We start from the raw sequence: 133797 nt of genomic DNA, 5'->3' as shown, positions 1-133797 counted from the left end.
ATTGGCTGTTGGTGATGGGGTTGTTTTTCCTGCTCTTGAGGCATTTGCGGGAAATATTCCGCTTAGGGTTTGGTCTGCTTAGGTAGGCGAAGAAGGGGTTAAAAGCACCTCAGTCCAAAAGCCTCCTTGCAGCATTACTTTGATATCATAAAACACTATTTATAGCATAGAAACAATGCTCCATGAAAGAACGTAAATCATTCGTTTATAAATATCTTCAGAAGGACCCTGTTCAAAAAATACCATTCGTATATCTCTGTCCTCAGCAATTTGGTATTTAAGGAATTAACTGTGATAACACTGGAAAATATATATCGAAATTTAAAAATGGGATAGTCGTACATATAACTGTCCCAGCTTGCATGACATTTTAGAGAAAACTAATGATGCATATTTAACTTTTGATTCCGTTCAGCTAGCACAATTTTATGCCTTGCTCCTCGTATTGTGAGCCCCACTTCAGACCCACTAATGGTGAAGGAGTTCAGAACACACCACCCCAAAACATGTCGCTCTGGCATTTGGATGATTTTGAGTTAAAGGCACTTGAAAAACAGCCAAGTACAAGAAAAACACTCCTACCTTTCTGCATTCTCTTAAAAGCAGGAAATTAAATTCCTCTATGAAAGATGTGCTCCTTATAGCAGGAGGAAAGTAACGTTTTTCATCGTCAGGGAGGAGAAGTTGAGACCGAGAGAACTCTACACAAACTTTATTTGTTCAAATGATTCTTAACTTCCTCTGGTCTTCCACATCGTGTAATCACTTTTCCACAATTGCCCACTTTGTTCAACCTAATATAGAAGCAAGTTAGTGTCACCATTTCTCTGAGTCTTCATTCTTTATGAAGGCTCCTGGGTCCTGTAAGACTCGTGTTAAATAAATTGGTGTGCTTTTCTCCTGTTGATCTGTCTCATGTCAATGTAGCTGTCAGGCCCAGCCAAAAACAACCCTAAGAGGGTGAAGGGGGGCAGAACTTGCCGCCACAAAATATGCCTCTTTGGCATGAGGATTTTTTTAGGCTGATCATTTTTGAGAAACAGCAGACACTGGAGAGGCTTTGAAAACTGAGACGTTACCCTTTTGTAAGAAGACATTTACATTGTTAAGGGAAATCTCCATCTGTAAAGGTGTCTTCCTCTCTGTACCTGGAAGAGGAGGATGAACTAAATCTAGAAATTCTTATCACTCGTATCAACTCTTATATTAAGGCAGGAGTTAAACCTGCATAACAACTATACTCTCGTTTCCTGTGCTTTTCCTGACAACTTCCTTTCACTCGCTCTCCCAAATCCAACATCTTTTGTCTTTAGCTGGAGATGGTATTTATGGCAGCTAGGCCATTTCTGGCAATTCCTCACTTTTCCTGGGTGTCTCCCATGTATACAGGGAGTATACAGGTTATTCAACTTCTGTTGGTTTTCCTCGTGTTAATCTGTCTTTTATTACAGGGGATCTCAGCCAAGAGGCTAGAGGGTAGGGGGAACATTATTTTTCCTTCCCCATGTCAACTACAAATTGGCACTTGCCATCTACCTCTACAAGGATTAAATCACATGTTGCTGCAGCTGCTGACCTCCGACACCCCCTGAAAGGAGTTCAGGGTGGAGGGCAGGAATGAGGCACTCTGTGCTCTGGGAAAAAGTGGCAGAACAGGTCTTCAGATAGTTAGATATTTTCAGGAGCCAATTTTATGAGCCCACTTCTTGTATCTCCTCATATCTAGAAAAGCACTAAAATCCTTCATGGTGACGTCTGCTCCTTGTGACTAGCAGAAACCTTCTGCAAAAAGATATGTGTTTGATCGCATGTACTCCCCCTTCACCAAAATCACATCTATACTGACCTTCCCCCCTACTCCTTTGGAGCAGTTTCTCAGAGCTATCTGAGATGCTGTCTCCCAGGCTATAGCCCTCATTTTGCCCCCAGTAAAACTTAACTCACAACTCTCACATTGTGCTTTTTTTTTTTTAAGTTGCCACTCATAAGGGTAAAGGTAAATGTTGGCTTCCAGAATCAGAGTCTGTGTTTTAACAACATTTTTGGAGGTTAAAGTTTGAGAAACCTGCCTTTATGGCACTTAAAGTCTGCAAGGTTGAAGTGGCTGCTTTGACAGCATTTCACCAGCTGGACCAGTCCCCTCTCGTGCTTTGGCCACTAACAAAGTCTTCTGCTTACCTCTGTCTACTTCCTCCAGGGCTTAAAGGCACTTAGCTGGCTCTTTACCTCAAGAATAGGTCACTACTCAGCCATCAAAAAGAAGGAAATTTTGCCCTTTGCAACAACATGGATGGACCTGAAGGGCATTATGCTAAGTGAAATAAGTCAGACAGAGAAAGACAAATACTGAATGATATCACTTACATGTGGAATCTAAGAAATATAACAAACCAGTGACTATAACAAAAAAGAAGCCGACTCACAGATATAGAGAACAATCAAGTGGTTAGCAGCGGGGAGAGGGGCAATATAGGGTAGGGGATTAAGAGGTACAAGCTGTTATGTATAAAATAAGCTAAAAGGATATATGTAGGGAATATAGCCAATATTTTATAATAACTATAAATGGAATATAATCTTTAAAAATTGTGAATCACCTGTAACTTATTAATCTTGTATATCAACTATACTTCAATAAAAAAAAAAAAGCATAGGACACTAACCTGCATGCTTCATGGCTCTGATGACCTGTGCCCCACGTGGGTATGAAGGAATGGAGGTGTCTCAGAACACATCCACCTTGAGTATGTTTTTCTTACATCCACACTCTTCTATTTTTAAACTCCAGGTGTAGAGAACTCACCCTGCCTTCACCTGACTTTTTCACATACTTCATTCAACATTTGCGCCAGGTTTGGTAGGGTCACCACTTCCTGTCACCACGCTTTTCCTCTGAACTCATCTCTCTGGAGATGTCCACTTTAATAAAGGAAACAGAAAGAAAAGGAAGGCTTGGCCCTTTTCCTATGTTGTTCAATTTTCTAAATACTGAAATGAAATGCTTTTTGCTAACAGGTCTTCTGCAATAATGAAATGAATGATCTACCAAGTTTAACCGAAAATATTTAAAAAGGAAGCATATATTTTTACCTCTACAGGACAGTTTATGTGGGAAGATAAAGTAAATAGCCTCAAATCTTTATCTCCCTTCTTCTTCCCTAAAAAAGCATAAAAACATTTACATACATAAACAACTGAAGAAAGAGCTTGGTGATTCTACTATCAGAATACTTGAAAAAGCGAAAAACGCTCCAATCTGTTGTACTTGGCACCATTCCCCCCCCTAATTGTTCATCTACAATGATTAGTTGAACAAATAGGGGCAAGAGATTAAAATCTCTCAAAGGAAATTTTCTGGCCAGCTCTTGGTGGCGGACTCAAAATACTAAAACATAAGGGACCACTTCTGATCAACCTATGTCACTACAAAGCACGCATATAGGAGACAAACATTTGTGAGTCACTGAATATAAATCAGGAAATACAAGTGATGAATTAATTTTATTCTGGCATGAAATCTAACACGTTAGATGTGGTCCCCCGTACGTGTGTTAGATATTGGGCTACAACTAGACACATGATATTGACATTGGAGTAAAACTACACTTAATAATAACTTGGATTTTTTTTTTTTTTTTACTGCTGGAGTCAAATTCACTCCAATGATTTTTTTCACCAATATTGTATTGTAAAAAATTTTGAACACACAGAAAAGTTGAAAGAACTGTGCAGGGAACACCCACACGCTCAGTACCCAGATCCTGCGTGAACACCTGGCTCTCGGCCCGTCTGTCCATCCTCTATCTGTCCATCCTTTTCCGGGCACCTGGCTCCCTTTAGTTTCTGTGCCTTTTGTCTCTCTCCAGAGGCTCCAGGCACTTGTTGTTTTATGTTTTGTTGAAAGGTGATCATTCTACAAGGCAGGGCTGGGCTTGTGGGAACCACTTCCCCATTTCTGGAAGCACAGCCCTTCCTTGGGTTGTTTTTTGTTTTGTCCCTTGGAGACTGTTCTCAGAAGTTAAGCTTTTCCCCTGACTATGAAGAAACAGTCTCTCCCCTCTTCTCTCTAGCTCCCACCAGCACAGGAGGGCATGGCTGTGGGTCCCACTGGGACACCTTCCTTCCCTCCCTCTTCTCTGTTTCCAGGTGGTCGCTTAGGTTGGCTCACCTCCGTGGAGAAGGCGTCCAAATGTCCGACTCTGGACTCCTCTATGCATATGAGGTGTCCTCCCCCTCCCGACCAGCAGCATCCCACTGAGGGGGCAGGAAGAAGGCTCATACCTGACCATTTCCCTTCTTCGATGTTGACTTGACCCACGGGAGAAATTTGGTTTCCTCGCCACACTCAATGGAGGAAGTGATGGGTACTTTTCCATTATCCTTCTCTGAGTCCTGTTGGCCACCACAAGGCCCTTCATCTCAGCTGGGCACAGGGCTCGGCCAGCCAGCCACTGGCCAAGCAGAAGTCTGAGCCAGGATGGGACGCCAGGGCCTTGTCTTGCAGTGACCCTCGTGCTTGACCAGTGATTCTCAGGAAGCTCCCGTCCCATGCACAGGAAAAATCCAACTCACTGATTTCCTGAAGTGGAAAGAAAGCATCCCATCCATCTGCAGCAGGGAAGGTGGGATCAGCTCTCACTGCAAATGAGGCCCAAGGAAGCCAGCTGACACCCACCCCCCTGGACTCCTCACCAGTGGGTGGGCTGGGACCAGGAAACTGGGCTGTGGTGCAGGTTGCGGGCCACAGGGTCAGTCCTGCCATTTGGGGGAATGCTGAGGTGTCTGGTCCTAACTGTTGGTGTCTCTTTTTAGAACGTCGTGAACTACTGCTTCTTTATTCTCAGTTAAGGACTCTACTCACCACTTCCTGGGCCAGTAGAAACCTCCCACGCAACATGCTTTTCCTTGAAAAGATGGAAGATGAACGTGTTTCAGTTGTCTTGACTAACAACCCTGGAAATGAAACTCAGTGAGTGCCTGGCATTTGCAGGAACCCTGATTGACAGGGATAATTCAAGACAAAATCCTTGCTTAGATGCACTCATGATGCGTTTATCATTATAAAAAACACGGAGAACTTGAGGTGGGTTGGGCACCCCTCAACACCCAAGGTGTGAATGTAGGGTCTAGATAATTAATTCTCACCCTTACCTTCCTATTAATCAAGAAACTTATCTCACCATCACTTTCTTCATTTCAGCTTACATTGAGCTGGGAGCTGCTGCCTTGTGGCCATAAGGTATTACTGCACTTCTAAGGACACAGGAACACTGACGGTCTTCCCCGGAATCGTGCATACACAGAACAGAGAAACTTGACATCTTCCAGCTCTGACTCACCTAAGACATAAGGCAGGTGAAGCCCAGAGTCACCAGCCGAGTGAGTCACAGCCTAACTGAGAAGGACTGCCATATGGGAAACTGGCTTCTTGCTCAGTTACTTTTAAATGTTTGAGGATGTTGAAAATTTGGTTGTTTTTTAATATATTAAAATACCAATTTTCTTCAACTTAAAGCAAATATAAAAGTGGAACCCTTCACTCGCATTCCCCAGCCCCTCTCCGGATCTCTGGAGGCCAACACACTGTCTTTCTTGATCAACATTTTCAGCGCCAGCATTAGGGGTATACAACCTGCATCTCTCACGAACATTCCACATGGTTCAGTTTACCTCATCTATAAATTCTGAATTAGTGACTCTAACGTAATCAAGTTTTGAATAGACTTACATGGAATCAAAATATCCACTTTGAGGGGCTTCCCTGGTGGCACAGTGGTTGAGAGTCTGCCTGCCAATGCAGGGGGCACAGGTTCGAGCCCTGGTCTGGGAAGATCCCACATGCCGCGGAGCAACTGGGCCCGGGAGCCACAACTACTGAGCCTGCGCGTCTGGAGCCTGTGCTCCGCAACAAGAGAGGCCGCGACAGTGAGAGGCCCGCGCACCGCAATGAAGACTGGCCCCCGCTCGCCGCAACTGGAGAAAGCCCTCGCACAGAAACGAAGACCCAACACAGCCAAAAATAAATAAATTAATTAATTAATTTTAAAAAAATCCACTTTGAAAATAAATGCAAGGTTGTAAATTTGATAATTATTGTTATGCTTCTCTTTATGCACAGGAAATAGAGAGATCTTAAAATTACATTAGTTACTCTTTTCAATAACAAACTATTAATTTGGATTCAGATTATAAACTATTCAAATTAAAATGTGCAGCAGCCTCTCGTGGAGCTATGAATGTACGGTAAGGCAAGAAAGCCTATCTTCTATTTCATCTGCTGAAAAACTGTTTACTATTTTAAACAAGGTGATGTGATAACAAGGTAATGAGGACTAATGGATGTCAGATTTTGTTTTAAACTTGGTCATTGCCGCCTTAGTATTGGTATGGTAGAAACTCAACTTGCCTTTTTTTCAGAATTCTAATGCAAAGACCCCAGGTTGGTACAGAGACCCCACACGTAGGGAGTCTCTTTCCCAGCCCTCCTCCCTCTTCCTTTAATCCCAAACTCAAAAAGCCAGATTCATCTAAGCGTAAAAGAGATTTTGGTAGAAAAAGTCTATAAACCCCAGAGCCTCGAGACATGGTTGGGATAAAGATTGTTAGTGCTTTGGAAAGTAAAAGGTATACTTTTTCTTTTTTCCTTGATAAAGTTATCCTTTCCTTTTCCAGTTCTTTGGTTTCAAATGATAGAGACTATAAGGAAATAAACATTAAAATACCCTGCTACAGAAAGAGATCACTGGGCATTCCATTGATTTTTGGAAACTAAAAATAAAGAAACTAAACCCCTACTTCCCCAGAGCCACTGGTTTCACTTTCCTCTGACTGAGCCCTAATCTCCTGGGGTCAGATTCCCAGCCTCATGTCTGCTGTATGTGTGGCAGGGGCAGTTTTATTTCCCTCCACTCCCTTCCTAAGAATTCTGCTTGTAGCTAACGAGGTTAAAGGCTAAGGCTCAGCCCACCCCACTCTGATAAACCAAGAAAGGCCAGGGATTAGTTTGCCTAATCCACCAGAGGGCAGACAGCAGAAGCAAGAAGAACTACAATCCTGCAGCCTTTGGAACAAAAACCACATTCACGGAAAGATAGACAAGATGAAAAGACAGAGGGCTATGGACCAGATGAAGGAACAAGATAAAACCTCAGAAAAACAACTAAATGAAGTGGAGATAGGCAACCTTCCAGGAAAAGAATTCAGAATAATGATACTGAAGATGATCCAGGACCTCAGAAAAACAATGGAGGCAAAGATCGAGAAGATGCAAGAAATGTTTAATGAAGACCTAGAAGAACTGAAGAACAAACAAACAGAGATGAACAGTACAATAACTGAAATGAAAAATACACTAGAAGGAATCAATAGCAGAATAACTGAGGCAGAAGAATGGATAAGTGACCTGGAAGACAGAATGGTGGAATTCACTGCTGTGGAACAGAATAAAGAAAAAAACATGAAAAAGAAATGAAGACAGCCTAAGAGACCTCTGGGACAACATTAAATGCAACAACATTCACATTATAGGGGTCCCAGAAGGAGAAGAGAGAGAGAAAGGACCCGAGAAAATATTTGAAGAGATTATAGTCGAAAACTTCCCTAACATGGGAAAGGAAATAGCCACCCAAGTCCAGGAAGTGCAGAGAGTCCCAGGTAGGATAAACCCAGGGAGAAACACGCCAAGACACACAGTAATCAAATTGGCAAAAATTAAAGACAAAGGAAAATTACTGAAAGCAGCAAGGGAAAAATGACAAATAACATACAATGGAACTCCCATAAGGTTAACAGCTGATTTCTCAGCAGAAACTCTACAAGCCAGAAGGGAATGGCATGACATATTTAAAGTGATGAAAGGGAAGAGCCTACAACCAAGATTACTCTACCCAGCAAGGATCTCATTCAGATTCACTGGAGAAATCAAAAGCTTTACAGACAAGCAAAAGCTAAGAGAATTCAGCACCACCAAATCAGCTCTACAACAAATGCTAAAGGAACTTCTCTAAGTGGGAAACACAAGAGAAGAAAAGGACCTACAAAAACAAACCCAAAACAATTAAGAAAATGGTCATAGGAATATACATATCAATAATTACCTTAAACATGAATGGATTAAATGCTCCAACCAAAAGACACAGGCTAGCTGAATGGATACAAAAACAAGACGCATATATATGCTGTCTACAAGAGACCCACTTCAGACCTAGGGACACATACAGACTGAAAGTGAGGGGATGGAAAAAGGTATTCCATGCAGATGGAAATCAAAAGAAAGCTGGAGTAGCAATACTCATATCAGATAAAATAGACTTTAAATAAAGAATGTTACAAGAGACAAGGAAGGACACTACATAATGATCAAGGGATCAATCCAAGAAGAAGATATAACAATAATAAATATATATGCACCCAACATAGGAGCACCTCAATACATAAGGCAACTGCTAACAGCTATAGAAGAGGAAATCAACAGTAACACAATAATAGTGGGCAACTTTAACACCTCACTTACACCAATGGACAGATCATCCAAAGAGAAAATTAATAAGGAAACACAAGCTTTAAATGACACAATAGACCAGATAGATTTAATTGATATTTATAGGACATTCCATCCAAAAACAGCAGATTACACTTTCTTCTCAAGTGAGCACGGAACGTTCTCCAGGATAGATCACATCTTGGGCTACAAATCAAGCCTCAGTAAATTTAAGAAAACCAAAATCATATCAAGCATCTTTTCTGACCACAACGCTATAAGATTAGAAATCAGTTACAGGGAAAAAAACGTAAAAAACACAAACACATGGAGGCTAAACAATACACCACTAAATAACCAAGAGATCACTGAAGAAATCAAAGAGGAAATCAAAAAATGCCTAGAGACAAATGACAATGAAAACACGACGATCCAAAACCTATGGGATGCAGCAAAAGCAGTTCTAAGAGGGAAGTTTATAGCTATACAAGCCTACCTCAAGAAACAAGAAAAATCTCAAATAAACAATCTAACATTACACCTAAAAGAACTAGAGAAAGAAGAACAAACAAAATCCAAAGTTAGCAGAAGGAAAGAAATCATAAAGATCAGAGCAGAAATAAATGAAATAGAAACAAAGAAAACAATAGCAAAGATCAATAAAACTAAAAGCTGGTTCTTTGAGAAGATAAACAAAATTGATAAACCATTAGCCAGACTCATCAAGAAAAAGAGGGAGAAGCCTCAAATCAATAAAATTAGAAATGAAAAAGGAGAAGTTACAACAGACACCGCAGAAATACAAAGCATCCTAAGAGACTACTACAAGCAACTCTATACCAATAAACTGGACAACCTGGAAGAAATGGACAAATTCTTAGAAAGGTATAACCTTCCAAGACTGAAACAGGAAGAAATAGAAAATATGAACAGACCAATCACAAGTAATGAAATTGAAACTGTGATAAAAAATCTTCCAACAAACAGAAGTCCAGGACCAGATGGCTTCACAGGTGAATTCTGTCAAACATTTAGAGAAGAGCTAACACCATCCTGCTCAAACTCTTCCAAAAAACTGCAGAGGAAGGAACACTCCCAAACTCATTCTATGAGGCCACTATCACCCTGATACCAAAACCAGACAAAGATACTACAAAAAAAGAAAATTACAGACCAATATCACTGATGAATATAGGTGCAAAAATCCTCAACAAAATACTAGCAAACAGAATCCAGTAACACATTAAAAAGATCATACACCATGATCAAGTGGGATTTATCCCAGGGATGCAAGGATTCTTCAATATACACAAATCAATCAATGTGATACATCATACTAACAAATTGAAGAATAAAAACCATAAATCATCTCAAGAGATGCAGAAAAAGCTTTTGACAAAATTGAACACCCATTTATGATAAAAACTCTCCAGAAAGTGGGCATAGAGGGAAACTACCTCAACATAATAAAGGCCATATATGACAAACCCACAGCAAACATTATTCTCAATGGGGAAACACTGAAAGCATTTCCTCTAAGATCAGGAACAAGACAAGAAGTCCACTCTCGCCACTATTATTCAACATAGTTCTGAAAGTCCTAGCCATGGCAGTCAGAGACAAAAAAGAAATAAAAGGAATCCAACTCAGAAAAGAAGTAAAACTGTCACTGTCTGCAGATGACATGATACTATACATAGAGAATCCTAAAGATGCCACCAGAAAACTACTAGAGCTAATCAACGAATTTGGTAAAGTTGCAGGATACAAAATTAATGCACAGAAATCTCTTGCATTCCTATACGTTAACAACGAAAGATCAGAAAGAGAAATTAAGGAAACAATCCCATTCACCATTGCAACAAAAAGAATAAAATATCTAGGAATAAACCTACCTGAGGAGGTACAACACCTGTACTCAGAAAACTATAAGACACTGATGAAAGAAATCAAAGATGACACAAACAGATGGAGAGATATACCATGTTCTTGGATAGGAAGAATCAATATTGTGAAAATGACTATACTACCCAAAGCAATCTATAGAGTCAATGCAATCCCTGTCAAATTACCAATGGCATTTTTTACAGAACTAGAACAAAAAATCTTAAAATTTGTATGGAGACACAAAAGACCCCGAATAGCCAAAGCAGTTTTGAGGGAAAAAAACGGAGCTGGAGGAATCAGACTCCCTGACTTCAGACTACACTACAAAGGTACAGTAATCAAGACAATATGGTACTGGCACAAAAACAGAAATATAGATCAATGGAACAGGATAGAAAGCGCAGAGATAAACCTACGGTCAACTAACTATGACAAAGGAGGCAAGAATATACAATGGAGAAAGGACAGTCTCTTCAATAAGTGGTGCTGGGAAAATTGGACAACTACATGTAAAAGAATGAAATTAGAACACTCCCTAACACCATACACAAAAATAAACTCAAAATGGATTAGAGACCTAAATGTGAGACTGGACACTATAAAACTCTTAGAGGAAAACATAGGAAGAACACTCTTTGACATAAATCACAGCAAGAGCTTTTTTGATCCACATCCTACAGTAATGGAAATAGGAACACAAATAAACAAATGGGACCTAATGAAACTTAAAAGCTTTTGCACAGCAAAGGAAACCATAAACAAGATGAAAAGACAACCCTCAGAATGGGAGAAAATATTTGCAAACGAATCAACGGACAAAGGATTAATCTCCAAAATATATAAACAGCTCATGCAGCTCAGTATTAAGAAAACAAAAAACCCAATCCAAAAATGAGCAGAAGACCTAAATAGACATTTCTCCAAAGAAGACATGCAGATGGCTAAGAAGCACATGAAAAGCTGCTCAATATCATTAATTATTAGAGAAATACAAATCAAAACTACAATGAGGCATCACCTCACACCAGTTAGAATGGGCATAATCAGAAAATCTACAAACAACAAATGCTGGAGAGGGTGTGGAGAACAGGGAACCCTCTTGCACTGTTGGTGGGAATGTAAATTGATACAGCCACTATGGAGAACAGTATGGAGGTTCCTTAAAAAACTAAAAATAGAATTACCATATGACCCAGCAATCCCACTACTGGGCATATACCCAGAGAAAACCATAATTCAAAAAGACGCACGCACCCCAATGTGCACTGCAGTACTATTTACAATAGCCAGGTCATGGAAGCAACCTAAATGCCCATCGAAAGACGAATGGATAAAGAAGATGTGGTACATATATACAATGGAATATTACTCAGCCATAAAAAGGAATGAAATTGGGTCATTTGTAGAGACATGGATGAATCTAGAGACTGTCATACAGAGTGAAATAAGAAAGAGAAAAACAAATTATCGTATATTAACGCATATATGTGGAACCTAGAAAAATGGTACAGATGAACCGGTTTGCAGGGCAGAAATAGAGACACAGATGTAGAGAACAAACGTATGGACACCAAGGGGGGAAAGCAGCTGGGGGTGGTGGGTGGTGGGATGAATTGGGAGATTGGGATTGACATGTAGAAACTAATATGTATAAAATGGACAACTAATAAGAACCTGCTGTATAAAAAAATAAATAAAATAAAATTCAAAAATTCAAAAAAAAAAAAAAAAGAAAGGCCAGGGAGCAGGGAAGGGAGGGTTGAGATGAGAATGCCTGGGACAAAGTGACCGAAGCGTGATTGGAGGAGAGGGCCTGCTGGAAAAGGCCAGGCTGCAGGTGAGCCCACGGCCCGGAGGACTGCCCATCGCCCGCAGGCTCTGGGTGTATCCCAGCATCCCCACATCGGCAGGAGCTCCAGGGCCCAGTCTACGCTGCTGCTGCTTCTCGCACTGCTGACGCTGCAGCTGAGCAGGGACGGGTACCCACAACCTGGCGCGTGGGATCTACCTGCCAGGGGCCAGGAACTGAGAGCACAGCTCCAGCTGGCTCTGCCCCTTCGAGGGTAAGGGGTCGGGGGTGGACTGCGTGTGATCAGCCACAGCTGAGAGCGAGGGGCCTGGGAACTCTAGCACAGGGGAGGAAAAGGATTTTCCAGAATTTATACAAAGGAGGGGTTTAGGGCCACGATCTGTTTGGGAGAGTAGTGGGAACAGGCTAAGGGGACTCGCCTTAAAACTGGTGTATATAGTACACACACTTTTAGATTTATATCAACACGTTTCCTAAGGATACATCTGTTCACCTTACGTAAGACTGAGAAAACCTCAATTGAGTATGTCAAAGACAGTTTGAGCAAACCGATGGGGGTGGGAAGGCTAAATCCCCCTGTCCCCCACCAGTTGCCTCGGCTCAACTGGGAAACAAACAGTAGAATCAAGGTGAGAAAAGTATGGGCTTGTTCTGTTTGTACTTACGGTGGACGGAGTTGACACTGCTGCGTATGCCTGTGGGTCACGACCCGCTGTCACTTTCCTCGGAGCGGGAGGGAGAGCCGTGGAACTCCCGCGTTGCTGCTGAGTTCCTCCTTATAAACCCGGCCGAGGGCAGAGGCAGGAGGCCCTGCAGTGGGCGGGGGTCAAGATGCTGGGCCTGCGCTGGGTGACTGGGGTGTGGCCTGGGCATCCGGGTTTTAAAGGTTTTAACTTCACCTTGTTAAGCTTCATTTCCTCCACCTGAAAATGGAGCTAATGCTTGTACTTATCTGTGGGAGTCAATGAGGTAATACAGAGAACCTGCATCTTTCTGTTTTCGCAGCCCTGGTGAAATGGTTGCTCTGTTTACTCAGGGCCAGGGCTGCTACTGCTGATTGGCTATTTGTTCTGGGCCAGGTGCTTTCATAGCCACTGGGGCGTAACAGTAAACAAAAGAGCAAACAAAAAGTCCCCAGTCCTCTAGCCAGCTCTGCTTCTGAAATTCGATGCCTTATTTGGCACCCTTTGCTTGGTGTTCGGAGGACTTTCTTGGTTACTTTTTAACATGGAAGAACCTTTTTTTATAAATTTATTTTATTTACTTTTGAGCTGTGTTGGGTCTCATTGCTGCACGCCGGCTTTCTCTAGGCTTTCTCTATTTGCGGCGAGCAGGAGCTACTCTTTGTTGCGGTGCGCGAGCTTCTCATTGTGGTGTCTTCTCTTGTTGCAGAGCATGGGCTCTAGGCGCATGGGCTCAGTAGTTGTGGCTCGCAGGCTCTAGAGTGCAGGCTCAGTAGTTGCGGCGCACGGGCTTAATTGCTCCGCGGCATGTGGGATCTTCCGGGACCAGGGCTTGAACCTTGGTCCCCTGCATTGGCAGGCGGATTCTTAACCACTGCACCACCAGGGAAGCCCTCTTGGTTACGTTTTGCCATGAGGAGTTGTGTGTTCTGGTAGAATCCTGCTTTAGTAGCCCATGTTCGCCCGGATTTGAATACATCACAAATCAAACCCTGTCCCCATCTTTGTCCTGCTCCTGCCCTCACCCCTAACTGGACTCATTAGAAAACAGAGGTGTATTTTTCTCCTTTCTGTTGTGTTAGCACAGAGCCCGGGCAGGTCGATTCACGTCGGAGGGTGTGGTGGGTTGGCTGGGCAGTAGGACTGGACTGTGGGTAGCAATTCCGTGTGTGTTGGAAGCAGCTTTATACAGATTCCAGGGGATCAAGGCCAAGGGAGAGAATGGGATGCAGCAGGATTCAGAGGTTTTGAGCAATCCGCACTCTGGACCCTTCATTGGTGAAGACCTTTGCGCCCGGGAGGTGCCCAATTATTTGCTGAGCAGGCTGTAAGTAACCTATTCCTTTCCACCCCTACCTTTTCCTCCCACATTGGCTTCGGACCAGCTCTGACATGCAAAGCAGGCACCCCCTCCCCCTCCTCTGATCCAGATTTAAAACTGGTACCCATTCTGCTGAAGAGCTGCAATGTCTACGACAGTTTTCTCCCCAAATCCCCCACCCTTGCTTTGTCATCCTGACCTGAAGCAAAGGACAAAGCTGTGACGCTGCTGCGGGTCTTTGTCCCAGATTCCACGACAAGCCACAGAAGCAGGGTCCTGCTCACCTATTTGCCATTTCTAGTCCTGAGAGCCTGCACATCCTCGGCTGTGGGCTGGGGCAGCTTCCAGGACCCAAGAGGAGGGAGGGTTTGAGAAAGAAGTTAGTGCACAAAGTCTGTTACGGTTGGTTGTTGTTTTTCATCTGGGAAATTCTGAGTCGAGTTATCTTTGAAAAGTTTGTTAGCATTTATGCTCTGCCTGATTAACTCACTCAACCCCTTCATTCAAGAACAACAGAGTTGGTGGATTGCAGGAGGTGAGGGGTCATATGGTCAGAGGTGATGCTGAGCCCTCAGCAGGGGACAGAGTGGCTGCTCTCTGTCCTAAGAGCCCCGAGAACCCCGTTTTCTGTTGCTCCATGCCAAATCCGCACCTGTGAAGGATCAGCCAAGCTTCCATATGCAGAGAATGTGTTTGGACCCGTGTGCCAGTCTCCAAGGGCTGCTATTACAAAGGACAAACTAGGTGGCTTAAAGCAACTGAAATGTACAGCATGGTGACTCTAGTTAATAATTCCAAATCGCATATTTGAAACTTGCCAAGAGAGTAGATCTTAAAAGTTGTCATCACAAGAAAAAAATCTGTTACTATAAATGGTGACAGATATTAAGTAGACTTATTGTGGTGATCATTTTGACATACGTACAAATATTGATTGAATTATTGTGTTGTGCTCATGAAACTAATATAATGGTGCATGTCAATGATACCTCAATAAAAAAAAATTGTTCTTGAATTCAAGTTTGCTGTAAAAAATATTTTCAGGAAAGAATTATTTCCATATAGGTCTCTTAGTTCTTTAGGACCTTCTATAGGTGGCTGAGTGCCACGGCTACTCAGCCTGGCCTGCCGGTGACATGCCCTCAAGTCAGCAGCAGCTGTCATGTGATGGGCAGGCTGGACCTTACAGTGTCCGCCCACCTGCCACACTCCCATGAAACAGGTGGACAGTGCAGCTGGAGATGCGCTTTGAGAAAATTTTCTCCCCAGTCGCGTTATAGAAAGCATTATGTAAATCTTTTGAATGGCATCCTCTTTGGACAAACAGCCTAAAATTGGCAGGGATGGGAAATATAATAAGCGTACTTACAAGATCATTTAGACAAATATAACTGTTTCCAGTCTTCCTGCCTCACCAGTCGAGACAGTGCAAATGAATTCCAAGCGGTGCATAAAGAGAGGAGAAACAACACACATGTGCACACAAGGATGTGAAATTCCAGGTGTCTCTGGGCAAGAAATACACTCACTATTTCAGACCTCTTTTCCAGCGCTCCAGCCGGCTCCTAGTGACTGTCGGCTGTGCTGTTTATGTGCCCACAGGAAAATGAAACTAGAGCTTTCCTGTTGAAAGGGCCCTTAAAGACACCTCGCTTCACACCCTTGCTCACAGAAGGGGAAACTGAGGCCAGAGAGGAGACAAAACCTTAATGTATTCCTTGCTCATGACCTGGGCCACCCGGAAATACACCTGTCTTAGAAATGGAATGAATTTCTTCATTCTGTTTCAAGACCTGCAATTTTCTCCATTTTAAAATTCCACGTTCGGTTAGGCCCTTAAATTAAAATTAACAACATTAAGCAAGAAGCATTTGTTGCCTGAATAAGTCGATGTTTGAGATTTTGGAAAGAGTTTAAAAAAATTCTTTACCTTTAGGGAAAAAGATAGAAATAGAGTCTGTGGCAGGAAACAAATACGTTTATATTTGACATTAACAAAACCAGGTGACCCAATAATATACCCCACTCACCGGAAGGGTGGCCAACCACAATAAATGAAGATTTGGAGAATGTTTCTTTATTTTCTATGATGCTGTTATTTACTACACAGTCCTTTATGCTGCGACAAGCTTTTGGGTGAGGATAGATCCTTATAGTGGGGGGGGGGGGGCGACCACAACGAGGGGTGTTTGGCAGGCTCTAGGTGGGCTGGTGATCACCTACCCTGGCCCAGGAGATCGTAGGTATAAATCCTAGAGGAGCAGCTATCAAACCTCTTGCTCTCAGGATGCCTTTCCGCTCGCAAACTTTATGCAGAACCCAAAGAACTGTTGCTTATGTGGTTATATTTACTGACGCTTACCATGATAGAAATTAAGACTGGGAATTTATTTTTTGGCCACGCCACGTGGCTTGTGGGATCCTAGTTCCCTGACCAGGGATCGAACCTGGGCCTCCTGCAGTGGAAACACGGAGTCCTAACCACTGGACCGCCAGGGAATTCCCAAGACTGGGAAATTTTAAACGTATTTCTCAATTCATTAAAGTTAATGATAAATCCATTACATATTAATATAAATCACACGTCTATGAAAAATAAACACATTTTTCAAAATTCCATTCAGTTTGAAGAATGGCACTATTTTATGTTTTTTGCAAATCTCCTGGCTGTCCGGCTTAAAAGCAGACAGCTGGATTCTCCTCTCTGATTCTGAATGCAGTCTGTTGTAAATGTTGTTTGGTTAAAGTATGTGAAGCAATTCTGGCCTCACATAGGTATATATGGAAAGGGAGGAATATTTTAATAGCCTGGAACAGATAATTGTGGGTATTCTTTTTGACATCACACCAAAACTTGACAAGTGGTCCTTTTTTAACAGTTACTTGCAAAGTGGAATCTGAAAGCATATTAATGAACTTTCCTTACTCTGTTCCATTAAAACCATTTGTGTCTCTTGCATTGCAGATGACTCTCACCTGTGCATGATTTTGGACCGTGATGTCTTACTCAGTAGGAAACTCAGCTCTCTGAGCAACGAAGATCTTCCAAATGTTGACATATTTCATTCTACAAAATCAAAAAATCACATTCGTCAATCTGTCCACCGATATCAGCAGAAAATCTTTACCTGTTGGGAAGCTGTCAAGCTCGGAGTAGCAGACACAAATTTTCCAAAATTCTAATTTTTGCTTGAGAGCTTAAATTTTATCGTCGGCAACATGACACTGTCCATTGTTTTTCTCCAAGTGACGGGCTGACTCTGTTCATTCCCAAGGACCTGTCTGTCAAGTACCTGATCCCGAACAGCCATGGTCAGTCAGTCGTTCTTTCGAGGAAAATGCTGCTTCATAAAAGAGTGGCCTGTTCAGCTGCCGACTCTGATAATCACAAACGCGCTCTTCTTTGAGACAAACCTTCCACACTGAAGGGCAGCACTGGGGTTCACGCATACCTCCCATGTAGACACAGAGTGCTTAAAAGATAGACATGCAGGTGCGGCAATGGGATAAATTAATAACATTTCCTGCCTCGCCCATCCTCAAGTGATTTCAATAACTAAGTGAATTCACCAGTTACATCATTCTTAAACGAGACTGGCTTTTTTTCTTTTCCTTCCTCCCTCCCTTCCTTCTCCTTTCCTGCGCATGCGTGGTGATGACGGCTGCATGACTATCAGAGGAACTTGTGCCATGGCCTCCACTGGTGCTGAGGCATCAGCAGTTTTGTCACCAGTCTTTGGTACCATCAGTGCAAATGTCACACAGCAAAACAGAAAAATAGTGTCTTAGATTATTATGAACGTGTTTGGCCTTGTGGAGTCTCTGATAGGGTCAGGGACCACAGTGAACCAAAGTGAAAACCGGGGTCCAGAGAAATTTTCTATGTGCATATGGACGTTTATAACCACAGCATCTTTTTTGTGTGTGTGTGATAACAAACAGCTGGAAATAAGCTAAATGGCCATCATTAGGAGAACGATAAATAAATTGTCCTCTATTCATATAGTGAAATGCTATACGGCAGTGAAAATGAAGTAGAACTATGGGTGTCACACACATGCACATACATGCACATACATACACATATACATACAGACACACATGTTTTGTGTTGGTTTGACATCCATTGCAGGGCTTGTCTCTTTCTCTTGGTACTTCAACACTCTTACTGTACATGTTTGGGGTTTTTTTTCTGAGGGGGAAATTTGTTGAGATAAAAATGATAAACAATTCTCAATGTAAATAATTATGTAAATGTAAAGTACCAAATTCCTTAATTTTATTGATTATTGTATGGTAAAGTCTAAAAATAAGGTAAAAATAAAAGAAAAAACAAAAAAAAAAAGCCCACTTGAATCCCACCCCACCACCAGTTAACATTTGGTGCTATTTTACATGTGCCCATGTAAATACATTTGTGCTCACCCTGAATAGACAGTTTGATTACCCATTTATTATGTCATGCTAACATAACAGTAACATTTAGGGTTTTAAATGTCTCTACCGTTGGTAATACTTAATCAGAATTCTCCTACAGTTACAGAAGGGAAGTGGTAATTATGAATTGAGATGTCAAGAACAAGCAAGAAATTATAGTTATCAAAACTGAATGTAGTTCCTTTTTTCCCCTTTCTAATTCTAGAAGATTTGTGTGACTTCAGGCAGCTTCTGCCTGATTCTGCTAAGTACATTCCCTACTAATTAATGTCATTTTTATTTTTAAGGTCAACATCGTCAACAGTGTCCCACAAGAAAATGATGGTCTTACTAATCAAACAAAGGTGGGGTTTGGAATTCAGTTTCTTGATAAACCAAGTGAGACTGTACTTTACTTAGAAGCTGGATTGCAATTTTGAGTTTTTCAGTGCCCTGTCAATAATTGGTTGGCACAAAATAAATTAGTAACTAGATGTGGCCTTTTAGAATCTCAAAGGACTGAAGAGAATTGCAGACGATGCTTTTATGTCTAATTAGAACACGAGCAATCTGTGAACATCAGGAATCAAGCATACGGTGCTGGCCCAGAGGTTTGCCCACACTCTTTTCTTCTTTAGGGAATTAGAAACAGCAGACTTGCTATTTTCCAGTGTGCGAGTACAGGGCAGTGCAGGGATGCTGTCACCAGCACCATCATGAGGTTTTGTTGTATCCTCATCCACCTTATGATGATTCCCTTCCTGTAGTTCTTGTGATCAACTCACTTTCTAATTACATAATTTTCTTAAAGGACATTTTTGTGAATCAAAATGAATGTGACTAGAAACCGGCTATACTGTAAAATATATAAAAAACAAATGAAACCACATAGTTAAATTCTATCTATATTCCCTTGCCTGACAAATCTCTGACCCTAACGTCTGAGTCTAAGTCTCTGTTACAAGGGACTTGAGTAAACAGAGAGGAATTCAAGACCCAACTGCACTGAACGGAGACTTTCTCACCAAGGATTTCAGAAAGATGGAGGGAGAAATAGAGGGGCAGTAAATCTCCCATTAATTCAATAACTCTGTGCATGTCTACTTTAGAGCAGGCGCTAGCACACACTAGGCAATGACCTTTAGTGCTGTGTCTTCATGGCCCCTGAAATTACCTCATGAGCCACATAAAAATGTAAAATCCTTGGGTGTCACATGCCCCCCAATTTAGAACTGACTCTGTGGTTGTAGAGAGAATGGGCACTTGGAATTGCTGAGCATCGGAGACTGTTGTGAGGACGGGAGAGAAAAGGTGTATCAGTCACTGCGCCCCTGGCACCGCCAACACCCTCCTCCTCATCATGGTCACTGTGGTTTCCAGGGAGACAGCCGGCCTCTACGGCGATCCAAGAAAAGATGGATTATCACGGCCTTGGAGCTGGAGGGGGAAGAGTCGGGACCCTTTCCCAAACTTGCGGGTGAGGTAAGGCAGCTGCTCTACGGAAGGGCCCCGTCATCCACCATGCTCCCCGATTAAGCACGCCTCTGTTGGCAGGAGGCTACGGAGGCCGGGTAGTGGAGCGCTAGGGGCAGCACTGGCCAGGGTCAGGAGTCAGGAGGCCTGGGTCCTAGAGCCCACCTGCCTCTACCTGAGTGTGTGACTTTGGATAAATCGTTGCTCCATGTGAGAGTGAGCTGAGAAAGTCAGAATCACATATGTACACGCAGGGCTGATTCACTTTGCTGCACAGCAGAAACTAACACAACTTGTAAAGCAACTATACTCCAATAAAAATTAATTAAAAAAAAAAAGTATCACACATGGCAACAGGCTGGTTAGTTCCAGCCTGCAGGCCTGTTTTATTTGGCCCAGTAAAGTCTGCTTTTTAAAAAATCATTATTTAAAAATAATAAGGATGACTTCCCTGGTGGCGCAGTGGTTAAGAATCTGCCTGCCAATGCAGGGAACACGGGTTCGAGCCCTGGTCCGGGAAGATCCCAAATGCCGCAGAGCACCTAAACCCCTGCACCACAACTACTGAGCCCATGTGCCACAACTACTGAAGCCTGCACGCCTACAGCCCACGCTCCGCAACAAGAGAAGCCACCGCAATGAGAAGCCCGCGCACCGCAACGAAGAGTAGCCCCCGCATGTCGTAAGTAGAGAAAGCCCGCGCGCAGCAACGAAGAAACAAAGCGGCCAAAACTAAGTAAATTAATTTAAAAAAAATACTTTATAAAAAAATATAATAAGGAGATTGTGGCTACCAGAGGCTGGGGGGTGGGAGCAAAAGGGAGAGTAAAAAAAATAACATAAAGTGAAACAGTGATTGCCAGAGGCTGGCAGGGAGCGGTCATGGGGAATTATTGTTTAATGGGTACAGAAGTTCAGTTTTGCCAAATGACAAGCATTTTGGAGATGGGTGGTGGCGATGGCTGCACAACAATATAAATGTACTTAACGTCACTGAATTGTGCACTTAAAAATGGTTAAGATAGTAAATTTTATGTTACATGTATTGTACCATGATTTTAAAAATTGGAAAAAATAGGGTGATTGTATTAAGAATTCTGCACTTCTAGAGGCTTTTTAAAAATGGGAAGATCTGATTCCTTGGAGGGTACATCCCCACATGGTAGGAATTTGCTGGGGCTTGAGTTACCCAGGGCGTCACAGTCCCCACCACTCCCTATTGTCTCCCTCACTTTGAGGTTTGAGTGTCAACTGAGGCACCAAAGAAGTCCCATGGGGATGTTGGATGCCAGGATTTTTATACTCGGCCCCTGCTGTTCATTTCCACCACCTTCCTGACCTCCATGGGTCTTTGAGTTACATACTAAGTCCCCTACAGCTCTGACGTTCTATGATTCCTAGAAAAAAATTTTAAATGATTCATATTTGTTCAATACTTATAAAAATAATATATACCTACTGAAAAAAACCCATCTATAGACAGTTTGGAAGGGCCAGTGGTTAACAGTGAATACTCCCACAAGTCAGGGGACTCAGTGGGTTCATATTCCAGATGTACCACATCCTCACTATACAGATTAGATAGACTTTTTGTCTCCTCATCTGTACAATGCGGTCAACGATAGTACCTTCATTATAGGGTTGTTAAAAGATTAAGCAGGTTAGTGCAAGTAAGGCATATATAAGCTGGCTCCTTCTAAGCAATTTGTAAAGTTAGCTGTATGATTATTACTCTTCTTTGGAGGGATAATCAGTATGGACAACTTGGTATGTATCCTTTCAGATATTTCTTTGCACATTCACTGCTATGAACCTGTATGAACAAAATGGGATCACCCTGAGCATATTGTCCCGCTGGTTGCCTTTCTTGTTTTACCATGTGTCACACCCCTCATTTTGGGGCAGGACATATAAATCCTGAAACGCAGCAGAGCCCCATGCCACGTGAGGGGAGAACCATTACACGATTATTTCCATAGGGACGGACATTTATGTTGTTTCCAATTTTCCACTATTACAAACCAAACTGCTGCTATATCCCTTGTTCCTTCATCTTTACCTCTCTGTTTATTTTTTTAGGGTAAATTCTCAGATCTGTAATTGCTGGGTATGGTTCTTTAAAAATGCCTTTGAATCTTAGCCTAGCTATTTGATAGGCATAGTGGCATATTCTCACCCTCATTTTTCCCTTATTTTTTTTCCTTCCAGCTGTTCAATAATCTGTCTGCTGACATGGAATTAATATATTTAATCAGTGGACCTGGTGTAGATAAATATCCAGAGATTGGTTTGTTTTCTATAGAAGATAATGTGAATGGAAAAATATATGTTCACCGCCCTGTTGATCGAGAGAAAACACCATCTTTTACGGTACTTAAAATTTGATACATTCTAAGCTTGGATTTACTGTAAAAGTCTTGCAGGAATATTGTATTCGGTAAGCATTCTGTAAGCTGGCTGTGTGCCAGGTTCTGGGAGACTGACATCTTATAAAATGTCGCACGCTTTAGAAGTGGGCCTGGGACACAGAGGTTAATTTTGTAATCTTCTTTTCCAGTTCTGGACTTTGGCTTTGTAATCATATCTGTGATCTGTGAACTGCTACAGGTCTCCCTTCTAATGACCAGTATGCTGATATGATTCAGGATATCTGAAAGCATTTGGCTATAGAGCGACAGAATGTTTATAAAATGGGCTGATTTAGTCTTTGATGAGTCACAGTTGAAATCTATGGAGAGAAGCTACAAACAGACTCCATGGATTGCATAATGAATGAGGAATTGCAGCCCTTGGTGATGGTTTCTTACTGCGAGTCTAGGTGTTCTTTATGATTTCATCGCCCTAATACCACGGTCTACCATGAAGCTGAAATTCAAGTTCTAAACCGCAAAGGAAATTCGAAATAAAAATGCCCCAAACCACACGGTGGTATCTCGTGCTACCAGCCTAAGCTTAACGGGCTTCTTAGGAAGTCTGCAGCCTTTGTTCTGGTTTGACGTCTACTGGAACCTGGGCTTGGGTCTCAGGCCTGCTTGGCTACACATTGCCTCCTTCAGGGGGGAAGAAGTAATTTGTGAAGGTTTTCTCCAGTGACTCAAAATTTTTATATACAAAGTAAACTATATATCCTTAACTCACTGATGGGCTTGGACTCTCTAATTTTTAAACAGGCAGAAATTCTCCCAGACTCCAAAAGACATGCAGAGATGACTGTCTAGGTCTTCTCTCTCCATATAATCCCTCACCCCCCCCTCCACAAAATGTGCAGTGTTTGTTAAAAAGAAGGAATATACAGTGGTCATAAAGGAGACCCTGGGACAGCACTTCTCAATCTCTACTGAGCAAATAGGTCACCTAGGAATCTGGTTAAAATGTGGGTTCTGTTTCAGTAGGTGGGGCAGGGCCTGAGGTCCAGCATCTCTCACAAGCTCCCAGGACACGCTGCTGCTACTGGCCCACGGGCCTCTGCAGGTTGACTGTGGAGGACCCAGGACACAATAGTTAACAGGCATGAGCTGTGCAAGAATGGAGCAAAACATGTAGTGCTGGAGGGGTTTTTTGGTTGTTGTTGTTTGATTGCTTTTAACATCTTTAATAATGTACTAAGGTTGACATTCACAATGTTTAATATGGGACTTTGTGCCTGGAAGCTGATGATACTAATACCACATCCCTAAGAGTGTTTTCTGAAATGTGAGGTTGAGATGGAACAGGTTGGCTGGTCACAGAAAGGTCCCAGGGACCATTCAGAGCCAAAGGGACAGCATGTGGGGGAAATAAACTGCGTCCCCATTGGTTCTGCTGCGTCAAGATCCAAGGCCCCGTGCTTGGAGCTCCCTGGCTAGATCAAATCCGTGTTTCCATCCCCCAAAGCATCATCATACTTGTCCTTTTACAGCGATTTCTGCAATTATTTACTAGTTGGTCCCCTCTGACTGTAAACTTTCATGAGGGAAGGTACAGGATGGGGACTCCAAGGCCTGCCTCCACTGCCCCGAGGCTCTCGGTCCTATTACCTGCTTTACTTTCCCCTCAATACCTTTCATGACCTGAAATGTACACCTGGATGGCGGTCTTCACAGCCCTGCCGGCCCCTCTTCACCCATCACAGCACCACCTGGCCCTGGCGACTGCCGAGTGTGAGAACCCTGCCCGGCCTCGGTGCATCTGAGCGGGACTTACATCTCCCACATTCTCTTTGCTCTATGTTCCAGGTCAGGGCTGGCCAGGAGAGAAGTCTCTGGGCCGTCTGGAAGGCACACATGAAGCGGCGTGAAATGGGCTCTGATGGGCCAGGCCTGGTGGAAGCTCCTGCTTGTTGCCTCTGATGGAGCCTCACCTGATTGTCCTGGGGCAGCAACGGGACCAGCGGCTCCTCCAGCGCCAGTGAGTCGTGGACCAGGTGCATGACCAGCAACGTGTGAGGGCGGCCATCAAGTCAAGCATCTGGTTGACGTAGAGGTGGTGTGAGACACAGGCAGGTTCTAGCCCATCCTGTGGGCTCCAGTTTCTCCCCGCGCCTCCTGTGGGCTCCAGTTTCTCCCCGCCCCTCCTGCTTTGTGTGCTGCCCTGCTCACCCCGGGAACTTCAGGCCAACCACCCAATGTGAAGGCATCAGCCTTCCGGAGACTCACTCACCTCCTTCATCGCTGCATAAGGTCGAGCCCCATCATAAATCTTATCCCAAATCGCTCACAGGGTTCGATCAAGGAAGCACAACTGCTTATCAACACAGCCCCGGACTAGATGGTCCCCGAGGCCACGATTAAATTCCGGGGGTCACAGGTCAACGTGAGAATCGCATGAAAGCTATGCGCTCCGTCACAGACACATACTTGGATATAAGACGTTTGGCCCAATAGTGGGTGTTTGACCAGTGGGTCTCAAACTTTGATGTGCACACATGTCACCTGGGGATCTTGGTCTCTTACTGAAATGCAGACACAGGGGCTGCAGTTCTGCGGTGGGGCCCAATATTCAGCATTTCTAACAAGCTCCCCGGGCAGTGCCAGCACTGCTGGTCCACGGACCACACTTTGAGTAGCCAGGTGTCAGAGGGTTCATGGACCGCATGTGAGGAGAGGTCCACAAAGGTTTGCCCAATAGTTTGACTGAAGAGTTTGTCCAAACTTTCACACATGGGGAGAGGCACAGTGTGATACACATAGCAGATTCTCGATAAATATTTGCTGAACAGATGAATAATGTGCAGTTTTCACAACAGTTCATCCTAAGTTGATCTCCCTTGGCCATCTGGACCTCCATGCTCCCTGTTACACCTCGCACCATTCATTTGTGGGTGTTCAAGGACTATGGACCCCTGTCACCAGTATCCTCACCACAGTCTAGTCAGAAAAGTGAGCCAATGGCTCAAAGGCTGTGGGCACGGCTCTCAGAAGCAAAGAAGAAAGGTAAGGGCAGAAGGTTCGGGTTTGGGCAAGCATGTTTAAACTCAGGCTCCCAGGGCCCCAGCCCAGACCTGCCGAAAGAGGCTCTGGAGGTGGGACCCAGGCACCTGCATGTTAACAAGCTCCCTGTCTGGCACATTCCATCCATTGTTGCTGTGTATCCTGTAGCCATCCGTCCTTAGCATGAACCAGCTTTGTCCACTCGTCTGCTACTAAAGCTTACTCTGATGAAGTGTCCAGCTCGTGCCAGGCGCCGTGTTGTGTACCACAGAAGCAGGTAAGACAGCACTTGCCCCCAGAAGGCTGGCCTGCAGCGGGCTGGGTAGGCAGACAAGCCAGGAGGGGCCATACTTCCCCAGTGCCACGTGAGGGGCGGTGTGAGGAGCCGGGGGCCAGAGGAGAAACACGACCTGGTCATGGATGCTGGCCAGGCCATCCCAGCTGGCACCTGCAGGCCAAGCATGGGAGAGGCAGGCTGGAGGGGCACACCCAGAACCTGGTCTTCCCTCCAAGAACACAGCATGTCAAAGCTGCAAAGCTGCAATGGGTGTGAATGCCCACATTCTGTAAGTGCCCGGGAAGCGCTGGAATATCACCCGCTCTTTAGAACCTAAATGAATACCGCCCATCTGAAGACAGTTTGCAATAAAATAGTCTTTACCATTATTGAGAGTTTGACCTGATCCTGCCAACCCCCATGCTTGATTTAAAATCCTTCCATCTGGAATTATTAGTTAAGGGCAGTTTATCAAAGTAAAGATGGATGGTGTAAGCAGATTTTGCTGCTGGCATTCAGAAAAACGTGTTATCCCCTGCCATTCAGCAAAAGTTCTTTAATCACGGTTGAATGAAGGTTACCAGCTTTGAATTATTAGTTAATGGCATCTCTGCAAAAGAATGATTTATTGGGCACCTAAACTTTGCAAACGAACGCAGATCCTGAATTGCTGGGTATTTCATCCAAAGCTGAAATGTGCATTATTTGGGCAATCTGTCTTCACAGTGAAAACAAAGTCCAAAGCAGAGGCTAACGTTTAGCCTTGAGCTCCTATCTCTCCGTGCATTCGAGATGTTGGGGAGACAGAAGCCTGAGGCACAGTAGGGTCCCCAAATTTTCTGTTCACCTACAGCCTGGAAAGCGCCCCCTCAGCAGGCCTCGCCACTTTGGAGCAGCCATCAGGAGAGAAGCATGCTTTCAGTGACTGTGACTTGGTCACCCTTCTCTAGGGCCCTGTCCTGAAACACCAGCCCAGCCGGGCCAACACCATTCACTGTCCCACACATACCAGGGACCTGACACCAGCCCCCAGCCCAGCCCTTCCTGAGAGGGACAACTCGCCATCAGGCACCACTCACCTGGACCCACCTCAACCCTGCCTGTCAGCACAGCGGTTCTCAGGGACCACGGGGAAGGAAGTGAGGGGGACCTGTCATCCACCTCAGCCATCGTTCTCAGACTTCCGAGGATCAGAGCCCTCGGGAGGGCTTGCTAACACACAGAGCGCTGGCGCCACCCTGGTTTCTGAGCCTGTAGATACGGGGCTGGGCCTCAGAATGTGCACTTTAAGGAGGTCCTGGGTGACGCCACTGCTGCTGGGCCAGGGGCACCCTGCTTTGAGAACTGCTACTCTAGTCTGAGCCAGAGGCTTCTGGGCCAGGACAAAGGTCACCAGGAGCCCTGGATAACACCCCACAAGGGATCCAAAGTGTGGCTTCTATTTTAGCCTCAGGATTCTGGCCAAATCCTACCTTCAAAAATAACTAGATTGAGGATCATGACCCGGCCTTATTAGTCATGGCCCATGAGATCACTCAGTGCACCGGACGAGGGCTCCCTGCCTGCCCAGACCTGGGATTATCAACCCAGGCAGGTCAGCAGTGCCCGAGGACCCTGGGCCAATCCCCGCTCTCCCCTGACCAGCAGTGAGGTGTAAGCAGCCCGCGGGGCCCTGGTGAGCAGAGCAGAGGCAGCAAGGGTCCGGCCAAGTGAGCTTGCCATGAGGATTAATCACGATGGTACACAGAGAAGCTCTGTGTGCTTGGCACGTACTAGGTGCTCAGTTAAAGCAGCTGCCGTGAAGTATACTATTAAAGAGCCGCTCCACCCGGTTCTGCCCCACGAACGTCTGCTTGAAGAGACGGCTTGTGCCCGTAAATCGGTTACATAACAGTCTTGCGTGTTCGTGTGATTTCTCAGTTAAGTGTCTTCCCTGTTCACAGCTGGGGCATTAATCAGCTCCCCCAGACCCTGCACCAGGCTGGTCAGAAGCAAGAGTTGGACAGAATTCCTGCCCACAGCTGTCCCTCCTCAGAAGCCGAGACATGAAAGCATGTTGCTGGCACCCAAGTTCCTGTGAGTTCTTCTTGTGACTTGCAGTGATTTCCAATGCAGCTTCCCAGAGACAGTGGGGGAGCATTTCTGAAGCCCTGTCGGGTTAAAGCCCCGCCCCTTCCATTTGAGGGGTTCATTGGCTAAGGAGCCAGCAAAGTCTTGCAGTTAAGATAGTAGAACAGACAGAGGGCTCGGCTGCACAGCTCTGAAAATCTCTTAAGCAAAGGAGCTGGAAGTGGCATTTTGTTTGAGCCTGAGTACTAAGGCCGTCTTGGCAGAAGCCGAGGCTGCGAGCATCCTGAGCTGGCTGACCTTTGTGGCTGGGCGGCCTGCCTGCTGCCCGTGTTGTATCAGCTCTCCCCGCGGCTGCCTCTGCAGAGCAGTTTTCTAAGTGTAAGCCCTCGGCCCATGACCAGGGTATTTTTAGCCAATCTCCTGGTGCCCAGGGCTCTGCGGCTATGATCAGCATGGGGCCAGAGAACATTCTTGAACTGTGAGTCCCTGCTCTAGGCTGGGCTGATTCCCACGGCTACTTTAGCTCTTGTGTGGCTTCCCTCCTGACCCTTACCCCAGAGCTCAAAGCTCTTCCTGACCAGTCCGAGGACAGACTTTGGCCCTGCAGGTCCTAATACTGGTAACAAATCATCCCTTCATGGTTAACAGCAGCAGGGACGCCGTTGCCCCCACTGGGAAGAATGTGACATTATTGACAAAAGAGCCATTCACACTCAGACAAACTTCCAAGTGTAGAGCTTCTAAGCTGGAACGGACAGAAACACCCTCTGGCCCAGGGTTCCTGAATCTTCAGCTCCCCTGGGCTTTCCACCTTCACTGTTTTTACCGTCCCGCTCATACTCTGTAATGTTATTGCTACTGATGCACTTTCTTAACCTGTATATTAACTTTAGCTACATCCCAAGAACTACCATATATAATATCATGGGTTTGACATGCTAGTTATTCTTTTTTTTCCTACTATGCTTTAAAGGAACTTCTATTAAAATTTGTAGAAAGAGGAAAAGAAACTCTTCTGTGTGCCTCTGATAAGCAGTAATGAAAACAGTGGAGAGGAAATCACACTCTAGAAACACCACTGTAGTGCAGTTCCCACGGTTCACGCAGGAAAAAATATTTATTGCCAGGCCTTGGCATATGTTATTTCCTCTGCCATGTTTTCTCTCTCTCCCTCTCTCTCTCTTTCTCTCTCTCTCTCTCTCTCTCTCTCTCACACACACACACACACACACACACACACACACACACACACCTCTTGCCCACCTGGATAACTGACACCTCCTCCAGGATGCCATTTCCAAGGCCCTAACCTCCGAGAACAGACACATGGCCCCCACTACATTCTCCTTAGCCCTGGGGTGGCCTGACAATTCTATTGCCTATGATGCTCTGTTGGCTCCTTGCAAAGACCCCTTTCTGTTAAGGGGTGATGAGGAGTGTGAGCTCTGGACTCCAATGTCCCCTGTTCACTTCCTAGCGATGTGGCCTTGGGCAAGTGACTCGTCTGTTTTCCCCAAGTCTACCTCCCTCATCTACAAAATGAGGGTGATAACAGAATGTGAGAAATAACGTAGGGCAACGTTTAACATAGGCCTGGCACTTAATCAGTGCTCAGTAAATATTCGTTGAATGCATAAATGCATGAATGGATGCAGTCTGTATACAGACTGAACTTAGACAATAATCCACAACTTATTTAAGAGCTACTAACAATCTTATTTAAAATACAGGTTCCCAGACCTGTAGCCAGACTTCCTAAGTTAGATGTAGAACCTGTACTTATGCCAGCTCTCAGTGTGATTGTTTCAGAACTAGCCTGTTTCTTCGTAGGGGCAGTGCTCAGCGGCTGAATGACCATTGAGAATCTGTAGACGGTTCCACAGATGCAAAGTCCCCAGGTCAACTCACATTTTCCCATTACCCTCACACTGTATGCACCACTGCTTAAACTTACAGTGGAGTTCTCTCTGAAGCTACGGCAATAGGAGTTAGAAGTTAGCATTTAGAGACCCTTCCATGGGAATGTGGTGTCTAAATAATAAGCGATTATGATGATCTTGGTGGTGGTGTTGGTGATGATGGTGATGATAGTGGTGATGGTGGAGACGGTGGGGGTGATGGTGATGATAGTGATGGTGATGATGATAGTGATGGTGGTGATAGTGATGGTGATGGTGATAGTGATGGTGGTGATAATGATGGTGATGATGGTGATGGTGGAGACGGTGATGGTGAGGCTGGTGGTAATGGTGATGAGAATGTTGACGATGGTGATGCCAATGATTTCTTGAAAACCTACAAGAGAGGGATTATTGTTTTCCTCACTTTACAGACAAAGCAACAAAGGCTCAAAGTGTTGAATAAACTTAATCATACAGGAGGTGAATGATGGAGCTGATTTCAAGCCCTGGCCTTCTCCCAAACCACAGCACATGTTCTAAACACCTACAGTATGTCTTCCATACACAGTGTTTTCATCCTCTGTGGGACACCAGGGTTGGAAATACGTTAGGGCTACATTCAATTCTTCATAATTCCACCATCTAAATCAGTCTCAGGAACTCCCTGGCAGTCCCGTGGTTAGGACTCCACGCTCTCACTGCCAAGGGCCCGGGTTCGATCCCTGGTCGGGGAACAAAAATCCCATAAGCCGGGCTTCCCTGGTGGCGCAGTGGTTGAGAATCTGCCTGCCAATGCAGGGGACACGGGTTCGAGCCCTGTTCTGGGAAGATCCCACATGCCGCGGAGCAACTGGGCCCGTGAGCCACAACTACTGAGCCTGCGCGTCTGGAGCCTGTGCTCCGCAACAAGAGAGGCCGCAATAGTGAGAGGCCCGCGCACCGCGATGAAGAGTGGTCCCCGCTTGCCGCAACTAGAGAAAGCCCTCACACAGAAACGAAGACCCAACACAGCTAAAAATAAATTAAAAAAAAAAAATCCCATAAGCCGTGTGGCATGGCCAAAAAAATAAATAAATCAGGGGCTTCCCTGGTGGCACAGTGGTTGAGGATACACCTGCCAATGCAGGGGACACGGGTTCGAGCCCTGGTCCGGGAAGATCCCACACGCCGCAGAGCAACTAAGCCCGTGCGCCCAACTACTGAGCCTGTGCTCTAGAGCCTGCGAGCCACAGCTACTGAAGCCGTGCACTCTAGAGCCCGTGCTCTGCAACAAGAGAAGCCACCGCAATGAGAAGCCTGACCACTGCAACAAAGAGTAGCCCCCGCTCGCCACAACTAGAGAAAAGCCCGTGCGCAGCAACGAAGACCCAACGCAGCCAAAAATAAATACATAAATTTTAAAAAAAGAAAAAAAAGATTGAATTAGATTGTGTTGTTTAAATCAATCAATCAATCAATCAGAGTCTCAAGTTTAGTTTCTGACTAACAAACACAAGAATAGAAATCCATCTCACGGTGGTGGAGAGATAATATGCTTTCAGTATCCATGTGTTCCTCTCCATCTCGCAGCCTCCCTTAAGTTCTGGCCGATAGAATTTAAGAGCCACTGTGATTTCTTCATCTTTTCCCTGCCGCAGCAAACTTGGAGGTCCAAATTGTACAGTTACTGGCTTTTGCCTACATGAGAAATAAACCTTTGTTGGGTTAAGGAAATTTGTGGATTTATCTGTTAAAGCTGCTTGCACTAACTTCCCTAACTAACATAGAAATTAATTTCAGGGTTAATTTCTCATTCCAACTTCTCCCATTCATTTCAACACTCAGGCCTATATGGTAGCATTTTAATAATTATAGTTATTGAATTATAATACTGTTAAATTATTTTTAAATTGTTCTTAGCCTGTACGGCTTTTGAGGAACAACTCAGTGTTTGTTCCATATTAAAAACTGACTTATAGAATGTGTCAAGCCTTCCACTCCATGTCACCAATGTTATTAAAAGCTAAGAGAAGCAGACAGCTGTCTGTTGGGGGTCTTGATTTACAAATCACGTGATAGATTAAGTTAATATGCTTCCAAAGTAGGAGATAAAATCTTCATAAAGACAGATTCGGAAGGTGAAAATACAAAGACAGTGCTTACCTCCCGGCCCCTGATGAACACCCAGAGTGAGGGCAGGAATCATGCAGCCCTCTCACCTGTCCCCTTCCTGCTCTCCCTCAGCCTTTCTTCTAAAGAACCTTGCATATCTCGCAAAGCTGCTCACAAAATGCAACAGAAGGGAAATTACAAACAGAATTTCATGAATATTACCTTCCTTTCATCTAAAGAACCTGAGGAAGTTTTTACAAATAATTAATTAAATTCAATTAACTCTCAAGTATTAAATTTCAGATGCCTGAATCCATAACCAAATCTTTCTAAGGAGGAGAACTCTATTACATGCACAAATATAGAGACTCAAACCTCAGTGACAATAAAGAACTTTCTTGAAAGGGGGCGTTTGGGTCAAAGCCCAGTGTTTCCATTTCCCAGGCTCTGCTAGTCTTGGTTTCATCATTCCCTCATAAATATTCTGCTGCAGCCCCTGTCAGCTGTGGCCCAACTCAACAACACCGTCCCTTTAAGCCACTCAAAGCACAGGGAGTAGCTCACGAGGAGGGGTCTCTGGGAAAGTTTGACTCCCAGTTAAAACTTTTGAAGCAAGTCATTTCATTTGAGGAAATTTTCTTACTCAGGCTGGTTTCTAAAAACCTGAATTAGGCACAAAAGTAACCTTATCAGTACAGGTAATTGTCCAGGGGAAGTTGTGGAGTCACAACTTGGTACAGGACCAAAGCAAGGTTATTAGAAGCCAGCCTCTGTCCTTCTCTCATCTCAGCTCCCCTTCATACTGCCTGATGTGGTGCCCTCTGCCCCCAAAGCTCTGCAGCTTCCCCTCATGGTTGCAAAGTGGCTGCAACTGCCCCTGCACTTATACCCACTCAGGTTCCAACCCTACCCAAAGACTTGAGTACAACTGGGCCTGACCCTCATTGGCTCAGATTGGCTGACATGCTCATCTCTGAGCCAATTATGGTTGCTATGCTAACTAGCTTAGGTCATTCATGATCCACCCCTAGAGCCCATGTGAGCAGGGGATGAAGAGAAAGGGAACTGCCCATAGGAATTCCCATATGTGCTTTCCCAGAAGAAGGGTGAAGAGATGCTTGTGGAAAGACAGACATACAGACAGATACCTATAATACCAACAGACCAAAGTTCCTCTGCCATAGTTGATTCTGGGTCACACTGATGTCCCTGAAAATGCTGAGACTCTGGGGGACTCAGGTGGGAAAACCATCCATCAAAATGAACCCTCAACCTTACAAGTAGATGCTGATGCCCAGACTGGGGAAGTCTCCAGCAAGGGGGTGGCAGAGCCCTGCATGGCCAGGAGCCGGACCCTTTTTCAGACCATGTGTCCCATTGTGGGCCTGTGCCTGCCTCTGGGCTCTGAGAACTCTAAAGATTCCATGTAGACTTCCTGCTAAGCATAGTGTTTAGCACAATGAGTTCACTTTTCTGGGTTGAAAGCATTTAATGTATGAGTTCTGTCTACTCTAGGTTCGTTTTGGTCAGGGGCAAGCAACTCCTGTCTAATTATCTTTATTCTGTTTTCAGTCCCTGCAAGCAGTGGCTTAAGAGCACTTTGATGACAGGACAGTGTCAACCCAGGGTAAGTCGCGTGAGGGTGGCAGCCCTGGCCCAGAGGGAGCCCTCGAGATACACAGTTTACTGCACTGCTTAATATCATGTCTCTCAGCTCATCTCAGAGAGGAAGTTCTTTTAAAACAGAGGTCATTAGCTTCTTGCCATCTGAACAGTATTTCAGAGTGGGTCTGAGTGGGACTATGGCAGGGTTTTTCAACCTTGGCACTGTTGGCCTTCTGGACTGGATCATTCTCTGTTGTGGGGACCGTCCCGTGCCCTGTGGGACGTTTAGCAGAATCCCTGGCTCCACCCACCCCTGGCCAGGAGCACCCTCTCCCAAGTCGTAACAACCAAAGTGTCTCCAGACATCACCCAGGGTCCCTGGGAGCAAAATCGCCCTGGATGGGACAACTGGCCTGTGGAAGGAGCCTTTAAAATACAACCTCCTAGAGCTCTCGGTGGCTGCTGACTTCATTAAACTGGGCTTCTCCCCACAGAGACTGCAAAATATAGAGGGAATTTCAGCTCTTGGAGGTGGTTCATTAGGACGATGTGAACAAGAATAACAACAAAGTCATTCTTTTTTCCCTCAATTTGTTATGTAAATGATTAGTTCAAATGGAAACTGCAGGGTCTGGAGACCATGAACACTAGTGGACCTTGGCGATATCATTCCTCAAACCCGGGAAATGCTCACCGACCTTTCCCTGGTGAAGGCCTCCTTCATGGGTTCAGATCTATGTGTGGATCTTCCTGATTGCCAGACATAGCGCCATCTTGGTTAACACAAGCATCCTGGTAACACCACCTCCCCAGGTATGTGAATTCATTCTGCCACAGAATCCTAGGGGGTTTTGAACATCACAAGGCAAGAACTAAAGAATAAAAGTGATTGAGCTCACCCGGCCCAGCTGCACAGCGATGCCCATGGGCTCAAACGTTTTGCAGGTTCTGGGCCCCATCGTCCACCTTCACCCCCATTCCCAGCCCACAGTGCTCTCACTCAGGCTGATCCCTCACCTGTTTACCCGGCGAGGCCCTGAATGACTTTCGGCAGTTTCCAAAAACCAGATCCAAGCTCAAAATGATACTGTGTGGACAGAAATAAGGATATTTAAAAGAATCTTGTCACAGGGTAGTGACAGCCGTTTTGGAAAATAATTTTAGAACTATATTAAGCCATCATGCAGCACAGGGAAGAATGAAACATTCGCTGCACAAATATTTGAACATAATGGAAAAAATCTGTTCAATGAATAAAATTAACTAAACAAGGTAATTACTCTGAAGCATAATGCACATATTTTGTTATGTCAGTGTTTTTTCTATTTATTGGTTTGTTTTTTAGGTTATATAACCTGAGTTAATTAGTACTAAGTTTGGCTGTGAATGACAGAACACGAACCCCCCAAAAATAGAGACGAGTGTCTATTTCTCTCTTGTAAAAAGTGAGGTGATTCAGGCTCTCATGGTCTCCAGGGTGAGGGACGAGGCTCTAACACGTTATCCCATGGTCGGAAGCCTCCATTCCCACGGTCCCCCGATAGTCTGCTTTTACAGCCGTGTTCCAGCTGCAGGGAGAGGGAGAGGCTGGAAAGAGGCATCCCTGTTCTCCTCAAGGACCCATCTCAGCATCTGCACCTATGCTTCTGCTTCTGCAATGTGAGCCCCATTGGCCAGAACATGGTCACCTGGTCACATCTAGTTCAAGGAGGGCTGGGAAATGTCATTTTCATTTGAGGAAGCCGTAGCCCTCGCTCAAACTTGGGAAGAAGGAAAGAAGGGACAATGGGGGTTGGGGGACAGTAGTCTCTGCAGCCGTCCACGCTTTGGCCACCCACATATCTGTGCTCGCCCTTCGTCTACACACAGAACCCCTCCCACACACACCCCAAGGGAACCAAGTGCAAAGCCCCACCCAATTACTGCATCTGGCTCACAATCCAAGATCCCAGGGTAAAGCACAGTCCTCTCCCACAGATACGGATGAGGTCCTTCATGGTTTCACAACCTACAAACTAAATAATAAGTTCCTGGTTCCCAATACAGCCAACATAAGGTAGACAAGTAAGAACAGTAAGACGCCTGCAATAAAAATGCCCATTTGGAGAAAAGCAAACTAATAAACACAATTATCATTGATCCATACACATGAGCAAATCCTGGGAGGCAGGAACAGTGAAGACACCTCTGCAGCCGTCGCCGCCCCCGGCCCCTACCTGCGTGCTTGCTGTTGTCTCCCCTGCCACAGCTGACTGGCGTGGGTACCGGGGGGGATGCCCTTCCTGGGACCTGAATGGTTTTCACAGCTCGCTCCTTGTTTTCAGGGATGGCTTTGAGGTTGAACAATCACAGGCTTTTTCAGACCAGGCTGTGGTTTCTTTGGCAAAGCATTTTTTCAGAAACGTAAAGATTTCTGATCTATTTGTTTCCAGCCAGCTCTCTCTGTTGAGACATAGCTTATAACCCTGGAGCCTCTGGCCTGTCCTTGTTGGCCTCCACGCTCGCTTGGCCGATGTCTCCTGTCCCTCAGCACAATGGCACCGCCCACCTTGAGTCACCTGAAGCAACAGGCCTGGGTAGGAAGGCAACCTTAAAGTGACTTTTGCCACAAGGCTTACAAATTGGTAGGATGGGGCACTAGTTTTATTTTCCACTAAGTGCACTGCTTTGCACAAAACCTTTCCAATGACTGATGTCATTTGAGAGGTGCAGCAGTTGCTTTTTTCAACCCTGCAAGGCTCCAAATTACCCAGTTCTCAGTCAATTTAGATTGCGTGCTTCAGGCAGAAACGGTCTCCATGAGCATAGCTGCCTTACCTTTCATGCCACTCCTGCCCTGACCAGCAGTCACCCATGTCCATCTCTTTTGTGGGACTTTGCTATAAGCAGTGAGAAGCAGCTAATGCATTTCTACATTATGAATTTCTCCTACCATTTCCTTCCTCAATCCTTGTTCAGAGCAAGGGCTGCTTTTCAAAAAACAACAGAGGAGAGTTGTTAGCAAATGCTTTGTTTCTGCACGATATGGCTAACCTGTCCTCTAGCCCCCACTATCTGAGTCCCTGCCCCCGACCACATCCATAAGCCAATGCCCTAAGTTTCAGTTCTGCTACTTACAGCTTGCTTATCTTGGTCCTATATTTTGTATCAGTTAAGATTAGACTTGGCCATGAGTGACAGAAAATCCAAAATAGCATTGGCTTGAACAAGACATATTTAATTCTCTTTCTGTTTGACTCCAGAGTAAGGTAGTCCTGGGATGGGTCCAGTAGGGCTCCCTGGTGTCAGAGACCTCCACCCCTTCTATCCTGTTGGTGTACCATGCGTCAGCTCTAACGACAACGTCCAGGATGGCTGCTCCTGTGCCAGCCATCACATTCTCATTCCAGCCAGTAGAAGAGAAGAGGGGGAAGAGATGAGTCTACATCTCCATGCTTCAAGGACACTTCCTGGAAGTTGCCTTCCATTGGCCAGAATGTAGTCACATGGCCATACCTGGCTGCAAGGAAGGGTGGGAAATGTCATTCCCACTCTCGATGGCCAAAAATTCAGGGTTCCTTTATTGAGGAAGGAGAGGTGACAGATATTGAGAAATTAGCAGTTGCTGCAGCCATTCCAGCACCAGTGTCCTCATGCTGGGAAAAATGAAAGGACTAGTCTTTCCTGTTTTTATATCTCCAGCATTCTTTCTCCTCTTCCTTCTTCCTGATGGCAGATTTGTTTGGCCTCTGACACACACATTTCAGGAGAGACAATGACTACCCAAGGTCTGCAGTCTTCTGCCCACATGCCATCTTTGAGGGGACTGTTGCTATACCTACTTTACAAGTACATAAAATAAGATTTCCCGGGTTAGTGTTTCACTTGGGAAAGTGGTTTTTTAAAAATATTTATTTATTTTATTTATTTTTGGTTGCGTTGGGTCTTAGTCGCGGCACGCGGGATCTCCATTGCGGTGTGCAGGCTTCTCTCTCTCTAGTGGTGGTGCATGAGCTTAGTTGCCCCACAGCATGTGGGATCTTAGTTCCCCGACCAGTGATCGAACCTGCGTCCTCTGAATTGGAAGGCAGATTCTTTACCACTGGGCCATCAGGGAAGTCCCTCACTTGGGAAAGATTTTAACAATCAAGATAGCTTCTGTGTTCGGTAAATCATAAAAGTAAGCGAAACAAACCCCTCTGATGAAAAACTCCATAAAGCCAATGAGACCGTTAATATAAATGGAAACCCAAAATTGATGAAATGCAAAATAAATATTTAACTTGTGAGATGGCAGCTATCTTTGGATTGCTAAGTAATTTGGAGGCTAATGTTCTTAATAAAATCACATTTTCTAGGAAAATATTTACTATTTCTGTTTTATTGCCTTCTTCGTTGCCATTAGTAAGACTTCGTTTAGTTCATGAGTGTACATAAATTCCACTGGAGGCTAACATTTTTTTCCAAAACCTCCTGGTGCTGATGTTTCTAATGGAAGCCTTTCTAAGCATGTAGATAGACTTGAAAATGAACTTGTGGGGAGAACCAGCCAACATCCAAGAATGTTCCCTGCAGACATCAGTTGGGACAGATGATAATATATAATATAGTCTGGCATCTAAAGGGAAAAGTCAAAGTATTACATGCCAGGTATGCTTCATAAAATGCCAACAGGGCCAGTGTCTCCACTGGACAATATATCCCAAAGGCTTGAGACCTACGAAAACATATATATAGGCTTCAAAACACACAAAGAAAGCAGCAAAATCAAAATTAATACATGTCTAATTAAATATCTACAAAATATAACATTTTGTTCTTGTTAATTGCTAAATTTGGGATTCATGAATTTTTCATGAGTATTTTATTACTTTTGAGGACAATTAGTTGGAGAGAGCCTCATAATGCAAGAATTCACAAATACACACAACAATTGCCAAGATTTCATAACCATTAGTAAATGAGCCAAGTTACCCATAGCCAAAAGCAAACCTATCTAAAACCTTCCCTAATTGTATGGCAATGTATTTGTTTTTAAAACAGAGTATGGATATATCTTAATATGTTTGTTGCAATGTGGGGTTTCCAAAAAGAATGCCTTAGACAAGGGGGTCAGCATACTTTTTTTCTTTAAAAGGCCAGGAAGTAAATGTGTTGGGCTTTGTGAGCCCTACGTCTCCATCGTGACTACTCAGTGCTGCTACGGCAGCACAAAGGGGTCATGGACGCCCTTAAACAACATATGAGCACAGCTGTGTGCCAATAAAACTTTATTTACAAAAACAGACGGTGGGCCACATCTACCCCACGGCCATAGTTTTCTGTCCCTTGCCTCAGATCCAGGAAGGTCCAGTGACCACCTACTGATCCTTAGCAACCATTCAGACTCAAAAAGTATACTGTCCTAAGATATTACCGTTATCCTGAATTACCCAGAAAATGTCCTAGACTCTCCTCGGAATCATTCCAGCATTAGCATAGCTGTTGTACACATCTGTGAGTCAGCTTTAGACTTTCCAATGCTTTGGAGATGGTTTTTCTTCTTTTTCAGTTACTCAAAGCACTAGGTGATACATGAAATAACTATGTACAAACTCTTGAGATCTCTTTAAAGTAAGCATTTGCACAGCTTCTTTAAAAAGAAAGGGAAAGTTTTAAGTTTGCGTCAGCTAAAACTTAGGTTTAATATAGCATTTCACTGATTTGACATAAATGTGCTTCTCCTGATTTATCCCTCAGGTTCAAGAGGGGACTAACAAAAGACTATGCTCATTAATTATATAAATTTTTTAGAATTTGCCACAGGCTTTTAGATATCTAATATATACATTAAAGTGTCCTGGTAGCATTTAAAATTCTGCTTAACCAGTTTCTTATCTATTACTCAGACAAGAAAACTGAGTATATATAGGGCACATGTCCTACTATTTACATTTTTTTAGGTATTTAAAGGAAACTATCCCTTCCCCCACAATTTACACTAGCGGTAGGTGGACATGTAGAAATCAATTAAAGTTTGTGGTTTTGTGCACAGATAAAATTTAATCAGAATTTATTCACTCAAAGTCTCCTAAGTTATTTTACTTACATAATACATGCAAGTTAAATTACGTCAGTTTGGTGTTTTTAGTATGTACTGCTCATAAATTTTAAGTATAATCATTTTTCTCATGATAAAATATTTTATCTATTTATCTACTCAAAAAGTACAAAGGGCTTAATATTTATATATTTTTAAAAATCACTAAAAATACTGATCTCAAATGTTCTAGAAAACATTTCCCTATTTACTTATTTTTCACTTAAACTGAAGCAGAATCCTAATTATAGAAATTTAAATAAGCACTTAAAAAATCTGTTTCTCCAGTTTTTCCCAAATAGCTGGGGTAATCAGTGGATTATATTTTATTTACCCTCAGAGTTGGGCTATGAGCAGCCATGAGCTGCTTCCATGAGCGGAAGCAAGGAATTACACAATTCAAGTTTCTCTAGAAAATCTGCCTGACAAATCGAATTTTTAAAAAGTATAACCTGCTGTTTCACTTTGGTTCAAGATGTCTGATCTGCGAATGTCCAAGCCTTTAATCCAGACTCAGTTTAACCTCATTCAAGAACTAGAAGGTAATTTTTTAAAAAAGGAAGGAAGAAACATTCTAGAAGTGATTTCCCCTTCATGAGTTATTCCAATTCACCAAAATATGCAGTTTTTAAGAAATGAAAACCTGACTCAGAATATATTTCTTCGAGTGGAGCAGCCTTTGGCCCCAAAGAGTCCAGCAAGTCGGGCGACAGGTCATGTTCGGAGAAGGCGGGAGAACTGCGGGTCTCTGCTCGCTCACACTTGCCCTCCTCTGCGTAGACGTGAGGTGGGTAACCAGGGTCTCCCTTGGGGATGTCAGCACCACGGAGCTGCTGCAGGGGAGCCACGAGAGAAGGTAAGTGCCATGGTGGGCAGGGCCTTGTCCCCACTGTCGCAGACGTTTCTACAGACTGGTCTTGAATGAGGTACCTAATTTCTTTGTCCCTAAGTTTCTTTATTTTATAATAAGGAAAATAATAGAACCTGCCCTGGTGGGCTGATGCAAGAACTGAGTTAATACCTTTCGATTCCTTAGGACAGGGCCTGGTACGCAGTGATGATCACCCACGAGTTTGCCAAGTAAAGTAACTCTTGGCAGACGACGCCCACCAAGCATTGATCTATTCCTTTGCACTTATTATCTCACAGGTCTGAGCCCCAACTTTCCTGCAACGTATGGGGCTCCTTAGGGTCGGAAGCAGCCCCTGCAGCCTCTGTGTGTGTCCCTCCCTGCGTGGGGTGGGAGCAGGCACACACAGAGAGCGTCTCTCCACAGCACCTGCTCCGGCCCCTTCCATGTAAACTACCCGTGCGTTTGCCCCAACTCCCAAATCACTGTTTAATTTGCCCAAGAATAGAGGGTGGCTGTGTTGAGGAACCTTCCAGGAGAGACAATGTTATTGTCCAATAATTCCCTCCAGCACAGTCAACCCACATCTTTCATAATTTCACAGAAAGAGACCATTCACTGTTGTCTGAGGCTGTGCTGATCTGCAGAAATGCCCCTGGAATGAGGATTCCCATGAAAGCACTTGCTATGGACTGAATTGTGTCCCCCCAAACTCTGATGGTGCCCTGATCTCAGACCTCCAGCTTCCAGAACTGTGAGAAAAATAGTCTGCTGTTTAAGCTGCCTGTCTGTGGTATTTTGTTATGCAGCCAAGCTGATTGACACGGTGATTAGGAGGAAGTGGCCCCAGGTCAGTGTGGGGCCAGATGGGGAAGCAGAACCCACTCACCACCAAGGGGAGGCCTTCCTACCTGACTCAGCATCCCTGCCATCACTTGTACCCTCACTTCCATGGGTCCTTTGGGCACCACAGTATCCAGGTAAACCTACAAAGCAAAGAAGCAGAGTCCTAACACCACCAAGGACTCACAGCTCCCCACCAAGTTGATGGCCTCTTCTGGCCAGAAGACAGGGGGCCACCACTGGGCGGAGGGTTGTCAGAGCTCTCCTTGAGGGACAGCAGGCCAAGGGCAGTTTGATCAGATGTCACCTACGTGTGTGGTGGGAGAGAGGGCAGGCCCTGCCAGTTTTGACTGATAGACCCTTCAACGCCTTGGCTTCTAGGGAAGAAGTGAGCTGAGCAAGCCTGGCCAGTGGGGTTTGGGACCATTCCACAAACGAGATTTAGCAAACAGTTGATTCCCACAGGGAACCTCATCCTGCTTCCTGCTCCCCCGACCGCATGGCTCTTCCCCAGGTTCTAATTTCTCCTCTTCCTGCCCTTGCTGGGTCAGCCTCACCTCGTGTGTGGTAGTGGGTGTGCCGCCCTCCACTCATTCACCGGGGAAGTGCTCATGGACCTGGGTCTTGGGGTACTGGCTGAGGAGTGGGCTAGAGCAGTGAGGAGATGGACTCAGCGTGCGCCATGTGGGGGCTGCCTGGGAACCCACAGATTCCCCAACTGCATCATGTAAGTCAGGCCCGCACAGGGTAAGGCAAGGCAGCCTCACTCTCGGGCTCAGGCAGGCACGGGGCCAGCACCCAGGGTGAGAGAAGCACAGTGATGACCGTGGAAGGTGCAAGAGAGACCTCACCCAGCCTGCGCCTGGGGACCTCTCAGGAGGAGAAGGACCAGGAGACAGGAGCAGAGGGACCAGGGAGAAGGAAGGGCCAGCAGAGGCCTGGAGGCTGGAGGGAGCTCAGACCTGCAGGCGGAGGACAGAGGCCACCACACGGCCTTAGGCTTCAGGGCTGTGGACTATCACAGGACAATGGCCAGCCGTTGGGAAGGTTTAAACTGGAGAGTGACCTGATGCGATTTGTGTTTCTAAAACACTGATGGCTTTACGGCTGAAGTGACTTCTGATAACCCCTGGGTTTAGGGGTACTTAGTGCACTCCAGAAGATGTATGTAAAAAAAATGTAAAGCTTGGAATAATTTTACATGTCCATGAGGATACACACACACACACACACACACACACACACACACACACACACACACACCCCTATCTGTACACATATCTATCTATATACATAAACGCAGCACACCACACCATTGTGAATTGAACTAAACACACTTAACCAAAGAGAGGGCAAAGGGTAACCCTTACAAACAGCCCTGGGGACCTGCTGCCCAGAGATGCTGTGCCTTCAGTCAGCCACCCTCCGGCTCCCGTGGGCCTCTAAGAGGACGATCCCGGAGACATAGGCCCTTCTTCCAATGTGCTCACGGGTCAGACACCACGGTCCTTCCCGGGTAGTGGAAGAGGCTGCGCCAGTCTCCAAATTCAGGGTCGATTTTGCCTTGAGCCAATTTTAGGTCCTACCACATGCTGCATTTTGCTGCATTTTGCTGCATTTTGCCCCGTGTGTGTCCATTCTGGCCTACGGCACCATTTCCCTTCACCCGGCCTCTCTGCACTGAGACCCTGGCTTCAGCTGTGTCCCCAGGACCTATGAGTTCTCAAAGACACTTTGGCAAGAGGATTTGAATTCCATTTTAGGGAAAATTATTTTAATAATAATATTTAATGTTATTTTTCTAATATAATGGAGAAGGGTTTACATCTTTTAAGCTGAGTCCCCCCAACATGTTAATAAAAGCAAAAATTTTATAATTTGCTTTTTTGAAACTTGAATGATGCTTTTTGTCTCTTGTTTGCTGAATCAAAGAGAACCTGATATGATAAACTGAGCTCCCTAAAAAATATTTGAAACTGCTTATTGGCATAAATGAAATTTTCTTGATACTTTAAGAACTAATTTCAACAATGTGAGGCAATGAATTAGGAGCTAAGGTAAAATTTTGCAAACTTCCTCCACAATATCTAACTTCTTTCTTGTTGTTGTTTTCAACCGAATCACTATTTTTATTTGTTGCTTTGGTAATAGGTATATGTTATAAACGTTAATGTACTTCAAAATTGGTACTAATAAAAAACAACTCTTTTCTGTTTTATTTATAATGGCATTCTTTGTAAGATCTCATTCGTAAGGAAGGATTCTGCTGCCAGTAAGGTTTAGGGAAAAGATAGACTAGATGGCCTCTATGGCCCCCTTAGCTCAAAACTTCTATAAATCTGTAAAGAATCAAAGCAAAAGAAGATTCAGGCCTTCACCAAGTTCTTAGCTTCTCAGCAGCAAAAGAAATTTGCCAGGGACTGAAAAACTCTGATGCTTTCAAGTCTAGATGTAGGTACTTTATTTACTTCTCATCTGTTTCCCACATTCACTTCTTTTGGCTTATTTGGATGTTGGTTGGGTATGTTTTTTCTCACCTCCTCCCTTCCCAGTTTCCCATTTTCAGGGCTTCCCATGGCTATCAGGACAGTAAGGTAACTCTTTTCATGATAACATCTTCATCTGTACTTACAGGAGGAGGGTATTTGTTTCTCACACTTCTTGGATCAAAAAACATGCCACGACCCTTAAATTTTTTAAAAAATGAAAAATTAATTAATTCAAGTAAAAAGAATGAAGTGTTTATTGGTTTCATATAAATTACCCAAGGATACAAACACATAGCCAGAAATTCGTGTAATTATATTGCCTTTTGCTTCTGCACTAAAGGTATAATAATTCTAACAATAGTCGTGTAGGTGTTCATAGCAGAAATCCATGGGTGAGTTTTATAGTTGCTTTGTGGGGATGGAGCATGAAAATATAAGATTTTCAAGCCCCATCTTGGGTCCACAAAATCCCCATAAGACTCATTTTGTGCCATGAGCATGGCCTGAAAGTCTGTGAATGAGACGCAACCCCTAAGACTCAGGACTGGCTACATAATTTGCAGGACCCGGTGCAAAATAAAAATGTGAGCCCCTTGTCCAGATATGAAGAATTTCAAGATGGTGACAGTAGAGCATTAACCAAGCACAGGGCCTTTCTGAGCACAGGGCCCTGTGGGACTGACCGGGTTCCACGCCTGTGAAGCTGGCCCTTCCAGGACCAGAGGGACACACCTATCATACACAAGCCCTTTCAAGGATTCATGGCACCATGTTAGCGCAAAAAAGAAGAGCACATTTTTAATCTTGGTGCAAACTCAGCCTGAGAAAAGATAATGAATTATAGAGATCTTGAATTATTTTTTAGAAGTTTCCATCATAAAAACTGTGGCTCTTTGGACCTTGAGAACCTCGTTTAGTTCTTGTCAGAAAAGTAAATTTTTTGTTAAAATAATAGCTAGTTATACTAGTGAAGTCCAAATAAGGTCTGTGTTTGAGACCTGTGTTAATAATGTTGTACCACAGTCAGTTTTCTGGTTTTGATAGCATACTATGGTTATATACAGTGTCATTCCTGGGGGGAGCTGTGTGAAAGGTACACAGAAACTCTCTGAACTATTTTTACAACTTCTTGTGAGTCTGAAAAGTCATGTTAAAAAGCAAAGCCATAGTTGTAGAATTTGTACATGGAGTATATAAAGGGGAGTTGGGGTTCAATTTGGCAGGAGGTATGGAATCACTGGGCTGGAATTTGCCCAGGGCCAAGGCCATTGCTCTTGATCTTATAGATGATCTCTGTAAGAGATGGACACAGGGAAATGTATCTATCTGTGGCTGTTCTGAGAAGTGTCATATTTGATCAGCACTATCAAATAACAACTCAGTAACAACCAACGATCACAATAACTAGGTAGACAGATGAGAAGGTTTTCACTGACTATGTGTTTGTTCTACCCATATCACAGAATCTTCTAGAAGGGCCACCTCTCAAGGGAACCAGCTGTCAGTCATCAGTGAAGTCCCAGCAGGAGAGAGTGAGCTTGTGGAACTCACCAGAGTCCCCAGCACAAAGTGGACTTGGTCTGATGCACTTGGCAAAGATGGCAGCATTTCCCCTAAATCCTGGGGGAAAACGCTCGGGGAAACTCCAAAGACAACACATCTCCCTCCAGTTGAAAACGAAGGCACACCTTTCCCTGCTCAGAAACTCATATGCAAATAAAACTGGCATTATGATGGGGGTGGTGGTGACGGAGTGGGAGTAGAAAAGGAAAGGTGGAGAGAAGCAAGGAAAAAGGACTATAGTGAAATGGAACTGCATGCCCCAATGTGATTTGAAGATGTAGATTCTAACAGTCTACCGATGACGTTATAGACACCTGACAATTGAATATGCCCACGGACAAGATCTAGAAGGTAACACAGACAAATGAAATTGCTTAGATTTAGGGATAGGAGTGTGGACAATTTTTGCTTTGGGTTTCTATTATTTTAATATAAGCCCTTCAATCATGCAATAAAATGTCAAAGAAAATAAAGCAGGCAATGGTCCTTAGAAACAGTTTTAAGATAGTTCATGTCTTGTCACAGATTTTAAAACATCAGGTTACCTGGTAAGTCATAAGTGACAACTTCACTTAGGGAAAGTACGTGAATGGCTGTCGACTCAACCAGCCACCACAGGTGCACTTACTGTTTGCAGGACATCATAAAGGGAACCCAGAGACACTCCAAGAAATAGAAGCCACAGGCCTTGGTGTCCTCCCTTGCAGATGGGGCAGCAAGATACCCTCCTGCACGGGTCTGGTGAAAATGCAGTGGGATTATGCTTGCAGAGTGCAAACCCCAGGGCATGGTCAGTGGATCAGAGCTCTTAATGTGCTTACCAGGAGCAATGCTCTGGCCGCCGGAAGCTTACAGACCAGTTAAAGAAAGAGAGGCCCCCGCCAGCCCCCCGGGAGTCTCTGCACTCCCTTCCCCTGGGAGCGTAGATTGGTGGGCAGATGCCCTCTGTGCCTGGACCTGCTCACCCCAGCCAGGCACCTGCCCCATAAATGACGGCAGCCCTGGGTCAACTCACTCTTTTTCCAAGTGGGATCATCGTCCTCTTAGAGAAGGGAAGGTTCAGCCAGTTTGGGAACAGGGTTTTAAATGACATTGAATTGCACAGCAAGAAAATCAATCCCTTTCTAATTCCTCTTCCATACTCCTAATGACAACAAGGAGAAAGTCTCCATCGGGTGCCAGCCTGGCTTGGCTCTCTCTCTCCTTCCACATTTTCTACCTGGAATTACTGGGTTCTATTTCTATTGTGTCTGCATGCCACTTACCTGTTCTTTATACAAGCAAGACTGGTTTTTCATTTACAGTTGAAATATAAAATTTCCTATTTAAAGAAGTGTATTTCATTTGTATGCAAGTCCATTTAAAGAAAAAAAATTTTTTAATACACTAGTGCAAGTGGCATATGCATGTGGCAAAAAGTCGTAATGGTAGCACTGGACAGACTGGAGTGGGCCCTGAGTCATCTGACACTTGAGCTGGGAGGCGAAGGCATGTGAGGTTGAGCAGAATCACGGGGCCTTTGCAGGTGGGGCTGGGGTGGAGGCAGGTGTGGGTCGGGCCTGCAGGGGATCATCCTGGGTTGGGGGTTAGGGGAGCAGCCAGGGTGTCCCCCACCAGGGGGACCATCAGCAAAGCCACCCCTCTGTTTCAACCGAAGCAGCAAATGAGCCACACTTACCTTAGCTCCCAGCTTGGCGCCCACCTCGGCTGTGTTGATGGACAGGGCTGACATCTGATCCCTGACGTATGACCTTTCCTGTGGGACACAGGGAAAGAAATATGACAGGAGCTGAAATTACAGATGGCGGTAATAAATGCAGACAGCAAGGAGTATCATCTCCCCCAGATGCGTTGTTCTATGCCATCACAGAAAGCATCCAGACTCTGGAAAAGACACCTGCCCTATAAAGCAAGAGGACATACCTGGGGAGGGGATGCTTTTGTAATTGCTGGCTAGGAAGTGGAGTTCCTTGTTGTTTAGTGTTTCACGTAAAGTGATGGTAAAAACAAAAACCAACCGACAAAACCAAAAGCCTTGTTTCACTAGGGCCTCGGTATCTAAAAGCCTGTTCTCATCCTCTTCTAAGACTCACAGTGAAGGCTCTTGGGGTCACCACAGTTGGGCAGTGCTGTGTGCCACCTTGTCCATTCCTCATTCAACAAATATTCACTGAGGGACTCCAAAGTTGATGGGTGCTGGATTTCTTTTTCTAAGAGCTCACCAGCTTCCCCACAGAGAGGGCAGGCCCCTATGCTATCTTGCAGACCCTCTTGACTGGGGACGTCCAGCGGCAGAATAGGACAAGGCTGGTGGAATCAGTGATGGCATCCGGGATGAAGGAGTCTTCCCAGGAGTGTACAATGTCCCCGGTGTGTGAATGCAGGCTGGTATATTCAGGCTAACGGAGATGGATAATGGAGAAGCGTGGACACTTTGGGGTAGCCTTATTTACCAATGGCTACAAAGACATAATTGGTAATTACTGTTAATAATACTAGTAGTAGCAGCCACTGTTTACTGTGTACCAGTAATTACTAATTTACATGTGCTATTTGATTAAATTGTCCAATAAGCCTGAGAGAAAAAGAACATCATTGAGTTCACTTTATATATGAAAGTCAAGGATTGGTTAGATTCTGTATCTGATAAGACACAGTTTGGGAACCTAAACCCAGGTTTGTTGGATCCCCGTTCTCAGAGCCCTAAGATACTGTGGCAGGAACGGGGGTGTGTCCTGGGCTGTGAGTAGCAGAGGAGAGGAAGGACATCTTCTGGGACAAGACGAGCTAGAGGCCCCTTGTCCTGGATTGGGTGCTCTTGTCCCTCTGACAGCCGGCCCTTGGTCAGTGCCACCAGAACCCCTCCAACCTGCCTGGCCTAGCCCTGCAATGACCAAGCTTCCCTTCCACACACTCTGCTTCTGTAGCTGCTCCTCCTTCCCAAAAAGACAACCACTAAGCAGCCGGCCAACAAGAACAGGCATCACCAGCACCTCTCCCACCTTGGCAGTGCCCTCAGCCAGTGCCTGGGGAGACACCCTCCCCACGGGCCTCCTTCCAGCTGGGCAGCCTCAGCTCCACCCACCAAGTGGGGGGCTAAGCACAGCTCCTTGGCTCAGGAGCTCTTCCCATTTTCCTGGATGGTTGCGCATCAGAGCAGAGTAGAACTGCCTGAGGCAGGGGATTCTATCTGTCCCACAAAGCACTGTTGTTTGTCAGGATGGTTTCCTTCTTCAAATTACACAAACAAATCAAAACAGGTAGCTGCTATTCTCATAGCTGGGGGCAGGGGGCATTCCTTCTGGGAATCCAACTATCTAGATAGTTTGGACCGTGCCTCTGCCTTCCTGTCCCCACGACAGGGAGGGCTGGATGCCGACCTGCACAGACATGGACTTACAGGTATGTGCATCCTCAACGTGATCCAAGGCTCTTACTTCCCCTTCCTTTGCGCCAACAGAGGAGAGAAAATGTGGGAAGAACCCTAGGAGTCTTGGTCAACCACCAGCTTCTCCAACCACCAATCATCTTTTAGAATATCTCCCTATTTATCCAAGCCAGGGACCAAAGTCAACTGGACTCTCTTTTCCCAAAATCATCTCACAAAGTCTCTTCCTTCCAGGAGAAAACCGAAGGTAAAGGTCTCAGACAACAGCAGATGAGGTAACCTGAATCTTCTGCGTGAAAGACAGTGTTCCCTTTTGACATTTCTTGGCTTTCGCCTTTTGGATCAACCAGCCTTAGTTCAGAGTGAAGTGAAGACAGATAGGAGCGCTCACTGTGCTTGTACCTCATGGCCCAGCTGGTGACGAGGGCGATGGAGCCAAGGCAGGGCCAGGATCGGAAGCGGCAGGTATGAAAACCCAGCAGTCGCTGGCTGATTCCACCTTGTGTTGGAGGCTTGTGAGGGGCTGACATGGGCTTCGTCTTCCTTGACCCGTTACCGACTTGTGAGGCTGGTTTCACCCTCCCTGGCTCACAGCTGAGGATGCACGGAAATGACTCGCCCACCGTGACACGGGCCCAGGGCTGTCCCCTCAGGGCCAGTGGGCTCTCTGCTCCACCTCTGCTGGAGAGGCTGCCTGCGTGGGTTCTGCCTTACTTCACCCCACACCACGGCCAAGAAGCCAGCGTGGGCTCACTTAATTAGGGAGCATAGCATGTTTTCCGTGTAGAGAAACTCCACCTGGCAAAAGTCATTTTTCCTAAACAAGGTTTCTCAGCCTTGGCACTGCTGACACTCGGGCCGGTGACTTCTGTGTTGTGGGGACCGTCCTGTGTCCGGCAGGATGTTCAGCAGCCTCCCCGGCTTCTACCCGCCAGACGCCAAAAGCATCACCCCCCACTGCACTCCCAATTGAGTCGTGACCACCAAAATGCCTCCACACTGCCCACTGTCCCCTGGGGGCGGGGGGGGGGGAATGGGGGGGCAAAGTTGCCCCCAGTTGAGAACCAATGCCCTAAAACAATAAATCAATTTGTGAGGTTAGACAATTTTCACAGGACTTTCTTTCCCATTTGCTACTCAAATATGGTGAGATGGTGAAATGAGAAAGGACCGTGAGTGAGAACAGTACGGCCGTGCCTAACTCGCATCGACATGAAACACAAGCACTGAGTTCCACTACCTGGACAGGGGCGGCTCTGCTCTCGTCGTTCCACGTGATCAGGGTCTGGATGCCTTCCTCACGTGGGATAGAGCATCCCTGCCTCTGGCTTCAGACACAAAATAGCATCTCAGCAGGAAAAGCAGAGCGGCTGTGATGAGAGAAAGGCGGAAACGAGGTGCACAGCTCATCTAGATCAGAGGTTCCAACAGGATCCTGTGCTGCTAACTTGTAACTCAGCCATGAACTCAGGGGTCACGTGCACCTTCATCATCTCTGTAGCCACAGCACTTAGCACAGCTTGGGGCACGAGTAGGTACGAGATAACTATTTGTTGAACTGATGAATACCATGTGACGAGTAATATTTTATTATTTCCTTGAAAATTGAGCTTCCCTGTTAGCCTTTGCCAACCCTGGGAGCTTGTGTTCATTGCTGCCCTCAGCTATTATAAACCATACAGTCTCCCTTAGACAGTGTCCATCTCTAGGTTCCATGGCTGTAAGTTGCTGTGTACTAAGTAGAAGCTGCCTTTGCCAGGCAGGCAGCACTTCTGACCAGGGTGGCAACCTCTGATCTGAGTCTGGGACTCTCATGAGCCTAGGGGTTATTCTCAAAGGCATCCCGCTGACCTCGGCCGTCATCTGCTCCCCACCCCCGAGGACTCATCCCCCTGGCTCACAGCCTGGGGAGGGGAGCCACATTCCCAGGATAGCTCCTGTATCTGCTGACCTGCCAGAGCTATGAACGCTGCACAGAGAGAGGCCAGGACCCCCTGGAGGAGCCCGGCTCCACGACGGAGGGCTCCGCACATGTGAACCCACCGGGACAGGAACAGACCCTCACATGGACAGTCTGCTTCTGGGAGAGTCCCTGTTTGTCTCCGATGAAAAGCGGCACCAAGTAGTCACCACGTGGGAGGCTTCTCAGCATTAAAAGTTCCACTGAGCGACCTGCAGAGGGAGAGGGACCTTAGCGGCATTGACTTGTGCATTTGTTCAGCTGCTCGGTGGGTATTTCCTAGGTGCCTCCCATGTGCCAAGGCTTTGCATGAAGTTAGGGTCGCCAGAAGCACCCTCACTCGGACACCAGCTGCAAGTGCAGGGGTTCCCAAGAACACCCTCCGGCTGATAATTCTCTAGAAGGACTCAGGACTGGCTGAAAACCGTATACGCATGGCTAGGGTTTATTACACTGAAAGGATATGGATTCATATCAGTCAAGGGAGGAAGTACATGGGGCAGAGTTTAGAAAAGTATCAAATGCAGAATTTCCAGTTCTCCTGCCCATGGAGTCAGGACCACGTTACCTCCCAGCATCCATGAGTGACAAGATGCATGGAATACTGCCAACCAGGGAAGCTCACCAAGCCCTGTGTCCAGGGTCTTTATCAGAACTTGGTCTTGTAAAACTGGTTAGCCACCCACATGGCTGATTAACTGACACCCACACGCTTACATGACCCAAAGGCCACACCCTAAATCACATTGTTCCTATTGATGGACACAAGATCCCCTCCCCTAGGTAAACAGAGACACTTTTATCAGGCAGGGTATTCTGAGGGCTTGCAGATCACCTCCCGGAAGCCCAGACCTCTTTTGGGATAAGTTTCAATGCTTTACGGCACACTCTGGGTCTGGGAACATGGACTCACAGTTTCAACTAAAAAACAGGTTACATCCTAGAGACCAGTTAATAGAAGCACAGAGGAGGATGTTGACACTGGATGCCTGTTGTTCCTCCTGGTAAAAGCACCTCAACTTTCCTTTGGGGGAGCCCACACTTCCTGAACTCTCAGGCCGTGTGGGTCAAGAGAGGCTAAGCCCAGATCCCAGCCAGATCCAGGTGTGGGCTCAGAACCAGCCAATCAGCACATCTGCCCTCCCCACCCACGATGTTGAGCAGGACAGGTAAGTCAAGCCTTGCAGTGAGGTACACCTTCCTGCCAGGTGCCAGGATGAGTCCCAGGGACTCCCAGCTGCTACCCTGCCACCTCCAGAGGAGAGCCTGCCTGAAGATGAAAGGACCCAGAGAAAGGCAGGGCCAAGGTCCGGAGCTGCCTTCTCCAGGAAGTCCTCGGAGCCCCCAGCTCTGCTGGGACACAGGCTCGCTTGGCCTCTTTCCCGGTTACATAGCTAACACATTCCTCTTTTGCTTAAGTCTGTGGAAGTCAGGTTTCTGTCTTTTTCCATCCTTTATCCCCGACCAATGCGAATACTCACCATGATTTTCCCCCAGTTTCCACGTGTCTTCTGTGTTTCCCCAGGTATTGTCCAATTTGAAGGTGAACGGGTCGGAGTAGGGCTCCTGGTCCCCATCCTCCGCCTCGATGGGGAGGGGCTTGCCTCCTGCAGACTCCAGACCTCCAGGTATCGAGGCTGTGGGTGGAGGGCGGGCGCGTTGTCGTTGGTGCCTGACAGGAAGAGCAGGATGGTCCCTGTCCCCGTCCGCGGCGGGACACCTGTGGCGGGGGGATTCCAGGAGGGTTGCTGATTAACTAAAGAGGTTGCTCTATGCACACAGACCCCTGGGAAATTAGCGTTCTCAGCCTCTGGGAAAAGAACCACTCCACGGAAACACTGAGGCCGTTTCCCTTTCAAAGTCATAAGCTTTCCTGCAGGGGCTCAATCTGTTTTCTTGCTTTTTTGAAAATTCAGAATATCTGGGCAGGATAAGTTAACAAAACACTTGCCCCTTCCCATCATTTGTAGAATGAGGTAGAATGTAGAATCATCGAGTAGATTAAAACGTCAGTCATGCAAGGTGTTAAGGCAGGAGGCTGGGGGTCGGGGGTCAGGGGGGTCGGGGGGCCGGGGAGGGCGGATGGGTGTGACGTGGTGATGAAAATGTCTGCACCTGGACTGGTGCTGCATCTTGTAATCCTGGTCGTGAGCCTGCACTAGGGTTTCGCAAGGTGGTACCACTGGGGGACACTGGGCAACGGGTACTCAGGATCCCACTACGTTATCTCTAAAAACTGCATGTGAGTCTACGATTATCTCAAAATAAAAGCTTAATTTTTTAAAGCCATTCCACTGAAAAAAGTGCCATTCGTGAAACCATCCATAACAGAATCATGGAGCCCTCCTCACCTAAGACCAATTAGGAACACAGATTTGGTATCTCCCTAACCAACATTCTACTGTTAATTATGCAAATGGGATATACAACCACATAGCCCTGGGAATCTGGGTTTTAATTTACAGATTTTCCTTAAACACAATCACTAAAGTTATTTGAAATTTTTTATTTATTCAGCTTTATGCTTTGGTAGGTTTAGAAATCCAGCCTTGGGAGATTATAGAGAAAAGTGTTAAAACATGCTCATGAGACCACGCATCCTGGTTTATAACAAATTTGTCCTGTACGGTCACATTTACATGAGCTTATAAGCTGGTCCAAGTACAGGGAAACTGTACTAATGTTTATCATATGCAGTTGGCTTTGACAAAGAGCTAGAGAGTTGTCTTATGAACAGATGAAAAAGATGCTGGGACGGTGGCAGCACCCTAATCAGGTTCATCGTCTCTGAATGAATGCTGCCCCTCTTTCCATGGCAGAGCCCCCTAGTTTGCTATTTCAAGAATTATCATCAAAAATAATCACCAGTATGGATGCACAGTAATAAAAAGGTTTATTTTATATTTTCCCCAGTGTTCTGAAGACACTCACCCATGTCATTTTCCCTCAAGAAGCAAGAAAACACATCCCCACTCCCCTGGCAATTTTGGGTCAACCCTTACCATCATCAACAAGTACGAGCGATGATCATGTAAAAGCTGTCACTCACATGAGGGGATTCGCGGTCAACTTGCTTCCTGGTGATTACCGCCCCGAGAGCTCATCTACACTGACTACACTGATCTACAGTCTGCCGGATCATAAGCCAGTTCGTATCTTGTAGAAGAAAACACATGCAATTTTTAAAATTAACACTTTACATCAAGAGAGACAAATCCAAATACACCAGAGCAGACACAATTCCTATCGTGAATTTAGGAAGCTAGGAGTGTTCACGAATCTGACGAAGGCCCAGGGATCTGAGGCCAGACTACAGTGTTAAATCGGTGTTCACTGAACAGGAAGAGCCCTTTCCTTGTCGGGCTGCACGTAACTCTGTCCACCTTAGGGAAAACATTTCGTCCTGGAAAAGAGCCAATCTTCAGTTGCCTGCAGGTGCTGGTGGTTTAATGTTAAAACCAGCCTGCCCTTGCAGAGAAGCACAGGACTTTATTACCCTGAAGCCCAAAGGATTCAAACGTGGGCAATCCAGTCAGGCAACGTGGTCGTCTACATCCTCCCTCACCTGTGCACACCTGATGCCATTTTAATGGGCGGGCACACCTAGCCTTCCGGAATTCCCCAAGACCTGTTGGAATCAGAAGGCAGCCATCCGGGGGCTTCCCTGGTGGCACAGTGGTTAAGAATCCTCCTGCCAATGCAGGGCACACGGGTTCGAGACCTGGTCCGGGAAGATCCCACATGCCGCAGAGCAACTAAGCCCGTGCACCACAACTACTGAGCCCGCGAGCCACAACTACTGAAGCCCGCATGCCTAGAGCCCGTGCTCCACAACAAGAGAAGCTACCGCAATGAGAAGCCCGAGCACCCCAATGAAGAGTAGCCCCCACTCACCGCAACTAGTGAAAGCCCGCGCACAGCAACGAAGACCGAGCACAGCCAAAAATAAATAAATAAAATAAATAAATGTATTAAAAAAAGAAAAACCCTTAAAAAAAAAAAAAGGAAGGCAGCCATTGGAACCAAGCCGGGATGCCAAGCACAGCTATTGTTCCTCCTAAAGGACCTGCAGAAGGAAAGGCCTGTACCCACAGGCAAACACAGAAAAGGTGCAGCTCCCACCAAAGGGCCAGAGAAAGGGAGTTTCCACGTCTTCTCTTTCATGTTGTGTAAAGGCTTTGGAAAAGGTCAGTAACTATCTCTCTGATAGCTGACAGGTCATGGTTTTTAAAGGGACCAACCATACTGTAGGGATGGGAGTACAGCACTGAATCAGATACAGACTCTACATGGGTGTTCCCAAAGCAAGGTCCAGGGACCAGCAGCATCACCTTGGAACTTGCTAGAAATGCAAATCTCAGTCCCCACCCCAGACCTCATAATCAGAAACCACAAGGGTGAGGCCCAGCAAAGGGCATTTTAACAGGCCCTCCAGGTGATTCTTATTCCAACTCAGCATGCACCTGCGTGGACCTGTGCTGCTCTGGAGCTCTTGGTTAGCTGCCCACAATGAGACAATAGCAGAAACTATTGCGAGACAATAGCAGAAACTATTGCTAGACAATAGCAGAGCAAGTGTTGGGGGATTTTTTACAGTCAGTGGCATTACTGTGACCCCCAAGCACATAATCATTTTTTGTAATTTATTTTTTAATATTTTATAAAATTATTACTCCACAGTGAATTGGAAATTAAAAGAAGCAAAATGTGGTCCTTCTCAATGGTTAAGATCAGAAGAATTGCTCTAAGGAAGAATCTCAAACTCTCGTGCCCGCGAGGGTCCGAGCAGGTGGCAGAAATGAGCGAACTGGTCAGATGGGGACTGGGGCCAACCGCTGAGTGAGAGGTGGAAGGGACATGATGCAGGACCCTCTCTATGCCCCAGATGATCGTGACCTCGTGGGACACAGACCCAGTGATGCCGAATCTTCCTCTTTTTCAAGAACATCCAGATAATTCGGGTTGTTAGCTTAATCTCTTGATATTTAAATGATGGCAGCTTTATTATTTTTTTCTTTTTTTATTACAGTGAAATACACATAACATAAAATTTACCACCTTAACCATTTTTAAGTGTGCATTTCAGTGGTATTAAATAATTCACATTGCTGTGCAACCATCACCACCATCCATTCCCATAGCTCTTTTAATCTTGTAAAACTGAAGCTCTGTACCTATTAAACAATAACTCTCCATTTCCCCTCCTGCCAGCCCCTAGAAATTGGCATTATATTTTCTGTCTTTATGACTTTTGACTACTCTAAGTACCTCCTATAAGTGGAATCACACAGAATTTTTCTTTCTGTGATGGGCACATTTCACTTAGCACAATATCCTTAAGGTTCATCCATGTTGTAGCATGTTGCAGAATTCCCTTCCTTTTTAAGGCTGAATAATACTCCATTGCACGTATAGAGAACATTTTGCTTAACCATTCATCCATCAGTGGACCCTTAGGTTGCTTCCACGTTTTAACTATTGTGAATAATGCTGCTATCAGTGTGGGTGTACAAATAACTCTTTGAGACCCTGTTTTCAGTTCTTTTCGGTATATACCCAGAAGTGGAATTGCTGGCTCATACGATAATTCTATTTTTAATTTTTGAGGAACTGCCATACTGTTTTTCACAGAGGCTGTACCATTTTACATTCTCATCAGTGGTGCACAAGGGTATCAATTGCTTCACGTTCTCCCCAACAGTTGTTTTCTGTTTTTCTTATGGTAGCCATTCTCCTGGGTATGAAGTGGTATCTCACTGTAGTTTTGATTTGCATTTCCCTGATGATTAGTGATGTTGAGCATCTTTCATATGCTTATTGGCCACTTGTATATCTTCTTTGGAGACATGTCTATTCAAGTTTTTTGCCCTTTTTTGAATCACGGGTTTTGTTGTTGTTCTTGTTCTTGTTGAGTTTTGGAAGTTCTCTGTATTTTCTGCATATTAATCCCCTATCAGATATATGACTTGCCAATATTTTCTCCCATTCTGGCTTTGTACTCTGTGGATAGTGTCTTTTGGTGCACAAAATGTTTCCATTTTCATGAAGTCTGATTTGACTATCTTTTCTTTTGTTATCCGTGCCGTTGGTGTCATATCCAAGAAATCGTTGCCAAATTCAGTGTTTGAAGTTTTGTCCTATGTTTTCGTCTAAGAGTTGTCTTATTTTAGGTCTTACATTTAGGTCCTTGATCCATTTTGAGTTAATTTTTGTATATGGTGTTAGGTTACCTGTTTGTGTCTTTGGATCTCAAGAAAGCCTCTTGAAGACAACATAGAGTCAGATCATGTGTTTTATCCATTCTACCAATCTCGGTCCTTTGATTGGAGAGTTTAATCTTTATATATATAAAGTAATTACTGATAAGAAGGGAATTAACTTCTGTTAATTTTTTGCCCACCCCGGCTCCCACAAGCAGTGTGCACAATTCCAGGGACATGTGCACAGCTGTCTTCCGTGGGGCTGGAGGTGGGGAAGGGTAGCCGCTGGGGAAGGTACTGTGCTAAGAGCTGAAATGGACCAAAATTAACCACAGTTTACAGTTTGCCTTCCCCTGGAAGGTGCAAGCCTTCAACAGATTCCTGAGTTCCAAAATAGGTACATCAGACAGATTCTGCCAGCGCAATTGTCTGGATGGGGAGAGAGACTCCTGGTGCTTCCCACTCTGCCACCTTCTTGGGGATTATGGAAACTTTGTTTTTAAAAACAAAACACTAAGCAACCCAAGTGTCCATCAAGGGATGAATAGATAAAGTGTGGTATATACATATAATGGAATATTACTCAGCTTTAAAAGGAAGGAAATTCTGGGGCACATGCTAGAACATGGGTAAAACTTGAGGACATTATGCTAAGTGAAATATGCCATCACAAAAGGACAAATCCTGTGTGATCCCATTTATATGACATAATTAGAGCAGTCACATTCATAGAGACAGAACATTGAATGTAGTGCCAGGTCCTGGGGGTGGGGGGAACGGGAAGTTATTGCTTTCTGGGGGCAGAGTTTTAGTTCAGGAAGATGAAAAGAGACGGATGGAAAGATTTTGCAGCTGGACAGTGGTGAGGGTACACTGTGAAGTACAATCTGAATGTACTTAATGTTCCCGAACTACACATCTGAAAATGCTGATAGTGGTAAACTTTACATACATTTTACCACAATGAAAAAGAAAACACTTCTGTTGCCCAGAAGCCAGAGGGCTGCCAGTTTAGAACCTTTGATAAAGGGGAACTAGAAATACATAACACATTCTTTTAATACAAGAAAAAACAGTAAAAGAATTTTGTGCTAAATGCGAAGGAAATGGACAAGTGGATTCCACCTTTGGGGGTCAGAGACCGCTATAGAAACAAGAAGGCATTGAACCTGGGGAAGGTGTGTTCTGGGGTGGCTTCCGGTATTTTCATAACTGGAATGGAGCCGTCCTCAGGAGCACATGAAAGGAGCTAATTTCCAACAGGAATCCTCTGGGGCATGTGGCTAATTCTGCATAACCCGCCACCCGTCCCGCTCCTGTCTCCCCACCTTATCCGGCTGGCAGTTCTGTCCGGATCCGTAGCATTAAAAATTCCCACCTGAGTGCCAGGCCCAGCGCCGTTGACTTCACTGACAATGAAGGTCCCGGGGTGGAAGGCGGGCGGGTCGTTGACGTTGGCCACCCGCACACTCACGGTGGTGCTGGCCGCAGCCTGCGGGGCCTCTGCAGCCGCCCCCTTCGCAGGAGAAGAGCGGCCCCTCGTTCTCCACGGCCACGACCAGGCTCCGCACTGGCTGAGTCTCACAGTCCAAAGGCGGCCGCCGCAGAGAGAAGATTGCATTAGCACCCGCAGCTCTGCTGGCCAGAGGAAGCCTGCTCAGCACGCGTGTCACTGCAAACCCAGCGCCTGTGGCTTTTGTGCTTCATTTATTATTTACATCGTCTTTGATAACGATCAAAAGACAGTCGTCAGCCCATTTTCAGATCATTTATGGAGTTCTTTTTCTCCCCTCCCCCCTCCTGGTTGAAAAGAGCCACCATCCATCAGAGGGTAATGAAAAATGCAACAAAAACCATAACCTAATAAAACATTAATGTGACAACTCTACTGCCAAAAAATTAGGGGAGCTTAGGGAAATACAGATATTAATGATCATAGCTATTCAGGGTACAAAGTGGTCAGTGACTTAAAAGGATTGAAAGACTTGGAATATTTGGGAAATTCAGCCCCAGGCATCCGGTGTAGAGAATCCACAGAGCCTTGCTATTCACAGGGTGGATGTGGCCCGTCGGCATCACCTGGGAGCTTGTTACACTGACAGGCAGAAACGGGCCCCACCCCAGACCTACTAACTCAGGTCTGCCTTTGAACCTGACCCCCAGGTTGACTCACCTGCACTGCACCAGAGGCACTGGTCATTCTAGGGTCTACTGAGGGCAATTAAGACTAAAGGCACTGGAGTCAGACTGCCCCAGTTTGAACTGCTATTCCAGCTGTGTGACTTCCTGAAAACAACCCAACCTCTCTGGGCTTCGGTTTCCTTATCAGTAAATGAGATAATAATACTTTACTGCAGGGCCAACTCTCCACTAGGCACAGCAGGCAAACTGCCAGGAGCCCACAATATTTTTACGGGTCCGTGCAAACGTTCTAATTTCTTTCAAACCCAGGAGGAAAAACAATGAACTCATAGGGTTAGAGAAAATATTTTAAGTGCTTTTATCACAACAGGAAAAAAAAAATGTTAGGGACTATATAAATCTATTAAATTTTGTCTAAAACAAAAAAATTTAATGTTGGAGTAATGTCATATCAAAAATAATCTTTAAGGGACTTCCCTGGTGGCACAGTGGTTAGGAGTCCGTCTGCCAATGCAGGGGACATGCGTTTCAGCCCTGGTCCGGGAAGGGCTCGAACATGCCCTGGTCCACATGCCACGGAGCAACTAAGCCTGTGCGCCACAACTACTGAGCCTGCGTGCCACAACTACTGCAGCCCGTGCCTAGAGCCCATGCTCTGCAACAAAAGAAGCCGCTGCAATGAGAAGCCCATGCACCGCAACGAAGAGTAGCCCCTGCTCACCGCAACTAGAGAAAGCCCGCGCGCAGCAACGAAGACCAAGCGCAGCCAAAAATAAATTAATTTAAAAAATTAGAAAAAATTTTTAATATTGATATGTATAATTTTGGCGGGAGGAGCCATGAAGGCAAAAGGGCTGAGGGTCCATGGCAGAAACCATTGTGCAGCCCTGCCTTCCTCACTGGCCATGGGGGTCGGAACACAGATCATCACCACTGTTGGCGCCTATTTCATTGTCAGGAATCCTACAGAAAGGGCCGCAACATCCACAGCTACCTGCGGGGATGCATTTACCTTGGTAACATTTAAAATCCCTTCATTGGTCTCAGGATCAGTCAAAATGTCAAAGTGTCCCTCTTCATTGCCATTTAATATATTGAACTTCACTCTCCATGCTGACGTAAATGGAGAATCACCATATTGGACCTCAAGACATAACATGCCCTGGCTGGCTCGGCCTTCCACCATCTAAATGGTATACTGACAGAAGCAATCATCATTTCAGTGTCATGGAGAAAAAGAAACGCAACTGAAAAAGAAAAAAAAGAAAGAAGAAAGAAAACATAGGCCTTGGAGACAACAACCTGGATATTTCTCTTGTGATTGAACTTGACCCCTAAGGATCTGAAACTCTGCCTGTTACAGCAGAACGAGCATCAGTAACAAACATCTCCTCCCTGCTCCCTGTGACTTGGTGTCTGAATAACTGAATAGCTGAGTAACTTTAAAAGCACCCTTCAATTCAACGTGATGCACTACTTTTTAAAGAATTTTTAAAGTAATAATACATACCTTAGTTTATGCTGCCTAAAAAAAATCTAACTCTTCTCCTAAAATAGAGCTCTTATGATTATTTCAATTAAGATGATCATTTTTCTAACATATAATAGGTCTTTCAAATAGCTCCTTATTCAACACTTTTGGTGACAAGATAATTTCTCTAGATGAGCACATCAGAATAACAGCGTATATTTTTTCCAGCCCTACTTTTGGGAGAACAGCTTTTTACTAAGCCAGAGAAGGATTTTGAAACAAGACTCAAACATAATAAATATGTTTCAGTTATTATATACTGTTAGGTGAGGTGCTTTCATTGAAAACATTTCAACTTTGGTCTATACAATTAATTTTTTTAAATGACAGTTTAAAAAAATAATTGTAGCATTTACTTATTCAACAAAGGCTACTGTGTACCAGATCCTGGTTTAGGTGCCGTGAACAAGACAGCAAAAATCCCATCACCAGGGAGCTCATAGGGAAGAATGAAAAATTAAGAAATTGAAAGTAGATCATGACTGGTTTTTATTTTCTCTCTTAGCAATCTTCCGTATTTTAAGTGGTATGGTGTTTCCAAACTGATGGGAACAGTGGGTGCCAACACTTTCTTCAAGCCTGAGGACCTAGTAGCATGTGAAATCCTGTGTGGAACCCAATATATATAAATCAGGTGAGCTGGGAAAAGCCAGGCCCGAACCCACCTGCCCATCTTTCCTATTTCAGAGCTCTGAACATTGTGTGCAAAGCTCAGGCCCAGACTTCTCACCCAGGGCCAGTTCTGCAAGGTCTGCAGATATTTTCAGTTGTCACAACCGGGGGTGCTACTGGCATCCAGTGGGTAGAGGTCAGGTATGCTGCTCAGCACCCTACAATTCACTGGGCAGCCTCCCCTCCCCTCCCCCGTACCCTTCCCCCAGCCCCAAATGTCAACAGTGTGGAAACTGAGAACCCCTGACGTGGATGGAGCAGGGATCCTCTGTCCTCCCCGAGCCTCGGTTCTCTTACCTGCAGAATGGAAATCACGCAGCAGCTCCAACCAGTAAGAACCTAAGGATCCATGTAAATGCTCTGAACACAGTTTCTGGCACAAAATAGTAAAAATGTAAGCTCACGTGACTGTTATTAACTGGTTCTCTATCAATATAGTTGACATCTTGATTCTAATTTATGTTATTTTGGAGCATGGCACACATCTTGGGTGATACGGGGAATTCCCTCAGCAAAACCAAGCCTAGGACGTGGAGGTCATCCGTGTGGGGACTTAGAAGCGGAGGCCGCGCAGGCGCCTTACACTGTCCCGGCTGAACGTGGCATGTGGTTGTCGCCGTCTCACACACGTATGTGAACCGTGGCCGTGGATGACAACGGTGGTCCTCCACAATCCTCTGCTCTGATTACTAATGCGAGCCGAGGAGCAGTCTAAGTGGAGAGGAAAAGGAAAGTCAAGCCCTTCAGACACAGGAAAGGGGAACATTAATACAGAAATATTCCACTTTAGCAATTTCCGTAGCCAGTCTAGCCACAGAGGGTTTCTCACTGCAAACGTAAACCCTAAGTCTGGGGCTCAGAGAGCGAGAACCCATTTCATTTTTCCAAAACAATAAAGTGCGCATAACCTCGTAACCTAAGCACCCTGACAGTCGTATTTCTCCACTAATACGGTCAATCCAGAAAGCACTTCTTCTCAGTAACGGTGTTTGGGAAACAAGGAAGTAAAGGACATGAGAATTTGGAGTATTTTCTTGATCCAAATCCACTGTTAACATCTGAAGAATAGGTTGACTTGGAAAGAATTTTTTAAATTGTTACCGTCGGCCAAAGGCAGCCTATCAAACCAGTAGGAGGATGATTCTTTGCTAAATGGCGTTGAGTGGATTAAATACTTAAATACAAAGTCAAGCTGTAGACATACTAGACAAAATAAAGACGGATAAATAGTCATAAGGTCAAGAAGCACTTTCTTCATGATTGCAAATGTAGCAGGCTTAAAGGGCAAAACTGGTATATCGATTTTTAAAAGTGTGGCAAAAAAAAACTATAAACGAAATTTAAAAGGAAATGATAAACCAGGAAAACATATTTGAAATATATATTGGCAGATAGAGACATACACATTGTTAATGTATAAGTAGAAAAGTGACAATCACACCAGCAGGAATGGACAAAGAAAAGAACAAGCAACTGATAAAAGAAATAAAAATGGCCAAGAAAGCTATCGTGTGTTCAAGCACTTAATAATCAGAGATGAACAGTACACTGACCCCTCTCATATGTTGCTGGGAGACGGATAAATTGCAACACTTAAGTTGTGTGTGCAGTTTGAACCAACAATTCTACCTGTCTGAATTTGTGCTTAGTAAATGCTTGAATGGCACACACGTTTAGCTCAGATATGTTCACTGAAGCATGTTTTATAAAAACAGCAAAAGGTGGCAAAAAGTTTGGTTAAAAACCTTAAAGCATACCATAAAATAAAATATGACACAACAGGATGCTGTAGGAGAATACTGTTAGGTTACAAACAGCAAAATTGCATTTTTAAAGAGAAAATTCATAAATATGCACATATAAAAAATCATGCCCATATATTTATAAATATTTGATATATACATATACATTTTGTACTACCATAAGGATGAAAAAAAGCATGTAGATATACGAACACACATTTGTAATTATATGTATAAATCTGTGAATATATACACATATATAAATATAACATACCATGGGTATACACACACACACATATAAAATGCAAAGAAAAATATTGAAAGAATATAAACTAAAACATTAATTGTACTTACCTCTAACTGGTAGTATTAGAGATGCTTTCCATTTCAATCTTTTGGTTTCTTGGAATTTTCCAAATTTCCTAGAGACTGTTTTGCAAAATAAATAATGCTTTTGTGTTATTAAAATAGGTGCACATTTTAGTGAGGGTGGTTTGGATTTAAAGACTCACAGATTCATAGCTCAGAAATTTTAGATGCCATCTTGCGGCCATTTTACAGAAGAGAAATTCGCAGAGATATTCAGGATCCTACCACCCACCTCTGCTGCTTCTTCCCTCATTCATTTGGCTTTATTTTAGATTGATATTTATGTATCACCTCTTCCAACTGACAATTTTCACGTCATTTCATTGCCAATACAAAATGAGGCTTGCAGACCTCAAAGCATTTTGCTCTAATCCACACCCTGCAACATTTGGGATGTGAACAGGGAAAAGTCTCCCTGAAGACAGCTAGGACCAAGTGCCCTGTCACTATGCAAGCAGGAAAACCTTCATGGAACAGAGAGGACAGGAAGCCCCGAGGCCCCGCCGTGCACACCTGCAGTGTGGTTCTCCTTCACACTGATGTTAAATTCCTTCTCAGGGAACTGGGGTGCATGATCGTTCACATCGCTGATCCTGATGTTGAAAACCAAGGATTTATCTACAATTTGTCCTGTTAAGCGATTCGCAACATCAAAATAAACCTAGGAAGCGGAGAACCACATTAATGTTGTACAAACCGTTGATTAGATGACACTAACCCCATACCCGTCGGTGTAACTGTGTCCTGCATCTGTATCCTCACAGACTGAAAGTTCCTGAGGGCAGGGGTCACAGGCTCTCATTCACCCTGTGGCCCCAGGGATTGAGCACAGTGCTGGCACAGACCAGGTGCTCAACCAGCATCTGTAGAACAAATCAATGCACTGACTTGAAAAAATACTTCATTCGTTATTATTAGGTTCAAATCTCAATTTCTCCACTTGCGTCAACATAGGCAAGTTGTTATAAGTCTCAGTTCCTACATCCTATCAGTCTTCTGATGAGAAATGAACACACTAATGAATATTGGTGAAACATCACACAGAGCAGACAGTTAAAAGCTTTTGGGAAAGTGAACATTTAAAGTAACCAGGACTGGGAATTCCCTGGTGGTCCAGTGGTTAGGACTCGGCGCTTTCACTGCCATGGGCCTTGGTTCGATCCCTGGTCAGGGAATTAAGATCCTGAAAGCCGTGTGGTGTAGCCAATACATACATACATACATACATACATACATACATACATACATACATACATAAAGTAACTATGACAGCCATTGACATACAGTGAGTGGGTTCTTAAACGGTCACTGCTGTTACTTGTGTACTTGAATAAGGAAGGTCAATTCATCTCAAACATGCATGTGAGAAGTCTTTCCTTTTAGAAGGTCTCAAATCAATAATTTAAACTTCTATCATTAGTTTCTTAAGAAACTTTAAAAAAGGAGCAAATTAATCTTAAACAGAAAAAAGGAAGTAATAAAGATAAAAGCATATATCAATAAGATTGAAAACAGCAAAATCAATAACGTCAATAAAACCAAAAGTTGACTGCCTTCCCATATAAATCTTGGGATCAGCTTATGGATGTCTATAAAAATTCTGCTAATCTTTTGAATAGGCTTGCACTGAATTTAAATTTGAGAGAATTGTCATCTTAATAGTCAATCTTTCAATCCATAAACACACTACATCTTTTCATTCAATTAAGTCATCTTTGATTTCTTTCATCAGTGTTTTATAAAAGGTTTGAGTAAACACATCCTGCACATATTTTAGATTTATACGTATTTTAAATTTAATACCGAAGCACCTCATTTGTTTGGTGATATTGTAAATGATATTGTTTTAAAAATATTGATTTCCAATTATTGATAGCTGGTATATAGAAATACAATTAGTTTTATGTAGTAACTTTAAAATTGATTTTCATATGTTAAAAACAGGCAAAGGATTTGATCAGACACTTCTCCAAAGAAGCTATACAGATGGCAAATAATGCATCATTTGTCATTAGAGAAATCCAAATTAAAACCCCAATGTGATACCTCTACACAACTATTAGAATGGCTAAAATAAAAAACCTGACAAAGATGCAGAGCAATTGGAATTCTTACATATTGTTAGTGAGAATGGAAAATAGCTCAGTCATTCTGAAAAATAGTTTAGGAGTTTCTGATAATGTTAACATATGCTTTTCATGTGATCCAACAAGCCCACTCCTAGATATTTACCCAAAAGAAATAAAAACTTATGTTCACATGAAAATCTGTATGCTTTTAGCAGCTTTGTGAAAATTTTGCCAAAAATTGGAAAGTACTCAAGTGTCCATCAAATGATGAGTCGGTAAATTGTGGTACATCTGTAAAAGAAATACTAATCAGCAAAACAAAACAAAACAAACATAAAAACTATCGCTGCATGCAACAATATGGATGAATATCACCTGCATTACGCCAAGTGAAAAATTCATATTTAAAAAGTGACATTCCCTTCCCTGGTGGCGCAGTGGTTAAGAATCCACCTGCCAACGCAGGGAACACGGGTTTAATCCCTGGTCCGGGAAGATCCCACACGCCGCGGAGCAACTAAGCCCGTGCGCCACAACTACTGAGCCTGCGTGCCACATCTACTGAAGCCTGCGTGCCTAGAGCCCGTGCTCTACAACAAGAGAAGCCACCGCAGTGAGAAGCCCCTGCTCGCCGCAACTAGAGAAAGCCCGTGCAGAGCAATGAAGACTCAACGCAGCCAAAAATAAATAAATAAAAAGAAATAAATAAATTTATTAAAAAGTGACATTCCGTGTGATTCCATTTTACCTTCTAAACAAGGTAAAAATGTAGGGAACAGATCAGTGGCTTCCAGGGGTTAAGGGTTAGGGGAGGGTTTGATTATAAAGGAGAAGCATAAATAAATTTCAGGGGTAATGGAACTATTCTGCAGCTTGGTATATTAAATGTAAAATACTAAATGCTTTAATTAAAAAACAAAACTAGTCAGACAAAAACATAACTATGTGCTTCTTATAAGGAGATACACCTTAAATATAAGAATATGAAAAAGTTGAAAGTAAAAGGATATATATATATATATCCTCTATATATATGACCTTCTCTATATATTATCTTCTTTTGGTTAGTCTTTGAAGATAGATAGATAGATAGATAGATAGATAGATAGATAGATAGATAGATAGACTGATTTTCAAAGACTATCCAAAAGAATCTCATCTAGTTATCTAGCTACAGATACCAAACTTTAAGGCAAGAAGTCTTACTAGTCATCAATGGGGACATTTAAAAATCATAAAAGGCTCAATCTATGAGGAAGATATGATATAGCAATTCTAAATCTGCATGCACCCGATAACATAGTCTCAAAATATAAGCAGATAAGATTAACAAAACTAAAATGGCAAGCAGAGATTTTAACACATTCCTCTCAGATAGAACAAGCAGATAAAAACAGGTAATCAGTAAGGATATCAAGTATTTAAACAACATAATTAACTGACTTGATGTGATTGATGCCATAAATAGAACAATCTATCCAACACTGCAATATACACATTCATTTCAAGAGCACATTGACTCTTTACCAAAATTAATCATATGCTAGGATATAAAGCAAGTCTCAACTAATTTCAAAAAATTACAACCATATAGAGTATATTAAGCTAGAAATCATTAAGAAAGATAATTTACAACCCCAAATGTTTGGAAGTTAAGCAAAGCACTTCTAAATAATAAATGGGTCAAAGAAGAAATCACGTTGGAAATCAGAAAATATTTTGAACTGAATGGTAGTGAAAACACAATAAATCAAAATGCATTTTCCTCTCATCATTCAAACTTCAAACCCAGACTTTATATGCATATTTTGATTCTATAGAGGCTAGCAGGTCAATAAAAGCTTGCAAAATGATTGTTTACAGACAACCAATCATTTTTGTATTTGGCAATAAGGGATTTTTGAGATTTGCCCATGCCATGACTCCTAGGTCTCAAGTCCCTTGTTGAAAGCATGTTACCAAAAAACTTTTTTCCTGAATTATATTCTGCTTACACAAAATGCTGGGTGATATAAATGTGTGATTCTTTTATTTTGTGCATCAGAGGCTTGGGTGTAAGGAAATAACCAGAAGTCTTTCTAAATCTGACAGTGTGGTGGTGTACAAGTTTCTGCTTTGCTAGCTTCTTGGGAGATTTTGGAGTCTTGCAAAACTCACCTCATAGTGAATTGGATTGAAGAAGTATTTATGGAATGAAAAAGCAGAAAGGCAGTAACCTACACATTTGCCATTGACAAAGGAGCAAATGTGGTGAAGACTCCGTTGATTAAGGAGTCATGATTGCACAAGGCTTTGTTTATGTCCCTGATTTGTGCGCCGTAACAGAATGACCGCCAAAAGCAGAAAGACTGTGGGCCACGTCCACGTTCATCATTCTGCTTCAGCCAAAACACGCCTCTAGGAGATTCAGGAAATGCATCATCACCTACTTATACAAAACAGCCATTACATGTGAAAACAAACAAAAAGGCTGCCTGAACCACAACAAAAGCCTTGATTCTGTTTCTCCGCAAATAACAATACCACCTAGCACTGACTAATGTTTGCTTGCAGGAAAGGGCATTCTCTCGAACTGCTGAAGATGTAAGCAAACTGAAGCATCTTGAGAGAACAAGTGTTTCTCACGTGATCCCTGCTGCAAAGATCCTCCCATCATTCTGCTCTGAGCAGGTGCTAAAATCGGTGTGCGTGCATGTGTGCCTGTGTGCCTATGTTCCTGTATGCAGTGAAAGCTGAGATGCCAGTGGGAATCCCCAGGTCACTCTGTTTCCTTGAAAGCCAGTTACACCCTGTCATTACCATATTTTTTGCAAATGATTATGTGAAGCTGTAAGGACACACAAAATATTAGATATAAAAATATATAAGCAAAGGCAACAATCTTAAGTCCACTTCTGAGAGCATCTTCTTCAAGTGGTTCATCTGGGGGGATGGACCATGAGACTGCATCAGCACCAATGACCAGCTCTTGAAGACCAAGGTTTTAAGGGAAGAGGCACCATTGTCTTAGTCATTTACCTTTAGGGCAGAGGAAACAGCTAAGGACTCAGTGACCACATCGGAGGGAGCCAACAATGGCCCTGCTCCTCCACGTGAGCAGTTCTCTAGGATCACAAATGTACCTGTCGGGTCAGTGCAGGCCGATTTAGACACTGTGAAGAGAAATTATTGTTCTTGCACTAGGTCAAAATGTTTAAATTGAATCCTTAATTTTCGTAGAATTGTAATAACTTTTGAGCTTATGTATGCTGACAGCATATAGTAAAAATGCTTGGAAAGACATAGATGTAAGGTGATCACTTCTGTGGAATCAGACCAGAGTGGAAAGTTGGGGGTGAGGGAGAGGTTTTTAATGACTATTCCATTAAAGTAAATAAATAAATAAAATCTTATGGAATTTAAAATTCCATAAGAAGTCTTTACTAATTTTACACCTAAAAAGTACGATAAGCAAGAGGAATTCTTGTTCATTGATGGTGGGAATGCAAAGTGGTGCAGCCACTTTGGAAGACAGTTTGGCAGTTTCTTACAAAACTAAACTTACTCTTACCATATGATCCAACAATCCTGTGCAATGGCATTTATGCAAAGGAGTTGAACACTTATGTCCACACAAAAACCTGCACACAGATGTTTAAAGCAGCTTTATTCATAATCATCAAAACTTGGAAGCAACCAAGATGCCCTTGGGTAGGTGGAGGGATAAACAAACAGTGGTCCATCCACAGTATTCCCCAGTGGAATATTATTCAGCAATGAAAAGATATGGAGGGGGCTTCCACGGTGGCACAGTGGTTGAGAGTCCTCCTGCCAATGCAGGGGACACAGGTTCGATTCCTGGTCTGGGAAGATCCCACATGCTGCAGAGCAACTAAGCCCGTGAGCCACAACTACTGAGCCTGTGCTCTAGAGCCCATGAGCCACAACCACTGAGTCCACATGCCACAACTACTGAAGCCCACGTGCCTAGAGCCCGTGCTCCGCAACGAGAAGCCACCACAGTAAGAAGCCCACGCGCCACAACAAAGAGTAGCCCCCACTTGCGGCAACTAGAGAAAGCCCGCGCGCAGCAACGAAGACCCAACACAGCCAAAAATAAATAAATAAATAAATAAATAAATAAATAAATAAATTTATTAGGGGGAAAAAAAAAAGTAAAGACATGAAGGAAGCATCAGTGCACATGGCTAAGTGAAAGAAGGCAACCTGAAAAGGCTACAGACTGTATGATTCCAACTATATGGCACTCTAGAAAAGGCAAAACTATGCAGACAATAAAAGGATCAGGGGTTGCCGAGGGCTCAGAGGGGAGGAAGGGATGAATAGATGGAGCACAGAGGAAGTTTAGGTCAATGAAGCTATGATACTAGCAGGGTGGATACATGTCACTAAACACCGTCCAAACGCATAGAATGTACAAAACAAAGAGTGAATCCCCATGTAAACTATGGGTTTTAGTTAATAATAATGTATGATATTAGCCCATCGATTGTAACAAGTGTACTCCGCTAATGCAAGATGTTAATAATAGAGGGAACTGTGGGATGAGTGGGAAAGTGAGGGGCTATATAGGAACTCTGTACTCTCCAATCTATTTTTATGTAACACTAAAATGGCTCTAAGAAATAAAATCTATTAAATTTTAAAAAGGATCCCTACTTGTAAAATAAGGCATGGGCAACCATATATATATATATATATATATATATATATATATATATATATATATATATATATATATATATATATATATAGTCAGTCTACTTTGACTTGCTGCTGAATCTCTCATTGCTCTAGGATAAATAGCGATTTTATTTGTTGAAGGCTGAAAAGATTTCAGGGAGTCCACAGACAGGCAGAAGAAGCACTGAGGAGCTCTCAAGGCAGACGACCCCTTACAGTGGGAATGTTGGTCCCTCAAGGGGCCTCCGGTTGCCAGGTACAGAGCCCTGCTTGGGGATGTTGAGTAAGTACGGGGTTTATTCCCAGAGAAGAAGCTTCAGTGAAGCCCAGGGAGGGAGGACTCACCCGGGGACTGGCTGAGCCCTTGAATAGATCAACTCCTTTCTTCTTTCACAAGTCCTGGAGGGAGACCCCCTTGTCACCCTGCTCTGCACCATATGAGAGGTTCCCTGGCTGGCAGGCTCTGAGCCTGGAAGCAGAGCAGCCCAGATTCAAGTCCCGGTAGGTGTCAACTTGACTGTGCCACCAGCCAGTCGTCTCTTCCCTCTGTGGCCCCAGAGTCCAGAGCAGGCTGCTTCAGCAGGCAGGTGTCTTAGGGCCTTGGCAGCTTCAGGCAGCCATCTTCCCACCCCTCTTTTGCTCACAGCTCACACGGTCTCCTTTACTTTGCTGTATGTGCCTCCTTGGGCTTCTTCCCCAGCAGACTTGCTGCCCTCTCATCGGCAGCCACCACAGTGGTCCCACTCGGCATCATAAGATGCTGGCCTGGGCCCCGGGTCTTCTCCTATTCAGCTCTCTCCTCTCTCCCTACGAGACAAAGGATGCGGTGAGGCTGCTAGTACTGAACTCATCTGCCTCAGGGACTCCAACATACATTTTTAAATTTTTGTGCAAGCAAATTGGCTTTCTCAAAAGCAGCATTTTCACGTGCTCCTCCATAATTTATGACTGTGCTGCAATGCTCTGCTCCTTAATCACCCTGACTTCTGGCTCTAAATCTGTGTCAACTGTAATCCTTCCACTTAAAAACAGGAACCACATGTTTGTTTTATGTTTATTATTCTATATTCCATTTATTATCCTAAAAGCTACATCTGAGACCTTTAGTTCTGTAAGATGCCTGAGAGGCCTATGTGCTATTTATTCTTTGGCAAGATGCTAAGAATTTCCGGGGGACTCAGAATCACAATGGAAAAAGGGAATGTCATGGATATTTTCTGCACTTGTAAGGGGCTTCCAGCCTTTTGTTATAGCCTTGAGACTTATATCCTTGGATAACCACACCACAGGGCATTGACATGATGGCTACTTGAAATTACATGTACAAGATCGTTCCTCGTAGACACGAATGAGCATATAGAAACATCTTAAATGCCAAACACAATCACATCTATGCATAGGTTATAAGTAGGTAAAGATGACTGTGTTGAGATAAAGATCCACAAATGATTGTTACAAGGAAGATAAAAAGGTGATTTTCTCGAGTGTATTTGTATCTTATGAAATTGAGCGTATTTTGATATAAACAGATAAGATTCCTACACAGAAAGAAGACTTTTCCCCTCTCCAACTCTGCCTTCGATTTTTCAGCAATTCTTGACTGGTGCTACTGCTTTCTTGTAGATTTCTTGTGGGATGAACAGGAAATTATCTCCCCCTGCCACTGCCGCCTTCCGAACACAGGTTTTTAAAGGTTTTAGTCAGTTTTAGTGACTCCTTTGCTATCTTCAAGGGTAAAGCAGTGCTACTACAACTGTCTTTTTGCCAATACGTTAGGTAGGGTTACTTAATTTTTAATAACATCCTCTCCTTATGGACAGCCAAAAAGCCATAGTAAGCATTCTTACAGAAGCAGATGGTTAAGCTAGGACACTCGGTTTGTGTACTGTGCCTGTGACACTCTGCTTATCCCACTTCCATAGTTGGTAATCCTCATCAGCCTGTTTCAAATCTTCCTAACTAGTACGTTAACCCCTGTGGGTTAGTTTCCTGTGGCTGCTGCAACACACTGGGCACCTATGACGGGAGTGTATTCTCTTACAGCTCTGGGGGCCAGAGCCAAAACCAAGGTGTCTGTAGGGTTGGTTCATTCTGGGGGCTCTGCGGGACAATCTGCTCCAGGTCTCTCTCCTTACCTTCTGGTGGAGTCAGTGACCCTTGGTGTTCCTTGGCTTGTAGACACATTGCTCCCATCTCTGTCGCCAGCTTCCCACGGCCTTCTCATCTGTGTCTGTTTCTCTGTGTCCAAATCTCCCTCCCCATACAAGGATGCTGGTCACTGGACTAAGACCCACTCCGATCTGGTATAACCTCATCTTAATCTGATCACACCTGCAAAGACTCAAATAAGGTCACGTTCACTGGCACCAGGGTTAGGAGTTGAACATATCTTTTTGGAAGACACAGTTCAACCCTCAGCACTCTGGAAGTCTGCCACTACATTTTGCGGTTCTCATTCACTCATCCAGCATAATTAATTGGGAATCTACTGTGTGCAGAGGCCAATTCTTGACTCTGGGGCAATAAGAGCAAATAAGGCAGGGTCTCTCCCTTCTTAGAAATTCCATTCTAATGGGGAAATTGACCATCATTAGAGAATCAAACAGGAAAGTAGGAAACGTGGGCCTGGGGATGCCAGATCTCCTAATTTTTCAGGACAAACTGGAATTTTGAGATTTTAGGTCAAATTTCCTTTTTTTAAAAAAAAAAAAAAAAAAATTAGAAATAAATTCGGTTTTTGAAAACCGTTAACCAAACAAAATGCTTTTGCTGGCCGGAATTTTATCCTTCTGACCGTGCCCATCTCCCTCATTTTATGGCTGTGGAAGTTGTGGCTCTGAGAGGGGAAGCAAGTTCCCCAGCTACAGAGCAGCAGGTGTAAGCGCTGGGCTGGAACCCGACACGCAGCCTCTAGTCAAGTAGCCTGTGCACAACCTCCATCTCCCTTCCCGGGAGCTCCAGGGGCCTCCCCCCGTGCCCACCCCAAGGTGGAGGGAACAGAAGAGGAATAGAAGCCGCTTCCTTCAGGCAGTGCTTCTCAGACTTCACTGCACTTAGGAATCGCTGGCGATCTTATTGAAACACTGGTTCTAATACGGCAGGTTGGGATGGGATTTGGGGATTTTGAATTTCTGACGACATTCCAGGTGGTGCTGATGCTGTGGGGGCCAGGTCAGGTTTGGGGTGGTAGGGTCTTAGGCGCTAACAGTCCTGCTGGGGAGGGGGGGAGCTTCCCCAGACGGTTAGAGCTGGGTGTCAGAATCACCTGGAGAGAGTTAACGTGATCTCCTTGCTCAGGCTGCAGCGCAGACCACTGAAATCAGAACATGGGGAGGGGGAGGGTCCCAGCATCAGGATGTTTTAAAGCTCCTCGACTGATTCCAGTGTGCGGCCAGCACTAGATTAGAGAAAGTGGGTTCACACTGAGGCGCTGGGGGAAGTGGTTCAAGGCAGGAGGGGTGCAAGGAGGGCTTTCTGCAAGAGCAGCCTCTGAGTTTTCAAGGGGAGGTCCTGGAACTGCAGAAAGGTAGCAACGGGATGGTAGATGGTTCCTGAGCACCTGGTATGTGAGAGCTGACTGAGCTGTGCTGCAGTCAAAACACACCCTTGATTTTTGAAGACTTAGTATAAAAGAAGGGAAAAGATGTCATTAGTCACTTTTTTACTGGTCACATGTTGAAATGATATATTTGACATGTACCGGGTATATTGGGATAAATAAAGCATATTTAAATTTTAATTTCAGTATTTCCTTTTACCTCTTAAAATGTGGCTATTAGAAAACATTTGAATTGTAGTAAAATACACAGCTATTAGAAAATTTTATATTACAGGGCTTACATTATATTTCTTAAAGTGTAAAGGCCACAGAGCTAGTTTAGAGCTACTGACATAGCTTTTCCCCGTGGGCCCTGGACAGCAGCATCAGTGTGACCTGGGAAGTTGTTAGTGATGCAAATTCCTAGGCCCCATCCCCAGACCCACTGAATCGGGGCCCGGCAGTCAGTACTTTTTTTTTTAGAAATTCACGTTCTTTTATTTATTTATTTATTTATTTATGACTGTGTTGAGTCTTCGTTTCTGTGCGAGGGCTTTCTCTAGTTGCGGCAAGTGGGGACCACTCTTCATCGCGGTGCGCGGGCCTCTCACCATCGCGGCCTCTCTTGTTGCGGAGCACAGGCTCCAGACACGCAGGCTCAGTAATTGTGGCTCACGGGCCCAGTTGCTCCGTGGCATGTGGGATCTTCCCAGACCAGGGCTCGAACCCGTGTCCCCTGCATTGGCAGGCAGATTCTCAACCACTGCGCCACCAGGGAAGCCCCAGTCAGTACTTTAACAAGCCCTCCTGGAAAGTCCGATGCACACTGAAGATGGGGAATGGGGTCAGGCAGGCTTCCCAACTCTTCCCAGGGGGCAGGGCAGTGTCCCAGGAAGCTGAGCTGCGAGAACAGAGGTCCTAGCATCAGCCCCAGTGGGGTGAGCTTTGATTTCTTTAGGAAAATGAAAGTTTAAAAGGAATAGGACGGAATCTTCAGAAGCCAAGTAAAGTTGTTGGAACTGCTGAAAGTGACTGAAAAGCTAAGAAACCCAACTGACTTGAGGGAGGAAGGGGTTTGGGCAGCACAGTAACAGCTGTTGGAAAACAACACCATTTCAATTTTATAACCGAATGTGGGAAGACTCCCCAGTAGGCTGTTCTCCCATCCGGGGGCAGAGCCCCGACTGAAGAAGACGTCTGATTTCATTCCCTGAAAGCACAATGTCTGTGGCCACCCAGAAGCTGACTTTGTGGGGAATGGGAACACGGCCCCCACTCCGGGGAACCCTTCTCCTCCACGGCAAGGGCAGGACAGTTTACTGTGTTTAATCCCAAAAATTACTGTCTTGAGTTTTCTCTTCCTGCAGTGGCAGTCTGGTTATTTCAAGGTTATAGCATGCGTCAGGACAAGGACCCACAATTTACCCAGCCACATCCCTCTGGGTCCAAAGCATAACACACACTTGAGTTTTATCTCTACTTTGCGGCCAGACTTCAGAGTCACGTTTGAATAGCAGAAGAGAGAGGAAACAAATTACCCCTACTGGTTTCTGAAGAGGTTCTACCAAACCCACAAGATATTGGACACCAAAGGGAAAGTGGTTTTAAAATTTAGCCCATTTTGATTATCTGCCAAGAAGAACAACCTAGAAGATGACAGACTTGTGACCAAGATCAAGGGGATTAGCAGCTTCTTGGGTAGCCTCCCTCAAAAAAAGGCTGGCCCGCGGTCTTCCAAACTTCTCCCAGTGTGGAAATGGAGAGCCACAGCGATCTGCTCTGAGAGTGGAACAGGACCAGGAGATGGTCCTCCTTAAAAACTGCACATAATCTATGCTGGCTGCATTAGGAAGTGGAAGGAAAATTCACCGCCTGAGAAAACTCTTTGTTGGGTTTATTTGTCACGAGAAGCAAAGTACAGGGTGTTGCCTGGAATGGGGACATCTTGGTCACGTTATTCCGAAGAATAAGATAAATGTGAGTCTCCCATGTTCCAATTAGAAATGTTTTTCACTCTCTGGGATGGCAGTGTTCCCCATTGTAGCTTACACTTCCTGGTCCTCTGAGCAGTGGCTCCTAAATGCAATTCTTTGGGGAGACAGAAGATTCGAGGTGGGGCATGGGACACCAGGGAAGTGGGGTTGGGGGACCTGGGAAAACAGGACCCCGTGTGTGGGGGGTTGGGGAGAGAGCAGTTAGGGGCTCCTGTGATAGGATGAGGCTGGCTTACCGTGCCGGTATCCTCTGACATCCGGTTTTCAGCTGTCTTCTGTTTTGCGGTATCGTATGCCTTCGTCGTATTCCTCCTACTCCAAACCATTTTGCAATTTCATGTCCATTAACTCTGCCTGAGCCTTGGTGGGGTGGTGTACTGGGTAAAGAAAAAGAGACCGTGTTCAAGTTTGGGGCAAAATGCAGCAGTGCATGGGCCCCAACGACGACAAAGACATTAAGGGTCCTGGACAGAAGATGAGAGGTTAGGTGACTGTCAGAAAGTATAAGCCCTCCTCCCCAATTTCTTAGAATCCTCAGAAGTATTCTGGAGAGGACTGAATTCACCAGAGAAATGTGTGATGTCGAGGCTTGGGTTACTGAAACTGGATGGTGAAGGAGAGGGTGGTTCTAGGGGCTGGAGGATTGCTGTCCAGGTATTCAGGAAACGTGTGCTGCAGTTAAGAAATACTTCCACCCTAGAAAGCTAAAGCCGTAACAAAGAACCCCCTCCCCACCTTCCTATATTTATTCCTAAAGAGGTAAGGTCTTTGCTATCCAAAAAATTTGACTTCCTGGATTAACTAAATCTCTGGAGGGTTCCCCACAGTTAAGGCCTTCCCAGATCTGCCTCTTAAGGATATTTTTACAAATGTTTGTTTCTAACATTCCAGATTGCCTGCCTTTCCCCGAGGGCTGGGACTGTCTCTTACTCACCTGTGTGTCTCCAGCACCTACCACGGTGCCTGGCACATAGTAGGGCTCAGAAGGTATTTTTTCCTGCTGAGTGAATCCTTAGTAACAGAAGTCCTTTGAAGATTCCAAGGGCTGCAATCGAGCACAGGACACCGCCTGACTCACTGGCCAGCAGCCCCGGGGGCCCATGAACAGGACTATTCCTGAGTAGTGTGGTGGAGCGTTGGGGCCTCATGAATCCATCCACAACTGTCCCATCCTAGCACCTGATATGCCTGCAGAACTGAAGGTGGCGAGGTGTGACACTGCTTTAATGTTCTCATCAAGAAAATGGGGGTAAAAATGCCTTACCTGGCAGACTTATGAAGAGGATTAAACTGGACAGAGTAAGTGTCCAGGAAATCTTAGTTTCCCCCTCTTCCCTTTCTGTCTTATCTAACACTTTTCTTCTGGGAACTTCCCTCCTCTTCTCTGCAGGTTTCTGGTGGGACTGTTAACCTGGTTGGCCCCAACCTGGCCAATCAGAGTGTCCCATTGTTCCAGGACCCAGTGATTGGTCCAGGGGTGAGCACGTGACCCAAGCAAGCCAATGGGAGTCTTTTGAAAGGGTTGATAGAGATGCTGGGTTTCTCTCCTTCCCTGGGTCCCTGGGCTGCGGGGTGATGGAGCCATGGAGTGGGTGGTGGCCAGCATTGCCCCATGGTGCCTACTGGACATGTGGCAGATTTGAGAGATGGAGAGAGGCTGGGTGCTGACACACTGTTTCGACTCCTGCATCCAGCTTTGCCAGAAGCCTATGCATCTTTTGATTTCTCCATTCCATGAGTCAATATCGCCCTACTTCCTGTTAATCCAATTTTGTCACTTCTAATCCAAAGGGTACTGATAATACTTTATCTCTGTCCTTCTTTCCTCTTTTTTTCCTTCCTTTCTCCTCCTTTCTACTCCCTTTCTCCACCCTCCTCCCATGCTTTCCTTTCTCTCACCCAGAGTCCATATTTCTCTCAGTACCTAGCCAGGACCTCAGCTTTGTTATCTTCCTGTCCATTCGTCACTTCAATGGTGTCCTCATATAATTGAGATAGTGACTCCTGGACATTTAAAAATAATAATGAAGAGATCCTTTCATGACTCACAGGCACACAGCTCTCTTAGGAGCACGATGGGCAGGGATGTTGACATTTTGGATCAGGGAATGGTTATCCTTCAGCCGCAGTCCAAGCCATACTTCACATTGCTGGCTTCTACCTCACTCATTTTTGTCTTCATGTAAATAGAACCATTTTGTTTTCACGTATCATGAGAACCCGCCTGTGTTGACCCCCTGTCCAGGTGTGTTCTGAATGCTGTCTCTAGCTCCTGCTAGTGGCTGACATGGCTAAGGGCTTAACTGGCTGGGACTGAGCCTGTCAGGTGAGAGGTCCCACCCTGGAGATGGGGCTGAGGATGATTGAGGCCTACTGTCCCATCTCTGGGTCTGGCACCCCAGGACTCCACTGAACAATCACAGGCAAAGGATGTCATCTGCCTCCTGGGGTCTCTCGAGCAGTGGGTGGTCTTGTCTGCCAGTGGGGAGTTTGTGGCTACTGACAGGGTTGAAATATTGTTCTTAGAGGAGCGGGGATGAATTAGTCCGTTAATTTGCTCATGGTCTAAAACCCAAGGAGCATCTGTTTGAGCCACAAGGGGCATTTTCTTTGTGGCTGGAGGGAAGCCCAAGTTGAGGGGTTTGATTACAACCATCAGCAGGGGTTGTTTGGAAGCTTCATGGAGAGAAGGCGATGAATCACCACCAGGCACAGTGGCTCAGGTCCCCTGTGTAGTTATCCCCATTGCCCTCAGAGCCAATCTCTTTTTCCAGAGGGTGGCGGCTGGAAGCGGGTTAGCACAAGCCAGCTCCTTTGCTGACACTGGGCCAGCTAACCAGAGCTAATGATCATAATGACAACAGCTCTGCTTTACAGCACACTTACTGTGTTCCTGCTGCGTTACATCCATTATCTCCAGCCTCCCCAACTTCTGTCGTTCAAATACCACCTTCAAGATCTTTGCTGTTTGTGTAACACTGGTCCTGTTATTTTCTTCATTAAAAAATACAACAGTCATTTTTTTTCCCCTTAAAATAAATGTACTTAAAAAGTAAACCTTCCAAATGGAAAAACATCTTCTAAATGGAAAACTAATAACACTTGCCATGAATGGGAGGAAACCATAAAAATATGATGTGAAAAATTAATTAGAGACTTCTGGTTTCTGGCCCAGCATGTAAGAAGCTGAAAGACGCCACTCCATCCTCAGAACAGATAAAAAGCTGAACAAACTGAAAAAGCACCAGCTCTTCTTCGATCTGTCAGAGAAGTGAGGTCACGGGGCAAACTGCTGCCCCCCAAACTGGAGATACTGACAGGCAAATACAGAGAAACACAACTTACTTGAGCAGAAACTTCCGCAGAGGCCAGTACTGGGGTCGGGAAATCTGAACTCTGGTGATTTGCTGAAGCTCAGTGTGAACAAGCCTGGGAGAGAGAAACTCCAGGAGTACCGTATGTCAGGGCCCTGACACTTGTGTGAGTTTTACCTGGAGGAGCTTGGCCAGGTTTCCGCAGTGAGCATGGGCGGGGCGAGGGGTGGGGGTCGTGGATTCACTCTGGCTTCCAGCAGGGGAGGGAAAAAGGAACCATTTTGAAATACACCAGAGCATTCAGTTCTTAATCAGGTCTGCCCGCAGGAGAAACGAGTTAACCAGAATCTAACCTCTTGGGGATTTACCAGCCCCTAACTGACCTGGAGGAAGGGAAATGCCCAACTCCCAGCTCACAACAGCCATTCTGTCCCACCTAAGGGAAAGAAAAAAAATCAGAAACACTTGTGAAGGTCACAGCCCAGAGGCACAGGCTCATTAAAAGACTGAGACCTGAACATAGGCTAAAGGACCCTTCCCCTCCCCCAACTCCTCACCATTTTACCAAAGGCCTACTTAGAGCATTTCCTTTTACCCGCCCAGTACATCATATTCACTTATCAATAAAAAATTACAAGGCATGCCAGAAGACAAAAAACACAATTTGAAAAGACAGAGGAAGTATCAGAACCAGATTCAGATATGGCAGGGATACTGGAATGATCAAACCAGGAACTGAAAACAACTATGATTAAGATGCTAAGGGATCTAATGGATAATGTAAACCGCATGTAAGAACAAATGGGCAATGTAAGTGGAGAGAAATTCTAAGAAAGAACCAAAATGAAACGCTAGAGATCAAAAACACTAAGAGAAATGAAGAATGCCTTTGACAGGCTTGTTAGTAGATTGGATATGGCTGAGAAAAGAATCCCTGAGCTTGAGGATCTCTCAACAGAAACCAGCCAAAGTTAAAAGCAAAGAGAACAAAAGATTAAAAAAAAAACAAAGAACAGTATAGCCAAGAACTGTGGGCTATTACCAAAGGTGTAACACACGCGTAATGGGAATTCCAGAAGGAGAAGAAAGACAGAAAGAAACAGAAGAAATATTTAAAACAACGATGACTGAGAGTTTCCCAAATTCGTTTTAGGTAACAAACTACAGATCCAGGAAACTCAGAGAACATTGAACACAGTGAAATGCCCCTAAAACTACGTCTAGCCTTATCATTTTCAAACTACAGAAAAATCAAAGATAAAGACAAAATCCTGAAAGAAGCCGAAGGAAAAAAACACAATACCTATAGAGGAGCAAAGATAAGAATTACATCCAACTTCTCCTGAAAAACTGTGCAAGCACGAGAGTGAGGCGAAAGATTTAAAAGTGTTCAGAGGAAAAAACCCACCAATCTACAATTCTGTTCCCTGTGAAATTATCTTTCAAAAGTGAAGAGGAAATAAAGACTTTCTCAAACAGAAATTGAGGGAATTTGTTGCCAGTATACCTGCCTTGCAAGAAATGTTAGAAGAAGTTCTTTAGAGAGAAGGACAATAATGTAGGTCAGAAACTCAGATCTACATAAAGAAAGAAGAGTATCAAAGAAGGCAGAGGTGAAGGTAAAATAAAAACTTTTATTTTTATTATTAATTGATCTAGAAAATAAGTTTATTTAAAAAAATAATAGCAACAATGTATTCAAGTATGTGTATCTCTCTACATAACCTTTTGTGTGCTTATGTATAAGTGAAATGAATGACAGCAATGATACAAGGGACAGGAAAGGAGACTAACACTAGCCCCCAAGCCTGAAGAAGTGGGTGCCAGCTCAGTGCCATGTGGGCTGTCTGCCACCCCACACAGGTAGCAAGAAGCCCCCGGAGAGACGGCCTGAGTTGGTCACATCATTTTCGAGCAAGAAGGGATCTTAGGGAGCCTTTTAGCTCAGCTTCCTGAGCCCTTGGTGAGGGGCGGTTCTGGCACTCCCTTCCTGGTGTGACACCGATAGACCTGCACACGCTCCAGGACCCCAAGCTCCCTGCAGCCTCCAAGCTGCCGTTCATCTCAGCCATTCTCTTCACAGAGGGGCTAACCCCGATTCAAAACAACACCGTACAATTGCAGCCTTATTCCCATCATTTAAGAAATGACTATCTTGGTGTATCTTTTCCAATAATAGGTTTCATTAAATTAAACCCAAGGCACTTGGGTATTTCCCTGGAAATAGCAGGCTGATTCAATTTGGCAGACATGTGCTGAATTTCTTTAGAAATCATCACATTGGTTTCTGAGGCTTCTGGTGATCAAGGGCATAGGCTGCCAGGGTTTAAATCCAGGCTCTGCCACCTGTGGCTGTGTGACCATGAGCAAGTCACATCACCTCTCTGGTCTTAGCATTCCCATCTCTATAATATGGCAACAGCAGTTCCTACCTCCCAGGCTTGTTGTGAGGATTAAATAAATTCACATAACGCTCCTCAAGGTTAGCTGTAAACATGTACACACAGACTTATAGTGCAGTTCTTGTAGGAAAAGAGACGTGGCCAGGAAACTCATTGCCACCCAAAAGGATGCAGGGAAAGTGGTTATTTCTTTAAAGCTGAGAGCAGGAGGAAGCTGCCCTAGACCCTCTCCCCTCTCCTTGCTTTGTTTTGTCTGTCAAGCAGAGGCCTCCTTTCCACTCTATTTCTTAATTGAGTAAACTTTATGATCCTAAACGCAAACACACCCAGAGCAGCACAAACAAGCGCTGTTCTCTGCACACACAGCTTCCAGGAGAGCAAGATGAGTGACGGGTCGGCTGCTGAGAGACAGAGATGGAGCCCGAGCGGCTGCCGCTTTCTGCCAAAAGGCCCTGCAGGTTCGACCCATTTGCTCCTTCCTTGTCAGATTGTTCATTCACTCATTCATTCATTTGTTCATTCATTGACTCACTCATTCATCCATTTATTCATTCATTCATTCAAATATTTGGTTTCCTGTCTCATGGGCTCGGATTTTGGCCCCTCATTCTCACTAATCTGTTAACTCCTTGATATCTTCAAACAGGTATTTTAAAATTTTTGTCCAGATTTTATTATTTTTTAAATTTTCTATTTCTTTCATTTCTTCTCATGTTTTATTTATTTTATTTTATTTTTGGCTGCACTGGGTCTTTGTTGCTGTGCACAGGCTTTCTCTAGTTGCAGCGAGCGGGGGCTACTCTTCGTTGCGGTGCGCAGGCTTCTCATTGCGGTGGCTTCTCTTGTTGTGGAGCATGGGCTCTAGGCGCGTGGGCTTCAGGAGTTGTGGCATGTGGGCTCAGTAGTTGCCACGTGAGGGATCTAGAGCGCAAGCTCGGTAGTTGTGGCGCATGGGGCTTAGTTGCTCCGCAGCATGTGGGATCTTCCCAGACCAGGGCTCAAACCCGCTTCCCCTGCATTGGCAGGTGGATTCTTAACCACTGCGTCACCAGGGAAGTCCCAGATTTTGTTATTTTTTAAATGGGAGGATTGGTTCAGAGACCCTAGCCTGCCATTGTTGGAAGGAGAACTTTCCCCAAACTACGTACATGAAAACTTGGAAGCACCTTAAACCGAACAATGGGAGTCCATTATGGTATATCCAGGTAAATGGAATAATACACTGCCATTAAAAGTGTTAAAATATATTATTATTATGCTAAAATACTAAAAGTAAAATTTTGAAGAAAAATCAGAATATATGTTTTTATATTATCCCCATTTTTTGCAAAAATAAAATGTCTGTCTGAGCATAGATGGCTAGGAAGAAAGAGAGCAAACTACTTATAGTGGTTACTGCTCAACGGCTGGGTTTCTTCTCCATGTGCTTCTATAAATCTTAAATTTTATGCCTAGAGAATATATTATTTCTATAGTCAGAAAAATTAGAAAGAAATATTTACCTTTGCTTCAGGCACGCAGAACTGCTGGGTTATATCGTCAGTACGTGCCCCTGTGTCCCATCTGTACGAATGTCCACAGGGAGGCCAGTGTTGCTTGGTGAGGGTCCTTGGTCGTTTCAAACCAAGAAGCTTTGTAAACCTGATTTTTTCTGAGTCTGGGGGGAGGTGAGGAGGGTGCTGGCTGTGTCTCCTGGATGTTTTGCTTGCTGTTAAATGTCTCATCCTATCTCTGTCGCATCAGTACCTCTTGGTGAGCATTTATTGACGAGTCATTGCATGCTAATCACCACACTAAATGGACCCAGTTATGAAATGTTTGTGCTGGATGGGAGCTCAGAGATCCTGTAACTAGATGAAGCCTTTGGCATGAGACACACAAGCCCCAGCTGGGCTTCTCTAGATGGTGTATGTGTGTGTGGGTATATGTGTGTGTGTGTGTATGTGTGTATGAATGTATGTATGTATGTATGTGTGTGTGTGTGTGTGTGTGTGTGTGTGTTTAGGGGGAATTCCACCCGTCCCTGAGGTCCCCCATCCTCTCCCCAGCAGGTGGCTTCTGGGGCAGGCTTGTGGAGCCCAATGTCCTGTAGAACATTCTGTGAACACAGATGCTCTGGGCTTCTCCCTGTGGAGGTGGGGCTCTCACCTCCCCGTGCCCCCACTGACTAGGTGAGGCCACCATGTTCTCTTCACAGCACACTGTTCAAAACCCTCCATGCTGCCCCGCCCGTGGCCCTGCCCACCAGGCCCCTCCATGTGGCCTTTGACACCCCATGCCTTGTCAGTCATTCTGTCCTTCAGACGTACCCTGGCCCTTCCTGGCGCGGGGCGTCCTTCGTCACAACTTCTCCCCCTGCTGGGTCACCCCTTCCCACTTATCTGCTCCCTTCACCTGCCCACCCCTCCACTCTCCTCTGAGATGCCCCACTCGGTGAGATCACCACGTTCACTCTTCGCAGCATCACGCAAAAGGGACATCGTGACTCGCCCGTGTGGGGGGAGCCCCCCGGCATCCTCAGGGCCTCGTCTCAAGCTCCTGGCCTCTCCGTGTCGTGTCCCGTTTTACTAACGGGGGCGGCCCACGGGGGTCTCAGGAGAAGAGTCACACTAGGAGAGCTCAGAAGGCTGGCTGGTGGGCGTAAGATGCAGGCACGTAGCCGTCACCTGGAGCTGGTTGCCGTCACAGCATCAGGGCAGGGGTCGCCCGCCGTCTACATCCAGGCCTCCTCACCACTCCTAAAAGCTCTGATTTCTGGTTCAAGGCTTCCTCGCCCTGAAAAGGAAATGTAGCTCTGCAGCCTGGCCCCTTGAACTCGCCCTCCTACCCGCTCTCTCTGCAGACACTGCCTCAGATGCCAACTCACTTCCCTCCTCTCGACTCTGACCCCAACAGAGAGGCTGGTCACCGGCTTTCTCCATCCATTTCTGGGGTGTTGCCCCAGCAGGAAGGAGCGGTTTCCTGTTCACATCCTGTGCTCTGGGCCTTGTGAAATCCTGGTGAACAGCGACGCCCAGCAAGGCTGAGCGTGCCTGACGGCTGCCGTGGTCCAGGTCGCCCGTCCTGAGAATGAAACAGAGAAAGGGTGTCGCCCCAGTGGGTCAGGCCAAACCAGTAGTTATCACAGCCCGGGGCCTGGAGACCACGGGTCCGCTTTGCAGCCATTTGGCTGATGGTAAACTTTCACGACACAGTGCAAAAGCCATTTAGCACCTTTAAAGAAATTGGAAATGTGTGTTTCATGTGTGGTGGTGCTGAAAATTGAGAATAATGACAGAATTATTAACAACAGGCTTCCCGGGCTTGGACTCTTAATTGCCTGTGGTCTGTAAAGCTGACAAATAAGCGCTGCAGAATCCAAACGTGAAATATTTAGTTTTGGGAGCCTGGGAGAATGGCTCCTAATTCTTTTGTTTATTGGTTGTGAGAACTGCCTTTGGGGTAGAGAGACACTGTAAGAGCAAGAAAGAGCCTAGAGCTCGGAGTCAAGGGGCCTGGGTTCCCACCCTGATTCTGCTCTCGGTGGGGCCTGAGGCTCTCATGGCTCTCAGGAAGCAAGGTAAACTGATGAGGGCAAATGCACTCTGCAACAATGCATCTTGCAGGGTTCTGCGATGGTTCTGCAGGCAGCTGGGCTGGGGAGAGGCTAAGCTAAAGCTGAGCAGCGGGCTTTCCTGCGGGACTTCTCAGAGCCTTTAATAGCGTTGTAATGACAGGTGATAGTTATTGAGCACTTATTCTGAGCCATCACAGTGCTAACAGCTTTGCAACTGGCCTCATTTTTATCCTCATTAACAGGTAGGAGAGGAGAAGCTGGGGCTTAGAGATTACACACAACTTCCCTCCTGTTCACAGAGCTAGTGAGTGGAAGTGTCTGGTCTTTACCATGGGTCTTTCTGACCAGAGAGCCTGGGCTCTAACCATTATACCTCTGTCTCTCTATCCTGTCCAGAGAACCCTGGATGGAACCTTGAAATCATGTAGTTCAATGCTCCCATTTTCCAGATCAGAAGATGGAGGCTCAAAAGATGGAGGCTTCTCCAGGCCTCCGAGAGGATGAACTGCAGGACTCCTCTCCTCCGTCCTCCACTCTGCCCACATCCCTCTTTCTTTGGTGCTCCCCTGGGGCCCCATGGAGCAGGAGGGGGAGGGCATCTGGGCCATTTGCACAGTTGTTGGTAGAACGTGCCGTGCCCTCAGGTGCCTTACTGCTTGGCTCCACCCCCTGTGCTGTGCAGCTCTGAGCGGCTTACTTAACTCTCTGTGCCCTAACGCCTGCATCTGTAATAGTGCCCCTGACTCACAGGCTTGAGGTTGATAACAGAGTTAATATGTGAAATGGGGAAAAGTCATAGCTGCAGGGCCAGTGACTTTCCCCAACCCACCTGTGGCCTAGAACCTGCCCTACTCAAGGGATGGGTCAGCCAGGCGGCTCCTGCCAAGGGAGGGATAAAACTGGCAACGACTTCTTCCTAGAAGGAAACAAAAGCTTACGTGAGACTGGAAAATAAACCCTTCTTCTCCGAGGCATGTCAGTGAGTGGCCAGCAGATGGCAGAAGCAAGCCAGGAAAGGGAGCCTCTGCCCCGCCTGCTGGCAGCAGCTGCCTTAGAAAAATCCTGTGGTGTTTGCTTGTTGCACTAAGAGATCTCCAGTGTGAGAGCCATCCTTCATCCTGAGCAGGATTCTAAACAAACTCAGCATTGGCTTTGTGGCCGGCACCAAGGACCCCAGGGCTCCCGTGTACTCCCAGTGGGCACTGATGCCCTCTTGCTCCCAAAAGTCGGCCCCTTGCAGAGAGGACTGGCCGTCCTCTCTGCTCCTTGACCGCAGAGGACATTCCTACTGGTGCACCAAGGCTCAGAGAGATGCTGCCTTTAAATAGGGGGTTCTTGACAATGTTTCCATGAGGCCAGTCCCGCTGCTGTGGTTGATCATTCGCTCATCAACAAGGATTTATGGGCCTCCACTGTGTGCCTGGGCCTCTTCCAGGGTCTGGAATGCAGCACGATCAGCACACACCAGGTCCATGCCCGCCAGGAAGCTCACATTCCAGGAGGAGGGAAAGAAAATCACTAGCAAGGAGTTAAGATAAAGTGGGATCGTGCAAGGCACAAGAAAGAAAACCGGATTAGGGAAGGGGAAGAGGGTGTCGGGTGGGATTTATTTGAGGCACAGCTTTAGGGAGGGTGGTCAGGGAAGGGAGGCCGAGACCTGAGTGGCCAGAAGGAGCCGCCGCCCCGGGGAGCTGGGAGGGCTCCCAGGCAGAGGGGGCGGCCGGCCTGACCCTGGAGGCGGGATGGGCTTGGGTGTTCAAGGCCAGAGAGGAGGCCAGTGTGGCCGAGCAGCGTACACTGCGGGGAGGGGAGGGGAGGGGAGGGGAGGGGAGGGGAGGGGAGGGGAGGACGGGGTGGCAGGGGCCCAGGCACATGCAGGGTGGGCCAGGGGTGGAATTCCACCTGCAGAGAATGTGAAAGTGTCCAAATGGTCCAACCTGACCGGTTCTGTGCAGTTCCCTGAGGACCCGGTTGTGACCCTCGCAGACCCTCTCATTCCGCTGGCCCCTCCCTCCCGTGGATCAGGCTGCCCAGGCATCTGTAAATATCTTCAAGTCTTCAGGCGGCTCCTCGCTGTGTCTTGCTGACATCATTTCCAGCGGTGTCCTGTGGGTGGTTGCCCCCTCCCTCACCTGCACATCTGGCTCTCGCCTCCCCACCATCCCCCCTTTCAGCCCCAGGTCTAGGGAGCTCGGAGCAGTTTCCTGGGGCCTCTTGGGGGCGCTCAGGCCAGGCGGAGCCGGCGCCAGAGGCCTCCATCCTCCCGTCTCCAGCTTGACACGTTCCTCTCCCAGCGCTTTAAAGCCGAGACGTGGTCTCCACATCTGAGAAAACAGTTAAACTGACAATTCCTCGCAGACTCTGGTTCAAATCCTTATTAGGCTGTTAAGTGAGAGGGAATTTCACTTCCTTCCAGGGGCCTTCGTTTCTGCCAGTTCCCAGGCCTCCCCTCAAGGCCTTGCCCATCGTGTCTTCCTGCAGTCGCCTGACGTGGCCAGGGAAGCAGCCGGGGGTCCCGGCAGCCTCTGGGGAAAGTGGGACCCGTGCAGCAGGGCTGAGGGTTGGGAGTCCCAGAATGGGGCCCAGGGGAGGGCGGGGTGGGGACCCAGAAGTGAGACCAGCAGGTAGTAACTGAGGGGTCCTTGGAGAATGTGTTCTGGGGACACGGCCATGGAACACCTGCCTCCTGTCTGTGGCGATCTTACAGCTCCGCTCTGGACATGCACAGAGAAGTACCTATAAGCACACATCCATACATATAGACACACATATATATACTTACACATACACACATAGACCTACGCATAGACATGCAAATATACACACATACACACGTGGACACACACGTATAGGCATGTACATATGCATACACAGACACATACGTGTACACGTACATATCTACCTATGCCTACATGTACACATAGATACACATATACTCCCAGATATGTGTATACCTACATGTACACATAGCTATGCACACATACGGATGCATATATAAACAATGTAGATATATACCTACATAAATCATCCAGCCTGGGTCCAAACCCGGTTCACTGAGGTCGGCAGGGCCTTTGCGGAGCTGCCTGCCCGCTCTGGGCTTAGTTCTCATCTGCAACGGGACAGGGTGACAGTGCATCTACAATGAGAAGACGCATGTGGCACATGTTCCCAGTGGAGAGACGGCCGCAGCATCCAAAGGGAAAGGGCTGCAGGTCCCTGTACCCGGGAAGCACAGGTGCCCCTGCTGCAGGTGACCAGGCATTGTGACTCTGGCCCGTGCCTTTGGGGCACACTTCGCACACGAGACTTCCTGGGGGCGCACATGGCCCCCTTAAAAGCTGGATGCTGCTGCACAAAAAAGTGGATTTGAGGAAAAACTGAAACAAACTTTCCAACGGAACTTGGGGCCCTACCTGTCCTGTCTCAAATCAGTGTCCCACTTAGGGAAGCACAATCCAGCCACCAAAAGCCCTCAAGGTGGGTGAATTCCCATGTGAATTTCTCAAAGAACTTGAAATTCCCAATGTGAATTTCTCAAAGAACTTGAAATTCCCAATGTGAATTTCTCAAAGAACTTGAAATTCCCAATGTGAATTTCTCAAAAAACTTTAAAAAGATCCAGTTATTATTTCTCTCCACACCTTAAACCCCTCTCTTGGCTTTCTCCTCCCCCACGCTCTCTCACCGGTGCCTTTTCCAGAGACTTCCTCTTTCCCAAACTCTCTGGCTGGGTTATCCTCAGGGGTCCTTGTCCTGCTTCCTGCTCCACGTTTTCTTCCTGCCTTGTCCCTCCTCCTGGTGATGTCACATCAGCCTGGGGCTGGCGTGGGGATGAGGTGGAAGGGGAAAACAGCAGAGGGGCCGTTTTCTTGAGCAGGTAAGGGGAAGAGGAGGGCTGGTCCCTCCCCCCGTGGTCAGAGTCGTCCCTGTGACACACAGTTATTGCTCAAGTAACTTCGGGGAGACGAGACCAAGTACTGAGCACCTCGCCACCCAAAATTCCATGACCTGAATAGTCACCTTAATGACTTGTCAAAATCTCCCCCAAATTCATTCACAGAATAAAACGTCCCTGAGATGGATCTGTGAGGGTGTGCAGTGGAAAGCACGGCGTGGGTGTGAGGCCGGATGCAGGCCGGGTGCAGGCCGGGCGAGCGCTGCAGGTGCACCCCAGCTCTCCTCCCATCAGGCCTCACACACAGGCTGCGCAGGCAGGTGTGTGTGTTATCCCCCGACCTCCCGGCCCCGGGCTGAGCCCTCTGTGGCGCCCTGCTTGCTCCTGCAGGGTGCTGGGGGCACTCCCAACCGCGCTCTAACTTAGGGAGAGCCTATCTTCAATCTGTGTCTGCATTTGTGGGGTTACGTTTTATACCTGCCCCTTGCAGTATAGAAGGAAAATAGATTTCGAATATGATTCTGTTCAGTGCAGTTAAATACTGCATGTAAAATTCCCCTCCATGAGTTCATTCGGTGTGGACTAATTAGAAAGTAGGTGTTTTACATACTTGCATTATGCAAAAATCCTTAGTGTGTTGTTATATAGGTGTTTCGGAGTGTTTTAGTGATATCTGGAAAATTGGTTGGGGGTTTTTGGACGGTCTGGGAATGTGTTATTGTTTTTTCCCATTTCACCTAATGGGATATGAGCTTCCGATGAAAATTTGCTCTGCAAAGCATTTCCAGGAATTGATAATATATGGATAATGAGGGTTGCCTGCATTTTACTTGATCTGCACTGCTGGTCGGGGGTCGTTCTCACACGATTGGCCGAAGCCAAACAGACTGAGAGTCAGGGGGAGAACAGGGGTTGACACAATGAATCCCTGCCTCTTTTTTGTTATTAACAAGAAAATTAGTTAAGTGCCTCAAAGAACGCTGCCGGGTGAGCAGCTGATGAAAATGCTCTCTTAGAGCTCCCCTGCGAGTTGTCTGGTAGTGGCTCCCTGCCACTATGGCAGGGGAGGGCACTTTGCAGCCACGCTGCAGCTGGACGCTGGTCCAACTGAGGGCTCTGCCAGGCCGGGATGCAGAGCCCTGCCTCTCATGGTGCCAGTCGTGGGGTGAGCTGAGCCTGTAATTAGAGCTGCAGCTGATTGATTTTCTCAAGGCTGGCACTCATGTCGGGGCCTGGGAGGCCGGGGGGGGTCTGTTGTGCCAATGTGCAGCCTGGCCGCCCGTGTGCCAGCTGCAGCTGGGATTTCACCGCACCTTTCCTGCAGCAAACCGGGGATGGCCTCAGCCCCGCCTGTCACCGTGGCGTGGAGTGTGCGAGCCCGCTGCGCCTGGCAGCCGAAACAGCCCCGGATTCCGCTGGAATATGCTTGTGGCCTGAAAGCTCACTTTGCCGTCACTCTACCCTGAGATGCAGCTTCTGTGCTGGCAGGATTCACGCAAACAGAAGCTGCTCTGCTCTTTCCTCCTTGGGCCTCCCCGGGCCTCCACTGCTGCCATCTGCCAGGGAGAGCCACTTGGTGATACTGTTAATTAAAACCATGGCACTCGGGGCAGGAAACACGCTTAAAACGCTGAAGCCATTTTTCCCTAATAGAAATCTTATTGTGGAGGTGTTTGTGGAGGTCGGGCTGACCAGGAAAACCTACCAGCCTCAAATGAACTCAAATAGGTTTACCTAATTTACTCACCTGGGGGCCTGGAGGCAGAGCGGGGAGAAGGGCCTGCCATCGGCAATGGATCAGGGCGGCCACCCTCACCTCTCCCCCCAGATTCTGTCCTGGGACTGGGAGATGGGAGGAAAGAGCCAGGTTTTCGTGGAGGAATCAGGAACTGCGGAGTGGATGCTTTGGAAATCACTGACCAGGCATCTGGGAGTAAGCCTGACTGGCCACCTCTGCGCTGAGCTGTCTATAGTCACACGGCTATTGTCACCTGGAAATTAATTTTAAAGTGGCGGCTGTGACTGGGGAGTGGCTCTATGCTGGATCCATTAGTCACCCACACAGAATTCCCCCTTTCCATGTTTCCTGGCCCAAGTCGCTACTTTGAATGCTGACGGCTCTTTGGAGCTGGCAGCATCCAGCAGACCTAGCTGGCTCCTTGGAGAGAAGCTGGAGTGATTTGAACAGGCCCCGAGGGAAAGGGCAGCAGAAAGCATCGTGAATGTGCGGGCCCAAGCCTTCTGCAGTGGAGGGAGCCGTACTCCTGCCGCAGAGGCGTTAACTTATTCAGGGTTCTTGGCTAATTTGTGAAATTACCTCTTCTCACAGGGCTGGGAGAGAACGGCCTTAAATAGGAGCAATTTAATTCTTGGATCCTGGTCCTAGTCAACGAAAAGCCAAATTTTATCCTCTCTCCTTCACTTGCCCATTTAAAGCCTGAAGCAGTGGGGCCGGGAGGGTGAGCGCCTGGAGTTGCTATGGAAACTCAGGGCCTGGAAGTGGACACAGTGCTTGAGGGCAGATAGTGGTCCCTGTGCCGGACACGGCCACTCCTCCTCTCGCCCGCCTTCGAGCTCTGCCTGCCTGTGGTCCTGGAGAGACATGGAGACCACAGAACCCGGCCTGCCCTTCAGGCACCCTGGCTTTCCCAGAGACTCACATAGCCCTCCTATAGGCTCCTTCCAGAATGTTCTCCAAATTCTCTCCCAGTTCAACTCCTTTATCTCCATAGCAAGCAACACCCCATGATTAATGGCCAGACCCAATAGTGTCTTTTATTCCTGGCACCTTGGGCCTCTGATAAGGAGGTGGGGGTCTCCTGTGCCTAGGGGCTGCATCCCACTGGTTCTGTTGAAGCTCAGAATCCTTCAGTGGCCAGCATTTGTACAGTACAGACGTCCCTGCAATACAATAAAGGATTTGTCTGGCCTTTATCCCTGGTTTCTGAGAGGAAACTTCTAAATCTTTAGAATTTCCTGGGTGATAGCAGTATCTTTGCTATTCATGGGGGCCCCTTGGACCAGACCTGGGTTTATGCTAATGAAATAAATCAGGATGGGGCTGCTAGAAAGATCAATCATGTGGTCAAGAGGGCTGGGGCTTAGACCTCTGTGATATCACACACTGGGGGAGGGGAGGGGGCTAGAGGCTGAGTTCAGTGGTGCAGCCAATGATCCAGGCATCCTGCCTACAGTGAAAGCTCTGGACCCCAGGTGCAGGTGAGTTTCCTGGGTGGTGATATACATCCATCTGCTAGAAGGGGGACGAGACGAGCCCTGATTCCAAGGGGAGACAGCACAGAAGCTCTGTGTTTGGGACCCTCCCAGGCCTGGCCCTAAGCATCTCTTCACCTGGCTCCTTGTCACTTGGTGTCCTTCGTAACAATGCTAATCCTAAGTATAACAGTCTCCTGAGTTCTAGGGTCCTCCTGGCAAATTACTGAACCCAGGGAGGTTGTGGGAGCCCAAATCTGTAGCCAGTGGTGGCCTGGGGACCCGGGAGCACTGGGCTGGCATCTGAAGGGAGGGGCACTCATGGGGACCACCACCCCCCCCCCCGCAACCTGTGAAGTCAGAGCTAACTCCGGGTCGTGCGCGCCAGGTCGCGCTGCAGTCCCTCAGTACAAGTTCAGGGAAAGGAAAAGGAGGCACCTTTGCACTCCTGTTCAGTGACACGTCAGTTCAGTGGTTTTCTAAACTGGCTGCTCCTTGAAGTCATTCGAGGGGCTGTTAGGAACAGGAGCTGCCTGGGGCCCTTCCTGAGTGGTCTGATTTGGTGGGTGTGCAATGGGTGCCTGGAATCTGCATGTTTAACAAGTTTTTGCAGGAAGTTCAGAGGCAGAATCGCATTTCAGAGTGACTTTCTCAAGGAGCAGAGCACATGTTTCGGGCAGAGGACATCTGCTTGAAAGGAGAGAACTTGCAGGAGGCCATTTGCCAACATTCAAACCAAAGGGAACAAAGGGACGGTGGAGAAAGAGTTAAGTGCTGGGCGCAGGGCACATTAAGATCTGTGTCTGGAAGGGCGCAGCTTGAAAGCCAGGGTCACCCGGCCTGTGCTGTGATACAGCAGCCACGTGAGACGCCTTCTTGCCTCTCAGGACGCTCTCCCCTGGCTCCAAGGGCCTCCAGTTTTTCCTTAGGGTCAAGGCATAGTGCCCTCTGAGGGGACCAGGCTGGAAGCCATGAGCTGTTGCTGGCAGGGGCCGGGGACCTCAGCAAATGGAGCTGTGAACATCTGGATGTGGGGCGCAGGGCAGAAATGCCTAGAGAACTGGTGGCACCTGATTAATTGGCTGTGACAACTTTCTCATGTCTGACCCTTTTCCCTTCTCCCCGGCCACTGCCCTGAGCCACTGTCACCTCCCACAGGGGTGATGCCCACTGGCTCCCTCTCATCTCCCTGCTGCTTCTCTTGCCTCCATGCAGCCTTTCCTCCTCACAGCAGCCAGGGTGCTCCTTTTAAAAGTCAATCAGATCATGTCTCTTTTGCTGAAAATCCCCCAATGGACTCTCCTCTCACTGGGAAAAACAGGAGCCCCTGTGATGTGTCCCCGCCTGTATCCTCCACCTCACTTGGTCCACGCCTGTACCAATTCGCAGACACACCGGCTCCCTTTCTGTTCCTTAGCGAGTCCCACACTCTCTTCTACCGCAGGGCCTTTGCATAAGATGTTCCACTGCTGCAATGCCCTGCCCTCCCTCCCACACTTGGCAGGGCTGGTTTCTTGAATTTTATCATCTCGCCCTAATGTCCCTCTTCAGAGAGGCCTTCCTTGAGCAAAATAGATAGACAGGTCACCCCTACTATTGTCCAGGACATAATCCTGTTTGTGTCCTTCACAGAATTGATCAGGCTTCTTAACATGTGTTTACTTGTTTGTTTTTCCTGTCTTTTCTACTATGCTGTTGAATGTTCCATCCAGTGCCTGGCACATAGTAGGTGCTTATTTCAGTTCGAGTGGCAATAGGAGTGTGGCAGGCGATAACCCTGACACCCTCGGTGGCTTACCTCAGACAGGGTTCTTTCTTGACCACAGGGCTTACCCAGTGCTGATGGGTGGGGGACCTCTGCTCGCCACACTCCAGCTAAAGGGGGTTCTGCCACCACGTAGCCGCTTCATCCCGACCTAACGTTCTGCAAAGTTTGCCAAAGAAGAGGAGTCAAGAGAAGGAGATGCACGGTTTTCACAGCATGGCAGCCCCATGTGCCACTTCTGTTCCTGGTCTATTTGCCCCATCCAGCCATATGGCTCCAACTTACTGCAGAAGGTCTGGGAAACAGAGGGGGCAGGCGGGATGCTAGGTGAGCACGAATGGGAGGACCTGGGGAGACAGAAGATCTATAAGCCAGAGGTCCCATAGGGGGCGGGAGGACCACACCCACGGAAACGAGCCCAGAAGCTTCCCTGAGATTTTCCCTGCCTGTATTCTTCTAGAAACTAATGGTCACGCTGAACAGCAGACAAGGACTCGGGACAAATCCTCCATTTCCTTTTGCATGGGCCCTGGCCTGTGTGATGGAGTAGCTGTGTCTTCCGCGGGCAATGTATATGTTAGGAGGTGGGCAGAGACTCTGCAGCCATTATCAGCCTCTGCTTGCCTAATGTTCCATGAAGCACCTTGGAAAATAGACCACTGGGGAAAATAAATGATCGCGGGGGCGCAGGCGACCTCCAGCTGGCTTCAGGGGTACTCCTGTTCCCTGTGCGGCCTCCCACCCTCCTTGTGGGCTCCTGGGAAATGGGTGGCAGAAACCAGCCCAGTGATATACCTCCTGCCTTCCTGTGGCTTCCTCCCCGTCCTGTGCCTGTCACGTTTAATTATAAGGCTGTGGATGGCGGGGATATTAATTATAGGGCTGAGGCTGTGTTACCTAGAGAAAGTCGGTGCACATGTAATCCCGCTTTCCTCAAGGAGGAAAATTGCATTTTTCCTGATCTCAAAAAGAATGCCAGGGAAAGGAGCAGAATCACACTTCAGAGTTTTAAACTAATGAGATTCAGTTAAAAAAAATTAAAAACCTTTTTATATGCAGAAGATTGGGAGAATCTATTTCCCGCATTTGGAGTTTCTCCTCAGCTGCGTTACCTGGCAGTGGTCTGGTGAGGGGCAGTGGCTTTCCTATGGGGAGGGTTGGGGTGCTGTCTTAGGTAGAGCCAGCTTGGCTTCTGGTGTAAAGCCGAGAATAGGTTAGGCTGGGTTTTCTAAATACATAGAGCAAAAGCATTTCTTGGCAAGAGTTTTTCTGGCAAAAAGCAAGCATGTATATTCCAAAGAGTAAGAAGGGGTGAGAGTTTGACATATTTTGGTTTGTGAAAAGTATAAACCAAGCTAACATTGATAATAATAACAACAATAACTGTTCTTTGAGCTTGTGTTATATGCCAGGCCGCATTCCAAGTGCTTTGGGTGCACTCTGCCATTTAGTCTTCACAGCAGTCCTGAAGGTGGTTCCCACTTTAACCCCATCGCTCATGTGTGTATGTGTGCATGCATGTATGTGTGCATGTGTGCACACACACGTTCTTGCACTCGTATATGCGTGCATGTGTTTCTGTGTGTGTGTGACACTTCGTACCCCACTTGGTGTCAGGCCCTTCATGTGGTCTCTTTCCTGGATCCCCCAATAGCACGATGAGGTTGGTACTGTCACCTGCTCCACTTTGCAGGTGAGGAGAGCACTGATTTTAGATGGAAACGGAGGCTGCACGGAGGAGGTGGGACCCGAACACAGATTAACCCAGTCACGATCCTGAGGACCCCGCTGGTCCTACGCTACTCTTGGGAGTTTAGTATTTTTCCCTGTTTTTTTTTTAATTCTCTTCTGCTTGGTGGGCGGTGGCTGGGACTGTTTGGGTGCAGGCTGTTGGAGGGTCAGGCCACTGGCTAACTTGTTCATTTTGCCTTTCCCAAGACTCGTGGGGCCCCATGAAAAAGTCAGCTTAAGTGATCAATTATTCAACACAAGGACAGAAAGTTCTGTTTGCATTGAGGCTAAAAACAGGGGGTAGACAATGGTAATTTATTAATAAAAGGAATTCCACCACATTCCTCATCCTGTACTAGGAGAGAGAGTCATGGAATCAACTCTGAGTGAAGGCATCAAGTTTAAGCTGCTAATTACTTCCTAATCATGCAGAATAAAAGCTACATCCCTTAAAATACATCAGACAGCTAAACATAATCTTTGCTTTTCCCGGTATCATCTAAGGCATCCAGATGTTACTGTAATAACTGCTCCATAAACAAACACAAGACCCAGCTGCAGGGCCGACTTCTCAGCATTCTTGTGCCTCCCAAAGTCTCTTCCCAGGCTGGGCTCCCGATAGCTGCTCAGCGTCGCCGCAGCCCTACTGGGCGGGGACGGGCTGTGGGTACAACCACACACCAGAGGGAGGCCAGCGGGGAACCTGCCAAATGTGAGTGTGATTAAACCCGGGACCCACCTGAAACCTTTGTCTGTGGTCCTTTAGCAAACCTGAGGGGTTTAGGCATAGAAGAGGATGACTTGAACAGATTGGAATAAATTACCTCAAACACTGAGACATACTTAGGTGGCACAATTTAATTTAGGGCCATCAACATTAGTGATAGTGAAAGTAGCTAACATTGATTGGGGGCTTATTACGTCTTACTGCGTTGAAGCGTCCACTCTGTGAGATGGCTGTGTCACAGAATGAGATTCAAAGGAAACACCTGTTCTGTGGTGATCTATGTCAGCCCTGGCTTCCAGGTTATGCAGCCTTCATAAAAACAGTCAAGTGATTTTTGTCTTTCTCTATGCACTGGAATTGTTGAAATAGTGTAGGAATAATCAGTTCCTTAAAGATTTGAGAAAATAAGACTCTGGCAAGCAGCAACTCCTGCCCTACTATTATTGATAGTGTAAATTGTTTCAGCCACTTTGGAAAGTAATTTGTTAATACCTAGTTAAGTCGAAAACATTTATACCCTATAATCCCACAACACACTCCTGTATCTGTAGCCTAGAGAAACGCTCTTACGTGCACAAGGAGACATGTACCAGAATTTTCACTGCAGTGTTGTTTTGGTTAACAAATTGAAAATGACCTAAATGTTCTAATAGGGGATTGGATAAGGTAATTTATGCAACAGACTAATCTGTGGCAGTTGAAGTGATTGAATTAGATCTCCCATGTCAACCTGGAAAATTCTCGAAAACAAAATATGAGGGGGAGGGAGAAGAAAGTGAAAAAGAACATGTCCATTTAGATACAATTTGCATAAAAGTAACACAGGAAACAATATTACGTACGATTTTTAGACACACATATATTACCAAAAGGGAAGGATATTCATCACTTTTAAGAATCCGGTTTCCACTGAGGAGGGAAAGAGAGGAACAGAAATGGTACTTGAAATGTCTTGGTATTATTTTATTCACTAAAGCAAAAAGGTCTGCTGTAAATACAGAACAACCATGGCATCTCCTAAAGCTGAGCAGTGGGACACAGTGTTTGTTATAGTAACCACATTTCACTGATGGCTTTACCACATCCTCTGCTGCCTTTATTAATTTTTACCTGGTTTCTCGAGAAAGGGCTGAGAGAGGTCTTCCAAAGTCACCTGTTATGTCTCTAATCCTTTCTCCTGTTTATGCTCTTTTCAGAGTTGGAGATGGAGGCTGGATGGTGACGACTGACATTCTCTGGGTACCCTGACCTGGATAACACGGTGCTCGGGACGCAGCAGGTATCCCGTAAACGCGAGACGACATCACCCCCACCGTCAGCATCATCCCCGCTGCGGCTCTACGCTTGTCTCCCCAGATTCTCTGCACCACCTGCCTCGGTATGAAGCCCCTGGACTGAGGTCACGTCCAGGCGTGGGTGGGAGCGGCAGCCCGTGAGGAGTGGGGGCGCGGGCCCGGCGCTCACTGGGCCTGTGCGTGTGACTTCTCTGCTCCGTCCACTTGCGGTGCTGATTCCCCGGTTGTTCTTCAGGACCTGTCCCTCCGGGTTAGTGGCAATAAGGGGGCTGTAGCTTTGCCCCCTCATCTGTCCTGCCCACGCACAGCAGTTCCTCCTTCTCCCTGGCAGCCTGTTGCTCCTTGCCCAGCTTTCACAACTTCTCCTCTTGCTTCTCCGTGAATTGAAATCATGTGTGTCCCCTGGCAGTCTCCTGCTGTGATCCAGCTCTGATTGTAGCTGGTGGACTTCTGTCAGCATCTATGGCTTGTGGGGGAGGGGGGGTGCGGTTCTTGTTCCCTGATTTCAGAGGAGGCCAAGTTTACTTGTCCATGTGTAGATTCCTTAGGTCAGTGGTTCTCAACGTGGAGCAATGGTTCCTGCATCCCAGGGACATCTGGCAATGTCTGGAGACATTTTTGGTTGTCACACCTGGCTTGGGGATGGTGAGAACTGTGCTTCTGGCATCTGGTAGGGAGAGACCAGGATGGTGCTAAACACCCCACAAGGCACAGAGAGGACAGCTCCCACCCCAGTAAAGAATGATCCTGGGGGCTTCCCTGGTGGTGCAGTGGTTGAGAATCTGCCTGCCAATGCAGGGGACAAGGGTTCATGCCCTGGTCTGGGAAGATCCCACATGCCGCGGAGCAACTGGGCCCGTGAGCCACAACTACTGAGCCCGCGCGTCTGGAGCCTGCGCTCCGCAACAAGAGAGGCCGCGACAGTGAGAGGCCCGCGCACCGCGATGAGAGTGGCACCCGCTCGCCGCAACTAGGGGAAGCCCTTGCACAGAAACGAAGACCCAACACAGCCAAATAAATAAATAAATAATAATTAAAAGGTGCTAATAATTTAAAAAAAAAAAAAGAATCATCCTGCTCCCACTGTAACCAGTACCGAGACTGAGAAGCCTCGCTTTAGGCTCAATGAGCCGTTTATTCAGGCCTGCCCCAGTTTACGCAATGGCTTGGAGCCGTGACATGTGCTTCATCTGGTTTTATTTAACACGCACCAGGCACCTGGTGCTGTACTATTGCTGGGTGACCTTCCATCTACCTTGTAACTTTGTTAATGTGCACAGTACAAAACATCTACTTGAAGTCAGAAGAGGGGTTTGAATCTTTGTTATGCCACTTTCTTCTGTGCATTCACTTAACACATCTTTGCAGAGCACCTACGAGGCACCAGATCTGGAGCCAGACTCTGCCCTTCGGTGCTCACATTCCGGTGGGAACACAGGAAGTAAACAAGTAAAGGAATAAATCAAGGCACATTTTAGGACAGCAGTGTTCAGTAGGAAGGAAATAGTTCCGAGAGTACATAGGCAGGTGGTGTATTAGTTTCCTGGGGCTGCTGCAACAAACTGCCACAATCTGACTTAAAACACCAGAAACATATTCTCTCCAGTCTGGAGGCCAGATCTCCAAGCCAGGTGTGGGCAGGACAGAGCTCCTCTGCAGGCTCTGGGGAGGGTCCTTCCTCCCCTCTCCAGCCTCTGGAGGCTCCAAGCCTTCCTTGGTTGTGGCTGCCTCACCCGGTCTCTGCCTTGGCTTCACATGGCTTCTCTGTGTCTTCTCCTCTGTTTCTTACAAGGACACGTGTCATTGGATTTAGGGCCTGCCTGGAAAATCCAGAATGATCTCATCTCAAGATCATTAACTTAATTACACCTGTAAAGACCAGACCCTTTTGCCCAAATAAGGTCACATTTACAGGTTCTGGAGGTTGAGGTGTGGACATATCTTTCCGGAGGTCACCATTCAACCCACTACAGATCCACATAATCTTCCCTGGAAGTCCCCAGTTTCCTTTTTTGATCTTTAACCATCAACAGGAGAGGCTGGATTAGACCAGGCAGGATTCATTAACGCTTCCAAAGCACACTGATGCTCAAGCACAGAGTTCTAACACCAAGAATAAGGCAGGCAGAAATCCTGTCTGTTGGTTGGACAGAGAAGCAGCAGGCTCTACCACCGTAACCCCCTTCCCCTCCTCCCCGCTTTCCAGACCTGCCAAGTGTCACCCTCCCTCCGTGCTCTTTATCTTAGTTTTCCTGAAGCAGAGGCTCTGAGGCTGGAGCATGCATCAGAACCACCTGGAGGACTTGGCTTTCAGGTTCACAGCCGGCACTTCTGACACGTCCCAGGTGACGCTGAGCTGCTGGTCCAGGCACCACAGGTTGAGAATCTCTGGGCTGAAACTGCTTCCTGCCGCTGCCGGCTTCTCGGCCTCTTGACCCTGGGATTCCCGCTCAGCCCCCCTTCCACCCGGCCCCTCCAGGTCCTGCCTCCTTTCCTCTTGTGTGGCATTTACTCTCAGGCTCCCCGCGTCACCTCACTCGGAGCTCGTGTCTTGCAGCCAAGGACAGCGTCTGGTCCCCACGCCGCAGCATCTAGCACAGCATGTACGTGGATGGCACGCATCAGATGGGTGGCGCGAGTGACATTCACGCAGCCTTCCTCCTCGAGGAGCCGGTGGGCTCTGAACTCCAGGCTTCCTGCCTCCAGCTGGTTCTCGGCACGGCTCCCCGGGGAAGCCATTTGCCCTCCCTGGGCCTCCGTTTCCTCATGTGCCAAAGGGGCACAATAGCACTTACCTTAATCTCAGGACTATCAGATGTGGGGAAAGCTGGGGGAATGCTCATGGCATGGATGAAGGGCCCGTCACTGTTAACTGTAGGGAATACAGTCTTCTCTCTGGGACGAGGCAGGCCAGATGCGCATGCGCCCCCGGCTGTGCTGGGTTGAATCCTCAGGTACAGCTTCTGCAGCTGGGCGTGTTCCTCAGCGGGTGCAGGGCTGAGAGAGGCCAAGCAGGGCCACCGGAAGAGCCTGGTGTGCTGACTGGGAGCGCTGGTCTCCTGCACAGCGCGGAGTCACTTCAGCTTTTGAAAACCATAAGACAGGTGCAGTTACATTACAGCGTAGAATGAAAATGCTCCTAAGTCTTAAGGTACAGTGTGCAGATTTAGCGGTTCCTTGGGCAGAGGCCCTGCCCCTACAGGGGCTGTTCCTTCGCTGCCCCACCCCCGCCCTAGGGCGCCCTGCACAGAGCTGCACACAGGCCAGGGGCTCAGGCCTGGGAGAGGAGGACAGACTAGTGAAGCTGCTTTCCAAGCACTTCTCTTACCCCAGCACAAATGCTTTTGCAACCCCTGTGCCCCAAGGCCATGTTTCACACTGAGGCAGGGCCTGGAGGCAGGAGTTGACACCAGGCAGCTCTCACCCTTGGAGGAAAAAAGCATTTGATTATTTGAGGCCAGAATGGTCCAGCCTTCACCTCCCTGGCCTTTTGCACTGGGACAAGGCCAGTCAGTTCTGTCTGCTCCTGCCGGTGGTGACTTTGTTTAATCACACAACTGCGTGTCTGGGAGAGCTCCCTGGCTGCCTTGACTACACACCCTCACCCCTGCCCGGCCTCGCACACACTCCCCAGGTCATTCATCTCATAAATAATTCCCGTCCATCCTTCCTGAGTCTTTTTGAATATTGCTTCCTCCAGGAGCTATGCCTGACTATGTTTGTTTGCCGAACACAGTGTGTGGCACAGAGTGAATGTTTATGTACATTCCTAAATGAATAAAAGAAAAAGATTAATGCAATAATAAAACTTAACATTTAGTGAGTGGCCAGAGCTTAATATTCATGAGGGGCACAGCCCTAAGCATCCACACGTATAAAAATGCACACTGTGCCTTTTTCATAGTGCTCGGCAGAAACTCAAAGGAGAAAATGCTTGTAAAAATACTTGATGAACTATAAAGCAGTGCCCATCCCCGTGGTGAAAAAGCCATTTCCCAGAGGATGGTCCAGAACACTATTGCAGTATGCCCTAACACAAACCAGTGCCGTGTGTGGCCCAGGCTTTGCAAGGAATCACGTTAAAAGAAGCCAATCCCACAACCAAAAATGATTAGAAATAAATTGCAATCTTTTCCTGCTTGTCCACAAACATTAATGGGGATCCTATTAGTAAAACAAAGCATCTCTTCTCCAAATTTCCTTTTCTCCCCATCACCTCATACCCTTCATGTTTCTCACCTGCCAAACCCCCAAATAAATCTCCTGATACCCCAAAGTAATCCTCTCTTCCTCTCCTCCTCTCCTGCCTCCCCTGTCATTATGTAGATTCTCCAGCCACTGCAGCATCTCCAAGTTTACCTAAAACCCAGATTCTTTATAACAAAGGAGAACCCTGGGACTTTCCCAGCTAGCCAGAATCCCTTCATTGTCCCTGCACTGGATCCTGACTCCTCAACCCCATTTCCACATTGTGGGGAGGGGAAGAATTCGGGCTAGCAAAAGCAAGGTCATCTTTCGTGGATGGACGGTACAGGAGGAGGAAGTCTGAGGGTTTTCAGCCCCGATCAGTCATATCTCATTGGCAGTCCTGCTTCTAACTCTGCACCATTTTCCAGTTTGTCGGGAAGCTTCCTCTCCATCATCTGTGTGTCTCCAGGCCAAACCTGGAAGGTGGTTCTCCCTCTGCCTCTACCTTTTTTATTTTCATTTTTGCTTTTTTTCCAGATGAGAACACTGAGCTCAGGTAAGTGAAGTGACCAAACAAGAGTCACAGCACGTAGGGGACCGAACTAGGATTAGACAACACAGTCACTGACCCCGGGGTCCACCAGTGCCAGCTCTGTCAATTACCAGTTTACTAGCGATCCGGCACAGCACACTAGTGAACTGATGCTATTCCAATCATCCCCATGTTACAGATGAGTAAACTGAGGCTTAGAAAGCTGAAGTAACTTGTATGAGGTCTCACAATCAAAAATTGACAAATCTGGCATTTGATTTTGTTCGATTAACTGTAAGATCCATGGATATTTGCCTCTTCTATTCTTGTCCCATGATATATGATCAAAACTTTGTACTAGTTGTTTCATGTCTCTTTTTTTTGCTGTATGTATAGCACTTACCCTTGAAATATCAAGGAAGTCAGAAAAATGTGTTCTTTGCAACCCTTCTCAGTGCCTCCTTCCACCCATGTGCCCCAAGGCCAGTGGCCTCACACCTGCCTCTGCACGCCCTGCCCACCCTTGCTCTGGAGGCCACGGCTGCCTGCAGCTTCTCGGCCAGAGCTCACTGCAGTCAGGCTGTCAGGGTCAGACCTGGTATCTGCAGGGGAAGCTGTGGACACCTCCACCACCAATAACACCAGGTGAAGTTCAAGACTGGGAGCATTCCCAAAGGGCTTAATTTTATTTTTATAGTCTCAAATGTGTTCTCTAGGTCTTTGGGGGGACTTTTGTACTTATGGAAGAAAACAAGCATGATCAATTTTCCCTGGACCTCAGTAGCAATACAATTTCATGAGGTTGGCGCCAGAGTGAGACACACGTGGGTTCAAGTCCCTGCTTCCCTTGCACCTGAGGGACCACAGGCAGCTGCTTCAGGTCCGGGGGGTAGGGCTGTTAAGTCAAATAGTATCCTTTCTGTGTGCAATAAACCATTTACTCACCCCTCCCATTCCTGGCACCCTAACTCAAAACCTAGACCCCATGGCTGTTTCACATCTCTCTTCTCTCCCCTTCCTCTGCCCTTCCTTCTCTCCAATTCCCATTGTGATAACAGTCATTCTGAGGTGTCAAGAAAGACCTTTTTTTTTTAATCAAAAGGGGAGAATTCTAACATCTTAAGTCTGGATGCCGCCTTGAAAGGTCACCTGCTATACACCCCTGTCTTTAGACAGGACCACTTTCAACTGATCCAGACAAATGGGAGCTTTCTCTACACATTTGCTTAAAAAGGACGTTCCTTTCTCTTTCTGTGGTTTAGGAAAAGGCTAATTTTAACACATCAGAAGAGATATTTAAAGGACCGCGCAATATGAAGTCAAATGTGCCAATTATACCTGCGCCGTTCTGCGCAGGTAACTGCATAATGAATGGGCCGCTTTTACAGGCGACCGTCTGGGCCAAGTCCTCACACCGTCCTTAAGGGTCAGCCTTTCTTGTTCTTAATTTTGTAAGTCAGACGAAGCTATTCTATACACGCATAGAGGGACCTGAAGGCACAATCAGTAAATTGGGACAGGTTAGTTAAATTGATCTATAGATGATAATTGTGGGAAAAGTCCAGGCCTTATGGCTTCCTAATCAAAAGCCCATCACCTGAATAGGTGAGTGCCTCCTGAAGGGTGAGTGCCAGTTTTTACACATTTTTACATATTTTTGATCTCATTATTTGAATAACTTAAAAAATACACTAATAAAGGGAGGAAATAACATCAGAGCTTCCGGCCAAAGGAAAAGAGAAGCACCTGCTGAGATCCATCACCTGCTTTTAAGGGAACCCTCTGACCCCAAAGCCAAGAGCCTCGGGGCTCTCACACGAGGGAGCGAGGGACGTGGAAGCAGAGCAGTGGGGATGAGGGGCAGGAGCTGTCTCAGGACCGCCCGCAGCGGAGGATCGTGCTCAGAAACGAGCGATGCGGAGACTCGGAGGCCAAGGTGAGGCCTGTTCTGCCCCAGGGCCCCCTGAGCAGCCGAGGACGGGCCTGGGGTGCAGCAAGAGCTTTTGGTTGGGGGTGAGCAAGGCCCAGGAAAGGCCCCCTCCTTTGCCTAAGCTCTGAGGCATCCCTCGGGTTGACCACCGAGTCTTCACCCACTGAGCGGCCTGGCCCTGCTCTGCACCTCGCTGTCTCTGAACGAGTCTCAGCCGGGCAGTTTTAACTTCCAGGGACATTTGGCGATGTCCGCAGGCATTTTCGGTTGTCACATGGGGTGGGGGGAGCTGCTGGCATCTAGTAGAGTCCAGGGCTGCTGCTGAACACCCCACAGTGCGCAGGGCAGCCCCCCAAAAGAAAATGAGCCCGTCCCAAATGTTGAGAAATCCTGCCTTGGAGACTGTGGTTGCAATTCTGAAAACTACAGTGCTGGCCCTTCAAAAGGCTGAAAGCCACTGCTTTTGAAGCAGATGCCTGAGGAGCCAGCCCTGGCCCAGCTCCCCGCCAGCCACCCCACACGTCGGGGGATGGTGATGCGGAGGGGCCGGGAGGTCGTGCCCAGCTGTGGATGGACACAGCAGTGAGAAGAGCAGGGAGCCGGCCAGGCCCCCCTACTCCCACCACTCTGGACCCGAAACCACTCGGTGCAGCAAAGACATGCCAAGCAGAGCTCACAGAGCTGCTGTGCTCAGACAAGACGTTCTCCAAGACACTGGGCTGCAGCTTGCATCATAGCCCTTCCTGCAGTTCATCTGAAATGGAGTGAAGTCGGCTGACTGTGACCTGGGGAGTGTGTGCGAGGCCGGGCAGGGGTGAGGGTGTGTAGTCAAGGCAGCCAGGGAGCTCTCCCAGACACGCAGTTGTGTGATTAAACCAAGTCACCGCTGGCAGGAGCAGACAGAACTGACTGGCCTTGTTCCAGTGCAAAAGGCCAGGGAGGTGAAGGCTGGACCATTCTGGCCTCAAATAATCAAATGCTTTTTTCCTCCAAGGGTGAGAGCTGCCTCCAGGCCCTACCTCAACTCCTGCCTCCAGGCCCTACCTCAGTGTGAAACATGGCCTTGGGGCACAGGGGTTGCAGAAGCATTTGTGTTAGGGTAAGAGAAGTGCTTGGAAAGCAGCTTCACTAGTCTGTCCTCCTCTCCCAGGCCTGAGCCCCTGGCCTGTGTGCAGCTCTGTGCAGGGCGCCCTAGGGCGGGGGTGGGGCAGCGAAGGAACAGCCCCTGTAGGGGCAGGGCCTCTGCCCAAGGAACCGCTAAATCTGCACACTGTACCTTAAGACTTAGGAGCATTTTCATTCTACGCTGTAATGTAACTGCACCTGTCTTATGGTTTTCAAAAGCTGAAGTGACTCCGCGCTGTGCAGGAGACCAGCGCTCCCAGTCAGCACACCAGGCTCTTCCGGTGGCCCTGCTTGGCCTCTCTCAGCCCTGCACCCGCTGAGGAACACGCCCAGCTGCAGAAGCTGTACCTGAGGATTCAACCCAGCACAGCCGGGGGCGCATGCGCATCTGGCCTGCCTCGTCCCAGAGAGAAGACTGTATTCCCTACAGTTAACAGTGACGGGCCCTTCATCCATGCCATGAGCATTCCCCCAGCTTTCCCCACATCTGATAGTCCTGAGATTAAGGTAAGTGCTATTGTGCCCCTTTGGCACATGAGGAAACGGAGGCCCAGGGAGGGCAAATGGCTTCCCCGGGGAGCCGTGCCGAGAACCAGCTGGAGGCAGGAAGCCTGGAGTTCAGAGCCCACCGGCTCCTCGAGGAGGAAGGCTGCGTGAATGTCACTCGCGCCACCCATCTGATGCGTGCCATCCACGTGGATGCTGTGCTAGATGCTGCGGCGTGGGGACCAGACGCTGTCCTTGGCCGCCAAGACACGAGCTCCGAGTGAGGTGACGCGGGGAGCCCGAGAGTAAATGCCACACAAGAGGAAAGGAGGCAGGACCTGGAGGGGCCGGGTGGAAGGGGGGCTGAGCGGGAATCCCAGGGTCAAGAGGCCGAGGAGCCGGCAGCAGCAGGAAGCAGTTTCAGCCCAGAGATTCTCAACCTGTGGTGCCTGGACCAGCAGCTCAGCGTCACCTGGAACGTGTCAGAAGCGCAGGCTGTGAACCTGAAAGCCAAGTCCTCCAGGTGGTTCTGACGCGCGCTCCAGCCTCAGAGCCTCTGCTTCAGGAAAACTAAGATAAAGAGCACGGAGGGAGGGTGACACTTGGGAGGTCTGGAAAGCGGGGAGGAGGGGGAGGGAAGTCAGCGAGGTGGAAAGCACCCAGAGTGTCAGGCCTGACTGGGGGAAACACCGAGTTCTGCAGAGATCTGCTCATTCGGGGTGTCTCATCATTGCTCCATTTTATGTTCTATATCTTAACTTGGATGTCAGTGACATAGAGCTCAACCTATCTGCAATAAATCGCAAATTACATTTTATAAGTACAATTTACCAAAAGGCAACAAGAAGTTGTTTTACTTTATTCATCATTTTAACCTAATTTTCCCATGTGTGTCACTGATTTTTGAATTTTTAATATTTTATCTAGAATCCGTGTTAGGCTATACCCGAGCCCAGCAATTCTGTGTTGCTCTGTTTTTCTAAAGATCAGCTATTTTTCAAATAAGAAGTTGGTAATGACATGTTAATAGATAAATCGACAAAATAACTTATTTAACTGTATCCTTAAGTTTATTCTTTCAGCAGTTATATGACATCCAACATCTAAGTTCTAAGTTTATTCTTTCAGCAGTTATATGACATCCAACATCTAAGTTCTCAAGAGTTATTTCCATTTTAACGCAGAGAAAATGGAGGCACAGGATGATTAAATGATTTGTCTGTGGTCCCCCTACTAGGAAGGGGTCAAATTGGGATGAGAAGACAGCTATTCTGACGGAAGCTTATGTCTGTAAAATCACACATGGGTACTGTGGTAAAGGACTCTTGTGTCCCACAGTCTAAGGGCCTTTTCTCTGGACTTGAAGGCCTGCCTGTTTCCCGGAGTTCATGCTGGGAGGGGTGTTTGTGCAGAGGGACCCTTGGGGAGCTGCTACATTATGCAAACTTGATTATCCTGTCCGACGTTATTGATGTCAGCAGCCATTGTGAAATGAAGTTTGGGAGATGGAGTGTGGAGGACAGCACTTGTAATTTTTAATAATCATCCTCTTTTACTTCTTGTGGGGAGGCTGTGGGTGCTTTAATGGAATCTGTCTGTCATGATGAAGAAGTGGACACAGTGTCTTGGCACACTCCAGGCAAGCTCAGGGCTTCAGTCTGCTCGTTTCTGGTGAACAAGTTCCTCAAGAACCTCAGATATTCTCCACCGTTAAGGCAGACTGGGAATGACTGAGGGGCCAGTGAGATTGTGACCCCTTGATGTTTAGTCATCTCTGGAACTGGTGCCCTCCACAGGCTTGGTACCCAGCAGGTGTTGGCACAGTGATGGCTGATTCCAAACTTAAAGAACCTTTCCACCTAGAGTTTCAACAGCTCAGTTATCCACTGCTTCAAGTTCAAAATCTCCTTGTCTGACTACCTTGTCAGGTTCTCCCTTTGCACGTCATATGGCCAGGACAGGACAGGTGATGTCCCCTTCAAGGATGTTTCATGTGGAGCCTGATGAACGGCATCACCATCTGCCCAGTCTCCCAAGCAGGATGACGCCCTGGCATCATTTCTGATTTCCAGTCTCCTTTGCACCAGGTACCTACTCATTCATCAAGCAGTGCCTCTCCTATTCCCTCACTATCACCTGAACCCTCACACTTCTCTCCATCTCCACCACCAACTCTCTGGACCATGCCAGCTGCAAACCTAATTGGTTTCCCTGTCAATCCATATTCCACATAGTAGCCAGAGAGACATCTAGTCAACTCCTACTTAAAACCTCCCGTGGCCCCTCGGGTCAAAGTTCAAGGTCTTCACATGACCTAAGGCCCTGCGAGCTGTGGTTCTCACCAACTTCTTCACCCCTATCTCCCACCCTGCTCCCCGCCTCCCAAATCCACAGTCTCCCAACGTGCCGCGCCTCCTCGAAGCCAGCCTTCACACATGCTGTTCCCTCTGCCCAGAGTATCCTTCCCCTGCTCCTTGTCTGGCCAACTCTTGCTCATCTGCCAGGTCTCAGCTTGACAGTCTTCAAGCTGAAGCCTGTCTTCAGTGAGGACTTCCCTGAGTGACAGGAAAGGCAGACACTTGTAAAGCCCTTGCTCTCTCCCAGGGACCCACCAGAGGGCTTTATATACACTGACTTGTTTAATCCTTGCAGCAACCCTATGGCATAGCTGAAACATATTGTCTGCAGTTTGCAGATGGGGAAACTGAGGCACCAAGAGGTAAACGAACTTGCCAAGGCCACATGTTTAATAGAAGAGCCAGGATTCAAATGCATACATCTTGGCTCCCCAGCCTGTGCGCCAATCGCCACACCACAGGCCTCTCAGCCCTGACTGCAGGCAATGGCTAGTGATGCACTCACTTGTACCCCGGACCCTGGAATTCATTTCTGCTGCTGCTGCCGCTTACCCAGTGATAGTCTCCCCACCACATCTAAAGCATCACATGGGAAGGACTTGTCTTCTTGTTCACTGGTGCATTCCCCCCATTGCTCAGGAAGACATTCTTGACTCAATGAATAAATGATTACGAATCCTCCCTCAGCACGTTTCCTGTTGGAGCCATTGTTGTTCCCCCAAAGCATTCCAGGTTCACTCTGGGGCAGAAGCAGGGGCTGTTTGTAAACATTCTTGGCTGATCAAAGGTGTGCAAACACGGAGGGGAATCGCCCACCAGGGGCTTGGATGAGGTCCTTGTGTCATAGAATAAGTCGTCTTTTGGTTGGTATCTCCTCTCTCCCAGCCCAGGAAACGTCCAAGCTTTCATTTGGGAGCTCTAAGCCTCTCCTCTCTAGAAAAAGGAGGTTTTAGTGACTTCTCTTGCCAAAAGCAAAAACTGCTAGGAACCTGGAAGAAGCACGGTGCCCCGATTCCTGTGGGGAGAGGTGAACTGGAGCCACTCAACAAAGGGGAAGCGGACATCCCCTCCTCCTTGGCCAGGGTCTGTGTGGAGACTCGGCTGCAACAAACAGATGGAGATTGCTGCAGAAGGCTGGAAAGGGGGCTGGCCTGGAGAGCAGCCGGGAGGCTCCTGTGGGTCCTTTTGCACTGGACTGGACAATGGTGAGGGGCAGCCGAGCGCTCTCCCTGGAGCTCAGTGACAGCCCAGGGTCGGGGACCACTGGCATCTGGGAGCTGAAGAAGCCCCTGGAGCTGAGGGCCTGCCCCGGGGTCCCCCCACTGGGGTCTGGTACCTGTGAGCTCAGGTCCTTAATGCCACCCCAGGGTGGGGGAAGCGATGTACCTGAAGCTGAATGTGCTGTCCCTGGGCCATGTGGGGGTTACTGGCGACTAAACTGGACTCAAAGATGTGGCGTGTCTTTCTCCCCAGTGTCGTCAGCACACCCGAAGCCCTGACAGGGGCCCTGGGACCTTGTCTTAGGTGCTGAGCACACAAAGCAGACTGGATGGGGGGAGGGGGGCGTGGGCAGAGCCTCGGGCCGAGTGGGATCATCCCTGCAGGATGAGCGATGGTGACGGGCTGCCTTCGGTGCTGCTGCAGCTCCGATGGCCTTGAAGGAAGATGTGGCGATGCAGCTCTGAGCTCTCTGCTGCTGCTCTGTGGGTTCTCCCCACCCACCTCCTGCACCAGAGCCTTGTAAAGTCTGGTTTCAGGGGCTTGGGAAATTTGCTCTGCCCGGTGCCTCTGGATGTCTGTGTCTGGGGCTCAGGCGGAAGTCCCTCTTCTAGTGGAGCAGTCAAGCCTCTTCTGGGGCAGGGAGGGCCTTGATGGTGAAGAAAGGCCTGGAAGCCCCTTCGGGAGGGCCCGCCGGTTCTTCAGAGTGTCGTCCTGTTGCAGTGATCAGGTTCATCGTGGTTATTCAGCTACACTCGCTTTTCCTTCTGCCTGTGACTCTCCCTCTGTCACAGGGGGACGCCTCCACAGTGGGTCCTCGAAGGGAACCCATCCTCAGGGACACCCGAGGGCTCAGCCTGCCAGGTGAGAGCGGGGCGGGAAGGAACAGTGGCTGGTGGGTGAGGCAGGCGAGGCAGCTTGACAGGAGAGTTTTATTCAATAATTAATAAGCAGTGGGCCAAGCAGATGTGACGTTAGGAAAATTTAATTAGAACATGCAACTTATATATGTAATTGGATGCCTGGGGGTAATAATAATGCATTTTCACAATACCTCTCTAACCAAAAAAAAAAAAAAAGGTTTGTTTCGAGTCATAAAATGGGATCAGTGGTGAACAGCTGCAGACGCTGGGCTGTCCCTTCTGCTGTCCCGAAGGTCACTTCTGTGACCCAGCCTGTGGTGCATGGCACGGTGCCGAGTAGGTGCTTGGGATATTTGCTGTTACAGAGTTTTCTGATGAGATTAAATAAGTTAGGGCTTTCAGGACTTCGCTGGATGGTTGCACATTTAATCCCAGAATGAGTCTAATCAGATTGAAAGTGGCTCTTCTTTATTTGTAGCTTCTCCTTTTTTGAGGCACTGAGCTAAGAGCTCATGGTAATTATCTCGGGTGGTCCTCCAACAGCATGGCAGGTATTCTCCTATGTTTTACAGCCCAGGAACTTAAGGCCCAAATTCATCTCCAGTCCTGGCCAAGTTCACCTAATAGGAAGTGATGGAGTTGAGACTTGAACCAGGTCTTCAGGCTCCAGAGCCCCTGCTCTGAACTGCTAAGTAAGTACCTTCTCCAGGGGCGTCTCCGTGTGGCGACCCTCAGCCCTGCGTGCTTGGCTGCTGGGATTAGGAAGGCGTAAGGCATGAGGGATGCAGACAGCTGAGGTTTTCATAAAGGGCAAAAGCTGGATTTCACTGCTTTTCCTGCGTGAGCCTGCCTGGTGAGCAGGGGCTCCGGGGAGCAAGGTGAGGCTGTCAGCCCTGTCTGGGGAGGTGGGCGCCGGGAGGCTGTGGGGTGTTGGGTCAGACAGTCGAGGCCCAGATGCTAGCTCTGTGCCCATGGGCTGTGGGATTTGGCATTTGGGACTGTGGTCATCTCCACGAGGTTGATTCCTGAGAGGGTGGGGTGAGATTAACGACGACGGACGTGTTGCCCATCATGCCCCCATTCATTCCATTTCCTGCAGCAGCCCGAATCCCGCTTTCTAAACTACCTCTCTGCCCTGAGGCGCCGACGGCCTCCCACGTCACAGGGTGAAACTCACGTCCCTGCCTGGCCCGAGGCCCACGTGCTCTCTCCCTCCTGCCTCTCCCTCCAGCCTCTTCCTCACTCACCCCTGCCGCCCTGTGGTGCCTACCTCAGGACCTTGGCACGTGGTGTTCCCTCTGTCTGCCATCCCCCCATCCCCCATAGCCTCATGGTTGTTTTTTTATTTCCCTGCGGTCTCAGCTCAAATGCCACCTCATCAGAGAGCATGTCCCCGGCACCACAACTAAGGGAATACCCCCCACCCTGTCCCTGGCACGCCTGGCCCCTTCAGTGCGCATTACAGCTCTGCGTAACACTTTCTGCCATCGGGTTCGCTTGCCCACAGGGAGGCCTGGACCTCACTGCGGCCCCTGTAGTGTCCCTGTGCCTAGAACTAGCTCATAACAGGCATGGAATGAGGGAGTGAGAGAATGAAAAGTGCTACATGGTGAGAGCTGAATCAACATTAGTGGTTCCTGATAGTTTGTTTCTTACTTTTTAGAATTTTTCATTATCAATTGGTTTATAGTTTCTGCACGGAATTTTGCTGTTAATGAAGTCATAAAGAATTCTGAAACTGTCTATAAAACCAGTGTGTGTTTATAACTTTTCTAACGTTAAAAGAGTACTTTTATGGAAAATTTAGAAATCGCATTATTGTATAAGTAAAATAAAAATCACCTGTAATATTTTTTAACATTTTCATTCCATCTCATTTAAGGTTGGGTAAACGCTTACAATTTTGGCTTTTCATTTTCTGTTTTTTTAAAAAATTATGGTAAAATGCACATAACAGAAAATTTGCCATTTTAACCATTTTTAAGCGTACAGTTCTGTGGCAATAAGTACATCCACACTGTTGTGCAATAGCTATTTTTTTAAACCCACACAATCCTCTCACGTTTTCATCTCTCTTGGAACAGAGAACAGTTTTAATGGGAGGAAAGCACGCTTCCCTGACTCATGTGTGCGAGGCTGGGTTAGAAGGAGGCCTGGTAGGTGGTCCTCCTTGAGGCTCTGATGGGGAGGCCGCCTCCCTTTCATGTCTCCAGCTTCCAGGGGCCCAGCCTCCGGCTTGCTCTCATTTGGTCTCTCGCCTGCCCTCCCACGGTGCCTTCCCAGACAGGAGCTGTCCCCACCATGGCCGTGATAACTGAAGGCCTAGCGTGGAGGTCTGCTTTGGCTTCTGGAATGTCTGGTTAAAGTGTGGCTCGGCGACCCCACCCCCACCTCCCCGGATCACCTGGCAGCTCCTCGGAGGGGCAGGCCCCTGCTCACCCACCCGGGCCGCGGGGCGGAGGGTGCAGGGCAGCCGAGAGCCCCTCACCAGACCCAGGCTCACAGCATCCCCGCAGGTCACTTTCGTCCCTCCTCCGTTCTTGCTTCAGATTTCATGGAAAAGCAAAAGAAAGACCTCAGATCTTAGGAGATGCCACTGATAAATAATTTCACACTGTGGCAGATGCATGGGAGGGACAGGCAGCGTCTGACTTTCCTGGCAGGTCAGGGAGGGCCTCTCTGAGGAGGTGGCATTTCAACTGGCCCGTGGGGACCAGAAGGAGCAAACAGCTGAGGCGACAGTGGGTGCAAGGCCCTGGGAGGCACACTCGTGAATCCGGGGCTGGAGTGAACAGGCGGGCTGTGGGAGTAGAGAGGAAGCGCTCAGAAGCTGGGGCGCCACAGTCCTGACCACCGGCAGGAGAACTCCACTCTGGGGTATGAGAACCCCGCATCACGTGGCCAGAGGAGGTGGAGCCGGGAGCAGGACGGACCTAAAGCTGACTGCAGGGTGTCGTGTCGGGGTCACACAGCAGGAGCAGAGGAGGGCAGGGCCTTGGGCACACCCACTCCCCCGGCCAGGCAGCAGGTACGGTGGTCTGCCTCTGGGGTGATTGCGTGGAGAGACAGGTGAGCGTGTGGTGCAGTCACCCCACTCAGGAGGCCCTCAGCCTCCCCCGTTCTGCAGGAACGTGGGCAACAGGCAACCCTCATCTAGCGAGGCAAACAGCCGCGGCCCGGCCCGGAGCGCAGCCAGCCTAGTTGTGGAGACTGTGTCACTGGGGCCTCCTGCAGGTTTGCAGTTCCGGGAGCCGGGCTGTGGCTGTCTTCTCTCCTCTCTGTGTCATCCAGGGCCCAAGGGAGGCGCTGGCCAAGGTGGAGAGGAGGCCAGGGGTGTGCGAGTGCGTGTGTGTGCGCGCGCACACATGTAACAGAATGGCTACGGCAGCGCCCTCTCCAGGTCTGGCGACCCCAGCGGCCTGAATGAGTCTGTACAGACCGGCCAACACCACTTGCTCGTGAAGTGCTGAGGCTGTTCCTGGATACAAATTCTATTTGTTTCTCAGTTATTTTCCTAAAATGCCGGTGTTGCCACTCCCTCTGCTTCATTAATTCTTCCTTTTCTGTCTGGATCCACAACGGGGCCTTCACTCGCATCAGCTGGTGCCATATTTATTTCTAGCTCTCTCAAGATTCTTCTGAGATTTTGTCCCAAAGACCTGCCAGGTGGCCACTTGGGAAATACTCCTGGAAGGCTTCGGATCCAGGCTCGCTGCCTGGTCCATGCACCCAGCCTTCCACAGTTAGCTGGCTTCAGAGCTCAGTGTCAGGGAAACACTGTCTCTCTGACGAGGACTAGGGTGGGTCCGAGTCCTGTTTGTAGGGTGTTTGTCATACAGAAAATCAAGTACATCTTTGGGGTCTTAACCAGAATGGAATTTCCCAGAAACACTGGGCTGTCTCTGTGCCTGAGGCCCTTGCACTTATGAACAGATGGTTTAAGGGAGCCAAGGGGTCCCCAGGCTTCCCGAGCCTCCTCTGATGTGAAGTGGCCGCGTGGGGTGGGGCTTCCACTTCTGCACTTGCCAGTGATGGAAACCGTCGTAGCCACCCTGACGTGGCCTCGAGGGGACGGCCTCCTGCCGCCCCTGCGTGGCCATGAAGCTGCAGGCTGTTCCCGTGTCAGGCATCTCCGCACCAGCAGTGGAGTGTTATTTATGGCACATTGCGCCGTTTCACCCACAAGGTATTTTCACTGAATCTGAAAACCTCTTTACTATCATTCTCTCAATTCTCTCCGGCAACGAGATGGGGGGGAGACACGGAACCCTAATGGGGACACGCACAAAGTCACGGCGAGGGACGACAGGGCTGACCGCGTGCTTTGGGGGCGGGTTCAAGCCACTTCCCTCTCAAGTGGCACTTTAGAAATGTGTTTCTCCAGAAAACTCTTTGTTCTAGACAAATACTGCCAATTTCACTGATACTGGTTGTTGACTGGGATGATTTACTGTGGATCTCGTTAACTGCATTTTGGGCACGAGCTTTGAAAATGGTCCACTACCTTCTGACGCTGAGGAGGAGCCATGCCCCTGCCCCCTGCCTCCATTCGCCTAGGCTGGGCCCCCGTTTGCTTTGGGGCCCACCCACCCACCCACCACTCTGCCAGGGTGGCCATTTGCCGCCTGCCCTTACATTCACTCCTTCTCCTCCCTGCTCTTCCCCGCATCGCGAGGAACTACATTTCCCAGCCAGCTGACGTCAGCTAATGGGGCACACAGCTGCAAGAGAGGAAGGAGGGAGGGAGAGAACTAACCGGGCTTCCCCGCTCTCTCGCAGCCTTGGGAGGGGTCTCTGCACTGGCCCTCGCTCCCACTGGGCAGCCACCCTGCCTTGTTCCCAGCTCCGGCCATGAATTCAACCTCAGCAGGGTGGCCTTGGCATCTGTGTTCTGGCAATGCCACCTCCTCCTTCCATTTCTTCTTTGTCCTCGGGGTTATTTCACCAGTGACGGAAGAGCAGAGAAGTCAATGGAATCGGGAGGCAACTCAGAGATGAGAAACACAGGAAGCCACGCCCACCTCTTGCTGAACCTACCCAGAATCCAGAATGCAGGAAGATCTAGGCTGGCTTCTGTTTCCTTGAATGGACCCTGATTAACCATTCATATGGTGTTCATGTGACCCAGGCCTGTCAATCAAAGAGCCACACCCTCCTTAGCAACAATGAAGGAGTGAAGGGTACGTGACTTAATGAAGCCAGTCAGAAGCAATAAGACTTAATTCTGAGTATTTTGCTTGAATTAAGGGGAAGCTGCCTCTCTCTTCCGTACCGAGGGGGACCAGGAGCTGCTTCAGACCAGCATCCCAACATCATCATATGAGCTTGGTCTGTCCTGAAGACAGATCTCCTAAACTTTGCTGAACACAGGCCAATAACTTCCTCTTTCAAAGGGGTTGGATTTTATCGCTTGAACACAAAGAGTCTTTTAACAGCCTCCCTTACACATAGTGGGAGTCACCCAGGCAATGGGATGAGGTGAGAAGAACATGAGACGGCATCAGTTACAATCGGTCCTGGGCCAAATCTTCTGCTTCCTCCTGGGGACCTCAGCTCCATCCCCTGTCATTTGAGAGGTGGACTGTGCCTCCGGGCCTGGAGTCAACTGCTTTGAAACGTGAGGAATACGTGCAAGACTCCGATGTCGTGGTGCTGGATGTCCCACCCCACTGCTCTTCTCAGCCTCCCCCCTTTAAGATGAAAGGCATGTCTTACAATGCACTAACTCATTTAGGGTTGCCTTCCTTAGGGGCAGGACAACGAGTGTGTATAACAAGCCTGGATTTGAGGGAAGGGAAAGGTGCAAAAAGTTGCCAAAAGGGCTGCTAGATTTGACCAGCATCACATTTTGACAAAAAGTAGGCTCCCAACAGAGGAAGTGCCCACTGCCCGCTAAAAGGCATGGGGCTGTTGCTATCAATAAGAATGCATTTACTTATGCTAACACTTATTGCCCAATTATTAATTCCCCTTTACTGTGTTAAGCATTTTATGTACATTTTTTTATTGACTCGGCACAACATCCAACAAGCTGCGTAGCTATTTTCCTTGTCCTTGGTTCACAGACAAGCACACGGAGTCTCAGCTGAGTAAATTTCTCACGGCCAGAGTGGAAGGCTGAGGGGGTTAGTGTATAAACCCCGACATTGGGCCTGTGTTCTCAATTGTACTGTTCTTGGGGATTCTTACTGATTAAAAACAATTCTCCTCTGCTTCTGGTAGCAACATGAGATTTATCTGCGCCAGTATATGGTGACGATTGTGCTAACACTTCTTGAGTCTTAATCGTGGTTGTCAATGTTGCCCGTCACCACCCCTTCCCCACCTCCGTGCCCGCAGCTGCTCCCTGGCCCCTGGAATCCCACCTTCCCACGGCGTGGCCACCATCTGTTTTGGCATCACTCTGGGTATGAATTCCTTGGGAACTGCTTTAGCAGAACATGCAGGGAGAGCCTTGGAGTCCCGGCAAGCACAAGTTAGTGGAAGGAACCTGGGATTCAGAGGCCGGGTCTAATCCTGGGTCCTGTCCCTGAGTGGCTACTAGCTGCTCGCTGAGGAAAAGCCCCAGCTGCGCCTTCTTATGCAGTTTTAAAAAGGCATCCAAAGGTGGGGCTCTGCTAACCCCTGCAGGTTCTGGAGGTGGGAACACTTAGCAGTCTTGAGCACTGACTTCAGAGTCAGGCAGAGCCGAATTCAACTCCTGGCTCCCTGACGAGACCTCACTGCACCTCACTCAGATTCTTCCACTGCAAACTGGTCTCACAGGACCAACAGAGTCACGTACCTGTGGCCCCCAGTACAGCGCCTGCCACCTGCAAGTGTCCATAGATAGCAGTGTTATTGTTGCTGCAGCTGCTGTTAGTATTATTGTTATTGCGAGTTTGCGGTTCTGCAAACAAGTTTCCTTTCTCTCATTCCTCTAGCACCAGGTGGCTGTGGTCTACCAGCCGCCCTTCAGCAAGTGCTGTTCAAGGGTTCCTGAAGTTGTGGGCAGCCCTCATTCGCCTCGGTTCACTTTGAATTGCTTTTTAATGGGAGAGAGATAAAGTGAAATTACAGCCTTGGGTAGCTGCTTGCTTGGGAGGCCGGGGGCAGCCCAGGCCTTTGCCTCATATACTATAGCTGCATTTACAGTCCCAAGAGCAAAGGGACAGATCGCAAATCAGATCATTTATTGCTGCTGCTAGCTCAGCGAGGAGAAAATTCCCGAGGGATGGAGGCGGGGGCTCTGGCTGTGAGTGTAACACTTTGGTCCCAGGGCTCCTGAGGACCAGACTGGCACGCTGGTGATACTGGCTTATGAGAGCAATAAACGGGCGCCAACATGCTGTGTGTGTATGTGTGGGGGGATATCCATATATTTTCTGCTCATCAATCAACCTGTGATTTCTGTGTGTGAGATGGGGAGGCATTCTGATCAATAGTCTGCAAAAATGAAGCACAGTTGGCAAAACAAACAAACATATTGAAAGTATATTAAGAGCCCCAGGCCTCCAGCTTTAACTGTGACCTTCAGGGCTCCGCTAGTTTGCTTTTAGGAGCAGATGCCAGGAGAAGCTGAGAAGCAAAGCCCATTTCTCTCCGGACCCCAGCGGGCCTGAATCAGGAGGCATTTGGTCCACAGATGGATCTCAGAGTCTTCACAGACCAGCCTATTTTGTTCTTCAAAGTCTCCCTGTTGCCCAGCATGGGGTGTGGCACAATGCACAGGGTGCCTGCTGTAGAGGTATTTTCTTCGTAATTTTTGTGAGCCATTGTTGAAAAAGTGATGTGTTCAGAATTCAGAAATTTGTATAAGTCCCTTTACTCCCCTCCCCTTTGTGTTATAGTTGTCTTATATATTACATGTACATACACTGAAAACCCATCCAAAGCCGTAATAGTTATTTCCAAACCTTAAACATATTTTTTTTAAAACTCAAGGGAAGAATAGTCTGTTGTATTTACTCAGATGGTTACCATTTTTGTTGTTTTTCCTTCATTCCTGATTCTTTGAGTTTCCTTCTGTTTGAAGAACCTCCATTAGCATTTCTTGTAGTGAAGATCTGCTCACAGTATACTCTCTTAGTTTTCCTTCATCTGAGAACATCTTTAATTTGCCTTCGTTCCTAAAAGTTATTTTTTCTGGATATAGAATTCTGGGTTGACAGTTCTTTCCTTTTAGCTCTTTAAAAATGGTGTGCCACCTCCTTCTGGCCTCCGTGCTTTCTGATGAGAAAACTAAAACCATTCAGACCATTGTCCCCCTATGGGTCATAGACTGTTTTTTCCTGGCTTTTTCAAGATTTTTTTTCTGTGACTTTAGTTTCAGTGGTTTGATTACAATGTGTCTGAGTGTGGATTTCTAGAACTTTTGCTATTGTCCCATAGGTCTTGGGGGCTCTTTTCATTTTTTAACTCATTTTTTTCTCTCTGTTGTTCAGATTGGATAACTTCTGTTTATTTATCTGATTTTTCCTCCTGTCATCTCTTATTCTGCTTTTGAGCTCATTCAGTGAGTTTTAAAATTCTAGTTGTATATTTCCAGTTCTAAAAATTCTATTTGGTTCTTCTTTACATTGTCTATTTATTTTTTGAGATTTCCTCGTTTATTAATCACTTTTAAATGTTTATTATTGCTTTTTTGAAGCATCTTTGTATAATAATGTTTTTAAAGTTTTGGTCATAAATTCCAACATCTGTGCCATCTTGGTTTTGGTGCTGCTGATGACCATTTCGCATGTAAGTTAAGATTTTCCTCATTCTTCATAAGCTGAATCATTCTGGATTGTATCCTGGACATTTTGACTATTACGTTATGAGACTCTAAGTCTTGGTTATGGAGACTTTTGGAGAATGTTGACATTTTTGTTTTAGCAGGCATTTGAACTGTTTACGTCCAAGCCACAAGTTCCAACCCACCTGTGGGCTGTAGTTCCAATCATCAGCTCTGTTTTCAGAGTCTTTACCTGCTTCTGAGAACTGCCCTGTGTGTGACACCCAGGGGCCAGTGGCTAATAGATCAGCTCTCAGATTACTTGGCATGAGGATTAGGATCAGGTGCTCCTATGTGCCACTTGGATTCATAAGCATCTTATAGGGTTGCTTCCCCAGCTCCTTCTCTCGGAAATCTCCATGGGGCTTGCTGACTCCCTGGAGATCTTCTTTTCCATCCTCTATCCAGAATGTTGGCATTTCAGTTATCCTGCTCTGCCACATGTTTCTGTAACTGTGCCTGCCCTGGGTCCAAGTGGTGGGAGGACAGAGAGAATAAAAAGCAACAGGGGTTCACCCCACACTCCTGGTACCACAGCTCCACAGACTGGATAGGAAGAATCCCACCCTCAGGATTTTGGCTCCTGTGTGCCCCTAATTCTGCCACTGTTGCTTGCTTGGGGGCTGAGAGAATGGAGACAAGAAAAAATGGGGGTGGGGGGAGGATTTCTGCAGTCTTTCAGAGTCTGAAGAGTTCCCTGTCCATTCTTTAAGCCAGAATCAAAGGCCTTCTCCAGAGTCCTCTCTGTCTGTGTCCTGATGCCCACTTCCAGGTCTCAGGCTGTGCTGAGGCTGGGGATTCTGAAGGAAAAGGATAGTAAGCTAACTGCCAGTTCTGAGGTACTTCAAATTCTGCTCTCCTTCCTGGATTTGCCTACCACTATGTGCTTTTTAGAGTCCTCAAATGCAATTTTGTCTAGGTTTCATAGCTGCACAGAACCTGGGAGAGACAGGGCAAAGTGTGCTTTCTCCATCTTTCCTGAAACTGGACCCCAATTCAGTTTTAAATACAAACTTATATATGTTTGTGTAAATTAAATTTGAAATGACACAGAAATATATAGAGTAAAAGGGAAAAAAAGAGGTCCTCTCTTCTCCATTGAACCCCCTGAAGGGCAGGGCTGTTGATGTTTTAGTGTGTATGATTTTCCAGATCCTTCTCTCCTGCACACAGGCATCCTTGTGGGAGACACTGTGGTCCAGGGGTCAGAGGTGCCAACTCGAGCCTTAGAAGGGTTTCTGATTCAGGTTCCCCACAACTTTTGCAACTTACTGAACTTCACCAAGTCTCAATTCTCAATGACGTAAAGTAGGACAAATAACACCTGCCCCTCAGGGAAGTTTTGAGGGTGAAATGAGCTAAGTAAGGCATATAGGATTCCCAAAACAGACCTTGGCATGTAGTTAAGTGCCAATAACTGTCTCTATATTATGATATTTATAAAACATATGTCTATGTTTGAATATCACTCAATGTGATAAATCCATAGAGGGTTGCTTTGCCCTCTCTTTGCCTTGGACATCTCCCGTGTTAACAGCTATAGATTCACATTATTCTTTGGGATGGCTCCATGCGACTTTGCTGTGTAGACATGCAGTAGCTTATTTTCCCTCCTTCCCTGGAAACCCTGTTTCCTCAGGATCTTGCTCTCCATTTCCCTCTAACAGCAGAGGGGCAACTCCCATCCTCCTGATTGTTTTCATGCTCTTCCATAAACAGTGGTGACTTGTGATGAAGCCGCAGGAGAAAGGGCTCTAAAACTCCCAAGAGAGAGGTGGCCACCTTCCGTCTTAATTCACCGAGGTCGCTGGCTGACCCTGTCTGGATTTGGGGTGGGGGACTCATCTGAGGGCAGATTAAGGGCTCCAAGGTTTGTGCGTTACATAAACTGCAGGCCAGGTACTGACTGGTTTGCTTCCAAGAGTGCAGCACATCGCTTTTTTCCTGGACCAGAAATGGCTCCCTATGGAGTGTTCTCATTCATTCCAGGAGCAGAGTTAAGGTCCTGGGATGGCTTTTCCAGGCAGTGAGTGAGGAGCACGGAGCACCAGGGACATGTTCGGGACTCAGCACTAGATAATGGTGCACACAGGACTAGCTCCCCCTTCAGTTCCATTCAGTCTCTGTGGGAGCATCAGAGAGCGCCGTGGATGGGCCCCAAGTCGTCTTTACCGGCCCTCCAGTCCTGTTTCCTCCCCTTCTTCAAAAGGGAGAATCGATTTTGGGGCCCAGAATCGGACAGGCCACATTATCTAGGCAGAACTTAATAATCTTCATTGGTTTTCATGGTATTTACTGTTTTATTATTGCTTTCTATTTGTGGCAAGTTTCACTTCTAGGTGTATTTAAGTTTGAAAAGTGAGATAATTTGAAGAAAAACATGAAACAAAATGGCGTAGGTTGTACGTGGAGTTGGTATAATTCATGCAGGGGGTTCCTAGATGCTTTAAGTTTGGGAACCATTGAACTCAGCTGTGAACGACTAACGGCAGGGCTTTCCCTGAGAGCAAGCTTGGAAGAGGGAAGGGAAGACCAGGGCAAATGAGTGCAAGAATGTGGTCCAGAGTAACATGGGAGAACTCCACCCGTTTTCTGTATTTGCTGAGAACTGGCCCTTCCTTTGGGCCCCAGGCTGCCTGCTGAGGGGAGAGAAGAGGAAGGAAGTGGGCCAGCCCAGGGCAGGCAGGTGGATGGGCAGGGCAGGTGACCACAGCCTGCTGGCTGCACTGTGTTGCTGAAACCTGGCTTCACCGGAGAGGAAGGTCCCTCCCCTCTGTGCAGACAAGACCTCTCTGCTGTCTTTTTTTTTTAGTTAGTTAATTAATTAATTTTTATTTTTTTATTTTTTTTTGGCTGTGTTGGGTCTTCGTTTCTGTGCGAGGGCTTTCTCTAGTTGCGGCAAGCAGGGGCCACTCTTCATCGCGGTGCGCGGGCCTCTCACTGTCGCGGCCTCTCTTGTTGCGGAGCACAGGCTCCAGACGCGCAGGCTCAGTAGTTGTGGCTCACGGGCCTAGTTGCTCCGCGGCATGTGGGATCTTCCCAGACCAGGGCTCGAACCTGTGTCCCCTGCATTGGCAGGCAGATTCTCAACCACTGTGCCACCAGGGAAGCCCTCTCTGCTGTCTTATTCCATCTGTTCTCCACTCCCCAGTTCTGCAAGGCCAGCCTCCGTTTTCTCCTGGGGGCATATCTCTCTTCTACTGTTCCTCCACATGGTACTCACAGGAGTACCAGCTCTGGCAAATGTACATATTCTAAACTTTTGGACTCAGTGATTGGTTCAAGGCTGGGCTTGTTACCCAAGACAGTCCAAGCAGGCTGAATCTGGAGGCTGCTCTCCTGCCGGGTTGGGGTTGCTAAGCTGATGGGGGCAGGCAGGGAGCTCCCTGTGAACACAGGGCCCTGAGACTAAAGCCACCACCCACGAAAGCACAGCTGAGAGAAGGAGGAAGGCCTGCTCCCAGTGTCCCCATTTGAGCATCTGCATCCATCTGGGACTGGACTTTTCATTTGTGAGCCAATAAGTCCCTCCTTTCCCATTTTATTTGCTGAAACCCGTTTGAGTTGGATCTTTGTTATGAGCAACTCAGTCTTAATACACCTCTTTATTACTTGGAAAAACTCCTGTGCTCTGGATTGTTGTCATTATAGCAAAGAAGTCATGGAAACAGGCACCGGAGATGGGACCTGGGCTGAAATCCCAGCTCGGCCACAAGTGGGCTGCAGGAGTCTCAGCAAGCCCTTCCATGGGCTGACATCAAGGTGATGCACCCATGCGGAGCACGTGGTGAGTCAGTGTGACTGCTGATGGTGATACTGGTGGTTAAGATATGATCTGAATTACAGTGAAACACCTGCTGCCTCCAGCGGTGAATGTTGTTTCACTCTCTCATCTTTGGTGAGGGGTGTGTGCTGTGGGGAGTGGGCTTGGAATTATGGCTTCCACACACTCCCGGGTGTGTTTTGATAAAGTCTAAGACTGCAGCAAGCGTTCAAGGGTAGAGAGACGCCCCTGGTTAGTCCGGCCTGAGTGACACCCAGGGCTGTGGTGGGCCTTTGGGGAGACAAAAGCTCCATCTCCCTCCAGATGGTGCTCTGTGTTCATTCACGGGGAGCCCAGGTCCTGCAACGACTCTCATCCCTCACAGAAGCCAGCCTGCGGGCTGGACAGACACAAGGAGCCTGGGGAAGGCCAGAGCAATCGCAAAGCAGCCAAGTGTCCTGGTGACGCCGTGCTGGAGCCTTCCCTGCGCTGTTCCACGTATCAGCAGATCAAACTTCTGGGAAGAATTCAGCCTTCAACGGCTTTTCTCACCAAGTGTCCCCCAGCCTGGCAGCCTTGTTGTGAGGGTCTGTGGAATATTCCATTTGTTGGACGTGCTCCCTGGGCTGCTCATCAGGAGCAACTCAGGTGAATAACAAAGGGAGCAGACAGAGCTGCTAGTCAAATGTCTTGTGCTGTCATCGGGCAGGACACCACCTCGCAGTCAGGTCCCCACGCGGCTCCCATGCAGGGCCTCTGAAACCCAAATCTAACCCCTGGCTCCAGGGAGCCCTGGTGCTCTGTCCCTCACCAAGTCTGGGCTCTTGTTTGCTTCAGCCCCGGACTTGTGGCCCCGACAGGTGGAGGGCGGCTGTCTGTGGAATGCAGATGGATGCAAGTGATCGCATGTACTGTTAACTTCCCCTAGGAAATCAAATAAGTTATTTACCTGTCAGCGAGACACCATCCCAAACCAGCTGTTGACAGCTCTGGTGTTCACCATGGAGAGGGTGCAGGGTGAAGGGGGGACCGTGGCACCCTTAATAACTGCTGTGCATTGACTGTGCCACTTCTTAGTCGGCTCAAGAGCTGTGTCCGACTGCTACAGTGTTCTGAAAAGACAAGTGGCCACAAGGACCAAGTCGGTGCCTCAGTTCATTAAGGCAACTTGTCCTCTAGGGAAAGGAACCAGCAGCTCCTGGCTGCTTGAGTTTCCTGAAGTTCAGGCACATCGGGTCATCGTCAGTGGTTCACAGACATGGCATAAAATGACATAAATCACATGGCGAGGAAGTCACTCTGTTCAGCTCTTTGTTGACCTGGTGGCGTCACATAAGCCTCGGCTGGTGCTGGGTGATCACCACTCACACCTCTTACTCCTTCTTTCTGACACAGAGAGAGGGCCTTGGGGTGGCTGCTTCTGCAGGTACCTAGACCGAAAATTCAGTAACACTGGTTGTGTTTCACTTGTTTTAAAGGTTATGTATAGTTAAGGAAAGTGGTACTGCTTTTCCATTTATAGGAGTGAATGTTCTTTGGAATTTGCAACTTACTTCCATTTAATATATCATTTATTTGTTTATTTTTGGCACGTAATACACTCACCTGGCTGAAAGTGAAATGTATATGAAAAGGTGCACATCGAAAGTCCTGCCCCCCAGCTCAGTCTCCCACCACCCAGCTCCCACCCACGTGACACCCTGACTCTCGCTTCGGTGCAGCTGTCCAAAGACTTTATGCAAATACCACCTCACCAAATGTGAGTAGACATTCTCCACACAGTGGTAGCGTACATTGTATACAGGCCTGTCTTCTGCATCCCTCTTTGCATAATAATATACCCTGGCCATCTTTCCCTATTTGTGTATTTCCTCACTCTGTTCTGCTGCATAGAATTTCATTGTATGAATGTGCTATTGGTCATCAACCATTCCCTACTGATGGACACTTAAGTTGCTTCTCATCTTGTGATACTGGATGCAGAGCAATTGGAGGTAACTTGCACTTACATCAGCCTACACGTGTGTGAGCCAGTCGGGAAGCAGCAGTGCTAGGCACTGCCAGCTCAAAGAGAACATTAGCTTGTAGTTTTGATGGACATTGACAAATTGGGGGTTATAGTTTTGTTCTTAACATTGTTTTATTAATTATAGATTTTCAGAGAAGATACTGTAGGGAAGCCAAATTTGCCACCCCCAAATGTGTCTCTTTGCCGTGAGGATTTTTTTGGGCTGATTCTTTTTAAGAAATGTAAGGCTCACTTCTTTTTACCTCTCCCTTAAGTGCCTAAAAGAATGCAGATAGAGGCCCTGGTCCAGGAAGAGAGCTCTGGCCAGAGGGGACTACAGAGCGCATGCGGTAGGTTGGCGGAGCTGGGGGGCAGGGCCTGGATATCAGAGTCCTCTCTGTGTCCCACTGTCTCACCTGCTGTGGCGAACATTTGTTTACCAAACATTTGCTTTCCCAGTTTCCTGTGAATTGTCTTCCTCCCCTTTGAAGTCCAGACCCCCTTATGTCCTTCTCCTTAGCTCAGAATTGTGCATAAGCCTCAACTGCCTGTCTGTGGGTCTCATCTTCTTATGGGTACCCCATACATATGTAATTAAATTTGTTTTTTCTCCTGTTAATCTGTCCTATGTTAATTTGATTATTAGAACAGTGAAATAACCAAGAAGGGTACAGGAGAAGTTTTTCCTGCTCTGCAGTACGAAGCCAAGGATAGTGTAGATGGGCTGAAATCTGTGACGTTGGCAGGTGACTGCATCGGGGAGGACTAACAGGCATTGTCCTTAGCCCCAGAATTACTTGGCTGGGGAACAACCAGATGGGGGGCTTTGGGCACTGCATTCGCTCCTCTCAGTGGGGCCCTGGCCTGGCGGGAAGGGTTCCAGGCGCCCAGACAGGGCTGCCCAAGGTCCCAGGGGCCTCCTGTTTCCTGCCTGTCCTGTTGGAGACTGGCCTTTTCCTTGTTCCTGGATTCCATAAGATTCCTCAGAATAAGCTCCCTTTTGAGCCAGTTTGAGTGGGCTTCTTTTCCTTCTAAATCAACCCATCCTGAGACATTGCCGCTCCTGCCCCAGTGGAAGCAACATGATTAGGTGATGTTAGAAATTCCTGTTGCATCCGCTTCTTCTGGTCACATTTTAAAAATTAAAAATCCAAAGTTTGTCTTTGCTTTCTTTTGGAAAAGAATCCGACTTGGCAAAGTTTCCACTTTTTGGTGCCTGCTTTTGTGGCTGACCCCTAATGGTGAGTATTAAGAATTTCTTCTTATATAGTCCAAGGGGCGAAAAGGAATTTTTCATTCAAAAATCGCAAAACAGATTTATGTTGAAAATAATAAGAACTTTGTTGGTGCCCTGGAAAAACATGTGAGAGAAGCAGAGAGTGATCTCTTTTATTCGACCGGATTGTGGAAGTTAATGCACTGGTCTCAAGGGAAGTAAAAGGTCTTTTATTCACCTTGGCAATTTGTTTTCAACCAAAGATTCAGAATGCCTTTTCTTTTTTTTTTTTTCCTTTTCTTTTCTTTTCTTTTTTTTTAATAAAGGAAGGATATAGTTAGTTGACCAGGGATTAGCTAGGGATTAAGGGCTGGTTGACTTTGCAATATTTCCACCTGCCTGCGGTGCATATACTTGAATTAACAACGGTAAATAAGCAAAAGGGTATTAAAATGTGAGCCGGGCCTCAGAGGGACAGCCCAGAGTCTGTCTCTCTGTTGTATGGAGCCCTGGGGCCTCACTTTACCTCACTGGAATTCTATGGTTTTGAATTTATAATGGCCAGGGATCTGGGTGTTTCCGCAGGCCCCAGGATGGCTCCTGTCACGTTGCAAATAGTCCTGATTTGGGGTAATTTTCTTTAATGGCGAAGTTGACTGAGAATCCAGGTTCTATTGAATTGAGAGCCTGTTTATCACCAGCGTACAGTTATCGGCAGAGACACATTGAAATGACACAAAGGGCCGTGAGAGTGGTGGGGCCGGAGCCAGGAAGAAGGCCAGCGCCTGACCCTGACCATCACGACCACAGGACAAAAGATGTAACCCACAGGGAAAGATTCCCACCACAGACACTTTTCACCTGCTTAGTTAAATTTAACTCAGAAGGCTGGGAGGATGATTTGATTAATTCTGTATCTCAGCGGAAATCGGAGCCTTAGAAGATCAAGGCTTCAGAATTCTCCTGGGGGAAAGACATCAGCCACATGGCACAAAGGAAAACCTCCTTTCTGTTTGTCAGAGGAAGACATAATTGTGCTGCTTCCTCACTGAAGAAGTTTACAAACATTTGCCAGTTGTCAGAAATAATTAGTCTAAAATTGTTTCATAAACCATGGAATGAAACAGTACATGCCTTGTTGAGATCAAAGGGCTTCTGTTACCTTCTTGTAAATCCAAATGAAATCCTTTTGAAAGTAAACTCCTGGAATTAGTGGTGGTTTCTGCTGAGTGTTGGTGGCAGGGGGAGGGGAGCAGAAGGGTTAGGTCAGGAGCGTAGGAAGCTGAGGGAGCAGAGCCACGTCCGGGAACGCGGAGCGGGTCTCCACCAGCAGCGACCTCAGGGCGACACACGGAGGACTTCTGCCACTGAAAGCTCAGGCCCTGCCTTCCTGCCAGGATCTCGACGCAAGGCTGGTATCGTGACCCTGACCTCCCAGGTGGGAGCGAGTGTCAGCTTAGCGCCCGGCCCAGATAAGCTCTGGGTAAAGGCAGCTCGATTACTTATTACTGTTATTCATTATTGATGATAGAAACTAGCAGACGTTCATTTCCTGAGGGCTTCATCAGTGCCAGGTGCTGGATGGGGGGTCTGGGAACTAACTCAGAACCGAGGAGGTCTGGCTCCTTTTCTTAACGGGAGGTCAGATCCAAAGTCCCCTCACCGCGCACCTGCTGGGCTGCGTCCTGTGTGAATGGTGCCCCCTAGAGGCGAGCCATGCAGCTGCCCCATACACAACTCCAATGACAACCCTGGGAGAGGCACGTGGAGAGGTCGTGGAGGGACTGGGGTGGGGGTAGGGCATGGGGAAGCCTTCGGGGGAGCCCTGCTTGAAATCAGTGGGCAGAAGGGGGTGAGATGATAAAGGTTTGATGGTTGAGAGGAAGCAGATAAAACAGCCTAACAATCAGAGTGCTTCCTCCCTCCCTCCCTTGCTCTCCCCCGCCATACACACACACACACACACACACACACACACACACACACACACACACACACACACACACACACACACAACATCTGCGTTCGAAGATCCATCTGTCCTTTTTGGTGATGGTTGTCTGTTGCTATGCTGATCAGAAGTTTGATGTCTGAAGACCCAAACGGTCTCCTTGGAGTCACTTTTCCCTCCTCCTCACTGTCTCCGGCCCCACCGTCTCTGGATTCTCCCAGAGGATGGACCCTCTGCACACACCTCTGCAGCCTCCCTCACCCTGTGCTTGTCCTGTCTCCTTGCTGGAGGGCAGGCAGCCCTGAGACCCAGGGAAAGTCACCCAGACAGAGCTGTGGCGTGGCGGCCGCAGGAGCACAGGGTGAGGGCTGAGCTGCTGCCTATGCAGACGGGGGGACCATACGGCCTGTGAAGGCGGCCTGATCGCTTCGAGGGGCCCCGGAGTTCAGACACAGGTGGCCTGATCGCTTCGAGGGGCCCCCGGAGTTCAGACACAGGTGGCCCGATCACTTCGAGGGGCCCCGGAGTTCAGACACGGGAGTTTCTGCTCTAACATTACATAGACAGTCCTGAAAAACCTCCTGCTGTGTGAAATCATGCACTGAAAATCAAACCAAACCAAACAACACTTGAAAACAAATAGGGGCTATGGGTAAAAAAAGTTTAGGGCAGATCACTCAAAACCTGTGGATATTTGTAACCAAAGCACTCACAGAAAAATAACAATTGCAGTAAAAACACTAACCCCATTCAATCTAGTATCATGGTCAGAGAATCCTTCAAGCCTTGAACTCCCGGCCTGTTCTTCCTTCTATGAGATGTAGGTCCTGGAGGGTATTCACTCTGAAGAGAGATGATTTTAAAAATGAAAATTAAAAGCAAAGGCAGGGTCTGCCTTTATATATGGATCCATTGTTTTATGGGAGAAATGGCTGCAGTTTCTGCTCATGGATATGCAAATTATCCCGGTAGCTTGACTGGCAGGGAGGGGAGAGGCTCTTGAAACAACTGAAGCAGGACTGCTTGCATGAAAGGAAGGCATTTCTAGAGCTTTTAAGCATTTTTTTAAATTGATGAGGCTCGCTTTTCAAGTGGGAGAAAGCTTGCCCCCGACCGCTTCAGGCCATCACTGCGCTTGGGGAAACCACGTGTGCGGACCACAGAGGCCCGCCTTACACCTTGCCCCTCCTCCGACAATCCACAGTCTCTGTGAGCTAGTTCTCGCCAAGCAACCTGCGGGGTTGCTGATTCCTCCCGCTGCTTAACCCTTGCAGGGAACCAGGGGCTGCCCTCCTGTGTCTGTGCTCAGAGGGGCCTGGCTTGAGGTTCTCAGGCCCTTTTGAACAAGGGCCCACATTTTCATTTTGCGCTGGGATGGCAAGTTCTGTAGCTGACCCTGCCTCTGACCTGTCCCACCGCCCCTCGCTGGGGAGCAGACAGTACATAAGGTGAGAGGTGGGGCCTAACAAAGATTGTCCATCTTCAGGGACGGCAGCGAAAGACGGGAGCTGGGCTCCTCCTGCCTGTCTCCCCCACGAGCCCAAACCAGTCCACTGCCAAGCTGGGCTGATTCTCCCACCCAGAACCCTACTCTGGCCTCCATCATCCCTGCCTGGACCAACTCGGTCCCTCTACCACCCACTACCATCACTACAGCCAGAGGGTCCCTTCATGGTACAAGTATAAGCACAAACTCCTGGCCTAAACCTCCCAGTGGTTTTGCATTTGCCTTACAAGAAATGACAAGATGTTGAGGCATTTGTAAGGCCCACCCGGCTGTGCTTCCTGTCGAGGCTCACGTGTCTCCCTAACTCCCCACGCTCAGGCAAGACGGGCTCACCTAGTTTCTCCAAGTTCCGTTCCTTCTTTTCGGTTCTTCTTCCTTTTCACACATGCGGGTCCCCCTGCTAGGTGGACCTATATCCCTGATGACTCATCCCATCTCAGGCTTTGCCTGGAAATGCCTCCCTTCCAGAAGGCCCTGTGGTCCCACGGGCTGCATGAGCCTCACACATGTGGCCACAAAGCTCTGCCTCTCTCCACTGCTCCTGACATCTGTCTCCCCGCTGTTTGCCCACTGGGCTCCAGGAGGAGAGAACTGTGACCGACACACTCAGCACTGCTTCCTCAGTGCTTGAACCATAATGGTAAATTATGCTCAGTAAACATCTACACCTTCACTGAGGAATGAGGGATTGGAGGCTCAGTAAGGTAGGGGGTACCCTCTATGTCTTAGAAACATTCAATTCTCAGATAAAAGACACATTCAAAACATATTATGGTGATCATGTGAAAACAGGCAAGAAAAGTGGTACCTCGGTTCACCAGGGACCCTGAGACAGGAAATCAACCCCTCTGGACCATTAACATCAGTAGGGCATGTGAATCCTTGGTGTTAGGGATGGCCACCACATGCATTCTTGAACATTCTGGAGTCAGTCCTCACTCCATGGAGAATCTGCACAAAAAGAAATAGATATGGGTCTTTGGTGTTTATTTAATGCTAGCGTCACAGAGTTATTTATGGTCAAATACCTCCAGATTATGCACTTTGGAATTTCAAATGCCTTTCCTTTTTTTTTTTTTTCAGTGTAAAAGCAATACATCCTCATTAAATTTCTGCAGAATTTGAATGTTTATGTATTCTGTAAAGTGAAATCCCTTCCATTTAATCCCCCAAATTCTCCAGCAACGTTTTTCTCAGTAGGTGTGTGGTAGTACCTCATCATTATTTTACAAAATTGAGAGCAAACAAAAACATTCTCCTACAGCTTGCTTCTTTTACTTAACAAATTGTGGATACCTTTCTAGGGAAGTTCATATCAACCTCATTCTTTTCAACTTTTCTCTGCTGTTCGGAAAAATGAAATGACCATAGTTTAATTAGTACTGGTATCGATGGTAGCATAGGTGTTCCCAATTTTTCACAATTACAAACCATGCTGCAAAGACCATTTTAAAAAATATGTCCTTGCATAACTGGGTGATAGTTTCTTTAGGATAAATTCATTCCTAGAAATAGAATTCATGGGGCACATGGCATGAACATTTTAAATATTAATTGACATTGCCAAATTGCTTTCCACAAAAAGGTTGTGAAAAATGTACACTCTTAACAATCTGAGGGAACTCATACCAGAGAGGATGCTTTTGGGTGGAAGTGACAGAAAACCCAACTCAAAATGGTTTAAACAAATGAAACGTTTTGGATCATATTATAGGGAAGTTTGCTGTAAGGGCTTCACAGGTATGATCAGAGCCAGGTTATCTCGGGCTCCTAGCTCAGCTCTGTGGTCTGCTGTGTGTTCGCCTTACTGCCAAGACAGGTCTCTCCTCATGGTCACAGGAAGGCTGCCAGCAACAACTGGGCTACATGGTCCAAGGTCCACATCAGAGGAATAGAACTTCCAGAAAGCACTCTGATCTGTTTCCTACTCTGATCTGGCTCACATGCTCACCCCAGAACCACTCAGTGTGGCCAGGGCAATGTGATGCAGGGGCTGGTTTAGCGCAGGGTCACGTGCTCTAGCCCTAGGGTTGGGTGTGGCCAGTGTGGTGCCCACACCATACGGAGGAGAATGAGTGTGCGGCCTGGGTCTGCCCCGTGCTCAGAAGTGCCCTGTGCTTGGTTTCCTGCTCTGCTGTCATTATGTTGAAGTTCCTAAAAACTGTTAAAACAAGGGACCCCATATTTACATTTTGCACTGGGACCTACAAATCATGTAGCCAATCATTGATGAAAATTGGGGCTACTTTTAGAAAACAGAGAGAATGTAGCTGAGTTGACAAAACATAAATGTCCACTGCAATTGTCTGTGCTAAATAATATTATTTAAACGTAATTTTTCCTTGAAGAACTTTATCACTTGCTGTCTCTAATCCTTTGCCCTGCACATAAAACAGTGGGGCTAGGCTAGGTGGTCTCCACCAGTGTTTCAGTTCTGCTATTCTCCAATGGATGTCTGCCTCCTTAGGCTGTGAAAATTAATCTGTACCTTGCACCAAGTTTATGGACACAGTGATATTAAATATAAGTTGTCTCAACTGTACTGGTATTAAAAAGTCGCTGCAAATTAAAAGGAAAAAAAAATACCATGTTAGAAGAATGAGAAAACTAAATTGATGGGCCCCAGCTTTATTCAGCTCTTAGAAACCACCAGTGTTATGGAAAATTTCCAAAAAGAAAAATCCCAAGGTTTAGGGCAAAGCTTTTTGAAGATTCTTGTAAATTAACAGCTTGGTGTAGTGGATTAGACATATTTTCTTAGTCTGCTTTCTTTTCACAAGTAACCGAATTATTTTCCTCTAATTGAGGAGCAAAGCAGACACTTAAATGGCATCTAAGTATTTCTGATGTGTTCCCTTTTCATCCTCATAAATGGTTCCATCTATATAATTCAGTGAAAATTATATTATATGGCCATCTTTCAAAAAGGTGATTAATATTTACTTCAGCTATCAATATGTGAATATATTCTCTTGTAAGAAGAAAAAAAAACCACAGAAAATGGAGCATTCCAGGTGAGGTTAAAGTCCTTTCTGACCAACTCTCCCACCTCCCTTTCCCCATCACTCATTCTCCAACCTCATCCCTTCTCAGAGGTAATCGCTGTTATCAGTTCTGTATCTTCTTCTAGAATGTTCTAAGCATTTAGATATCTATGTATCTCCACAGAAAATGTCTAAAATTGTGTTGTTCTGTTTTGACATAAAAGGCATCATGTCTCTTTTGACTTTTTTTGAAACTCAACACAGCTTGGAGAGTTTTCCACGTAATCATACGCAGACCCACCTCATCCTTTTTAACTGCAGGAGAGTTTGTGCTGTAGAGATATTCCACATTTTATAAAGCCTCCATGGGCCTTTAGGGTGATTTATGTTTTTCACTATTTCACAAAAAATGCTGCAGTGAACATTCTTGTGTAGGCCTTTGAGGGCAGCGTGCTTGCCCAGCATGGACACCGAGAGGCGTTAGGAGGCCACAGGACTTGTCGCTTTCGGAGTCTCCGTGACGTGGACTCTGAAATGGCTGACTGGAGGCTGGTCCCAGGATCCACCCCTCTGAGGAAGCAGAGGCAGTGAGACTGGGCAGAGGGGGGCCTTGGGCTGTGATGAAGCTGTACCAAGGCCTCAGTCACCCCGTGGTTGGGGGGTGCTCCGGAGCAGAGATGGCCCTTCAGTTATTCCAAGCTGGGGCCATGGGCCAGGGGTCTGCACCCCACATCACTTGGTCACTGGTTGTGGACTGCCTGCGGGAGGGGTGTGGCCTTGAAAGGTCTTCAGCAATCCCAGAGATGGGGGAGACAGGGGTGTGGTGCTGGGGGCTTGGCTGTGGCCGTCAGCCGGGAACACAGGGGGCAGCGTCTGGAGGGAGAGCTCCGGTCACGAGGGCGGGCCGTGGTCAGAGCCCCACAGGCCCACGGGGCCCTCACATTTAAAGAACAATGTGAGATTGCCTTTCATGGGCTGTGGACTTGCAGGGTGGGTGCGGTTTGGAGAGGATGCTTGTCAGATAACCTGAGGCAAGATTGGAGGCACCCAGGACAGGTGCCACCAGCCTGCAGTTTTGTAGTCATTTCCAGAAACAGCCTTGATCTGCAGCTGCTTAGCTTAGATGATGTCATTCTGTAATCACTGGGGCAACTTCACCGCATCTTCTTCCCCTTCAAGGCAAACGGCCTTGAAGGTGACGTCCAGGCTCTGACAGCTTGTCAAATGCCTCTGACCAGCGCCCGCTTCAGAGCCACTGAGACTCTAAATGTAAATTTTCATCTAATAACACATGCTGCTCTTGGGCGGCCACCTCAGTTGGAGGAACGTGAATAAATTGGGGTTTGATAACTTGTTTTTATACAATAAATTTTATTAAACATAAATGGGAATCATTAGATGAAACACTTAATTAAAACCATGGCCAAATTAGATAAATGCTAAGGAGAGTGCTCTAAATTTATCGCCCAATGATCTATAGGCTTGCTCAGTAATATACTCCCGG

General features: G+C 46.9%; 1 protein-coding gene across 1 annotated transcript; it reads right to left on the bottom strand.

Moving 5' to 3' along the window:
* Positions 1–29826: 29826 nt before the first annotated feature.
* On the bottom strand, positions 29827–100149 carry CDH26 (cadherin 26). The gene is given in 28 exon segments (XM_068566050.1): positions 29827–30119; positions 40123–40312; positions 41241–41315; positions 46903–46980; positions 49853–49941; positions 49944–49982; positions 50564–50620; positions 50623–50784; positions 52054–52191; positions 52194–52292; positions 53575–53584; positions 53586–53703; positions 53705–53728; positions 58101–58268; positions 58270–58368; positions 59928–60112; positions 61703–61828; positions 62026–62191; positions 63738–63889; positions 86917–87108; positions 88470–88710; positions 89510–89566; positions 89993–90066; positions 90427–90434; positions 93943–94004; positions 95933–96049; positions 99705–99847; positions 100018–100149. Coding segments are annotated over 28 exon segments (3294 nt in total).
* Between the last annotated feature and the right edge of the window lie 33648 nt (positions 100150–133797).

Source organism: Eschrichtius robustus, chromosome 16 (assembly GCF_028021215.1).
Source record: "Eschrichtius robustus isolate mEscRob2 chromosome 16, mEscRob2.pri, whole genome shotgun sequence".
Taxonomy (NCBI): Eukaryota; Metazoa; Chordata; class Mammalia; order Artiodactyla; family Eschrichtiidae; genus Eschrichtius; species Eschrichtius robustus.
Note: the sequence above shows the minus strand (reverse complement) of the source record. Positions and strands in the feature narration are given on the sequence as shown.